Source organism: Myotis nattereri (assembly GCF_964212035.1).
Source record: "Myotis nattereri genome assembly, chromosome: 18".
Lineage (NCBI taxonomy): Eukaryota > Metazoa > Chordata > Mammalia > Chiroptera > Vespertilionidae > Myotis > Myotis nattereri.
In genome coordinates, this window is record NC_138093.1 from 5,073,569 (window position 1) to 5,181,243 (window position 107,675).

The 107,675-nt window shown below is 43.7% G+C and overlaps 4 protein-coding genes across 15 annotated transcripts; 3 read left to right on the plus strand and 1 right to left on the minus strand.

Annotated features, from left to right (window-relative positions):
• The first annotated feature begins 2,861 nt into the window (after positions 1-2,861).
• PRPF38B (pre-mRNA processing factor 38B) lies at positions 2,862-11,541 on the plus strand. Of its 12 annotated transcripts, none has more exons than XM_081112018.1 (7): positions 2,864-3,421; positions 4,121-4,173; positions 6,151-6,229; positions 6,524-6,675; positions 6,755-6,815; positions 9,573-9,796; positions 10,334-11,541. In XM_081112018.1, exons 4-7 carry the CDS (start codon positions 6,614-6,616, stop codon positions 11,187-11,189), a joined length of 1,203 nt encoding a protein of 400 aa, XP_080968144.1. In that variant the 5' UTR covers positions 2,864-3,421; positions 4,121-4,173; positions 6,151-6,229; positions 6,524-6,613; the 3' UTR covers positions 11,190-11,541. The 12 variants fall into 12 exon arrangements, with proteins under 12 accessions (XP_080968143.1, XP_080968144.1, XP_080968139.1 ...); XM_081112013.1 differs by having other exon boundaries at positions 6,151-6,219; XM_081112010.1 differs by having other exon boundaries at positions 2,871-3,421; positions 6,151-6,219; positions 6,755-6,829.
• A 7,087-nt stretch (positions 11,542-18,628) lies between these two features.
• On the plus strand, positions 18,629-42,136 carry FNDC7 (fibronectin type III domain containing 7; the record flags this gene model as incomplete). Its single annotated transcript, XM_081112022.1, has 13 exons — positions 18,629-18,691; positions 19,198-19,216; positions 24,638-24,892; positions 25,693-25,953; positions 26,916-27,173; positions 30,207-30,461; positions 31,916-32,173; positions 32,945-33,199; positions 34,574-34,828; positions 36,274-36,534; positions 38,666-38,695; positions 41,007-41,074; positions 41,162-42,136. 12 exons carry the CDS (start codon positions 18,629-18,631, stop codon positions 41,036-41,038), a joined length of 2,202 nt encoding a protein of 733 aa, XP_080968148.1. The 3' UTR covers positions 41,039-41,074; positions 41,162-42,136.
• Positions 42,137-43,772: 1,636 nt separating this feature from the next.
• On the plus strand, positions 43,773-72,516 carry STXBP3 (syntaxin binding protein 3). Its single transcript, XM_081113065.1, has 19 exons — positions 43,773-43,917; positions 47,593-47,642; positions 48,469-48,550; positions 50,550-50,626; positions 52,259-52,337; positions 53,822-53,922; positions 55,291-55,445; positions 56,840-56,930; positions 59,677-59,801; positions 62,759-62,854; positions 62,987-63,044; positions 63,142-63,207; positions 64,394-64,474; positions 65,335-65,473; positions 65,735-65,841; positions 66,390-66,482; positions 68,109-68,194; positions 70,198-70,346; positions 71,139-72,516. The coding sequence occupies exons 1-19, from the start codon at positions 43,869-43,871 to the stop codon at positions 71,231-71,233; spliced, it is 1,779 nt and encodes a 592-aa protein (XP_080969191.1). The 5' UTR covers positions 43,773-43,868; the 3' UTR covers positions 71,234-72,516.
• A 4,817-nt stretch (positions 72,517-77,333) lies between these two features.
• On the minus strand, positions 77,334-99,773 carry AKNAD1 (AKNA domain containing 1; the record flags this gene model as incomplete). The annotated part of the gene is made up of 9 exons (XM_081113249.1): positions 77,334-77,480; positions 78,211-78,340; positions 79,157-79,238; positions 79,859-79,966; positions 89,621-89,739; positions 92,373-92,500; positions 97,162-97,224; positions 97,319-97,464; positions 99,263-99,773. The coding sequence occupies 9 exons, from the start codon at positions 99,771-99,773 to the stop codon at positions 77,334-77,336; spliced, it is 1,434 nt and encodes a 477-aa protein (XP_080969375.1).
• Positions 99,774-107,675: the final 7,902 nt, after the last annotated feature.

Here is a 107,675-nt window from a genome sequence, read left to right on the forward strand (position 1 = left end):
CCTAAGACCATCAGAAAACACATATATAATTACATATTGTTTTTGTGATTAATCACTATGCTTTAATTATGTTCAATTTGTAACAAGGAAATTGGGGGTCACCACAACATGAACTGTATTAAAGGGTCGCGGCATTAGGAAGGTTGAGAACCTAGAGCCTCCCTGTGGTGGCCCCAGATGTCAAATAAGCAGACAACTACAGTATATGCAAGCTAGTATGCAAATTGTATGGCTTATTGGTTTTCCCTAGCATCCTTGAAACAAATTTAAGTACTGTAGTAGTAACGGTTACCCAAACACATTACCTGTTCTTTCATGCCTCAGAGCCTTTGCCCAAGCTACCTCTAACTAGACCAGTGGTTCTCAACCTTCTGGCCCTTTAAATACAGTTCCTCATGTTGTGAGTCAACCATAAAATTATTTTTATTGCTACTTCATAACTGTAATGTTGCTACTATTATGAATCGTACTGTAAATATCTGATATGCAGGATGGTCTTAGGCAACCCCTGTGAAAGGGTCGTTCGACTACCAAAGGGGTCGCGACCCACTGGTTGAGAACTGCTGAACTAGACTATCCTTTCCTCTTTGCCTAGTAACTCCAAATAATTCTTAAATTTCAACTCATACCTTTGCAATCATAACCAAGGAAGCAGGAGTAGCTTTATCCAATACCCTTGAATATTCTGAACAACCTTACCAATCGGGTCGGATTTTTAGTACTTGGTACTTTATACAATGGCTTCTTAAGTTACTCTAGATTCATGGTGGTTTTGAACAATAAAATGTTAAGAACACTAGAACATTTAATGTGTTATTTTAGTGACACATGGCAATTATTTTAATTATTTACTCACTTATTCAATCATGAACACCGACTACATGACTGTTGGCTAGGCTTTTGTTTTTAAGAAAATTGATGGAAAATCAAAGCAATTTAAAAAAATACTTTATTGACTTTAAAGAGAGGGGAAGGGACAGGGGGAAAGAGAGAAACATCAATGTGAGAGCCCGAAACCGCAAACCAGCAACCTTTTGGTGCCGGGGGCAATGCCCAACCAACTGAGTCACACTGGCCAGGGCTCAAAGCAATTTTTTTTTTTTTGAACTTTGTTTTGTTTTTTAATTAAATCTTTATTGTTCAGGTTATTACATTTGTTCCTCTTTTTCCCCCCCATAACTCCCCTCCTCCCAGTTCCCGCCCCACCATCCGCCCTCACTCCCCACCCACTGTCCTCATCCATAGGTGCACGATTTTTGTCCAGTGCTCAAAGCAATTTTTAAGAGAAACAATGAAGTTGGAAGATATAACGTACCTAATTTCAAACCTTGTTATAATGCTACAATCCAGATAGTTTGATATTGGTGAAAAGATAAATATAAAGATCAATGGGACAAAATGGAGTCCAGAAATAAACCCATACATTGGTGGGTCAAGTGATTTAAAAAACTTTTTTTAAAATATTGATTTTAGAGAAAGGGAGAAACATTTGTCCCACTTATTTATGCATTCATTGCTCGATTCTTGTATGTGCCCTGACCGGGGATGGAACCCACAATCTCGGGGTATCTGGACAAAGTTCTAACTAACTGAGCTAAACGGCCAGGGCCTAAGTCTAGGTATTTAGCCAAGAGAAACAAAAACATGTCGGAATAAAGACTAATACACAAATGTTCATAGCAGCTATCACTTGTAATAGCCCAAAATTAGAAACGAAAATGACCATCAATACATGATTGGATACACAACTTGTGGTAAAACCATACAATGTAATACTGCTCTGTAATACAAATACCACATAACCAACTTATACAATCAATAAGAATGAATTTCAACATTATGCTGAGTCAAAGCAGCCAGGCAAGAGAACACAGTGTATGATTTCATTTAAAACGCCAGGCTGAAGCTTCAGTGCCCCGATTCCTATCCAGCCACGACTCCCCTCTAAGCACGTTTCCTGGCTCTTGCCAACTGGGATGTGGACTCTCATACAAGCCTTCATCTATCCAACTTGTTTCCATGTTCAGCCTCTTCTCTGCCTATCAGACTGCCCAGTCCATTGCCACCTGTAGAAACTCGTGCTTTTTGTAGCCTTCACTCCCAAACACATGCGCCTTCTCTAGGTTGACAGTAGCTTTTGATAGAAGACGGATTCTGACTCATTTTCACACTTTCCCCCACCTCCTCCCGCCCTCTCTGGCCCCATTTCGGTGCCTCGCCCAACGTTTACCACTCGTTCTGCCTCCAAAGAACGTTAAGAACTCGGGGAGAAAGGACCGAAAACGCACCTAACAGAATGCCTGGCGCATCTACTGGGCCCTCCAAGTGTGGTAGCTCCTTCCATGCTTAGCCCGGCCAGATGTTATCTCGATCTTACAGTTTCATAAATTTAGGCGCAAGCAAGACCTCTGCTAGGACGGTACCGCCCGAGGGAGGACAAAAAGGCCTTGCATCGTAATGGCATGGAGGCGTGATGGCCACCATCCCTTCCAGGGGATCTTAAAACTGTGACCTCGGGAGGCTCCACATACTCCGCAGGATTTAGGGGCGACTTTGCAAGCACAGAGTCATGCGAGCTCTCTCGGTGCCGGTTCCGAGAGCGGAGGCCGGGACCCCCCGTCCCAACACTACAACATCCGAACCGGACCCGCAACGCCGCCCCCGGGCTGGCTCCCCAATTCCCAGAGGAAACGTGAGACTCGGGAACAGGAGGCGCCCGCAGCGACTGGAGCGCGCAGCAAACGCGCGGCGGAAGCCGGAAGAGGCCTGACCCGCCCACCCCCACCCGGACGCCTCTGATTGGCTGCCGGCGAAGCTTGGAACTCTGGGGCCTGTGGCGTCACATCCGCCGATCCGCCATCTTGTTCCCAGGGGCAGTTGGCGGAAGAGATCGTGCTCCCCGGCCGCCGGCTCGTCTTCCGCCGGGAGTTCTCGCGGCCCGCGTCTCGGCGTCTGCTCTCGACGACCCGGAGCCCATTTGTCGGTGTCCTCGTCGCCCTCCCGTCACCCGGCCGGGGCACAGCGAGGCAGCCCCCTCTCCCGACGGCGTTCCATGGAGTAGGGTCCCGGACCGTTGTCCCGAAGAGCGAGCGAGCTTGTCCCCCTCCCCCCCCCCTTGTCCCTCCCTCCTTCCTTCCGCCGCAACATGGCTAACAACAGCCCCGCGCTGACGGGCAACTCGCAGCCGCAGCACCAGGCGGCCGCGGCCGCGGCCCAGCAGCAGCCGCCGTGCGGCGGCGGCGGGGCCACCAAGCCGGCGGTGTCGGGCAAGCAGGGCAACGTGCTGCCGCTGTGGGGCAACGAGAAGACGATGAACCTCAACCCCATGATCTTGACCAACATCCTGTCGTCGCCTTACTTCAAAGTGCAGCTCTACGAGCTCAAGACCTACCACGAGGTGGTGGACGAGATCTACTTCAAGGTACGCAGCGTCTAGGCCCGGGCCGGGGCTGAGTTCGGAGAAGGGCGGACGGACGGACGGACGGACGGACGGAGGAAACGGGCGGAGGCGGCCCCCGAGGTCTGAAGATGTGGGGGTCGGAGGAGGGCATGGAGGCGGGGGGAACCGGTGGCTAGGAGTCGGCCAGGGAGGGGTCAGACGGGGGCCGCCCTCATTTCCTTTTCGGATGTTTCGGGCCGGGAGAGGCCGCCGCTGTTGACCTCGCGCCCCCCTCCACTCCCCGCGCCTCCTGCCCACCCCTGGCGGGAGCTGGACGAGACGGGTGGCGGGGAGAGAGCAGGAAACAGCAACGGACGCCTCTCCGGTTCGCAGCTTTAAAACTATTCCTTTTGATGGTGGATCTGCTCGGCGCCAACTTGTTGGTGCTGCTCCCGCTCACCCCGAGCCAAGGGCGGGTATTGACTTCAGTGTTGGCCTCGTGTTGTTGGTATTGACTGTCCGGACAGGGAAATGGCCGGGGCGGGGGGAGGACGGAAGGCCTGGAAGTGTTGCCAGCAGGAAGGCAGGCGGGACTGGTCCCGGCTCCCAGTGCGTTGGGCTCGTTAGCGGTCTCCGGGCCCTGGGCTTCTGCGGCAGGGGCGGTGCTGGCTCGGCGGTGCTGGGGAGCTCGCCTGGCGCCGCCTCACTGCGCTCTTGTCTCAGTTCTTGTTTCGTTAGCAGGATTGACTCAGTCTTGCAGCGAGGCTCGGAGCAGCCCAGGGTCGCAGGTAGAGGTATGCACTATTAATCATGCTCAATCGCCATTAATGCATTTCCCTGGGTTAAGTGGACGGCTCATTAGATTATTTTGGCCATTGGTTTTGGTCTTTTCTTTACCAGCTTAGATAGGCTTTCTCCACGTACCTGCAAATGATGTAGCTTAAAAATAAAAAAAAAAAATCTTCCGGGCCTCCTAAGGTTTTATTTTAAAGAGTATTTGTAATAGCCTTGACAATCTTTCAGTATTTTCGCTAGAGCATCTAATATAATGCAGTCTGTTTTGTCTGTTTTGACTCTTAAAACATTTGACAAACCACAGGAAGTATTTTCTGTGAGCTGAACGTATCTGTAGAGGTGTTAATAAAAGTTTAAATTTGAATTCGCTGTTCTGTCCACCTTTTTGCCATTTAAGTGATTAGGTTATTGAAAGCTGCTTTTTAATCATTTGCTTTCGATAGAAAAATCATCTTGAGAATACAGTTCAACTGTGGGTATAAAAAGTGCCCTGGAATTTTGATATCCTTTTGCAAGAGTATTGTAATACTATCAACTAGTTTTTTTTTTTAAAGGTAAGGTCTTTTTCAGCATGGATACAGTGTGGTGAATATTCAACCTTAGCTTTATTTACTAGTAAACTTCAAACTGTTGAAAATTGGGTTCCTGCTCTTCTTGTGGCAAGTTCTGTTTAATGTCAGACAAGTGTAATGTGATAGAAAAAGAGCTTGTTTTCAAATACTGTGTTTTGAAACACGTCAAGATTCTACTAGTAGTTATTTAAATTCAGTTATAAAACTAAAGCCCCACACTTTCTTATCAAGACCTTAGATCAAATGATCATGGAAATGTGTAGGCTTACAATTTTGTAAGTCTGTTTTGTATTGCCTCCACGCTTTGGCTAGCCTTTAAGGAATTGAAGCATCTTTTATGCCACAAGCTGGGGGAAGGAAATGAAACAGTAAAGGGCGGGAGCCAGCCGAGCAAAGTAGTGTAATCCTTCACATTTACATGCCTGCTCTTCTGTCAGAAGCCACTGAGAGGCTAAAATGTAATTAACGTTGGTGGAAATAGTTTTAGAAATACATTGTGAAAGAACAGGGTTTTCTTTTGCCTTTAAGAAACAGTAGGTCTTACCTTCCTAAAGGGCCTTCTTGAGTTCTATCTTTTGTAGAGCTACTAATCTTTCTTTGCTATCTTTTAGGTAAAATATGTGGTTTTTATAGGGTGCCCACCTTAGCAAAGATGATACTGAATCTTTGGGTGTAGTGTAATGACTAATCACATTTATTCAATGGAATTGGTTCACATAATTAGGTTGAAAATAAATTATACACTGACCAGCAAGAATGTTCTCTGTAGGTGTGGATGTAATTTTATCTTTAATTAGGAATGAATGTAATGTCTGATCATGTTTTAAAAACAAATAAAATTCCAAAATTTTGCATCAGAAATAATTTCTGTTACTGTTCTAGCATGCTTTCTTCAAGTCATTTTTCTTTATTTTAATATCACCATAAAGTTGAACTATTAAGGGTATTTTAAAGATTTTTTGAAACAAATACTTAATCATTAATACTTTTTGCTTTAAGTAGGTATTTACATCCATTTTACAATGAGAATTTTCATTTTTTTAAGCAATTCATAAGAAAGCTATAAAGTTGGTGTGTCAAATATCTTCTACAAATATATGAGACTGGAAATGTTTGGCTCCACATGCACCAGCTCTCTACAGAGCTAATGGGATTTCTACTCTGTAAAGCTGTGGTTTTGTTAAACCCTGGTAGCTTATTGATGCTCTCTGTTATTATCAAAGCAGTTTTTTAAAGTTGGTTTATGTGCTTAACATGTGTAAACAAAATAGGTACATCATGTCAAAATACCCAATTCCAGACTTTTGGAAGAGCTGCTCTCTTATCGAATTGGGTTTATTTTAATCATACATGTAAAAAATTTGAAGTGTGAATGTTTGTTGTGTTCCTCTTTTCTATTTTCAGGTCACACATGTTGAACCATGGGAGAAAGGAAGCAGGAAGACAGCGGGCCAAACAGGGATGTGCGGAGGGGTAAGTAGAAGTACGTGCATTTTTCAGTTTTTCTGTGCCTTAGAACTAGGTTTATACTTATGTCAGTTACACGCTCAAATGATAATTAGCAAATCTTAGAAGTTTGGGTTTTTTGTTTTGTTTATTTTTTTAATCTAAATTCAAGTGTCCTATGAATGGAATTAGAAGTTATTTTTTTAATCCTCCATTCTTAGTTCTGGATTATATCTTGTTAATAATACCTATCAGGATTAATCAATTGGTGTTATGTAACTCCATTAATTATTTTACTCCTTTTTTTTTTTTTTAACTCTTTCCCTAAAAGGTTCGAGGTGTTGGAACAGGAGGAATTGTTTCTACAGCTTTTTGCCTGTTATACAAATTATTTACTCTGAAGTTAACTCGCAAGCAAGTGATGGGTCTCATAACCCACACAGACTCTCCGTATATTAGAGCCCTCGGATTTATGTACATAAGGTAATTATGTATTTATCTACATTTTTGTAAGTATCTCATTTTAATTCACATGAGCCTAATCTATCTTTTGTAATTCTAGGTACACACAGCCCCCTACAGATCTATGGGATTGGTTTGAGTCCTTCCTTGATGACGAAGAGGTATGTCAACAAGGGTAATAATTAGTTTCTTTTTCTGATTATACTCTCATGTTTTTAATCTTTTATTTATTGGAGGTTTAATGCCTTCCGAAATTTTCTGTGGTTAAATTTATCTCACTCAAATACTTTAGGAATTAATGTCCTTTTACTAAGACTTGGCTTTTTATATATATTAGGTTAATTTTTCTTAACTTTTATTCATTTTTAAGTTTAAATGTTCTTTGATAATTATTAAGACTTTTCTCATTCTAATTATGTTTCTGGTATTGATCTTGACTTGTATAGTTGATAGTGATTTTTTAAGGTGGACCATGCTCAAGATTAAAGTGATAAGACATGCTTGTAGAATACTAATCATAGCTTTTCTCCCCTGAAACTTTTTAGTTCTTACCTTCTAACTTCCAAATATTAATGTTCCCGCTTGCATAGAAGCACAGAAGTGAAAAGCTGGGTGAAACTTACGTAGGCCAAGAGTTAAGATTTAAGATGACTTGTTCAAGGTGACCAAAATATTTCAGTTCTAGCTTTCTCTCTCCTGTTATATATACTATACACACTTACAAAGCTAGTAACCTTTTTTTAAAATTATTTCAGGTTTTGTTTTCATTATAAATCTAGTTTACCATTCAAGCTTAACAAGACTGAGCTTCTTAAATATGAAAAGAGTTACTTTGGGAAACTTTGTCAGATTTAAATCATAAATGTTTTTTTTGTTTTTTGTTTTTTTTAAAATATATTTTATTGATTTTTTACAGAGAGGAAGGGAGAGGGATAGAGAGTTAGAAACATCGTTGAGAGAGAAACATCGACCAGCTGCCTCCTGCACACCTCCTACTGGGGATGTGCCCGCAACCAAGGTACATGCCCTTGACTGGAATCGAACCTGGGACCTTTCAGTCCGCAGGCCGACGCTCTATCCACTGAGCCAAACCGGTTTGGCATAAATGTTTTATTAATAGGCTTACATAGTGAAGCCTAAGAGCTCAAAGCAGACTTAACAGAGCTTTATTGTCCACATATCTACCCTTACCGCTGCTTTATGTTTTAGTAGTCCTTTTTATTTGATTTGATTATTAGTGTATATATATATTTTTTTAGATTATTTTTTTTATTGTTTTATTGCTTAAAGTATTACAAAGAGTATTACATATGTCTCCTTTTTCCCCCCCGCCCTTGACAATCCCCTGGCCTCCCCTACCCCCCAGTGTCTTATGTCCATTGGTTATGCTTATATGCATGCATACAAGTCCTTCGGTTGATCTCTTACCCCCCTACCTCCTGCCCCCCAACCCTCCCCAGCCTTCCCGCTGCAGTTTGACAATCTGTTTGAGGCAGCTCTGCCTCTGTATCTATTTTTGTTCATAAGTTTATAATGGTCTTTATTATCCATGAATGAGTGAAATTATGTGGTATTTTTCCTTCAAGTATATATTTTTTTAATTGTCCTCGTGCCTTTAAGATCCAGCCTATACTCAGGAAAGCCCTCCTAAACTGAGAGGGAGGTTGCTGTGTCCTGCCAGACTTCCTGTTACAGCTGAGCAGAGCCAGGACAAGTCAGTGGTCCTGTTATTACGGGTTAGCTAAAGAATTTGTTGAATTAAAGGATAGGTGTAATAGAAATCTTTCTAGTGTTGTTATACACACCTAAAAAATTCTCTCATATAAACATGGCAAAATTTTGTCTGCATTTTTTTGGGGCCTTGTTTACGGGGTGGTTCAGTATCTCAGAAGAAGCAAAAGGTGTGTGTTAGGTGATAAACTACAATCTTTAAACTATTTTTCTTTTTAGATGAGATTTTTTTTAGGCTGAAACACTTTATATTTTAAAAGCATGTGTCTTTTAATAATTGGTATTATATTAGATATGTTTCTGAATTCTTCTTTGTAATCTGTTTTTTTATTATGTTTACAAATCTGAGGATCTCTATTTAAGCTAACTTATTGTTTTCTTCCTTAGATATCTGCAGCGATTATATTTGGAAATACTGTATATCTGAACACTTAAATGTGTGTGAGTGCAAGCAGTTTTACCTGTAGCTCTTGTTTTCCTGTTTAGATAACAAATCTCACTTTCCTTGTGTGCTTGCACTATAGGTTTGGGACTGACAATAGCTGACTAACATGTCCTGAGCTGTGAGAGGGCATAGCAAGAAGGCCTTCATGCGGTAATGACCCTTTTCAGAGACAATGGTCATCATGGATTATGCGTTTCCAATTATTTGTTCATTTATTTATTTTCTACATGACTAAATTAGAAACCTCACTGCTTCATGGCAGTTGGTTTGCTATTGCTTCCAGTTTTACTAGGGCTTCATTTTATATTAGGGCTGTCGAAAGACAGTCTTTAGACAGGAGCTGTCTGAATAGTTCATATGTAGCTAGGTCACAGCACTAGGAATGATGTGTGCAAACATTTCCACAGAAGCAATGTGTACTTAGAAGGTATGTGGAATGCAAATTTAAGTTGATTGTTCCACATAGCTAAGTAATGTAAGGGACTGTTTCATGTTCTTACTGAGCTCCGTTCTCTCTATGCCCAGGAGGCTGCAGGTTTTGTTCGTACCTGCATGCACACACTAATAAGCCCGAGTATTTCTCTATCATTCATTACCAGAATAGAAGGGTACACATTGAAATTGTCCTGTTAGAATTTTTTTTTGTATTTGAGATTCCAAAGATGGTAATTTTTTAATAGTATTTATGAACATGTTGAAATAATTTTTTTTGACGGCTAGGGTATCTTTTGTGTTTCTGTAGGACCTAGATGTGAAGGCTGGCGGAGGCTGTGTAATGACCATTGGAGAAATGCTGCGGTCTTTTCTCACAAAACTGGAGTGGTTTTCTACCTTGTTTCCAAGAATTCCAGTTCCAGTTCAGAAGAATATCGATCAACAGATTAAAACCCGGCCGAGGAAAATCAAGAAAGATGGGAAGGAGGGTGCTGAGGAAATAGACAGACATGTTGAACGAAGGCGTTCAAGGTAATTAAGTCTTGAATTAAGCTTATTTTAAAAACATGGTTTATACAAGGTCCTTGAAACCAGTGGCAAGTTTTGTTTATAGTGTTCATTTTATGAGTTTGTCACTTTTCCTCCCGAAAGGTCATTTTCTGCCTTTAATGCCATCTGCAGCAAAATCATGTATCTGTAAATGTGAACAAGCAAGTTTTTTGTTTTAATCATTCTTTTAAAAAAAAAAAATACTGATTTTTTACAGAGAGGAAGGGAGAAGGATAGAGAGAAACATCGATGAGAGAGAAACATCTGTCAGCTGCCTCCTGCACACCCCCTACTGGGGATGTGCCGGCAACCAAGGTACATGCTCTTGACCGGAATCGAACCTGGGACCCTTGAGTCCGCAGCTGACGCTCTATCCACTGAGCCAAACTGGTTAGGACTAATCATTCTTGATATGTTCATGTAAGCTAGGGATTTAAATTAATAACACTGGTGTAAATTAAATTTTTTATAATGTTTAATTCAGATTTTTTTCTCTCCTCCCTCTTTCTTAAATATTAGGTCTCCAAGGAGATCACTAAGCCCACGGAGGTCCCCAAGAAGATCAAGAAGTCGAAGCCATCATCGGGAGGGCCATGGGTGTTCTAGTTTTGATCGAGAATTAGAAAGAGAGAAAGAACGCCAGCGTCTAGAGCGTGAAGCCAAAGAAAGAGAGAAAGAAAGGCGAAGATCCCGGAGTATTGATCGGGGCTTAGATCGCAGGCATAGCAGGAGTAGGGAAAGACATAGAAGTCGCAGTCGGAGTCGTGATAGGAAAGGAGACAGAAGGGACAGGGATCGGGAAAGAGAAAAAGAAAATGAGAGGGGTAGAAGGCGTGATCGTGACTATGACAGGGAAAGGGGTAATGACCGAGAAAAGGAGCGAGAGAGATCAAGAGAACGGTCCAAGGAGCGGAGAAGTAGGGGCGAGGTGGAAGAAAAAAAACATAAAGAAGACAAAGATGATAGGCGGCACAGGGATGACAAAAAAGATTCCAAAAAAGAGAAAAAACACAGTAGAAGCAGAAGCAGAGAAAGGAAGCATAGAAGTAGGAGTAGAAGTAGGAATGCAGGGAAACGGAGTAGAAGCAGGAGCAAGGAGAAATCCAGTAAGCACAAGAGCGAAAGCAAGGAGAAGTCAAATAAACGAAGTCGGAGTGGCAGTCAAGGAAGAACTGACAGTGCTGAAAAAAGAAAACGAGAGCGGAGCCCCAGCAAAGATAAATCTAGAAAGCGTAGCGGCAGCAAAGAACGTGCCCACAAACGGGATCACAGTGATAGCAAGGACCAGTCTGACCAACACGATCAGCGAAGGAGCCAAAGCGCAGAACCAGAGAGCCAAGAAAAACCACAAAAAAACAAAGACGAGACTGTGTGAACATGCTTTGTGAAAGTGGATCACATTGAATCCTATAAATCTTTGATTAAATCTGCTTTTTCCCCTCCCGAGTTGAGATTGTTGCGGTAGTGCGTACTCTTCAAGCTCCCGTAGGCTGCATTTTCATTTCCTCTTTTGTGTAGGGAAGTGCCTTTGTAATCCCATTTATTGCATTGATGTTTTCACCCAATTGTTGAGTTTGGTACATGATGCACAGATTGTTCTTGCATTTTTACTGTTTAGTTTTTGAAATGTACAGTCTGTACATATGTCCTGAAAATGTTTTACTTTCTTTGGCATGGTTGCCATGTTGGTTAAATTTGTATAAGGCAATAAACTGCCACTAATTCTATTTTTGTTTGTAGGTGTGGGATTATGGTTTGTGTACTGAAGTTTAGCATGGCTGTGCTTTTCGTAATAGAATGCTAAAGACTTTGACAATGGATCTTGGATGTTTGTTATAGGAAAATGCTTTCGATGTACATGAAGGCAGCAGTTGTAGGATTAACATTCTTGTCCACTGTATATTACCTTGGAAGACTCTTGTTAATATGTTATACTTAATATTCTCCACAGTAACTTTAGAGAGAATTTATGAGTAGTTTCTGATACAGAGGTTTAAATTAGGCTGTGATGTGATCAAAAGTCCTTTTAGCATTCTACCTCAAAGGGACACTGTTAGTATGCCTAAAATTTATTCACGTAGTTTTTTTAATTGAAAAAATACATGACATGTATCTTTTTTTAATTTCTCAGATTTTAAAGTACTATATTAAAGGGAAAAAAATGTCTAAAGCCCAGCATTCTTGCAGCAACCCTATACTAACATGAAATTGGGAGAGGGTGGGGCAGATGAGTAGAGAACTAGATTCAAGCCTCAAGCTTCCAAAGCATTTTTATAAATGGAAAATACTTAAATTATAAAACAGCTTGATATAGTGTCCTTTTTTTAAAATTCAAAACTTTTTTATTGATAATGAAGATTGCTGTTTGAGTTTTTAAACTTAATGTAGAGCAGAGAAGTATTAAAAGTAATGCTATGCTGCATTATTTAAGATTATTGGCAAATTATTTGATAGATTGTTCTTATGACTTGTATTCTGATTACAGAGAAGGATCATGAGTGTGGAATAAATACTGGATTAAATCCTTTTTCCTGGGTGTTGACTTTTCCCCTATGTGTTGATATCTTTTAAAAAGTATTTTTGTGGAAATGGGTGAAATGTTGGTAGAGTCACACTGTGGAGAGGTATATTTCAGTGAATTTGAAGCGTGTAGACTAGAATTGGACATAGGTCAGTACTCTGTAATCCTTACTAGAGTTCTTAATGGCAGTTCCCTTTGTTCAAGGGTGTTGTATTACTGGATTGTTCTTTGGATTGGGTGATTACTCAGTTTCATATCAAAGGTGCTTATCGAGGTACTTTGTACTTGGATTACATAATTGGACTTAAAAGAATTTTTATAAGTTGACTCATTTAAATTTTTTTTAGAGCAGAGAAACAAGCTCAAAGTGATTTGTTCAGTCAGTGCCAGGACTAACATGAGTGTTCCTGAAATCATATATTAACATTTATTTGATCTCACCTTTTATTGGCCAACTGATGGGCACTCAGAAGTCACCTGGCAAAATTGTTAAGTGGAGCAAACAAGTATATTTGAAGAGCCAGCCCTTTATATGTGGGCTTAACATTTGTACCTACCTAACTCCAGAAAAATCTCATTAAATGAAGAAATTTCTCTATGAAAATGCTATGCCTTTTTTTTTTTTTTTTTTTTTTGAAGAGAAGATTGTCATCTTAAATTGAGGTCGAGTTGACACGACACAGAAATTAGAAGACTACTCTTGAGTAATGAAAAGCAGTAGATAAATCACATGGAAAATATTTTGGGTGTACCCAAATTAAAGGTGCTACTCCTTGGAATATAGTTCTACCTGAAATGTTAATTCAGTGGTGTATTTTAAGTAATATGTGAAAAGGATTTTCTTCAAATGGAGGTGAAAATTTCTATCAAGCTGCATTTGATTTCCTGTGACATTTAAAGTTAAGTTTGCTTTTGAGGAACATTTTGATAGAACATGCCATAATACTAGTTAATGTTGAATATATTCAGGATTAATTCTTCCGACACAAGAAAACTTGGAAAGTTTTTGATAGAGTTTAATATAACTAGCAGCCTCCATCCAGTTTTCTCAACTTACTGAAATGGTTTCATACTTATATTTATCATACTTTTCATCTGTTTTCTAATGTTCAGTTTATAATTAAATAATATGCATGGGCTAGTTGAGTATCAATCTTGAGATTTTAATAGAAAATGTCCATATAAATGCTCAACTAATCTTAGTTAAATTTAGTTACTTAATTCTTAACCTTTGAGTTATGGGTCCCTTTTTAGGAATCTAATGAAAGCTACAGATCATGTCTAGAAAAATAAAAGGGCTCGCCCTGGCTGGATAGCTCAGTTGGTTAGGGTGTTGTCCTGATAGGCCACAGTTGGGGTTTGATCCCTGGTCAGGGACATACAAGCAGCAACCAATGAATGTATGAGATGAAGCAGCAAATCAAAACTATGTAAAATAAAAGGGCTCAAATTTGCACAGAATTTCAGAAGGACTAAACTTGGGCTTTTATGCTATTTTTACCAACCTGTAATTAGGTGTCCATTAGTTAGGAATGAATAGCAAGTTACTGGGAGAACTGCAAGACAACAAAAGTTTGGGTGGGGGGGGGGGGGGTGAGAGGAGTTAAAAAATGAAATTAGAACAAAAAGGTAATAGTATTCACTTATTTCCCTTCTGCAAAAGAGTTTCCTTGGTGAATATAAGTAGTTTATTTGAACATTGAGATGAGGCCCAGTTTGTAAGTTTTGTTTAACTGATTCCAATGTGTGATCTTGATTATACTCTGACCAGTTCCCTGGTTACATTGGCCAATTGATGAGCTTAAGCTTGGTTTAGGTCCTAATCTGATTCGGTCGTAACTTCTGAATTCTCCTTGAATGACTGACCCAATTACAGGACTTCTTCAGTGGAGCTGATTTTATGGGGAAGGAAACATTTCTCCCCGGCAGTTTTGGCCTCTGAAATCCCTCCATTCCATTCTAAGGGCCACCAGCTCTTTGACTTCTGAAGAGGTGTTTTTCATTTTAGGATCACTGGCTGTCAACATTTGTTACTGTGGGAACATGACAGCATGAATACAATCAACTGAAAAAAATACCAGCATCATAGCCGACTTCAAACCCATTGTTCTGTTCCTCAACTTTGATAGTCGAGATTACATATCTGTGACATAATCATGATCCGTAATGTAATGCAGCGGCGAAGTGCTCAGGTTGGTGGGGGTGTGGGGCCCGGTGTCTTAGCCTATTGCGAACATGAGTTCTACCTGTTCAAGGTAAACCGCTGGCCTCAGCTCCCAAGCCCACCTTCATTACTCTACATTGTGCTGCTGGAGCCAAGCCCTTACTATTTCTCTTGCCTGCTGGCACAGTACCACACTGGTCAGTAGAGGATGCAGAAGCAAACCGCTGCCCGGTTCTGGTGAGGCGTTCTAATTCTGAAGTGCATAGGACCTTGTCCTGTCCAGTGCTGCCTCACGGGAGGCTGTTTCCCAGCAAGTTTCTGGTGCTTCCTAGTAAGTTCAATGGCACCCCTGTGGGTGGCCTCCTAAGTTTTGTTGACACCCCTTCCTCTCTAGCCCCACACTTCAGCACCTCAGTAAAGAGTGGGTCACCGCCACGCCCTCTCCAACAAAGTCTGCATGGGAGTCTCACAAGGGAATCTCTTCCAAAGTTGTTCCTCGTTGGGTCCTCAGCCTAGAGGTGGTGGCTGCTCCTGTAGCCACTATTCCTGTATTCTAAGGTGCCGGAGGCCGGTCCATCCTTGTTGCTTGACACAGTCGCTGCAGGGAAGAAACATCTGCACAGCATATGTTTCAAGGGACCTGGCATATACAGCATACTGTTCTTAATATGTTTGCTCCCCCTTTTTTAACGCTATGTGCTATAACCAGAACCACCTCCCTTAGAAAGGTTGTTTCCCCAGGTGGAGATTTTTCCCTGGAATTAGGGATTAACAGGACTAAGGAAGAGAATAAATCAGTAAACCCCCCTAGTGTTACAGAAATACCATGTCCTACTTATGAAGAACTTGGACTAAAACTGTTGGCAATAAATTTGGGATTTGTTGGGCCCGCATCCCCAGGGGTCTGCCCACCAGGGAAAGCACCAAAGCCTATACCCCTGGAGACCCACCAACACAGGGCAGTCCCAGGGAAGGCAAGCAGGGGGCTGGGAGAACATGACCTTTACTGGGTAGGATAATCTCCTTCAGTCACTTCCTTGTAGCTTATCAGTAGAGCAGTGACCTTGGAATAGCCCTTATAATGGAACACAGAGATTAACCTAGACAAGATTAAAATCAACAGAACTAGATAGAGACAGGATTTTTGGCAAAGGTCAGATAAGAAACTATGGAAATGAAACAATGAACTGTAGAAGGTTACCCAAAGCATACCACGATGTAATTATAGAGGCATGCTTATAGGATCAAATAGTATAAATACAGATGTAACAGGACAATAAAAAGAGAACCTGGCTATGCTGATCAACTGAATGCTGTCTCCATGTCATTCCTTCTTCATGCTGTCTCCGTCCACACCTTTGGGAACCCCTGGACCTGCTGGGGCAGGACCCCAACACTTAGGCATTCTCTTTACCCTTAGTAATTAATCCCCTGTTACTGATTAGTAATTCTTTACATCAAAGTTTCCCTGTTCCAATTACTGTTTTCTGTCTCCTGACTGGCCTCTGGCTGTTACAGTGGATTAAGATACCAGTCACAAGGGTGCCCCTCCATAGGCTGGTTGATAACCCCTTCTGTAGTTTAGTATATAAAGGGCTCAACCAGACAGGTTGAGAATGATATAAGCGAATCAGACTGGCTCCTAGAATTTTGCCTGACAACTAAGTACAAATTGTCCAATCCTCAAAAGAATGGGCAAGACTTGGATAGTTGACATTTGAGGATGCCCATTCTCTCTTCATTTTGTTTTTTCTTTTTATGATGGTCTGTGTTTCTCTTTGGAATCCACAAGTCTAACTGGATTCTTTTACTGTAGTCTTCAGGGATTCCTGATCAGGGAAGGTCTTCCTGACATTTTCTTGACAATTCACTCTTATCTATCTGTGCTCAGCACCGGTAAGGAAATGTCATCTACTTGGCTGGACTTGGAAAAGAAGTGGAAAAACACATTTTAGATACAATTGCTTTTCCTTGCTGGGATGGTCTGTCCAAGGGCAGAGGTCCCGTCTGGGTGTGGTGGGAGAACGGAGTGTGAATTAGGGCCACCATCTGTCTCCTAGTGTCCAGTCTTCCTGTACAGTCAGCCTTACCCCGTGTTCCTTCTACATCGCTAAACAACTCTATTCCCCCTACTTTAAATCTTTGCTAGTTTCTTAGCTCATTCTCACTTCACATACTGAGACTATCAGGGAAAAAGTCCCTCAACTTGCTGCCTTCTCTCTGCTATGATAGCTGGAGCTTTATCTTGGAAAAATAAGAAAGGGCAGATGCCTGGCCATTGTGGCTCAGTGGTTTAGCACTGACCTATGACCTGGGGGTCATGGTTCAATTCCCAGTCAAGCGCACATGCCTTGTTGCAGGCTTGATCCCTAGTAAGGGGTATGCAGGAGGCAGCCAGCAGATCAATGATTCTCTCATCTTTAATGTTTTATCTCTCCCTCTTCCTTCCTCTCTGAAATAAAACAATAATGTTTTTTAAAAAAAGGCAGACTAGAAAATTGGAAAGGAGCCTGGGTCTTTGAGGACTCCTTGGAAAAGAGTGGCCTCCACTATTTTATATCAGAAAGAAACTATCCTTTATCCACGGATTATCTTTGCACCTTTGCTGAAAATCAATTGTCCTTCTATGCGTGGGTCTATTTTTGGACTTTACTCTGCTCCATTGATTTATTTATCTTATCTTGATGCCAATTCTTGTCTTTAATCTTGCCTTAATTACTGTAGCTTTAGAAGTCTTCACGCCTGGGAAGGTCAGTCCAGCCCTCTTTACCCCATCTTGGTTGGAAGCAGAGATCAGACTGATGCGCTTAATCCCAGCTCCACCATTTAGTACTTACGTGATTTCATATAAGTCAGTTAATAATGCTTATTAGTCATGCATGTACTTGTCTATTGTTAGAATTAAATATTATAGTGCTTGGATTAAACGTTAATTATTATTAAGACCTAACTAGGGCCCTATTATGGTGTGGTTCAGTGGGTTGGGTGTCGTCCTGTTCACTGAAAGGTTAGCAGTTTGGTTCAGTCGTACAAGCCCAGGTTACGGACTCAATCCCCTGTAGGGGACACGCAGGAGGCAGTCCATCAATGTTCCGTTCTCACATCGATGTTCCTCTTTCCCCTTCTCTCTTCCTCTCTCTTTCAAAACAAAAATCAATAAAAATATATATTTTTAAAAAGAGCCTGAACTACGTACGGAAGATGGCTCTGGGAATAAACGGTATTGGAACTGCGGGGTGGAACTGGGGATGGATAAACTTGCTCTGCTCATTAAGGACCTCCCGCCGTCTTTCCCAGCTCAGAGACATGCTCCCGCCTTTTCATCTTTATTTATTTTTTGAGATATAAGTGACATGCAACACGGCGTAAGTCTGAGGTGCACACCGTGTTGGTTTGACACATTTACATATTACAATGTGATGACTACAGTAGCATTAGCTAAACACCTCCACATCACGCATTTCCATTTCTGTGTGGAGACTGGTTAAGATCTGGCCTCTTCCCTTTGAGGTGTGTAAAGCAGTATCATGGATGAACTCACTGCGTTGGGTCTCAGGACTTAGTCATCTGCCCCTTGTAAGTTCGTACCCCTCAGCAATACCTCCCTGTGCCCCGGCCCAGCCCCCTGCCCTGTCGGCTTCCATAGTGAAGTTTGGCAGCAAATTGCCCTGGACAGCAGGCTGATCACTTCCTACAGGGACAAGAACAATAACCCAGGTGAAAAGGGATAAATAAAACCAGCCAGGAGCCCCACATTGAAAAGGATCATCCCGCTATCTCAACAATTTTCTGCGCAGCTTTGTAACATTTTTATGTAGAAACAAATGTTTTTTAAAAAAGAAAAAGAGAGCATTCTCCGTGTTCCCTTCAAACCCAGGTCACAGCAGCTTTTCGGCTGGCTTGGCCTGGCTTTCTTCAACTCTCTCTTTTCAGGCTTTGCAGTACCTGTCCCTGCCAGTCTCCAGGCCCCCAGTTACAGGTCAGCTCCACGCCCGAAGGGGAGGAGCTACTGGCCAGGTTCTGTTCCCAGCATCAGGGCCCCACATCCCAGGGACCTACAGTGCCTCCTGGGGACCAAAGAGGACCCCATCGCTCCGTCGTGTGCCCTGTGAGTGCCGTGTCCAACACCATGGATGGCGGGCCCAAGAAAGGTTTGGCTTTGATTGGATTCAGTCTTCTCTGCCTTAAAATGGTGAGTTGATCATTCTGACCTTCTTGCAACTATTTTGGGGGAGGCGGGGGGAAGACATTCATTACCTGTCTCTTTTAGGGCCCAGGGGGTGAGGAGGAAGAAATCGAAATACCCTTGAACCATACTAAGATTGTGTATGTTTGTGTATTTGAAATGTGATGCCATTTACTAGGGAAAGAAAACAAAATTATCATTGTATTTTAAGAACAAAGATTTCTGAAAAATCTGTCAGTAGCGACTGACTTAGTTCAATAGGCAGATTCAGGGAGAAAAATGAAATAGTAATGTGACCCATCTCCAGCCTCTAAGCGCTATTTAGGATTGCTTTGTGGTGGATTTGAGTGTGCGGAAATGACTTGTGCAAATGAACACTCCGTCTGGAGCGAAAGATTGCTCACGTCATGTGTAAAATGTGATGAATTTATTACCCCTTTGATTGATGTTTTTACATTTCCCCAAATGGCGTTTTTCTTTATGGTTCTAATTTTCCAAACTTTCCTTTTCAGGTTGCTTCAGCAAAAACAGGTACAGTTTTCTAAAATACAAGCTCCCCCTTCCCATGTTTGATTTGAATTTTCATTGTGCATTCTTGGCTACCCTGAACTGTAAAGGCTCTCCCAGAAAAAAGTATTCAACGTTTTCTGAACATTCACACTGTGAGCGGAGTTGGTAAGACAAATATACGGATCAAACTTAAAAAGTAAGTCCTCCCCCTAGCTAGTTTGGCTCAGTGGATGGAGCATTGGCCTTCAGACTGAAGGGTCCTGGGTTCGATTCCTGTCAAGGGCACATGCCCAGGTTGTGGGCTCAATCCCCAGTAGGGGGTGTGCAGGAAGCAGCTGATCAATGATTATCTCTCATCAATGATGTTTCTATCTCTCTCTCCCTCTCCTTTCCTCTCTGAAATCAATAAAAATATATTTTTAAAAAAGATAAGTCCTCAAAAAAAAAAATACAAAAGAACAAAGATAAGTCCTCTTAAGATGTTCTTATTGAGTACTAAGTGTTATAGAGCAGTGGTTCTCAACCTTCCTAATGCCGCGGCCCTTTAATACAGTTCCTCATGTTGTGGTGACCCCCAATTTCATTGTTACAAATTGAACATAATTAAAGCATAGTGATTAATCACAAAAACAATATGTAATTATATATGTTTTCCGATGGTCTTAGGCGACCCCTGTGAAAGGGTCGTTCGACCCCTAAAGGGGTCTTGACCCACAGGTTGGCGACCCACAGGTTGAGAACCGCTGTTATAGAGTCATGTAGTTATGGGTTTTATCAAACAGAGGTAGCCATCAGTAAAATATTACAAAACCATCATTTCAGTCCAAGAAACAAAATTTCAGTCATAGTGAGGAGTCTAATTTATCTAACTTCTTATTTGTCTTCTGAGGAATTAGAGCAGAAAACTAGAAATGTTTTTTAATTAAAATCTTAAGATTCTCCACTTTTTTCCCCCCACTGTAATAAAAAATATTTTACACTTCTAATATTGCATCCTTAAAATATAGACAATGGTACCTTGGAGCTGGAAAAAGGCTTTTAAAGAGAACCCCACTATTTTATTACTTTTTAGAAAAAAAATAAATGACTGAAGGCACGGATAATTTCCCTAAGGCCTCTCCTAGCTCATACATTCTAGAAACCTAAGTCCCCAGAATGGAAATGTATATTCAGTGGGATTTAGATGATCGGGAGGGATCTTATAACATCGATTATATCACCAGTAAATTCTCACACCAATTCAACATAAGAATAATTTTATCTTATTATTTTAAAAAAATACGTTTTTATTGATTTTTAGAGAACAAGGAAAGGAGAGAGATAGAAAGATAGAAACATAGATGAAAGAGAACCATCGATCAGCCGCCAGACTACAACCCAGGCATATGCCATGATCAGGAATTGATTCGGTGACCCCCCTGGTTTGTGGGTCAACACTCAACCACTGAGCCACACCATCTGGGCAAGAACAATTTTATTATTTTATCTACACCCCAGTAAAGGAAGTATAAATAAGGCAGTTTCAAATTTGATATTAGACATATGGCTGAGCCATAAAATGCATGCATCTACCATAGGTTTTTAAAAATCATTTTATGCTTGATTCTTATTCACTCATTCTTGAATCGATCAGAAAGTTATGAGAAGGACTGAGTAGCCACATACAGAGGGATTGTGTTATAATTGCTTTGAGTGGACAAAATGTAGCGCTGCTATCTCTTGGAGGCCCCAGGACACACTCACGGAGCCCCGGAAGGAGGCACTTTTTAGAGTCCCTCACTATTAGGGGGCCGGCTGAGATCCGATGGTGGCTGGCATCCATTGACTCGCCCTGGCTGTTTCACAGATGGGCGTGTGTTCGGGATTGTGCAGGAGGTTTCCATTCGGATGTGCGTCTTTGGATGCTCCCCGGGCTCTGGTGGCAGCTGTTTGTGATCTGTGTCTGGGCGCCGGGGCCATGCGGGCTCATGTAGACCCTGAGCTGGGAGAATGCAGATGCTGTGCATCCGGGGTCTCGCTTCTGACTCATGGGAATGGCTGACAAACGCTTTCTCTCCCATCAACGTGCCAGTGGGCCAAGCACAGAACCGAGACAGAGGAAAGGGCTGCTGATGTGTGGAACCTGCCCCCCACGCAGGCTGCTCTTCTCCTTAGGGGACAGGACAGAGGTGTTGATCTTTTATTGCTGTGCCTGTTCTGATCCTGCCCTACCACCAAGTGGAAAATGGGCACAACAGGCAACCTGTCTCTCCAAGAGCCTGTGTCGGCCCCAGACTCCCCAGAATCTCGCTTTCCCTGACACCCCTCCCCGGCACTGCCATGCTGACTGGCTTTTCCAAACCAGAACTCACTCACCCTGTTACACACACACACACACGCACACACATGCACACACACGCACACACATGCACACACATGCACACACACAAGCCCTTCCTACCTTGCAAAGTCCCCTTACATACACCCTTTCCCTTCATCTTTATAGCAGTCATGAGATGTGGGTATTTAAATATGTAGGTATTATTAACATTCCACATTCTCCAGAGAGAATACGGAGACTAGAAGAGGTGAAATAACTTGTACATGTTCACAAGCGAAAGTAAATGGCTCAGCCCTGGACGGCGTTCCGAGTGGTTAGAGCGTCGGCCCGAGCACCGAAGGGTCTCACATTCGAGTCCCTGTCAAGGGCATGGACCTGGGCTGTGGTTCACTCCCCATCCCTGATCAGGATGCGTGCAGGAGGCAAGCAGTCAATGTGTCTTTCTCACATCAACGTTTCTCTCTCCCACCCCCTCCCCTTCCTCCCTTCCACTCTCTCTCTCTGAAAACCAATGGAGGAAATATCCTCACGTGCGGATTTAAAGAAAAAGAAAGTAAAAAGCTCCAGCCCAGAGTTCCCAAATCCAAACCTCTGCTGTTCCCACCACCCGGCCCTGAGCTCCGCGGCTGAAACCCGCTTCCTGTAGGACTTCTGGGCAGTTCGCGCCCCCAGCTCAGTTCAGCAAGTTGTGTGGAGGCTTCAGGCCCCTTGACAGGCTAGTTGTTTATATTCCTCTCCACCCTCTCCCCATGACTCTCGGGCCTCCTGTGTCTGAGTGGCTAACTTGGTTGCCATTTTCCCAGGAAGTTATTCCATCCCAGTGAGCAAGACGGGCTGACGTAGAAGATAAACTATGGGGACGAAGGAAACAGAAGGAGCTGAGAGACACCACAAATGCAGAGGAAAGATAGCAGATAACACAGGACCAATAGCTCGGGGAGCAGGAAAGGGATGCGGGTGCGGGAGGGATGAAAGGGTGAGACCCTCTTCGAAATCTCAGAGCTTAGGTGGGGGAGGGGGAGCGGGTGGGAAGAGATCAACCAAAGACCTTGTATGCATATATGCATAACCCATGGGCACAGACTCTAGGATGGTGAGGGCCTGGGCAGGGGGTGGAGGTGGGCTAGAAGAGGTCAATGGGGAAAAAAGGGGGCATATGTAATACTTTCAACAATAAAGATTTAAAAACCCCTGGCTGGTTTGGCTTGGTGGATAGAGCATCAGCTGGTGGACTGAAGGGTCCCAGGTTTGATTCCAGCCAAGGGCACATGCCTGGGTTGTGCACTTGATCCCCAGTAGACAACGTGCAGGAGGCAGCCAATCCATGGTTCTCTCTCATCATTGATGTTTCTATCTCTATCTCCCTTTCCCTTCCTCTCTGAAGTCAATAAAAATATATTTAAAAAAAAGAAAGAAAGAAAGAAAGAAAGAAAGAAAGAAAGAAAGAAAGAAAGAAAGAAAGAGGAAGTCCCTGCTGGGACTTTCTATGCTGCAGGCGAGGCAGGGGTGGGGTGGGGGTAGGGAGTGGGGGGTGGGGGGAAGGAACAGGGACATGGCGCTTCCTGCAGAGGCAGCTTCTGCTGGCAAATGGCTGGGATGGGCAGGCAACTCCCCCTCCCCCCGACCCCTGGGCATAAAGAGCCATCATCATTTTCTACCGATGGCAGAGGGGACAGTCCTGGGTGACGTTCAAGGAATGCCTGGCCCGCGCACAGTGCGGACTTTGTTCATCCTTGCAGCATGGCTGTTTCTGAGACGCTGCCAAGGCCAGCTCTCTGGGCTATTGGTGCAGAAAGAGAGGGTGTCTGTGCCATGCACACGGGGGCTTGGCAGGTGGGGGCTGCCGGGGGAGGGGGTGACACTGGCAAGTCACCCATTGGGTCTGTGTCTACTCTTCCTCCTCTTTGCCCTATAGTTTCGTTCTACCTTTTCATTTGGAGTTTGGCATGTTGTGATTTTACCCAGCAAATATTTGCTCCACGTTACACGGAAAAGGCCAGGTGCCTGTTTCAAACCAGCTATTTTTATTTGACCTTTCCTTCCACTTGGATCAACATCCGGGGCATTTTTGTGCCTGTGGGATTTTTGCAAAAGTAGCAAATCTGATGACCATGCTGTGCCTCCCACCCCGTGTTGAAAGTCTAGGAACGCCTTGTATGAGCTTGTGGCATGAACAGTCATAGCTCCCTGGCAACCCATGGCCAGGCCTAGGGGAGGAGAGACCAGAGCAGCCTGAGGCAGATATTTTAATAGAGAAAGGGTGAACAAAGTTGATTTTTATTTTATATAAAACAATCTGAAAATGGTCCCATTCTAATAATATGAAAGAAATATGATGGCGTGGTTTTACAACAAAACTCAATTCTCCCTGCTTCCTCTATTAGATTACATGCATGAATGGAGACTCAGCCACGGCAAGGTGGAGAGGGAGGTGGACTCTCGCTGCCCTCAGTGGAGAGTAGTCATGGGGCTGGGGGTGGAGATAGTGGCAAAGCAGGCTGGGAAATTACCAGGATGCCAAACTAGAGTAGAATCTTTTGGAATAAAGCCCCTCAAAGACCCTCTCCCTCCTCTCAAGATCTTTCATCATTCCCTACTCTTATTTCACTCTTAAAAATACAGAAGGTGCAAATTATCCCAGAGGCAAGTGGGGGAAAACCTCTTTGAAATCTCATTCCTGAATGGAAGGTTTGAGCTTTCTGGCTCTCTTTTGGAAAGTAGATTTCCCTTTCTTTTTCTCTGTTTCTTCTTTTTTAAAAAAATATTTTTATTGCTTTCAGAGAGGCAGGGAGAGGAAGAGAGAGAGAGAGATAGAAATATTAATGATGAGAGATAATCATTGATCCGTTGCCTCTTGCATGCCTCACACTGAGGATCGAGCCCGAAACCAGGACATGTGCCCTGACCAGGAATTGAACCGTGACCTCCTGGTTCGTAGGTTGACGCTCAACCACTGAGCCACGCGGGCCCGACTGTTTCTTCTTCTTTTTAATCTGGAAAGTCAGGGCCGAGTCTGTGTCTGAAGAATGATGCAAAAATGGTGTAGTTTGCCAAGTAAAATGATGAAGGAAGTCGTTCTTATAGGTGTCCTAGCTAATGGTCAACTTCAAAATCTCTTTCAGCTCCCGAAATACCCACTATTGACCAGGCATACTCAAAAATCAGCAACAGTATCACCGTGGAATGGGCTACCGTGCCAGGCGCCACCAGTTACCTCCTCACGGCCAAAGACGGGGACACCGTCATTGAAACCACGGTGGCCAATTCCCCGGGCACTGTGTCGGGCCTGAAGGCTGCCACCTTGTACCAAATCACCGTCAGCTCCATCAGTGCCGCTGGGAGGAGCCAGGCGTCCCCTCCCACGCAGGCAAAGACAGGTAGCTGGACGCCCAGCCTCCTCCGAGCCACCGCTGGTGACCCGGACCCGTTACACTGACGCTGCAATGGCGCCATGCGGTTCTGTGTTGCGTGAGTGCCTATGATTCAGGGCCCAGAAGTCAAAGCCACCAATGACGTCCTTTGGAAATGTGGTTATCTGTGGAGAAGGTGGCATTTAAACTCCAGATGCTTTGGGAAATAAGCATTCCTGGGCATCTTGAAAAGCATCCCTGCTTGTAAATCTCTGAAAAGGGGATTTCTATTTTTAACCCGCTATCCATCAAGACCGGGCAGAACAAAGGGCCCAGAAGGGCGGCTGCTGCACTTTGCCTTACTCAGAATAAAAGCCTCTGTGGAGTTTGTCATCAGCATAACTTAAATAGATTTGATAAATTTGTGCCCAGGCGTATTTCTGACAGGTTGTCGGGGTAGTAAAATGGAATGAACCACTATTTACCCCACGGACTTATGTGATGATTACAGGGATGTCTTATTTAATTTCTCACCATCCTCCAGCTTAAAGTAATGCCTAATAGTAGAATTTCTCTGTTCCCCATTCCTGGGATGAACTATTTGTAATGAACACACATTTAAATAGCAATTCTTGTGTTTTTATTTAAATGGCAATTCTTTTTTTTTAATAGCAATTCTTCATGAAACTCTGCCTTGAATCTTTTTTTGCAAAGCAAGTCATTATTTCCTAACATGGCTAACCCACCTCAGACTACTTCCTCCTAAATCAGAATTATTCCTCCACCGAACCTCTGTAATGCAAACACACGCGTTTTTGCCTTTGCAGTGCTGGCCGCACCGGTTCTAGAAGTGAGCTCTCCAAGTTCAGACTCTATCCTCGTGCAGTGGGAAGCCGTATATATGGCCACCGGGTTCTCTGTGTCCATCATGCGAGCCAATGGTTTGGGTAGAATATGGAAGGAGAATACCACAAACACCACCTTGACATTCACCAGTTTAGACGCCGGGACGCTGTACACCATCAAGGCCTATGCGTGGAATGCCAATGGGACCCCGGGGGATGACTCCACCTGCAACCAGAGAACAAGTAAGACTTCCCCGCTCACTCGCCTCAAGCTCCTTTGTGGCTAAGGAGAGGGGCTGTGCCTGTGTTGAGTGATGAGCACAGAGCAGCTGGCAGCAGCTATTCGAACGTATGATGTTTATTTATAGTTTCCTGCCTGTCCCCCTGGGCATTTTAAATGCTTACTGCATGAACGAAGAAATGCTCATTTCAGAGCAGATGTAACTAGTTAAGATGACGTCATGGGGTAGGCCCTAATCCAGTATGACTCATGTCCTTATAAAAAGAGGGAAATTTGGACCCAGACATACACATGCAGGGAGAATGCCATATGAACCCCACAGCCACTGTCTACAAGCCAAGGAGAAAGGCCTGGAAGGCAGTCTTATTCTCAGCCCCTGCCAACACCTTCATTTCAGACTTCTAGTGGCCAGGACTGGGAGACAATACATCTCTATTGTTTAAGCCACTTTTTAAAATATATATATATATATATATATATATATATATATATTTATTTTTTATTGATTTCTGAGAGGAAGGAGGGGGAGAGAGATAGAAATATCAATGATGAGAAAGAATCATTGATCGGCTGCCTCCTGCAGGCCCCACACTGGAGATCGAGCCTGAAACCTGGGCATGTGCCCTGACTGGGAATCGAACTGGGACCTCCTGGTTCATAGATCGATGCTCAACCACTGAGCCACGCCGGCTGGCTGTTCAAGCCACTTTGTTACAACAGCCCCAGCAAAGTCAGGCTAAATCTAAAGTCTCTAAAACTTAAAGCACGGGGACATGAACAAAGAGAAAGGCTTTGGGAAACCAGTCCCCCCTAGCACATGGCTCTCCCTGCTCCCCAGCCTGGGGTAGACGCCCCTCCTGCCACTCTCTGGCCCCCCGCCCTCCTATCTGAGACTTGTTAGGCCAAACCTTACTCAGGTTCTTGCGGCTACTGCCGAAATCTGAACTGTTTCTCCAAAATGCAGGTCCCCGGGCTCCCGCCGACATTCAAGTCTCTTTTGACAGCGGGGCTCTGGCCGCGTCGGTTTCCTGGGCCCCCACGGAAGGAGCCTCCAACTACACGGCGCTGGCTCGGAGCGACTCCTCCCAGCTGAGCTGCAGCACGGCCTCCAGCGGCTGCACCATCTCCTCCCTCCGCTGCGGGACCGAGTACCTGATCTCCGTGTCGGCCAGCAACGATGCCGGGTCCAGCAGGTCGGCTTCGGCGGGGACCCTGAAAACCAGTATGTAACCGCCCTGGCCGGTTTGGCTCAGTAGTTAGAGTGTCAGCCCACAGACCAAAGGGTCTCGGTTCAATTCCGGTCAAGGGCATGTACCTGGGTTGCAGGCCCCATCCCGGTCCAGGTTGGGGCATGTGCAGGAGGCAACCAATCAATGTGTCTTTTTCACATCAATGTTTCTCTCTCTTTTCTCTCTCTCTCTTTTTCTCTCTCTCTCTCCCTCTCCTCCCTCCCTGTCTTCCACTCTCTCTAAAAATCAATGGAAAAATATCCTTGGGTGAGGATTAACCAAAAAAACCCCCAAAAAACCGATAGGTAACCAAGAGCGAGGTCACAGTGGGGCTGGCGAGCTAACGTGACGGCCATGCCGACACAGGTGAGTGAACAGGCGAGCCTGGTCCAAAGGAAAGCCTTGAGTTGGACGTGCCGATGCGGTTGAGTAACGTGGACAGCGAAACCAGACACTGGGCATCAGGAGAAGCGCGTCTTTGAAAAGCGGAGGCCGGGCTCCGAGCCCAGATCTTCCCTTGCTTGGTTCCTCTCCCACCTGTCAGGCCGCACGGTTCCTAAGACCCAGGGTGAGTCGAGCTCAGTTCGGACCGTGCAGCACAGATGGTGGCCTCTTCCTGGCATCGCCTTTCACAGACCCAGGCCTGGGGGGTGCTCGTTTTTAAGATAAAGAAGGGCTGTCCGTCGTTCTGGATAGGTGTCTAGCTATCTTCCCATTTCCATTCTTATCCAAGGCGTCAGGCATGCAGATGCAGAGGGTTGCTCCGCTTTGAGAAATGCTACGTGTCTGGTGAGGACCTACAATGTCCCAGGCATTCTAAGTACATCGTTTTATTTAATTCTCAACGAGGCAGGTTCTGTTATCTCCTTTTTAGATAAGAAAATGGAAGCTCGGAGACGTTAAATAATTTTTCCAAGGGCTCAGTGATGGAACATCAGTTTGCCTGATTTGACTTCTCTAAGCCAAAGGAAATGTACTAACTCCAAGAAAGTCCACTTTACCCCAAATTCAGAATTATGTCATTCTAAATGTAAAAGGGTTTTTTTGGAGGGGGGAGAGGGTAAGAGATCAACCAAAGGACTTGTATGCATGCATATAAGCATAACCAATGGATACAGACATGGGGGGGCGGGGTATGGGCATGTGCTGGGGGTGAGAGTGGCCAGGGAGAGGTCAATAGGGGAAAAAGAGACATATGTACTACTATATGTAATACTTTAAACAATAAAATAATTAAAATAAAAAAAGGTTTTTGAGCAGGGAGGAAAAGAGCCGCCACAGAGCCGGCACACCCTTCAGATCATAAATAAAATAATAATTAAATTATGTTAAATGAAATCATAACTATGTTAAAGTCGCTGATCTTAAGTTGGTGACTTGGCTTCTCTTTGAACAACTCCAATTCAATGTGGATGGCACATTGGAAATGATTAGCAGACGCTGGGAGAGGGAGAGACCGGAAATACACTTTCACTTTCTTTTGCCCAAAATGACTAAGGCCAAGGGAAAGGGAGAGGCCCCAGCTGTATGTCCTCTAGGCCTTGGAGAAAACACAGAGTTGTTCCTTTGGCCACATACATGCGAATCTACAGGAAAGGTGATCTGGCAGACGTATCAAGGGGATGGGCACTGTTCAGAAAGGAACGCCCACAAATGCCACCAGGAACCACTGGCTGAGTCTACAGTATCAGCCGGCACGCAGGGGGCATTGTTGTAAACAAACAAGTTAAGGGCAAGATTCTCGCCAAGAGAATAAAGGTATGTATTGAGCATATTAAACACGCGAAGAGCCGAGATAGCTTCCTGAAAGGTGTACAGGAAAATGATCAGAAAAAGAAGGAAGCCAAAGGGAAAGGCTCCTCCTGCCAGAGAAACTCTATGGGAACCAATGGAAAGGGGCCTGAGCTGCTGGAACCCCTCCCTGTGAATTCATGGCATGATGAGTGGAAAATAATCATCATCATAAGAGACCTCTGTCCTGATAAAAATGTTTCTCTTAATTAAGTAGAAGTGTGGTGTCCCCTCCCCCCAAAATATTTAAATAAAATTTTGTGTCCTAAAAAAGAAAAAAGAAAGAAATACACTTTACAAAGCCCTGCAGTTCTGAGTTAGTCATTTAATGCCCGTGAGAACCAGCCAGTGTTTTCCATCCTGGCTGCACGGTAACAGCATCCGGAGAGCTTTTATAAAGTCCAGAACCCAGGCTCCACTGAAGACCAGTGAAGTGGAGTTGCTGGGAATGGAGACTGGATCTGAGTAGTTTGTAAAAGCTCCCCAGTCAGTTCTAACATGCTCCAGGGTAAAGTGCCATTGACACAGCCCCCCACACTCATCAGTCCAGGAGGCACTACTGTAGTTTGTATGCAACACTACATGATCATGGAACAGCCTTGACTTACTAATAAGAGAACTATATTTAGAAAGTTCCACGTGTTTCCTGAGGCTGAGAATTGTGTAGTATATTTTGGGAAGATTTCTATTAGAGATGACTAAAGTTTTAAAAGCTTAGCCCAGCCAGCCAATGCCGCTCAGTGGTTGAGCATCGACCCATAAACCAAGAAGTCACGGTTTGATTCCTGGTCAGGGCACATGCCCAGGGTTTCGGGCTCAATCCCCGGTAGAGGGCATGCAGCAGGCAGCTGATCAATGATTCTCTCTCATCATTGATGTTTCTCTCTCTCTCTCCCTCTCTCATCCTCTCTCTGAAATCAATTAAAAGTATTTTTAAAAAACAAAATTTTGAAAGCTTAGAGCTTGAAAGAATGAACTTCAGTTGAATTCATTCCTTCAGAGGACTTCATTCTGTGCTGATCCTGGCATTGCCTTAACGCAGAAACAACATTGAACAATCCGTGACTGTTTCCAACACAGTACGGGGCGAGATAAATTTCAGGGCATGTGAGAATGTCTGGTTGGCTTGCACATGCTGTTTGATGTATTCCTTGTTCACAGCATCTGGTATCTGGGACAATTGCAAAGACACAAAGTAAACCTCTCCCAACTGTTTATTGTTCATCATTTCCTAGTTGCTTGTGCACCTGGAAGAGTGACGATCCAAGAAGACCCCCCTGGCCACCTGTCTGTGTCTTGGTCCAACGTGGACCTGGGTGATTACTACGTGGCCTTTGTGAAGAGTGATGACGGCTTGGAAGTTCACTGCAACACATCCCTCCCCCGGTGCGACTTCCCATCTGAATGTGGCTTCACTTACTTCATCAGCGTCTTTGCCTATAACAAGGCGGGGCAGAGCCCTTTGGGCGATGTGTTCAATTACACCACAGGTAAGTCGCACCTGAGGCTGGTAAAGGGGGATCCGAGTCCAGTACACGGGGTAGTAAAATGGATCACCGGTTACATAGCCCCCCTGGGGGCTACTCTAGGGCCAAGAAGGCAAAGTGGATCTCTCCTTTCACATTCTTTCCAGGCTAGGAAGTTTTGGCTCCCTGGACCAAAGCTTAACCAGAATGCAAGGGTTTGGAGTGAAAAGAGGGGAAAGAATATAGTTGTCCAACCCTGCTCTGAAAAATGGACCCCTCCGCCCAGGTGTTCAGCTCTTGTGCTAGGTGTCCAAGGGGATGCAACCCTAATGTCTCAGGAATTCCTTCCTTCCCCCGAAACCAGGAAGCAGATGCAAAGATGGTGTGGAGGGCTTTGCAGAGGGACGCCTGGGTTCAGGCCCTAAGTTGAGCACCAACTTATTTGTAAACTGGGGACAATGATGTCTACCTTGCTGGTTCCTCTGTATCCCCCACTTCCAAATGGGAAGATGAATATGAAAAGGTCTTTGCATGTGACAAGGCACAATGCAAGCATTTTTATTAGCATCGTTATTACTGTCGCTAATTAACCTCCTCCACTAGGCTTGGGTCTCCTATGGAACAGGGATGATGTTCTATTTATCTCTTCATCCTCAATGCTTGTCATAGTGTGATTGGCTCGATATGGGAGATGCTCAATTTTTGAAGGATGAATGGAGTGAGTGACTTAAAACCAGTCAACTATATTTGCAGATAAGAATACTACAATATCATTATGTAGAAAGCAATGCTAGCTGGATTGTAGTACATGTTACCAGGGTGAGGGGATCAAGTCATCGCTGCCTTGGAATTTGGAGAAAGAGGCCTCCAGAGTGTGGGAGCGTCTTCCAGAGGGAGTGACCTTGAACTGGATCTTTAAGGACAGGTGGCAGGCGGGAGGGGCAAGAGCATTCCAGAGACACTCCAAGCTGAGTTAGACACGGGTCAGAATTTGTCCGTGAGTTAGTGTAGGGTCTCTTCTAAAACCTGCTCATCGGGTGCTGCCGCCTGCCCTCCTCCGCCCCCAGCTTTATCTGTTTCAGAGCCTGGAGAGGCCTATAGGATGGAGCAGCTGGACAGAGACTGGCTTGTCAGACAGAAGAGGGGAATGGCATTCCAGCAGAGGGTCGGCGGTCTTGGAGGCACAGGGAAATGAGAGCCCGTGTGTGGTGGGGCATCAAGGAGCCTGGGAGGCAGGGGGCCCAGGGAGGTGCAGCTGAACAGCAGACTGGGTACAGCTCCTAATGAACTTGAATGTCAGGCTTAGAGGGTTCATCCTCCATGTAGCAGGTCTTAGGCCCCATTCGGAGCTGGAAGGTCTAGGAGGGTCTTGCAATAATTGAGGGCAGTGACAGGGTCCTGCACGGGGAGGTCAGGGTCCTGCACGGGGAGGTCTGCGCCTGTGCTGACCTCCACCCCCTCTCCGTGTCTGCTCCCAGCTCCCTGTTGTCCTAGCGACATTAACCCCGTGTTGGTGTCCAGCGACCGAGTGGAGATGGTCTGGTCGCCCGTCCGGGGTGCCGAACTTTATGAAACCAGGGCTGCTGATGGGTTCAACGTGGTGGAGTGCAACGACACAGCCCCCGCGTGTACCCTCTCTGCCCTGGAGTGCGACACCAAGTACAACATCACAGTGTATTCCTTCAGCGAAGCCCGGGGCAGCAATACCTCCTGTACTTCCCGATTCATCACCACGGGTAAGATCCGCTAAGCTTCCACTCCCTGACCCCACCCGCCCCAGCTGTGTGCCCCAGGGTGGGCCTGCAGCAAGAACCACAGGCATGCAAACTCCCACTCCCGCCCCCGCTCCTGTGGGACCATTGGGGCTCGTCTTACTCAGGGGAGGCTGAGAGAGGGTGGAAGAGGGGAATTGGGGGGAAAGAAAACGAAAGAGGAGACCCTGGGGATGGTGGAAGGTTTTGCCTGTCAGCCATTCACTTCCCCTACCTTTGGGGGTCCTGCCTGTATTCCCACCATGAAGGTTCAGACCACACATTTTTGTCTCAATTACTTTTTTTAAACTAGGCTTTTATCGATTACAGAGAGGAAGTGAGAGGGAGAGAGAGATAGAAACATCACCGATCAGCTGCCTCCTGCACGCCCTCTGCTGGGGATCAAGCCCACAACCTGAGCATGACTGGGAATCGAACCCTGACCTCCTGGCTCATGTGTCAACGCTCAACCACTGAGCCACACCAGCCAAGCTCAATTACTTTTGCTTTTGGAGTCCAAAATGTAGCATTTCCCAGTTAGTCGGATGCTCTAGGAACCCCAAACCATCTGTCCATGGCGCCAGGGTTTCCACACAAAGAATATGAATGTGGCCTGCACGAGGGGGGGGGCGGGGAGGGGGGCTGGAAGGGACACTGATCTCACTGTGGGGAGAAAGTCAGTTTTAGAGCAAATGGCACAGGGGAGGGGAAGTTTTTGACTCTCACTGTTTCAGTGAATAACCTGAACCGTCTCAGCTCCTTGCAGTCCCGAAATACAAAGCATTTCGAAGGACACCTTCTCCGCGATCCACGTGCACTGGAGATCCCGGAACCAGGGCGCCACCTACACCGTGACGGCGCGGGGAGAGGAGGCGCTGTATCGGTGCAGCAGCTCGGGCCAGGCCTGTGCCCTGGGCGGCCTGCCCTGCGGCTCCCTGTTCTCCGTCACCGCGGTGGCCGAGACGCAGGCGGGACGGAGCCTGCCCAGCTACAGTGTCCCCCTGGAGACAGGTACGTGGCCACCACCAGCCTGCACCCGGCATCCGGTGGGGTCCTGAGGAACTGTTTGAAGACAGGAACTATTTCACTTGATCTACCCAACTTGGGATAGAGACACATGAAACTCAGAGGCCTTTCCAAGAGCCCCAGTCTTGCCCTGGCTGGGTAGCTCAGTTGGTTGGAGCGTCATCCCAATATGCCAAGGTTGTGGGTTCAATCCCCCGTCAGGGCCCAGACAGGAATCAATCAGTGAATGCATAGATAAGTGGGTTAACAAGCTCATGTCTCTCTCTCTCTCTCTCTCTCTCTCTCTCTCTCTCTCTCTTTCTAATTAATTAAAAAAGCCCCAATCTTATAAAGCTTTCACCATTTGAACACAGGCTCTATAAAAGCACCAGAGACTCTAATACACTCCTGCATTGACATCAAAGGGGGATACGTTGACTACAAGAACATTTATTTGAAGTCCTATTCCCCCGTGACACAATCTACCAAAACAACTAACACGTGACCAAGTGAGCTGGGTTATTTACCTCTTTGGCTCAGCCCTTTTGAGTCTTTGTCTAAAGAATGCTTTCTGAGATTGTGTTTCCTAACATGGTAAAGGTGGGGAATGGCTTCCTTGAGTGGTTGTGAATATTAATTAATTCTGCAAAGCTCTCCGCATGGTACCTGCTGCACAGTACTAGTAAGAGCTGGATGAGAGGAAGCTGTTATTGCTTGTTGGTGTTGTGTGTGAGCAAAATTTAGCAAGTTACTTAAAGCCTTGGACATTATTTTCTCTTATATACAACGACCGATGGCACTTTGGATTATAAAAAGTTGAAACGTAAAAAGCTGTGGAATAGAGACATTGCCAAGTACACAGGGACGATTCCAGACATTTCTATATTCTATATAATGGGTCCCTAAAAAATTGAGGCTTGGCTGTGGTATTCTTAGGTTGTTAGGAATATTTCAAGCTTTTATATCCGTTATAGCCTATGAAATGCATGATAAATGAAAAATACATTTAATTACAAATGCTCTGAAATGTTATATTGGGAGGAGGGGTGTAGGCAGCTGCTGCTGTGAAATTTGCAACTGGAATTGTTAAAGCTGGGAGACAACGAAGCGTTTTCTTATTCTGAAAAAAAAAATGGGGGGCACCTCGTCTTACCCACAGCCAGTGAATGCATCGTGTTCTTGGGGAAAGCACCCACTATATATATTGGGTTGATGTTAAATGATGCGTCAGAGGACATGAGATTTTGCTTGACAAAAGGAAATCTTCATGACATTGAAGGTTTGAGGAATGTCGGCTATTGAACAAAACACAGGCCGAACACCATTCTTGGTCATTTTTCACAAATAATGACCGTTCTATTCTCTTTTTCCTCATGTAAGTGCCCTGCTGTCCAGCCGGCCTGACGGTGACTCAGGTCACCCAATCAGTGGTCAACGTGAGCTGGACCGTTGGGACCGGGGCCCTCACCTACGTGACCGTCCTGGCGTCCCACACTGGGCAGTCTCAGTGTCGCACCCATCAAAACCACTGCCTCCTGGGATGCGTCACATGTGGCGTCAATTACACGGTGGCCTTAAAAGCAATCAGCGCCACCGGGCTGACTGCAGACTGCGCCTACCCACGCTACGCGTCTAGTAAGTGGATCCTCAACCCAGCTCTACTGCACCCATAAGGGCCTTGGCTGTCCATCTTAAGTCCAGGCGTAAGGCCTTCCTTCTCACATAGAAAGATGCCGTTTCTCCTGGGAAAGAGCTCCATGACCAGCTAATGGTATCTGCCGCAGGGCCTGGGACAGGAGAGTTGAAATACAATTTTGCCAGCCCAGGGGTTGGAGAACAAGTCTGCAGCCAGGAGTCTAATGACATGGCTTCGTATAAGCTGTGCTGCCTTATCTTCCCTGGTTCTGTTTCCGCATTGGGAAGAGGAATGGGAATAATCAGAACAAGAAAGCATATGTAACGGGCTACAAATACGTCAGGTGGTTTATACCGTCTTCTGGCCCGTTACTTTTCCTTAGATTTGCTGCCTAAGTTCTCACCCTGATATCTACTTCTGGGAATATGGCCCTTTGCTTAGCGTCACACTCCTACCCCCAAAAACATTTTTTAAAGAATAAATCCAGCCCAGCCAGTGTGGCTCAGTGGTTAAGCATCAGCCTATGAACCAAGAAGTCACCGTTTGATTCCCCGTCAGGGCATATGCCTGGGTTGCAGACTTGATCCCCAGTGGGGGGGCGTGCAGGAGGCAGCTGATCAATGATTCTCTCACATCATTGATGTTTCTATCTCTCTCTCCCTCTCCCATCCTCTGAAATCAATAAAAATATTTTTTTTTAAAAGAAGAAGAAATCCAACGAGCCTGATTATCTATAACTGAATTTTTCTTATTATTATACAACAACATCTTTATTTCAGTTACCGAGGAATCCACCCTTTGGTGCCCTGCTTGACACCCGATGTGTGATCCACTCAAGGCATTTGGAAAAGAGAAAAAAAAGTGCCTCGTTGGCTAGCCCGGGTGAAGCGTGACCCGCAGAGCTGGTCGCAGAGCTGGTGGCCTGCCTGTGGTGTGAGCGGCTGCTCCCCTGGCATCGCTGCGTTCAGCACAATAGGTCTTTTCAGTGAGAGCGGACGGCAGCCAATGATATTGAAATCCAACCCCACGAAAAGCATCTGAAACTGGGGCAGGAGGAAGGCTCTTGACGAGGAGTCTGTGCCTTTGCCTCATAACTTTTGACTCATCTACACCACGTATTGGCCAGCGGTGACTTTTGGACTCACCATCGCTCCCTCTTAAAAATCCACGCCCCTGGTGATGGAAAAAAGAAAAGAAAAAAAACACACACACACATGGATTTCTCCCCTTTTCTTTTTTACCGTTTAGTGCATTTACTTAACGTGTTTTTACACATAGATTTCTAACCACGTGGCCCACCGTGGGAAGAACTGAACACCACTTCAAACCTCGCTCTCAGCCATACCCCTTAGCACAAGTTACTGGTGTTTCCCCAGAGCAGTGACGGCCATGTCTGTGCGGCGGGGGAATAAGCGATCTGTGTGTGTTCTTTGTTGTCCTTCAGGTGCCTGCTGCCCGCTGGGCGTGAAGCTGTACAGGCTGGGCCCTCACGGCATCCGGGTGGACTGGCGAGCCGCCAGGGGCTCCGCCACCTACAGCGCCGACCTCTACGGCTCCAAAGGCATTTTCACCTGCTCCCCAAGCTCCGGCCTCAGTTTCTGTGACGTCACGGAGATACCCTGCGGGGACGTGTACACCGTGATGGTCTCACCGGTGGCTGAGACAGGACTGAAGCTCACCTTCTGTCCAAAAAAAATATACTCAGGTAGAGCAAGTGATGAGTCTACTTAAAACGAACCCGCCACACAATCTGTGAATGAAGACTCAGGGCCACTCACTCTTACCTGTGGGAAAGAAGGTCAAAGAGGGGACGATGCCCTGGACGGTGTGGCTCAGTTGGTTGAGCATCGACCCATGAACCAGGAGGTCACGGTTCGATTCCCTGGGTCAGGAGGCCTACCCGGGTTGCGGGCTCGATTCCCAGTGTGGGGCATGCAGGAGGCAGCTGATTGATGTTTCTGTCTCTCTCTCTCTCTCTCTCTTCCTTCCTCTCTCTGTAAAATACATTTAAAAACATAATTAAAAAGAGGGTGTGACATTTCCACGTCCTGCAGGCAGATTCTGGCACCTGGGGACCCCCAGCTTCTTGGGAATTGTGATGTCTCATTATTATTTGATCTGGAGACAATCCATCTCCCCTCCTCCTCTCTCCTTCAGGAAAAGGACCGGATGTTCGCTGCTTAAATAGTAGAGGCGATTTTTAAATGAGTTTCTGCTTTCAGATTTTTAACACAGTCTTAAGAGGGCACAATAGACACCCTGGAACATTGGACATGAAGACACTTTAACTTTTACTTGTACAGATTCAGTCTGGTGACTGAGGAAGAGTTGGGGGATCCGGAAAAGAAAAACAAAACGAATTCATAAATCCTAAGCTGGGCTTGGCAGGATGTGATCACAATCAGAACAGTCAGCAAGTGCCATCTCACAGTTCCCTGCCCTGTGTTCCAGCCCCTCCCTCCCGCTACTGTGCCCAGGCGCACTCATATATCTTTCATAAACTTCTAAATAAAAGAAAAGAGATGAGGCAGCCTTCGAACACAGGAAGAGGAGTCAATATTGGCTCAGAGATCTTCGCTGAGAAGCGGAATCTGAAAGGTCCAATTCCGTGGAGGTGACAAGAAGGTTCAGGAGGGCTCCCGGGATGGAGCCCGGCCAGCCCCTCTGCGGGGGTGTCCCCCTGTCCTTGGCTGTCATGCTCCGATTCCCCATTTTTTCATTATCTTGTCCACAGGACGTGCTGGCCCAAAGCACGTCCCTCCGGGAAGTGACAGGATTAGTTTGCTGGGGTGGGGATGCGCTCTGAGGAAACAGAGCTTCCAGCTCATAACAGGATTTCATGATCTCTGCATAGTGTTTTACAGTCTGTCAAGCGTTTTATTTTTTTGTTAATCCTCACCGGAGGATATTTTTCCATTAATTTTTGGGAGCGTGGAAGGGTAAGGGAGAGACAGAGAGAACCAGGGATGTGAGAAGACACATCGATGGCTGCCTCCTAGACATGCCCCGACCGGCAACTGAGGTACGTGCCCTTGACCAGAACTGAAACCGGGACCTTCAGTCCTCTGGCTGACGCTCTCTCCACTGAACCCAACTGGCTAGGGCTCTACCACGTGTTTTAAAATGTATCGAGTGTTTTCACATTCAATATCTCACTGAATGCTCTTTCCCTGGTAAAAACCATGCCTGGGGGACATTTCTTGGTGGTGTTTTTAGAGATTTTTGTGTTGTTTTTTTTCCTTCTTCAGTGAGGATGATGCGTTACTCTGATAATTAGGACCATATTATACATGATAATAATGACTAATAGTTATTGACTATGTGTTGCAACTACTACAAGGGATTAGATGTATTAATTGATTTTTATAATAACCCTATGAAGTTGGCATTCTTCTTACCCCTTATAGGTAAACTGAGGCACAGAGTAGTGAAGTGACTTGCCCGAGGTCAGATTGCTAGTAGTTATCTCCTTCTCCCGTCACCCAAATTGGTTCTCATTTGTTCTTTTTAAAAAATATATATTTTTATTGATTTCAGAGAGGAAGGGAGAGGGAGAGAGAGATAGAAACATCAATGATAAGAATCATTGATCAGCTGCCTCCTATACGCCCCCCTCCCCCGCCCCACTGGGGATCTAGCCCACAACCCAGGCATGTGCCTAGACTGGGAATTGAACTGTGACCTCCTGGTTCACAGGTTGATGTTCAACCACTGAGCCACGCCCACTGGGCTCTCATTCATTCTTTGGTTTACTTTCCCTTTATTCTTTCTTAAGTTGTATCACCTTAAACATATCAAAAAGTATATTTGAAATGCCGTGTTTTTATTTATTGCAGTCACCTGCTCTGGAAGTACACTTGGAATGGGTAAGTCATTTTTCTCGTGGATGAAATGGAAGGGGACTTTCTTGTTGCATTTTAGGGCGACAATGAAGTCAGGATCAAAGCTGACTCTTCAATTAATCAGGGAGACAAATGCTAGGGTGCCTGCTTCCGGTTTGCGTGATGGATATGCCCGGGGAGGGAAAGGGGTGCTGAGAGGGAGACTGGGGTAAGATAACGCTCACTGCCTCCTTGGATGTGCTCTGGGCTGACCCCGTCGAGGCTATTCTGGGCGCCCCATGGAGGCCACCATTGGGCCAAGCCACGGAGATGACCACACCGACCATGTGTGCCAACCCAGTCAGGGGCATGTGCTGCTTCAGGAGAAATGCTTGCCATGCTCTTTTAGGGGCGGCTTGGTTTGGGGCCTTGGGACCCCTGTCCCCAAGGAGTAATATAAACCCAGACCGCAGACAGGACTTGCGTGCATGTACACACATGCCTAGTTGGTCATGGCTGACTTCAAAGCATGTGAGTGGCAATGAGGCCTTCCCACCAGCAAGCCCCACCTGCCTGCCCCTGGTCTGGGCCAGCTTCCCATCCAACACTTGTCCACGGGCAGGGATCAGGGCTGAGTCTCTCCCCATCACCTGTTCTCTTCTTCTGCTCCCAGCCCAGTGCTCCTCTGAGCTCAGCAGGACACCCGTGGGTCTGAAACAAGCCCAATCCCGATGAATGTTTAAAGGGTTTCTGTTTCCAGTGGCTGCAAGGAAACAGGCCTAACTTATTAAAAACCAACTGTGAAAAACTTCTGAATTATTAAAAAACGACTTTTAAAGAACTCCCATGGTACGAATGACCTAGTCTTCAGGGAAATGTATAGGGGCCTAGGTCTGCATTCTTGGAAACTATTTCCATTATTACACTTTGTTTTGTTGTTGTTGTTGTTGTTAATCCTCACTTGAGGATTTTTCCATTGTTTTTTTAAAGAAAGTGGGAGGGAGGGAAGCGGGGAGAGAGAGACAGAGAGAAAGCGAGAGACAGACACACACACACACACACATCAATGTGAGAGAGAAACATCGATCGGTTGCCTCCCATACATGCCCCTGACCGGTAATGGAACTCCCAAACTAGGTCTGTGTCCTGACCTGGAATCGAAACTGCAGCCTTTTGGTGTATGGGATGATGCTCCAATCAACTGAGCCACCAGGCCAGGGCTCAACAGCATAAATATATCTTTTTAAAAAGACAGAGCTGGGTTCAAATCCTGCCCCTATCACTTGCCCTTAGGCAAGTTGCTTCAGTGCTATCTCAGCCTAGGTTTCCTCATCTGAAAACTAGAATAAATCATCACCGTATAAGATATTGTGAGGATGAAATGAGATTGTAAATAGTTGGACCTAAGACCCATAGCAAGTACTGAATAAATGGTAGTTACGATTAACTCAGGGTCAGCTTAAGCTCCTGTCACACTCTGTTATGTGTCATTTAACGTGCGACTTCTAAGGTATTTGCATTTTAACTGTGGTCCGCATGATACTTTTGTCGGTTCTCCAACCGTGGTCCCAGGGCCAACAGCATGAGCAGCATCTGGGACCTTCTTAGAGGTGCGGTTTCCAGGTTCCACCACAGACCTACTGAACCGGAATTTCTGAGAGTGGGGCCCAGCAAGCTCTGTGTTAAGGAGCCTGCCGAGTGACTCTAAGGCGCGCTCAGGTTTGAGAACCAAGGTCTAATTCAAGGAGGCTGCTCTGATGCTGGAAATGTGATGCGGGTTGGAGGGAGAGGCAGACCATCCATCGAGGAGACAGGCTTTAACCCGAGGCAGACTGCGGCGCCGTGCCTGCCATCACTGTGTGCCTCTGTCGTCTTCAGCGCCCTGCTGTTTCAGTGTGTCCTACACATTCCAGGGAACTCGGGGGGGGGGGGGGGGGGGCTTTCCTCTTCACAATTCCCTGGGCAACTGGTTTACGTGTTCTCTACACAATGTTCTCCCTGAGCCATTGAAACTGTGGAGCTCCCTGAGCACAGAGCAGGTGGCCTGGAGTGGAGAGGAAGGTCCTTCCCTCTGGGTTTGCAGTCTGAGCTCAGAGACGCTCTTCTCTGGGAGCGTGCATTTCAGGAAGCAGGACCCAGACCCCCTGTTAGTTACACTCTGCTAGCCTCTGGTCGGTTTCTTCTTTTCCCTTTGAACAGTTCAGACTCTTAATTGCCGGTTCCTCCTCCCTGTGAAATAGCATTTCAGATCAAAACACTAATCTAACTCTCAGAGACGTCTGAGGGCTTTTTAATGTAAGCAGATGTCTGCCTGTGTCATGCACCGTGTGGCTTCTCCCCTCCCTGTCGCTCTCAGTGATTTACAGAGGGAAGAGAAATGCGGAGTGACCCAGCGAGGCGCAATGACAGCGGAGCCTTGACCTAGTGAGTAATTGGAATCGACACGGTGTGATTCAAAGGCAAAGTGTTTTGTCTTTGTCTTTCAAAGTTCTCCCCTCTTCTGTTTTGCAGGGTTGTCTCAAACGTTAGTGTGACTAGAGATGGACAAGCTCCATTAGCCTACACAATGCATCTAGCACAGGACTAGCTCTTTAGAAGAACAACTCTGACTCCGGAAGGCGAGGTCAGGATCCCGGCCGGTGTGGCTCAGTGGTTGAGCGTCAACCTACGAACCAGGAGGCCACGGTTCCATTCCCTGTCAGGGCACATGCCCGGCTGCAGGCTCGATCCCCAGTAGCGGGCGTACAGAGGTGGCTGATCAATGATTCTCATCATTGATGTTTCTCTCTCTCTCTCCCTTCCTCTTTGAAATCAATATATTAAAAAAAGAAAAGAAAAGAAAAGATGTGCTGCGGAGAGGACCAGGGAGAGATATAGACCCAGCAAGTCCTCCGGAAGGCTGCCAGCGTGAGCCGTGCCCTGGGCAAGCCCTGGACACATGAAAGGTCGGCTTAGGAGATTCTTTCTGAGATTTCACATCAGACACGCCACAGCCGCAGCCTATCTGTTCCATCGACACCAGCCCTGGCCACGTAGCCCTTTAACCATTCAAGGGCTGGAAAGGTTCACTCCCAGAGAAGGCGACATCAGGCCACATACAGAGACTCCGCTCATCCCTAAGCAAACCACCCGGACTTCGGGACTTCGGGCGGCAGCACTGCCAGGCCCACCTGTCCTGCGAGCGGCTTGCAGGGCGGGCCAAGCCACAGCGTCGGGCCGTGGGACCTCTGCTGGAGCGCCTGGGAGAGCGGAGTTGTTGGCCAGTTGCTGGAAGGATCGCAGCCATGCGTGTGAGTGTGCAAACACTTCGGATGGAGAGACAGCTGGGGCAGGGCCTCAAACTGTGGCAGACTGACATATGTGTACCTTTTGGGGGAAGGACCATCAATCTTGTTGGCTGTATCCCCCTCTCACACTGTAACCGTTTTTTCCATCTCTGGAGAGGAAAGGCAATGATTATATGTAATATAAAGCTGTTGTACCTGGAATAATGTGTGTTCTTTGAATGCTAGTAGCTGTCATATAAAATAGTACTATAGTAACACACACACAACTAAAGTGGCCACACAGAGAAAGAGGGCTGGGCTTAGTTCACGTCTGTTCCAGTGACTGAACGGGACTGGGACAGGTGCGTCCACATCACTTGGGGAACTCATTAGTTAACACACATTCCCGGGTGCCACCCCTGGTGCCTCTAACTCAGTAGATCTGGGACTAGGCCTGAGAATCTGTATTCGTGACAAACTCACCAAGTGATTCTGACATGTGGCCAGGTTTGGGGATCTTAAAAGGCTTGCCTTCGCCAGCACTTCCTTGAAGCAAATTTCAGTGGTGGGAGACTGAGAAGTGTTCAAAAATAACTGATGCTTAGCATAAAGTGACTCCACTTTGGGCGGTTTGTGTTGTTTTTAACAATGCCATATGCTGGGCTTGAATCCGTATTATGGCTGATTCTATATTTCATTTCCCTTTTCTCTCCTCAAGAGCAAAAACTGCAGGTTATCTGACAGACTGCTCTATTTGTAACTTTCTGTTTAACTGGAGCCTGGTGTTTTTCCCACTCCACCACTGGCTGTGCATCCCCACTAAGTGACTTAACTTCAGTAAGCCTCAGTTTCCTTGGTAAGGGATGCTTTGAAGGTCAATGAGCTAATCTACTTACCACGGGTGCCTGGCATATAGTAAGCCCTCAGTAAACATTAACTATCCTTATTAGCAGTAGTAACAATTTCCACTTCCCTGTGTGACCAACCTGAATGAAGGCAACTGGTTCTTTGCAAATCTCTGTAGGGAAGCCTACTTTCTGCCAGTGTGTGCGATGGTGAGTTGGGCCGCTCAGCAAGCAAACTGATCTAATTCATGATCGATTGCTTTGAATTTCAAGTCTCAAAAGAACCCTCTCAGGAAACAGACCTCTGCTTAAACAGACCTAGGCCCTAAACTTTCTAAGTCTGAGCTCAGATGATCTCCTCCGGGAATCAGCTTTCAACAGTAATTCCTTTCTTTGGGATCCTAAAGCATTGATAGCCTCTCCCATACAATTTGGCACATGAATTTATGTTTAGCAAATAATCATTGCTTTATTGGTTCATTTATGTATAGCATCATCATTAAAGCATTTGCTTTTGAAACCAACTTTTGACTACTTTCAGCATTCAAGGAATTGAGCTCTGTAATTTGACTGTAAGTTCTTCAGGAGTGGGTTTAGTTCCGGGCGCACTGGAGGTTCACCTCATAGTTCTACACCATTATTCTGTCCTTGAAAATGGCATAAAATCAACTTTTGGAGGTGGGTACATTTTCCGTTCGGTTGTTGAAGTGGCTACTGAGTGAAGTCTATTACGAGTCGTTTCGCGAAGGGAAGAATTCTTTTGGAAAGCGAAGAATCCCCCCTTCTACTTGTCTAGCACCCACGAATTCGAAAATCTCTTAGGTGCCGTCAGCTGACAATCTGTCGGCACGTTTTGTTTTGCTTCTGACGTCACGCGAGGTTGATGTGACCCCGCCTCCCGCTAGGGGGCGCGCGACTGCCCGCGGAGCTTCCACCCGCACTGCGCAGCCTCCGTCCAGGGGTGGGCGGGGCTTCCGTGCGGACGACGTGACGTCACCGGCGGGCGCGGCCGGCGGGGGGCGTGGCCACCGGAGCGCCCCAAATCCCCGCTGAAGTAGGTGGCGAGCCAGCGGGAGGCGGCGGCCGCTCCTCCGCAGCGACGGGAAGATGGCGCCGCCGGAGACGGAACGGGGGCTGAAGAGCGTCGTGTGGCAGAGTGAGTGCGCAGGGGCCGGGGCCGAGAGAGGCGGCCTGGCCTCCCGCCCCGGACCGGCTTCCTCTGGGGGAGCGGCCGCGGGCACTTGTTGCTTCGAAACGCCCGTCCCTGTCAGGACCTCTTCCTCCTTCCCTGCCCGGCTCTGCTGCTTGGCAGCGCCGGGAGGGCGGGAGCGGGAGGCGGCCTTCCTGCTCGCGCCGGGCGCCGCCCGCAGCCCCGCGCGGGGGGAGCGCCCCGGCCCGGCGTGTCCTCCCCGCGCGCCCCCACCTCCCGGCGGCCGCTCCAGGCGGTGCTGTCCCCGCCGAGACAGTCCGAGCCCCGTCTCCCGCCCCGCCCTCGCCTGCGTCACGGTGTCCCTACGGGGAGGGGTTCGCCGCCGTAGTTTTCAGGGTCCTTTAGACACAAACACACGCACCGCCCAAGCACAGCCCGTCCCTCGGCCCTGGAGGCGCCCACTCGGTCCGCAGTGGCGGGGCCGCGGGGAGGACGGGCTCCCCGGCTCCGGGACTGGACCACTCCCCGGCCCCGGAAGGTGCCATCCCGAGGACTGTCACCGCAGCCTCCCCACTGGGCTGGGGGCGGGGCGGGGGGGACCGCAGGCGGGAAGACCCCCGTGCTCGGCGTGGCCGGGTGCAGAGCCGGGGCCCGCCTGGGAAGGAGGAGCACGGAGCTCGGAGGACTGGGTTCTAGTCCTGGGCCTCCGCGAGCTCCCCGTGTGCCACGGCAGCTCCACACCAGTGCCCGGCCTTGTGCTTCACATCCCAGGTAGTAAAAACAAGCGTATAACGCGAAAGGAGAAGAAAAAAAAGTTACCGAAACATCTTTTGAGAAATTGGATCATTGTCAGGTTGCATTTTGTTGTTTTTTTTTTCAAGATGTACGAGGCTGGCCTTGAAGATGTGGCAATGTCTTAAGATTGCAAGGGCAGTTAAATATATTTATATGACACAGGGTGATGAGTTGTGTTGCATAAGTAACTTCCAAGCTATAGAATGGCCCTTAGCATCAGCATTTTTTAAAAAGGAAAAAAAAAAAAGGTTAATGATAGTCATTTCAGCCTTGATAGCGTGGAAAGGGGGCAAGAGAGGGAGTGTGTAGAGGTAACAGGTCCCATCTAGTGCTGTTAGCATGAGGTGGCCCCGGGGTGTCCGATGGAGTGTAAGATAAAGAAGACAGGAGACTGATGGGAGGAAAGAGGGATAATAGTTTAAAAATCCCTTGGGATTTTTAAAATAAATATTTTTATTGATTTCAGAAAGGAAGGGAGAGGCAGAGAGAGATAGAAACATCAGTGATGAGAGACAACATCAATGATGAGAGACAATCATTGATCGCTGCCTCCTGCACGCCCCCACCACTGGGGACCGAGTCTGCAACCCAGGCATGTGCCCTGACCGGAAATTGAACCCGGGAGCCTTCAGTCCAAAGGCTGATGTTCTATCCACTGAGCCAAACTGGGTAGGGCCCTTAGGATCTTTTTTAAAAAATGTGTTTTTATTGATTTTAGATAGAGAAACATTGATGTGAGAGAGAAACATCCACCTGTTGCTTCCTGTACCCGACCCAGGATTGAACTTGCAACCTGGGCATGTGCCCTCACCTGACGTTTGAACCGGCGACCTTTCAGTGCACGGGAGGACACTCAACCAAGTGATCCAGACTGGCCAGGGCAGTTCTTAGAGTCTTGGTGTAAATAGAAACATAACCGGAAATTCAAGATGATGTTCTTTCAACATTTAGGGAGGGGAGGGGAGGGGGGGGAAGAGAGAGAGAGAGAGAGAGAGAGAGAGAGAGAGAGAGAGAGAGAGAGAAGGATGCCTGTGAGGTTTCTTAGTAACAGGTGACAGGATCTGAAGAAATGATGAAAGAATCTCCTTAGAGGTAGGAGATTCATGCATTTGACGGGGAAAAGGTTTTGCTAGTTTGAAGATAGTACAGTTAGGTATAGAAAGCTAAATAGCCTTTAGTTTACCCACAAACTGGGAGAAGGGAACAAGGTTTTGAACAATTACTCTGTTCCAGGCACTCTTATATTAAAACTTAATAAATTTTAATCTCTGATTCACAGCTGTTATCATAGCTGCACTATACAAAATAGTCAAAAGTCAAAACAACCCAAACGTCCATAGAAAAATAACATGTGATATGTTCACACAATGGAATATCATTAGGTAATAAAAAGGGCGGGGTGGGGGGGAAAGAGAGAGAGAAACATCAGTGTGAAAGAGAAACATCAATCAGTTATTTCCATAGTCGCCCCAACTGGGATTGAACCTGATTTCGGGGTCCTCTGGCTCTCAGACGGCCAGAGGACCCCATACGCAGAAACTGTTCTCAGCAGGGGTGGGTGTTCCAACCCACTGAACAACACCAGCCAGGGCTATACAGGGATTTTTAAAAAATATATTTTATTGATTTTTTACAGAGAGGAAGGGAGAGGGATAGAGTTAGAAACATCGATGAGGGAGAAACATCAATCAGCTGCCTCCTGCACGCTTCCCACTGGGGATGTGCCTGCAACCAAGGTACATGCCCTTGACCGGAATTGAACCTGGGACCTTTCAGTCTGCAGGCAGATCCTCTATCCACTGAGCCAAACCGGTCAGGGCTATACAGAGATTTTTGACTCCATGAGGGTGGTGCCCCTAACTCCCTGAGTTGTTCAAAAGTCAACTGTATATGGTATGCAAATTATGTCAATAAAGCTACTTAAAAAACAAACCTGATACAGCTATTATAGAAGTAGTTTTCACATCCTGTATTAGTTTTGAAAACCATTGCAAGGAACATATTAATAACTAGAGGCCCGATGCTTGAAATTGGTGTAAGAGTAGGTCTTCGCAGCCGTGGCTGCGTGGATCCCTCCCTTGCAGCCTCGATCCTGCGCCTGCAGCCCTGGCTTTGTCTGGTCTAATTAGCATATTATGATTTTATTATTATAGAGTGTTATAAATCAAGACTGAATATTTGTATCATAATGTGATACAAGTTCTTGAAAATTGTAATCAATAGTAAATAGGAAGAAAAAACTTAGCCAGTTTTTTTTAAAATTCTCCTTTTTTTAATTTATTAATTTTTTTGTTAATCCTGACCTGAGAAGATTTTTCCATTTGATTTTTAGAGGGAGTAGAAGGGAGGGGGAGAGACAAAGAGAGAAACATCAATGTGAGAGAGACATGTAGATTGGTTGCCTCCTGCATGTGCCCTGACCTGCAACCAGGTATGTGCCCTTGGACTGGAATGGAACTGGCTAGGGCCACCGGCCCAGTTTTGATTGTCAGATGTAATGTAGCAATGGGCTAGTTAGGGATTTTCCTATGGGCTTTTTTTTTGTTTTCATTTTGTTTGGGATTTAAGTAAATAGGGAAAAACAAATTAGATAACACTTTCAGAAATATTTTCCAGATGTTTATGTACTTAAATGTATTAGCCTTTTTTATTATTCTCTTATTCTCAAAAGTTTAAAAATGTAGTTTCAATGTTACCATATAGGTTAGGTGTTAAAGATAACTGCATTTTTACATAGAGTTTAACAAGTGTATATGCTTTCTATGTAGCTTAGCAGAATTTCATACTGGATATTTTCCCAGCCATCTTTAACTTTTTGAATAGTTATCCTATTATTATATTTCTAACTGTTGGTTAAGATTCCTACTTTTTTTTTTTTTTTTCCAGAAATAAAAGCAACAGTGTTTGATGACTGCAAGAAAGAAGATGAATGGAAGGTAGAATTTGCATATTTTATTGCCCTTATATCGACCTTCAATATATTGTCCTTACTAAACTTCCATCAGCTATAGAGTCTGGAACCACTTGGTTCAAATCTTAGTTTCACCTAATAGCTGTGGCTTCTTGGACAAATTACTTGATCTCTCCATGCCCCTGTTTCCTTGTCTATAAAATGGGGATGGTAGTACCTCATAGAGTAGTTGTTAATATTAAAATGAATTAATTCATGTGAAATGCTTAGAACAGTGCCTGGAACAATTATTCTTCAAGTGGCATTTTATAATTTTAGGAAAACTTGTTAAACACAACATACATTTAAATTGAACGTTCTCTGCTTCAGAGTGGAAAATTTCCATTTGCTCACTCGTATATAATACTACATCTACATATAAAGAAACAGTCTCTAGGGCAGTGATGGCGAACCTTTTGAGCTCGGCGTGTCAGCATTTTGAAAAACCCTAACTTAACTCTGGTGCCTTGTCACATATAGAAATTTTTTGTTACTATTTGCAACCGTAGTAAAGCAAAGACTTATATTTTTGATATTTATTTTATATATTTAAGTGCAATTTAACAAAGAAAAATCAACCAAAAAAATGAGTTCACGTGTCACCTCTGACACATGTGTCATAGGTTCGCCATCACTGCTCTAGGTCATGCTTGCTGAAAGATGAGTTGAGATCATTTTGCCTACTGTCCTCATTTTAATTTTATGTTGTAAAAGGATTATAAGTTTGAATATGTTTAATGGATTAAATTATTTTGTGTGAATTTTTAGCAATCAAATACTTATACTATTTTTTCATTTATATTCAATTTAAGATAATGCTTTTAGATGAATTTACCACTAAGCTTTTGGCATCGTGTTGCAAAATGACAGATCTTCTAGCAGAGGGTATAACTGGTAAGTGTTACCAATACTCATCATGAAAACATTTTTACTGTGATTGGGAAAGTTTGAAGTATTGATAAATTTTAGTTAGTAATTGTGTTTCTAAGGGGGTTATGGTTTTGTTTTTAATAACTGTAGCCTTAATAATTACACTGGACATTCTTTTCTCTGTGAGTCTTTAGAATAACCTCTGTAAGCCAGGTCTTTTTTTTCCTCTCAGCTGAGACATATATTTAAGTGCTTCTAGCCAAGACAAAGTCAGTTGCCCTGTTGAGTGAGTTCTCAAAATTTTCTTTTAAATCCTCATCCCAGGATATATTTATTGATTTTAGAGAGAGGAACGGAGAGAGAGAGAGAGAAAACGGGAAACAAACAAGCAATCATCAGTGTGGGAGAGAAACATTGATCGGTTGCATCCCGCAGGTGTTCCAACTTGGGATGGAACCGGTCACCTTTTGGTGTATGAAGCAACGATCCAACCAACTGAGCCACACTGGCCAGGGCAATAATATTTACTTTTTGATATTTATATATAAAATAATCTTTTATTGTTGGTTACATATTCAGTTTGCAACCTTTACTACCTTCAGTGGGAAAAGCTCTAAACTAGAAATCAGAAGATGAAAGCCTTGATTTCTCTATTGTTGGATAAGTATAATATGGATAAGCCACTTAAGTTTTTTAAGTTCCCAGAGGATATTCTGATGTGCAACTAGAGTGAGAACCATTTGGTAATAAGTGTGAAAATACTATGAAACTACAGAACCATTTTGCACTGTAAGGAGGTTTTACTGAATTTTTGTAGATTATTACTGTTTCTTACTATTTGTTCAGCATCGATAGCAGAGGCCTGATGCACAAAATTTATGCAAGGGTAGGCCTTCCTTCCCCTGGCTGCTTGCACTGGCTTCCCTCCGGCTACTGGCTGGCACCCCGGCTTCCCCCTCGATTGATCACCCCGCAGGCCAGTGGCCTGGGCCTCCCTCTGTGGGGCGATCGTGGGGCGATGGCGGCCCCTGCTTCCCCCACCAATGGCATCGCACCAGCCTTGGCTGGCCTGGCAGCAGTGCGTGTCATAGCGTGGTCGTCTGGGTGGTCATTCCGCTGTTTGGTTGATTTGCATATTAGCTTTTATTATTATAGATATTTTTCAATGAAAGGATTCTGTGGCCAAGTAAGTTTGGGAAACAGCATTAAACAAAGCTAAACAAGTTTCTTTAGGACTTTGGAGTTTTTTATATGCCGCCGGGTACAGGTACAGTATTCAGTTTTCTAAACTTATTTGGCCACAGAAAGCTTTTGTTGAAGAGCATTTTGTAGGACTGTATACCATGGAGCACATTCCTCTGGACTGTCCTCCAGAGTTCCCTAGGTTTACTGTGTTTTTTTGTTTTTGTTTTTATACTTTATAATACTAATGTATGGTTTTAAAAGAATAAGAGTTAATTTGGGAATTATTTAAAGGATATATAGAACTATAGTTAAAAACTGGGGCTCTGGAGTTGGACAGGTCTGCGTGGGAATTCTGTCTGTTCACCTTTTTGTCTGTGTCACTTGGACAAGTTACCTCAGTTTCTTCATTTGTAAAATACTTATACGGTTGTTGTGACGTTATCAGATAGTTCATGTAAAGTGCTTAGCCTGGTATCGGTATCATACTCGCTATTATTATTGTAGAGTATTTTAAAAAATAAACACACATTTTAATTTTTAATGCATTTTCTTGGTTTCTTCATGGCCTGTTGATTGCTTATGCTGGTAGACCTAACTATGAAATAGCTGCTTTATCTTTTTATTCTCATGATGAGCACTTAGCCCAGAGTTTAATTTTAGGGAAAACACATTTTAAGACTTCTATACTTTATCAAATGAAGACAAATAAAAAGTTAAACCGAAGATATGTAAATCTGTTTCTCTATTATTATACGTAAGAAGTACAATAAAGTTTATTTTTAAAATGTTTTGAATGTATAAATATTTGGTTATAAAAAATGACTTTCTTTTTTGTTAGTTGTGGAGAATATTTATAAGATTCGGGAGCCTGTCAGACAGATGAAAGCTCTTTATTTTATCTCTCCAACATCAAAGGTGAGTATTTTGAATCTTTAAAAAGTATGTTCTTTAATATTTTCACTGTTGACATGATTTTCTCATAGAAAAATCAAGGTAATAAAATACCCTTTATTAGAAAAATAGTGACACAAACTGGTTTGCTTAGGGGAAAGTATTTGTTAGAAGATTGTTTTATTTGCACTCTTCTCACTAAGAATATGTAAGTGAAAAAATTCCTATCTCCCCCATGAAATATGAAAGCAGAATTTAATTGTATAAATTATTAGAGTTTCTTTGAATTACTTGTTACTTTTACAGTTCCTATTTAGCCATAATTGTTAAGAGGATGGAAATGTACTTAAAAGAAATAGTCTTGGATTAATCAATTTATCTTAGTAGCTTCTCTACAGACATGATGTATGTATGTGTGTGTGTGTGTGTGTAATTTTTTTTTATGTTAAAGGAATTTCTTTGGTTTGTAATTCAGCAACCACCCATTTAAGTGGGTGAAGCTGCTAGGGAGAGGAAGTTCAATAAGAATAAAGAAAATGTGCATCTAGCAAAATGTAGCTGCTTGGAGAGAAGGCTGACAATTTGAACAGAGAAGTAGTATACAGAATGAGATTCTAGTTAGCACATAAAAAGCTTTCTGAAGCTCAAGAATATAGGATTTTTCAAATAGTTAATTGAAGAAGAGGATAATTACTATTGAAATTTGAATAATAGCCTAGAACAGTGGTCGGCAAACTGCGGTTCGAGAGCCACATGCTGCTCTTTGGCTCCTTGAGTGTGGCTCTTCCACAAAATACCACGTGCGGGCATGCACGTACAGTGCGATTGAAACTTCGTGGCCCATGCGCAGAAGTCGGTATTTTGTGGAAGAGCCACACTCAAGGGGCCAAAGAGCCGCATGTGGCTCGCGAGCCACAGTTTGCCGACCACTGGCCTAGAAGATCAGAATGGACTATTTCAAAGCAAAAATCAAACAAAGTCCTGGAAATAATGGGGGAAAGCGACTTGAAGGATAGATCCATGAGATCTATCAGAAATATGGATCTAGGAGTTCCGGAAGGAGAAAAAGGGGTAGAGGAAGGAGAGAATATTAAATCTCTGTTATTTTTTACTTTCAGACCACTGTATCTTTAAAGCTAGCAGTGTTAAGTCAGATTCCACCACACCGTATTACTTCCTATTCCTCCTTCTTGCAGTCATCTACCCCCTTCTGGGTTTTCATTCTAGTCTCTTGACAGTTTCAGCTCCTAGCTCACTGTCCTCTCTTCAACACTTCTCCAGTGGTGGTCTCAGAGGTTTCAGTATCTGTGTGGCTAATACTTCGAGTACGTTCGCTGACTTTCAGTTCCTTCATCTATTGTTTTCAGTGGTCTTGTCTTCTGTGTTGCTGTAGCTTCCCAGCCACGTGATCAATCATTCCTAGATCTCCTCGCCAAATAGCCTCTGTTCCTACATATCACCTTGATCTTAGTAGGTTTCTAGCTGCCACTGGTTAAACAACATAGCATCTTACAAAATAAGCTTATAAATTAAACTTCTACACAGTTAAGGTTTTATTTTATCATCGAAATAAAATAATCGCAGTTATCTCAAAAGCTAGTATACTTAAATTAGTATTTAATAAAATACATATTGACATCTAACTTTTTCTTTAAGTCTGTAGACTGTTTTTTACGTGACTTTCCAAGTAAGTCGGAGAGTAAATATAAAGCGGCATACATATACTTCACTGACTGTAAGTAGCTTTGTAAAAGTCATTGCTTCATTATTTAAAATCCTTATACATGCCAATGCTAGTGACTTTCTACTTATTCTAATTAGGTTGCAAAAAATAAAAAGCATATGATCATATATATATCCTAATTCATGATAAAGCGATAGAAAATTAAAAGAAATCATCCCAAACTAGTTTCAAAAGAATCATTTTTGCTGGTGTACAGAGGTGGAGGGCTGGTGGAGAGGCCATCCCGCAAATTACGTGCTGACCACAAGAAGAACTCTTTTTTAAACTGAAGTTTCAATTGGGGATTTGATTATATAATAAGAAATAAGACCCTTTGGGAGGGCACTAGAGAAATTGCCCCTGTTTGGCAAGTAGTAAGGGAGAAAATCAATCACATTTCTCTTACTATGTCATATGTTCAGATAGAAAGCCCCTAAACGAAAGAATACAGAGAAGTCCAGAGACACATCTTATTCTGCTTTATGTTATTACATAATTACATTGCAAAATAAAAATGTCATTGATCTAAGTTAGGTCTTGGTCTCTGCTATTATTTTAAGTAGTATATTATTATTCCTGTTAATTATTATTTATGTCATGCCTACTAGTAGTTTGCATTTTTTTTAAAAATATATTTTATTGATTTTTTACAGAGAGGAAGGGAGAGAGATAGTTAGAAACATCGATGAGAGAGAAACATCGATCAGCTGCCTCCTGCACATCTCCCACTGAAGATGTGCCCGCAACCCAGGTACATGCCCCTGACCGGAATCGAACCCGGGACCCTTTAGTCCGCAGGCAACGCTCTGTCCACTGAGCCAAACCGGTTCAGCGAAATTTGATAAATTTTAATGAATGTGAAGCCTCTTTTAACTTAAGGAATCTTGAGGCTAAACAACTCCGTTTAAAAGCCACTCCATGTTAGTAGCCAATGGCTGATATTCTAACCTAGATTTACTGGAACTGTAAACAGGTAGGTTAAAAAGGGGAAGAAAAAAAATGGGCTCTAAGGTCCAGAGCTTACTAGTTTAGAATTTCCTGACATCAGAGAAGTTCTTTTAATTAAAGAAGAATTAACAGTTTGTGTGGTATGGTTACACCTAGTGGCCAACTTAGAAAAGTAGTGCAAACTCTTAAGAAGTTCTGAAAATCCTAGAAAATTTTGTTAAGTCATGAGTTAAGATTTTATTTTCCTTCCTGGCAGTTTTAGTTTGCTGTGTTAGCAGCTATCTAAGGAAATATGTTTTAGGTTATGGTGGATATGAATGGTGAAAACAGAATTTCTGGAAAGTCCCTCTTGACTAGAGTACATCTGCTCTGTAAAGTGAAGAACAATATTTATGTATTATTTCTGTTCTCATGATAAATTACATTATAAAAGTCAGTAATTTATATGTAAAATAAATGTTCCTAGGTGTTAGAATGATTTATCCAAAAGAGAAAAAATTTAGATGGAGTTATATGCTTTGATTTTTTTTTTCTTTTTTTCCTCTCAGTTTGCCCTGATAGTCTCTTTAACAAAATTAAGTCTTCTTGTTCCAAGTCAATAAGAAGATGTAAAGAAATAAACATTTCCTTCATTCCACTTGAATCTCAGGTACTTTCTGTTTTTTTTAAATTTTAGTTCATAATAGATTTTAAAATTTTGTTTTATGAGCTTATTTGTTAATAAGGTATATTTTACTTATATACCTTATATATTTGTAATGTTTTACTTATTAGGTATTTGCTGAATTTTGAATAGTCCACAAATAAACATTTCCCATGATGAAGGGAAGAATATGAGTGCTTTATTAGAATATAACATTAATAATGAAAGTGGAGCTTAAATTTCACATCTGCCACTAGGTCCTGTGTATGTCAAGTTTTATAGCACGGATTATGGGATCAAATGATTTTGAGTACAACCTTTATTAGATGGCTGAGCAGCACAGACACAAAGTTCAGCTACAGCTGAATCTCAGTCCATGTTCAGGCAGCTGCTGGTTGTGATGGCTTAGGTGCGGAGGAATGAATGACTGTGTATGAAAGGAAATGCATCAGTTAACCTACAGTGGTTTTACATACCTACTTTTACACTCAATTCATTATCTTAGGCCAGGAGGGATCACAGTTGTTTTTAAAAAAATAAAAATTAGTTTAGTGAGGAACTCTCAACCGTAGTTAGAGAGCTTCTTTCATATTCTTCAAATAACACAATAATAGTAAATCTCTAATCCTATTCTTTGCACATAAGTAAATGCTTTTGTTAGTTGAATAAATATGTCTCTAAGGTCAGAGTATATATGATAAGACCAATGGCACATTGTTGTGTCTTATTAGGAAGTATATCTCTATTTTAAGGACATGAAGAATATAAACTAAAGATATATATCAACTTGGAAAATTTCTAGGTTATTCTCTAGAAGATTTTTAGTGTATGCAAATTTATAGACCAATTTTGGCTTTGTTGTATTTCTTTCTGCTAGGTATTAGATCTTTTTCAAAATTAACTTTAGAGAGAGAAGAGGGGAGAGAGAGATAAAAAACATCATTGATAGGCCGCCTCCTATGCGCCCCTTACCGGGAATCGAACTCAGTGACCTCTTTCTGCATGGGTTGACACTAAACCACTGAGCCACATCAGCTGGCCCAGTTATTAGATTTTTATTTTAGTTTGACTACCTCAGATTCCTTCAGCTGTTGCACAGGTAATGAAAAGCAAACAGTGCTATCTGTTTATGAAACAAGAACTGAAGGAAAGAGGTAGACTAAGCAGGAAAGGAGAGTGAGAAAGGAAAGGGTGAAATCCAAATGACAGAGAAAATGAGATTTGATTAAGGTAAAGACACAGTTGTTTCAGAAAACAGCATGGTTAGTGCAAGTATTTTTTTTAATGGCCCAAATAATAGCTGCATATTTCTTGGTATATTTTTATAAATCAAGTCTCCACATTGACAGTGTAACTTTTTTTGGCCTCACTTAGGTATACACTCTTGATGTACCAGATGCATTCTATTACTGTTACAGTCCAGATCCCAGTAATGCAAATGGAAAAGATGCTGTAATGGAAGCTATGGCTGAGCAGATAGTTACTGTGTGTGCTAGCCTTGATGAAAATCCCGGAGTAAGGTATAAAAGGTAAGGCGCTTAATAGTGTCTGTTCATGTTATGTTTTCTATTTGCTCTCTGGTATAGAGGTAAGTAATGTCTGTGCAGGTGGATTAGCAGAATTTTCCTTGTAAGATTGTGTTGTAATTACAGATTTAAAGTGTGAGGTTTAAATTTCAGAGTAACTAATAGCCTCTGTTACCGAATTTCAGTGCTTAAATTTGGTTTGATTTACAAGCATTTTTTTTCATGAGTTTAAGGAATGCTTAGAGGAAATGTCTTTGTTGTCATATAGGAGCTACAGTCTGACATTTATTATTTTATATATTATTTATTATTATTATTATTATTTTTTATTCTCACCCAAGGATATGTTTTTCATTGATTCAGAGGAAGGGAGGGAGAAGGAGAGAGAAACATTGATGTGAGAGAGAAACATCTGTCACTTTCCTCCCATATGTGCCCTGACTGGGAATCGAATCTGTGACCCTTTGGTGCATGGGACAACATTCTAACCAACTGAGCCACACCAGCTAGGGCCCAGCAGTTATACTTTTAGATGTAATGTATCTCGAGAAACATGTTCATGGTGATATATGTACAAAGATGTTTATTTCAGTGTTGTTTGCAATAGGATAGGATAGAATTGAGAATGATTTAAAGATCCATCTTTAGAGGAATGGGAATGAATATATAGCATCCAGTGTAATTATTTGATAGACATATATAGAGAACTAAAATGAATAAATTTGATGTATGTGCCAACGTAAATAGGTCTCATATATATAACAGTAAAAACATACCCTGATAAAACATATATAGTCCAGCCGGTGTGGCTCAATGGATTGAGCCTCGTCCCATGCTCCAAAAGGTTATCAGTTCGATTCCCAGTCAGGGCATATGCCCGAGTTGCAGGCTTGATCCCCAGTGGGTGGTGTGCAGGGGGCAGCTGATCAATGTTTCTTTCCCTCTCCCTTCTTGTCTCTCAAAAAATCAATAAAAACAGGTCTGCTCCTCCCTGTATTGCAAAAATCCAAAATAAAACACACACGCATATATATAAATAAATAACAGTATTGGCAGGAAGAATACACATCGAATTTATAACAGTGGTTTCCTTGGGAGTGAGGAGATGGGAGGTAAAGGTAGGGGAGAAGACCAGGAATTGGAAGGGAAATAAAGGGAACTGTAATTTTATTTATAATATTTCCTTTATATTAAAAAATCTATACACATACAATAAGGTTTACATTTATAAAATCCAGACAAAATTAGTATAACATATTTGATATATTATCTGAAGTTTTCCATTTTATAAAATTTATTAAATTAATAAATTGCATGGTTTAATTTTAAAATTCAACTTTATGATATTGTAAAGTGTCTTGAAAGAAAGATAAGTGAACATTTTTTTCCATTTCTAGTAAACCTCTAAATAATGCCAGTAAACTTGCCCAACTTGTTGAAAAAAAACTTGAAAACTACTACAAGACTGACGAAAAGAGCCTAATAAAGGTAATGTATATAAGGCAGGTAGTGATTATGCGTAAAGTCTGACTTATTTCTTTATAAACCAATGAAGCTATTGTTTATTTTTCATTATTGATTTGGGAATCATTTATATAGATGGTAGTAGAAACTGTAATACACAGTGGGGTTTAGTGGGGAAGATAGGGGTTTTGCAGTTACTGTGTCCAAATCCTGGTCTGCCATTTAATTAACACATTGTTTGTGGGTAGTTTTTATCGCGCGCTAACAGGTGGCGCGGGCCATTTTTGCTAATTTTTTGCGCAAATGGCAACGTTCAGTAAAATTACGATAACTTTAGTTTACGTATTTATACGTTACCCGCATTCTACCGCTAATCTGTAAAAAACGTATTACTACATGTCCCGCGCTCTACTACCAGTCAAATTAAAACGTATAAGTAAAATGTATAAATACGTTTCCCGCATACAATGTGTTAATAGATATGTCAATTTGGGAAAATTATGTAACTTTTCTATGCCTAAGTTTTCTTATCTACAAATTGGGAATGATGAGATAATACCTATTTTATAAAGGAGTAAGAGGGTTAAATGAGTTAATATATATAAATTTCTTAGAATAAATAGTCAATAAGTACAGTTACTCCTGTTATTACTAGCTCTGTGATCCTGGACAAGATTATTTATTCTGAGTTGTATTTTTATCTGTGAAATGGATAATATAACATATGCCTTGCTTGGTTGGTATGAAGATTAGGTGAGTTAACATGTGTTTGGCACATATGGTAGTTTAATGATTGTCAACTGTTACTATCTTAAGAAGATAGTATAAAGTAATCAAAGAGTAAGGTCCAAACCCAGGGAATACCAGCATTTAGGCGTGGTTGGAAAATGAAGATCCTGACAGAGGTGGTGCCAGAGGGCAGGGAAGCCATATTACAGTACCTAAGGAAGAAACTAGATTGTTGAGAAGAGGAGATGGTTAAGGAAACCATCAATTACAATGCTGTGTGATCAGTGGAATGAGAAGGATACAGAGAATGTAATGGGAACATAGGCTGGGGCTCACTCTGATTCTGCTGGAGTTCTGGAAGGCATCCTGGAGGAAGAGGCCCTTGCGCTTCAAGAATGAGTGTAAGTGATAGAAGAGGGATTGTATTGCTTGGATAACAGGCTATTTTGGGCAGAGGTCTAGAGAAAAAGGCAAAATTCACAATCTAACACCTTGGCTAGAATGGAGGGTTTATAGCTTAGACATATTGTTAGTTTAGAAATTTAAAAGTTACTAGTTTTTGCTTTGGAGGTTTAGCGAAAGCTGTTGCTGGTTGTAGTTATGAAGACAATGGCTCAGTACACATAGCATAGTAAGTAGTCAGTAAATGTTTATTGAATGAGGGAAGAGATATACAATCAATATATTAGTAAATATCCTTTGTTCCTTCATGATTTCAGTGAAAAAAGGCAAAATCCACAAAAATACATAAATAAACTCATCTTTTCTATTCTTCCTTCCTGAAAACTATACTTTCTTTCCAATGCTTGATACCTTTCTTTCCTTATTCAAGGTCATGGTAAAGTGTCACCTCCTTTTTGAAGCCTTTCCTGACTCTTCAGGTCAAGTGAGGCTTCTTCCCACATCCTGCCATAACCCTGAGCCCTGATATAGCAGTCGTTTTTCCTGTTCATGTTTCTGAAGACTCTGAATGTACATGTATTGAGGGCTCATGCAGTGCCAGGGTGTTCTGAGTGTTTCATGGTATAATTACATTTAATCTTTATAATGATCTTATAAGCAAGGTTCTTACTATATTTTACAGTGAGAATACTGAGATGTTATTAACAAGTTAAGCAGTTTACCCAAAGTCATACAGCAAGAAAGTGGTCAAGGCTGGACTCAAACCCAGATCTATCTGATTCCCAGAGGATGTGCTCTTAACCAGTAGACAATAAGGTTTATTTAAATGAGTGAATAGTTAAACACTTTTCAAAGATCTAGCCTATGTAATTTACCTCTGCTGTATGTAAATAAATAGGAAATGTTTGTCTAATGAGTTGTAGGTATCTTACTGCTTTGAATAATCCAAATAATTTATAACTTCTTAAAATAACGTATGAAAGATATTGGTATTAATTATTTTTTCCCAGCACTATTCACTGTTTAATGATTAATGCTGCTTGTGAATGAATGAAAATAAGGCTTTCATTAAGATTTAGCATCTTAGCTGGTATCAGTATTATCTTTTTAAATAGCATGATGGTTAAGAGCACAGGCTGTGGAGTGAATCTGACCTGGGTTTGAATCTCCCTTCTGCCACTTACTAGCTATGTGATTTGGGCAAGTTATTTAAGCCTTTCTGCCCTCATTATCAAGTGGAGATGAGAATGCTTGTCCTTTAGGGTTGCTATATAAGAATTAACTAATATATGTACTTCCTACTTAGCAAAGAGCTCAAGTAATGGCTACTTTTCATAATTTGTTAGTTTTAGTGCTTACGGAGCTGAACTCCTAAGAAAATAGACTTAATGCAAGCCAAATGTTATTTTTTAAAAGGAATGTTCACAATATTGAGCATATCCTCAATCTAATTGTGAAAACTTTTGGTTTTGTATTTTGGTTCCTCCCCTACCCCCTACTGTGCCACTCAGCTTTTTCCTTTTTAATATATAATGACAGAACTTAGGAAAAGTCTGCCTTTGTTTTCTAAGATAGTATAAAAATGTGTTCACACAAAGAAATGGAAGTTTCTTAAGATAATTTTATCTTGTTATTTCAGGGTAAAACTCATTCCCAGCTCATAATAATTGACCGTGGCTTTGATCCTGTGTCCACTGTCCTGCATGAACTGACGTTTCAGGCAATGGCATATGATCTACTGCCAATTGAGAATGATACATACAAGCAAGTATAACTCCAAGGGCATCTATAGGGCATAAACAAACAGGATAAGATATGAGCAATTAATGGTTCTTGTATGCACTAGAAATCTAAAGTCTCTGTAACCTTTTTTATTCAGGGCCTTTATCCTTCTCTTCTCCTATAATCAGAATATATTTAAAATGTCTTAACCTTGTAAGTTAATGGGTAATTTGATGACTTTGAAGCTTTTTTGATGTATTTGCTTGAGTATAGTAGAAAAAAGTGAAAATTAGTTTTCTGAAATTTTAGGTTTAATTTAGTAATTTTAATAGATTAAAAATATCCAAACACTTATGATAATTATACTTAGTATTTTTTCTTAAATCAAATATTATTAAATTAATTTTGTATTTTTCTTTCTTATATATTTTTTCTTTTTTTTCCCTCTTATACTTTTATTTGCATATTGGTCAAACTCAGGCTTTGTTTTATTAGATGACATACAGAAATCAAAATAGCTATTTTTTCTAATTTAAAAGTAGCTTCAAGCAGTTTATTCAGAATTTTCAAAAGAGATTATTATTACCTCTCATCCTTTAGGTCTCTAACCCTGCATTGCTTAAGAAATTTACAAAAGAATTAAACTGATGAACACTAAAGAATTTTGTTTCAGAATTTAGACATACACTTCAGACATTATGCAGTGTGTAGCACAAAGAGCTCAAGTAATGGGTACTTTTCATAAATTATATTAGCTTTAACCAAGTATTTAAAATACTTATCTTCCTAGGTTTACTAGCAAGCAAAGCAAGGTTTAATTTTTTTAAGAGTAAGAGAGAGATTTATTTTTTAAAAAATCAATACTTTTTTATGAATGAAAGAAGTCCAAGAGCCCTAAGCGGTTTGGCTCAGTGGACAGAGCGTCGGCCTGCGGACTGAAAGGTCCCAGGTTTGATTCCGGTCAAGGGCATGTACCTTGGTTGCGGGCATATCCCCAGTGGGGATTGTGCAGGAGGCAGCTTATTGATGTTTCTCTCTCATCGATGTTTTTAACTCTCTATCCCTCTCCCTTCCTCTCTGTAAAAAATCAATAAAATATATTAAAAAAAAAAAGTCCAAGAGGAAGACTAGATGGAGGCATGAATTCCCTGTGGTTTGTGCTGTGTCAGAATTTTTAATGGAAATAGAATACAAAGCAGGAAATGCTAAGTACCTTAATTTTTGTTGATAAATCAAAGGTTAAAGATATTCAGTAACTACAAGTGGCATTTTGATGACAAAAGGGCTGTTATCCTTAGGTGCAGCCTTATAATTAAGCACACTCACTCTGTGGGCATCTGTAATTAAGATCACATAGTTAGATGGCTTTATAGGCGGGACCTGTAATATTTTGGGGCTATGGAAATAATTGTATTCATACAGTAGAGGTCAACATACAGCTCTGTCCACAGTTCAGGGCTGGGAGAGCTCAGAGCTGTTCTTTCTAATCTTGGCTCAGGATAATCCCAGTCCCCAGGATGATTGACTCTCCTCAGCTCCCCATATGGAAGGAGGCTATCAGTATCAAAAGAAGGGAGAAAGTTTGGGGAAGCAGTCAGGAAGCCTATTTTAAGTAATTTCATGAACCCCTTGACTTGCTGCTCACTTTAGTAGAACTCATTAAAGCTATCACAATTTTTTATGACTACATTTGTTTTTCTCTCATTTCCTTACCCATTCTTTTTTTTAAGTTGAATTTATTGTAGTGACATGGTTAATAAAATTATATAGGTTTCAGGTCCTTTCCCCTTCTTAAAAGGAGATGATTTTATAGGGTTAGGGAAGAAGAATATACAAACAAATGATATATGTTTGTGAATTTTGTACCAGCTCTGAAACAACTTCAGACATTTCTGTTCTTCACTTAGTGGATGGTTGATAGTTGTGCTAATGGTTATCAGGACATCAAAATTGTGTTTAAGCAATTAGAATAAAAATTATTAGTATACTCAGTCTTGTTCTTTTTTTTAAGTATTTTTATTGATTTTGAGAGAGAGGAATGGAGAGAGAGAGAGAAATATTGATGAGAAAGGGAAATAACAATGGGCTGCCTCCCACACACACCCTACCAGGAATTCGAGTCCACAACCTGGGCATGTGCCCTGACCAGAGAATCAAACTGGCATGGGATGATGCCCAACCAACTGAGCCACACTGAGCCCACCAAGGCACACAGTCGTCTCCTCCTCCTCCTCCTCCTTTTTTTAAATGTATATTTACTGATTTCAGAGAGAAAAGGAGAGGGAGGGAGAGAAACATCAATGATGAGAGAGAATCATTGATTGGCTGCTTCCTGCACACCCCCAACTGGGGATTGAGCGTACAATCTGGGCATGTGCCCTTGACCAGAATTGAACCCAGGATCCTTCAGTCTGCAGGCCAGCGCTCTAGCCACTGAGTCAAACCAGCAAGGGCCACAGTCTTGTTCTTAAAGTTGATTGTAGAACGTTGAATTTTTGTTTTATAGAATACTATTTTGCTAACCTAAAACTCTATAATGACGGCTAACTCTAACATTTGACAGTAAAAATGTCTTAGTAGGATTAACTTCTTGGCTTTTTAAAAATGTGTTTTCATTGATTTCAGAGAGAGGAGAGGAGAGGGAGAGAGAGAGATAAACATCAATGATGAGAGAGAATCATTGATCGGCTGCCTTCTGTATGCCCCTACTGGGGATTGAGCCCACAACCCAGGCATGTGCCCTGACTGGGAATCCAATCCTGATCTCCTGGTTCATAGGTTGATTCACAACCACCGGCTTAGTAGCACTTTGATTTTTAATGTAAGGGTTGCAATAAGCCTTAGTTTTGAGTAGGTATTTATTCATTTTCCACCAAAAATAGTGGATATGTACTCTTCAGTTCTTGAACTGTGTCTTAAAATTATTGTGTGCAAAAGATGTTTCTTCAACTTTTCTGGGGGGAAAATAATTAAAAGTTTTTACTTGTGTCTACTTGTAGATATAAAACTGACGGGAAAGAAAAGGAGGCGATCCTTGAAGAAGATGATGACCTCTGGGTCAGAATTCGACACCGGCATATTGCAGTTGTATTAGAGTATGTGAATCTGTTTTAATTTTTATTTCATGTTTTTTGAAGATTAAATACATGAAAGTACAGTTTGTAATCTTAAATGTCTCTGTAAAGAATTACACCTTAGAAATTTAAAGAATTCTCTCAACTTTACAGGGAAATTCCCAAGCTTATGAAGGAAATTTCATCAACAAAAAAAGCAACAGAAGGAAAGGTAAGAATGAGTCTTATTTAACTTTCAAAATGATGAAGTTGTTTTATAGAATAACTGAATCATAAGTTTAATTTTAAAATGTTTGATTTTTTCCTAGACATCACTTAGTGCTCTTGCCCAACTAATGAAAAAGATGCCGCATTTCCGAAAACAGATTACTAAGGTGAGAGTACTGTATGTGAGACCTTATTTATTAATCCACCTAGTTCTCTAGTCAGGGGTAGCAGTGGGTGTCATGGAATACTTGGTGTTAGTTTCCCTGTAAAACCTTATTCTAGTTCTGAGAAATACCCCAAGTAACTAAGGTTTCCAATAGGATTCCCTCTGTATATAATCTAGATTCATCCATATCCAGCTTAAACTTCTTTATATCTTTGTCTTGGATAGCCATATAGAGAATGTTTAGCATTTATCAACTTAATAAGAAAATTCAACATTGGTTCAACCGTGATTGTTATTCTACTTGGTTCTTTAAATTAATAGATTTAAGAGTAGTTAAACTATGTGGGCAGATAAACTGCTGTCCCCGTTATTCTTACGAGTTATTATTGGAATAATTTTTACCAATTTTTTATCGTATTGCACCCTAATTAAGAACTAGTAATGTAAATTCAGACTTTTTCTGCTGGACTTTAAGGAGTGGACTTTTTTCCCCCCACCTTATTTTTTGTTACTCAGAAACCCAACACAAATTCAATCCTTTTCATTTTATTTAATTTTTTTCAAATATGTTTTCATTGATTTCAAAAAGGAAGGAAGAGGGAGAGAGTGATAGAAACATCAATGATGATAATCATCCATAGCTTCCTCCTGCACACCCCCTACTGGGTTTCAAGCCCACAACCCTGGCATGTGCCCTGACCAGGAATTGAACTGTGACCTCCTGGTTCATGAGTCGATGCTCAACCACTGAGCCACACCGGCCAGGCCTTTCATTTTATTTCTTGCTGTCCATTGATTGTCCCCTGTAGATCATGTTAATTCTCACTTTCCCCCCCTTTTTTTGAGTTGTTTCCCTTTGGTGTACATGGTACTTCCTTTCCATCCAAACCCATACTTCCCTTCAGGCCAATCTCAAAGTTTAACATTACATGCCAAAAAAAAGTGAAATGCTTTGAATCAGTGATTTTCAACCTTTTTCATCTGGAAAAAAAAAGGTGTAATTTTGATTCATTCACACCAGACGGCTGTTGTTGTGTAGGCTGTTGTCACTTTTTTATTTGACAATCTAAGGGAAAAGAGGTCAGTGCTCCTGATTAAATAATCAGGTATTGCATGTTTGAAACATGCTGTGGCACACCAGTTGAAAATCACTGCTTTAAATTATTGATTTTTTTGTTGTTTTTCAGCAAGTTGTTCATCTTAACATAGCAGAAGATTGCATGAATAAATTCAAGTCTAATATAGAAAAGCTCTGCAAAACTGAACAGGTATGTACAGTCAGAAATACCTATGTTTGTAATAGATTTCCTGAGTGATCTTTCTAAGATAAAACCTAACTTTGCTCAATACAGTGTGTCCAGAATCACAGAATCTCTCTTAGAAGGGGACTCACCTAGGTCATATTGAATACGTCATGCCCCACCAATTAACAAGTAGCTATATATGGTATCAGTAGTAAGCAAGTCCCTCCTACTCTGTGATGATGCATTTTTGATTGAATGGGATGATTTGAGTGTTTGGAGCATTGTTCCAGGTAGCATTGTTGGCAGGCCTGTCTCAGGGTGCAGCACTGAACGTAGCACCCTGCAGAGCACTGCACAGGCACATTGAATCTGTTAAGGAGGCTCCTCTGCAGTGCACATCTTAATTGCCACGAGGCACACTTCACGTGCACAGGAGCCGCATGTGGTCATGGCCACCCTGGTCATCGCACAGGTTTATGGTGATGGTTTTCTTTTTCTCTGAATTATTTTTTGACTTTTTGCACTTCCTGCAATCAGACGTTTGCAAGTGATGCCCACATTTTCCTGTGAAATGTCATCAGTATACCATTACAATTTAGCAAGATTTTGCCCAGCTGGTGTGCTCAGTGGTGAAGCAGCAACCCATGCACCAAGAGGAGCTGGTTCGATTGCTGGTCAGGGCACACGCCGGGGTTGCGGGCCCAGTCCCCAGTGGGAGTCCTGCAGGAGGCAGCCGATGGATGGTTTTTCTTATCAATATTTCTGTTCCTCCCTCTTTCTTCTCTCCCTGAAATTAATAAAAACATCTTTTTAAAAAATTTAGCAACATTTTTAACTGAAATGAACTTGGGTTATGGACCACTGACTGTGTCATTTTCAATAAGGACCTGGCGCTGGGAACTGATGCAGAAGGACAGAAGGTGAAGGATTCCATGCGAGTGCTCTTGCCAGTTCTGCTCAGCCAAAACCACGACAATTATGATAAAATACGAGCAATCCTGCTCTATATCTTCAGTAATAATGGTAATGGAGACTTTGTTCATTTTCATAAATAGAGTATCCAGCTCTGAAATCACATTATAATAAGTGGTTTACTGAGAAAATTAAAGGTGGTAGCTGAAGTTGGTTAAGATAAGGAAAGGGAAAAATATGAAATTGGGAGAAGACTGAAGGATATATAATTTAAATGTTTGCTTTTTATTTAAACATTATTATTAGATACCACCTAAAACCTAGAAATGATTGTGGTAGCAATTATATGACTCATATCTTTACTTATCTAAGGAACAACGGAAGAAAATCTGGATAGGCTGATCCAGAATGTAAAGATAGAAAATGAGAGTGATATGATTCGTAACTGGAGTTACCTTGGTGTCCCCATTGTCCCCCCGGTAAGAAATCTTAAATTCTATATGTACTTACGTGTATGCATGTGCAGTTGATTGCATCAAATGTTTTCTTATATGGGTATCCATGTAGATAGTTTTCTAAATTTTACTCCAAAGATTTGGTAAGTAAAACATTAACATTTTGTTTTCCATATATGAGCAATTTAGACAATTGCACCTTCCTGGTGAATTTATATCTTAGGGTTTCTCTTGTAATTTGCTATTTATGTTTTTCTCTTTATAATTAATTTAAAACAAATTTTGAAAGAACTCTATTTGGAATCTCATTCTTTTCCCATTAAATTCTATAGCCCTTTTGAATAAACGTATTTTCTGGTCCTATTATAAATTTTATCCTTAAAGCAAAAAGTACTGTTAAGTTATATGTCCACAACTATTCAGATTATTTGAACAGGCATTTCCAATCTTACTTTTAAGTAGTACAACATAGTATTTGCTGTAAATTAAGTGTCTGTGTTAGAAAACTTAATAAAAGAATACACTAAATAAATTGTTGATTTTTAATCCCCCCCCCCATCTAATTATATTAGTCTCCACAAGGCAAACCATCAAGAAAGGATCGGTCTGCAGAAGAAACTTTCCAACTCTCTCGATGGACACCTTATATCAAAGATATTTTGGAGGTAAAATTCACTAAATTTTACTTATACCTTGAATGGCCTCCTGTAGAGCATTCTTAACCGTCTGTAGTTTATAGGCTGGAATTGTCTTCAGTACTGGGAGGTTCACTGAAGAAGCCTGTATCTGGGGTCAAGGCGGGAGAGGAAACTCTTAAAGAGTCTTTCCTTGAAGACCTCAAACAAACACCACTGGTTGCCTCCAAATAAATAAATAAAATCAGCACACACATGCTTTATGGGAAAAACTGCTGTTGTTTTAAATAACTATATGTAGCAGATATACAAATAATTTCTTTGAACGAAAGTCCAAACAAAATAACACTTGTATATAACCACTGCTATAAAGTGTTAGACTCCAATATTCTTGGAAATGTATTTGTGATTAAATGTAAACCTCACTATGGTTTGCTGTTATATTCAACAGATGGTTTGTGCCTTTTAGTATTGTTCACTTAGAAGATATTCAATTATAGGAAATCAGAAAATAAACTAATAAAAATTGTTTTATGAACTCAGTCAAATCATGGCATTGATTCTTCAGTCAAAATTGCTAGTACATAGTTCATTTATTTCAATTTTTCTTTGACTTAAACTGAAATTTCTACTTTCCTGTAGTATCTAATTGGATACAATTTATTACTATGATTTTTCTGTTTTCTTTGATTAGTTTTATGCCACTCACACATGCTTAATCATAATTGAAAAGTTTTAAAAATTTAGACTATTTTCTGAAGCATAAGATTTTTCCCCCTTATAACAGGGATATAGAACTAACTAGTTTTTCTTGGCTTGTATTTTCAAAGTAAGAATTGACTTTCTCAAACCCTTTAACAAAGATTTGCATGTTAAACTTAGAAAATCCACTTTTGGCTAAGTGGCAGTGTAAGACCTTCAGGATTTTCCTGAAACTTGGTTTCTTCGCTTCCTGCAGTCTTTTTGAGATATTCTTCGACTACTGATTGTGTCTACTCATTAATACCACATGCGGTAAAGCAGTGGCCCCCAACTTTTTTTGATCATGCACACTTAACCATAAAAAATGTGAACATAAGCTTATAGCATGACTGTTCATTTATAAACTACGTATTACTGTACAAATAAACTATATATACAGTATATCCATATACATAAGTTTATCATAAAATATAACCCTTAAAAAAAAGGAAAAATGTGTAAATGAAAATTTCCCTCCTCCCTTTGGGTTGTGTTGTGTAGCCTGGGCTGGGGGTGCACATCCTGCGGTAGAGCCACTGCTGCGGGGGCAAGGCCTGCACTCCCTGGTAGCTTACGAGGTGTCCGGACTAGGATAATATTAGAAACCCTAGCACTCCAGACAGAATGGTCCTGAGAGATGCCTGGAATTCTCACCCCAATGTGGGGCCCTCCCAGTGAAGAAATGTAGGCATGCAGTAATTACTGGTTTAGTAAGTAAGTAAATGATTGCGTTAATTTTTGAAGCAAGTAGGGTTTGCGAGGTCCAAAGAAAGGGCTAACCTTATTATTAAATATCTATATAACCTTATCCTTAATTATAAGTACAAATTTTGAGTTTTATGCAAAACAGACAAGTAAATAAAAATACCTTGGAATTTACATTTTCTTGATGGTATTAATTCTTTTCTTCCCTAGGATGCCATTGATAATAGATTAGATTCAAAGGAATGGCCATATTGTTCCCAGTGCCCAGCAGTGTGGAATGGTTCAGGAGCTGTAAGGTAAAACCTATAAATATTTTGTGTGGGAACCAATAGTATATCTTGTTTCTGTTCCATCTTTCAAAACTAGCCACGAATTCTTTCCCTTTTCCTGTCACTACCTCGTTGTTCCTTAAGGTGGCAGATGGGAACCATCATCCCAAGGCTGGACAGACTGAGAACATTTTAAAAAGTGTGCTGTGGGCTCCGACATTGCAGGGTCTTAGAGGTCAACTAGAGCATGGATTCCAGAGTGGTAACAAGATGATTGTTGGGTACTTACCTATACCTTAAAAAGGGAGAAATTAAGTTTTATTAATGTACACTAGCACACATATAATTTATAAACTAATATAGTATATTTTTAATAGATGCATAAAATATTTATTTTGATATATTTATTTACCTTTCAAATACAAGCTCAAAATTTTTACCAGTGGGGTACAAAAACAGAAACAGGTGATCCCCATGGTCTAGAGTAGACAGTGCTCTCTAGTGGCACCTTCTGCCGAGAGGGAAATGTCCTGTAGCCACACTGTCCAGCTTGACAGCCACTAGCCACTGGAGCTGCTGAGCATTGTATGTGACCAGTGTGACCGAGGAACTGAAATTTCTATTTTATTTAGTTTTAATAAATTTAAGTAGCTTCATGTGACAAAGTGGCTACTGTATTGGACAGTGCATATCTAAAGCAATCTGGGGGAGAAAATGGTAGATATAATGGCTACTATTTATTGAGTGTTTTTGTGGTACCAAATTCCATACTTTGTGTGTTCTGTACGTTACTTCATTTAATCTGAAAACAACCCTTACAGTTTAGAGAGCAGTTAAGTAACTTGCTGAAAGTCATAACTGAATTAGAAAGAAGCAGAATCAGAGTTGAAACTCAGGTCTAATTCTTTTTTAAACAGCTTTATTGAAGATATATTATTGACATAATAACTTTGTATATGCTTTTATACATATAAAAACAACTTGATGTTTTGATATGTATACACTGTAAAAAGATCACTACAGATGTACCCATCACTTTACATAACTACTGTTTCTTCTTTTATGTATTTTTTTTGTGTGTGGTAAGAGGATTTAACTTAAGATCTACCCTCTTAGCGAATTTCAAGTATACAATGCAGCTTTGTTTATTCTGGTTACGCTGCTGTACGTTGGATCTCTAAAACATAGTCATTTTGTACAACTGAAACTTTGTGCCCTTTGACCAACATTGCCTCATTTCCCCCTCCCCTCAGCCCCTGGCAACTAACGTTTTGTTCTCTGCATGTGTAAGTTTGACTGTTTTAGATTCCACATATAAGTGAGATTATATAGTATTTGTCTTTCTGAGTCCGGCTTATTTCACTTAACCTAATGTCCTCTAGGTCCATTTATATAGTTGCAAATGGCAGAATTCATTTTTTAAGGCTGAGTAATATCCCATTGTATACATACACACCACATTGTTTTTACCCACTTGCTCGTCGACATTTAGGTTGTTTCTAGGTTGTTTCGTATCTTGGCTGTTGTGAATAATGCTGCTGTGAACATGGGAGTGAAGATGTCTTCAGTACCTCCCACCATCATACTCTACTGACTTTCAGCAAGGGGTGTCCCAATACCACATCAGCTCCTGCGAACCCCCCCACCCCACCGTATCTTTAAATGCCTATTGTTTCACCGCTACTTCCCTATTTCTTTAACTTCAAGAAGCCAGAGACTTCAGGTATATTACTTCTTCAAGTGAAATAAATAAGAGAGGGAGTTAGCTCTACTTTATAGGTAAACATGCTGAGCTAGATTATGAGTGATTTATTCAAACTATCAGATCAAAATTAAACTTGAAGTGGGACTTGTCCTGCCTAATTCTTGGTGCCAAGTTCTTTCATACATAGTTACCTGGTAAGTCATTTCCTTAAAATTATGTCACCGGTGCCAAGTCTGAATTTGCTTGAATGAGGCTTTTTGAAAAGTTTATAAGCAGGAAGGCTTTGGGAGTATTTGTAACACGTTAGTGTTTTTTTATTTTTTAGTGCTCGCCAGAAACCCAGAGGCAATTATTTGGAAGACCGAAAAAACGGGTCCACGCTGATTGTTTTTGTTATCGGTGGGATTACATACTCTGAAATGCGTTGTGCTTACGAAGTTTCTCAGGCACACAAATCCTGTGGAGTTATTATTGGTAAGACTTGTTTGCCTCTTTTCTATTTCTCTAAACAAACTCTAAATGCAAAAATATATATGTAAAACTTTATCTTGTACTTTACATTTAGAACTAAATTGTTGAAAGCTGGACAACTTGTTTTAATCATAGTGTGTTTCATCTGATGTACTAGAGTTTTTTCCTGGTTGTCCTTTGGATAATTTTATTTTTAAATATCCTGTTTTTGAAAGAATGAGCTTCAAAATACTACATTCTTTAAATATTATTACATATATCCTTTAAAATGTTATATTCTATATTTTTCTTGTTCTCATCATTAAATAATTTTTGAGACACTTCTACAGAAATATTTTGAATTATTTTGTGAATGTGGATATGACATTGTTAAAGCCTGTATATGGAATTTAGTTTTAAGAATTTCAGTCAAAGCCACTGATATACAAACTCTGCTGACCCTGGCCTCAGTCCCCAGCACTGCTTAATGGTTCTCTGTGATTGAACAGTGACCGTTCTTGTCACGAAGGTAGAGTAACCTCCAGTTTTGCTCCCCAGTATATCAATATATAGGACAAGGTAGACAAAGTACCAGGAGGGGGCAGTATTTCTGAAGGTTTACTGAGCATGTTCAATGAGGAAGGATTGAAATACTGTGGTATAAGCAGATTTCAGGAAGGTGTCCTATAGGACTTCTGTTAAAATGCTCCAAGTTGTACTAACTTTGCATATTTGAAGGACAGGACAATATGGTTAGTCAAGGAAAATGGATTTAACTGCTGGCCTCTGAAAAAAATTTATCTTTTTTCCTACCAGGTTCTACCCATATTTTAACACCCAAAAAGCTGTTGGATGACATAAAGATGCTGAATAAATCCAAGGATAAAGTCTCCATTATGAAGGATGAATAGTATTTGGGGGTGGGATGGTTCTTACTCATTCTTTCAACTAAACTAGAGCAAGACAGTGTTGCTTTTATGCAGTTTCAACAATGTAAATATTTTATGGAATAATGGTTTTTCAAATATATTTCTTAAAGGACTGCTTATGGTTACATATAATTGGATTTGACATTTTTAATTTAAACGTTGATATTTTGTTGATGATGAGAAGAAATATTAAAATGCTTTTAAAAGGAAATCTTTTCACCTTTGGAATAGAATATGAGTTGTGGGTAATTTTTTACAGCCACCTGTGTACATACTAATGACTTCTTAAATACTTATCTGTTTTATACTAAAGTATAGTTTTTGGGAAAAGAATGATTTTAAATGAAAAGGTTATAAAATTAAAAATTGTAAATGTGTATATATGATAAAGGATTTTTCTGTACATGAGATTTTTCTTTCAACTAAAATTTATAATTTCCTTTATGTGTAAAATAATTCAGTTGTAAAATTAGAAAGATTTCACAGTATGTACTGTCTTTCTAGATACTTCTAAAGAACACAGTTTTATATCACTTTGAAATCATGTATGTTTAAATTGAAAAACTAAAAGTACTCATGAATATTCTAAGAAAAAATAAATATGTAGTTACAAAATTATCTTTGTTTTGGGTGGGGAGAGGTAGAGGAAGTTAGGAAGTTTAAAAGTTCTAAGCCAAGGAGTTGGAAAGGGAATGCACGTTAATCTTCCTACCAAGGTAACCCATTGACTTTTTAAAAAGTCATGTAATATATGTATAAGGTTGGGTAATACTGTTTCCATGCACTGCTTGACAGCAGGGATATGTTCGGAGAAATGTGGCATTAGGCAATTTTGTCCTTGCGTGGATATCATCCAGTATCTGCTGCACACCTGACTTGTATGGTGTAGCCTATCGTTCCCAGGCTACAAGCCTGTACAACATGAGATTAAATCAAGCAGAAGAGAAAATGATGCAATCGAGAGACAACGCTAAACACAAGATGTACGAGGCTGCTGCTGGCATAACACAACATACTGCTTTACAGCAAACTTTTTAAAAAATGTTTTCATTGGTTTTAGAAAGAGAGGAAAGGAGAGAAAGAGAAACATTGATGCGAGAGAGAAACATCAATCAGTTGCCTCCTGTACCCACCCCAACTGGGGATCAAACCCAAAACCCTGGGTATATGCCCTGACTGGGAATGGAACCAGTGACCTTTCAGTGCATGGGATGACTCTCAACCAACTGAGCCACACCAGCCAGGGTAAAATTTTTTATGAATAGAAAAGAAAAAATATACTCTAAAATGACAATAAAAAGTATAAATGCAGCCCAGCCGGTGTGGCTTAGTGGTTGAGCATCAGCCTATGAACCAGGAGGTCATGGTTCAATTCCCAATCAAGGGCACATGCCTGGGTTACGGGCTTGACCCCCAGTAGGGGGTGGCAAGAGGCAGCCAATCAATGATTCTCTCTCATCTTTGATGCTTCTATCTCTCCTCCCTTCCTCTTTGAAATCAATAAAAAATATACTTTTTAAAAAGTATAAATACATAAACCAACAACAGTTGCTTATTATTATCAAGTATTATATATTATATATAATTACATGTGCTATACTTTTATACAAGTGGCAGTGCAGCAGGTTTGTTTACACCAGTATTACCACAAACATGAGTCATGAATTGTGCTGTGATGTCCTAGGTCCATGGTCAGCAAACCGCGGCTCGCGAGCCACATGCGGCTCTTTGGCCCCTTCAGTGTGGCTCTTCCACAAAATACCACATAGGGGCGCGCACGTACAGTGCGATTGAAACTTCGTGGCCCATGCGCAGAAGTCGGTATTTTGTGGAAGAGCCACACTCAAGGGCCAAAGAGCTGCGTGTGGCTCACGAGCCACAGTTTGCTGAGCCGTGGTTTGCCGACCACTGTCCTAGGTGATGGTAATTTTTCAGCTCCAGTGTAATCTCATGGGAGCACTGTTGTATATGTGCTTCGTTGTTGACTACAACATCATTATGTGGCCCATCACCATATAAGGATATGTCTGCACAAACGGAACATGTGTTAACATATATGAAGTACTGGTGGGGCTGAGCAGCAGACCTGAGTGACGGATGAACCGATTGCTCTGACACGTTTCTGTGAAAGAAAGGCTAAGGGACTGTTTTACTTTAGAAGTAAAAAACAGTCCTCTTCACCTGTCCTGTTAGGCTTTTATTATCACAACAGCTTGAACTAAAATTAACCTCTAGATACAATCAGCAGGGTAAGTACCCTTGAGAAAGTATATGCTCCTACAAGGTCGGGTCTTTAAAGACTAACATAGAAATTCTAGCAAAATACCCCTGGGGATCGGGCTCCTCTGGAAAAGTCAAGGTAGGGGCTGCCGCCTTTGGCAAGGTTCCCTCAGAGGCCCCCGACCTTTCAGAGAATCCTCCTTACAGACATTCCAACCAAGTCCCGTGCTTCCCCACAAAGTACGCGTTACACAAAGGGAACGTCTTTATTTTAAACCTGTCCTTTTACCTGGCCTCGTGGTTCTGTCATGTGACGGGCCATAATTTCATATATCACTCGTCTTCAGAGTTTTGCTCTTACAAATAATGCTTCATTGCAGACTTCCACAATATTTCTATAACGTAAATTTTTAGCAATGACATAACTGCTCAAAGTATTTAAAATATGATAGGTGCACCATTTTTAATTTCTATGTAGATAAATCTATCACTTTTCCTTATTGGTGTCTGAATTTTACCTTGTACATAGAAATACCCTTTGCACCCAAGATTACGTCTCCCATTGTTTCTTCTAGGACATTTTGATGTACTCATTTTATTTTTTGCAGGTAATCCATCCATCTGGAATTGATCTTAGTGTGAGAATGTATGCTAGATACTATCTCTCAGCTCTTGCCTTTAGATCCCATGCCTCTCCATCCCTTCCCACAGGGCATGAAAGGCTGAAAGTGAAGTTTTGCAGACTCAACAGTAAGTGGCACAGAGATTGAGACTAAGGCATTGCCCTGGGACAAACGGAACTCCGATGTGATGGCAGCAGACACTGCCCGTTGAGCCGGCCCCTCAGCCCCTCAGTGACCACTTTGCCCTTTTGTGCTGATGGGAGACCCTGTGAGGCCCGCACTGCAGGTATATTTTAGGCTTAGCGTTGAAGAGGCGCTTTGTTTTCTAAGCCTCTCACTGAACTTGAAGACATAAGAGGTCATCTCACCTGAATTCCTTAGACTTAGCATGTACAGATTCTGATTTCAAGACCCTGAAAAAAACCTTTTTTGTTCTTGCAGCTAACACATTTATTCACTATCTCTGGAGCATGGTTTTTGCTTCCTGTTGAAGTGTGCTTGGTCTGCGAAGTATAGTGGATTCACATTGCTCAGCCATATTCACAAGAACAAAGAAAATATCAGTAGTTCATGACACAAAATTTTTTGGATTCAAGCCCAAAGGCCAAGATCCTGGCAGTTTATGTTGTTAGATGTGATGCCTCTCTAACTCAGCTGTGGTGTGGGTGTCTGTTACCCCTCATGACTCCCATCAGGATGCAGGCCGATTTATTTTTTATTTTTTTAATATATTTTTATTGATTTCAGGGAGGGAGAGAGAGAAAAACATTAATGATGAGAAAGAATCATCGATTGGCTGCCTCCCGCACACCCCCACTGGGGACCGAGCCCGCAACCTGGGCATGTACCCTTGATCGGAATCAAACCCAGGACCCTTCAGTCTGCAGGCCGATGCGCTGAGGCAAACCAGCTAGGGCCAGGCCAATTTCTTTTAAAATCAAAGGAGCAAGAAATACCTTCTATAGCGAAGCTTTACTACCAAACACTTGGGTATTAAATATAGATACATATATATTCATATTTAGTATGTATTAGGTATATTTTAAGTAATTATTAACAAGATTGAATAGGAATGAATAGTAAAGGATGCATTTTCATATATGTCCTCTGTAGTTAAAGTGGATGGCTAGAACTTCTAAAGAGGTGATAGCATTCCACAAGCTGTCCCCTCACCCAGCTGTCTTGGTCCTGGTGCCTCAAGCAGGAAGCAAGCACAGAGGCCTCTCTGCTGTGGAGGGTGCCAGTGTCTTTACAACACCCCTGCCCCCCGCAGTCCTGAGCCTGTGACTCAGCATTTGGAGATGCAATCACTGTCGCTTAACAAGCTTGTTTTTCTGGTTTATTCCTGCAGCAGGATTGGAAGAGAGGTCTATCAGCATTGGCACAAAGAAGTTGCGTGAGGGAGGCCCCAGCCAAAGCTACAGCATCAGTAAATCTCACATTATCTTTGTAAATCGGAGCCTGTAGCACTTCCGCAGGAGCCTGAAGGCGGTTGCCCTACTTCTGTGCCTCGGATGAGTCATGGTGCAGTGACTGTTGCTAATGCCCTCAGTCATCAAGGAGATGAGAAATTACATCTAGAATACAGCTACGTACAGCAGAGGTGGGTTATGTTTTTAAATAAAAATGATTTCAGCAGTGAGCTCCTCTAAAGGGTAGTGCAAGGGGTCAGGAAGGTCATTGATGGTGCCCGGAGTTCCATGGGCTTGTTCAGTGCCCGTGGACTTGTGAAAACTGGGTGCCAAGTTGTTCCTGTTTACATGTCGCTTTTCCGTGGGAGAGTGACGCATAGGGAGGGAGACTCCACAGGTTTCATCAGATCTCAGAGAGGTTTGAACCCCAGAAAGGTCAAGAAACAATGCGTCGCTTAAGAACACCTTAAGCCAGAGAGTTGTGTGATTTTAAACTTGGGGATGGGGTGGCGATGCTTGGTGCACAAACAGGTTCTCAAGCTGTGATGAGTTTAGGTCTGTGATGAAGCTAGAAGCCCCTGAGTACGTATACAGTTTAAGCCCCATTTTTTTCCTCTTAAAATTCGACCAACAGTCTTGACTCTTCCTCACAGTGCCGCAGCCAAACGTGAACTTGGCCACAAAGTCAGAGGAGTCTTGAGTCTGGCCTCTGCTCTCTCTCTCTCCCCCAAGGCACCAAAACTCATTTCCAAGCCCCAGAGTTAAAAATAACCCCTTCTCCAGCTGGACCAACAGCAACTGCTGGTCAGCTCAGAACCCTCTGTGGGAATGGTCCCGCTCTTCCCGAGCACAGCCCGGGAGCGGGAAGCCATTTCTTGACTTTGGGGTGAATGGAGGCCTCAGGAAAGAGGGGAAGAACCACTGAGCACACCGTTATAATGAAGGGTCTTCACTTTTGTCCCAAATTTCATGACCCTAGAGCTAGGACTGTCATTTTTGTGTATTTCTGGCTTTAAGAGAACTTCACCCAAATGATTTATGAGAATTTTGTCAGAACTACAGAAAGTCAATGTAAAGTCCCTCCACTTCCCCGCAGAACTCCCGGTTCCTCTTCCGAGAGGCCCACTCGGTGTTTCTGTGTGCTTTCCAGCGGTGTGTGTGCCCTTTGAAGACCATACACAAAAGATCACCCCTGTGCATCATCAGGCATCGTGCTCCCCCCTCACACTATCTTGAAGATTAACCCACCTCATTCTTTTCACTGGCTGCAGAGTCTTAATTGTATGACTGACATCTGTGTTTATGAATGGCCACATTGGGTGTTTAGTTCCAGTTGGGTCTGTTCCCATTTGTGCCGCTTGGCCATCCTCCCTCCCATACCATGGCCTGTTGGCTGAGTCACCTGTGAAGTAAACAGCTAGTGGTGGAATTCCTGCTCGAGGTCAAGTGCGTGTCAAATTTGATAGAATTTGCACCAATTTGTACTTCCAGCATCAGTGCCTGAGAGTACCTGTCTCCCCCAGCCTCTGATACTGGGTTTTCCAACTTTTTTTTTTTTTTTTTGCCATACTAATAACTAAAAGTATGTTTTAATTTCTCTTCTCTTATTATGTGTTAGGAATAACAGATTTATTTTAAAATAAATACTTGTTGATTAGAGTATAAGAATCAGAGGTCCGTTTTTTCTCATTTAAGTACCGTTGTGTTCCCCATTTCTTATGGTTTTGGCATTTTCTCTAGAAATTTATCCTAAATTGTGTAATAAGTAAAATAATTTGAGGGGAAGATTAAGTTTTCTTTGCCTTTCTTTTTTTCTCAAATCCCCAGTCACCTTGCATCAAACCAGTATTTCAATCGATTCCTCCATCTCTGTAGTTTGGCGAGATCTTCTGCAATAGTTCTGATCATTTGATCAGTTGTTTCTTTCAAAATGTTTGCTGTCCTCAGGGCATGGTCCAAAGACACGGCTAAACCCTGCGGAGGACAAGTGCGCATATTTTAGTCACACACGTTTGCCACTGTTCCTGTTAACTGAGTTCTGTCATCACACACTGCCAGGTGGAATTGGGAGTGCTCTTTTTTCCACCCGGTCTGTTTCTGTTTTTTCCACCAGGTCTGTTTCTGTTTTTGAGAGTTGGTTTCCTAGGAAACCAGTCGGAGATGGAAGGTATTTTTTAGGGCAAGGGACAGAAAAAGGACTGACACGTGACTGATGAGCATGAATCAGAGGGTGAGGTCAGAAACCTGCTGGGCCCATTCCCTGCTGTCGAGAAAGAGATCTGAGAAAAGGAAAGTTCTTGGGGCCACTGAAGGGGACTGGGGGCCATGACCACTGAGAGGGCAGGGATACCACACATGCGTGCACAAGCCTTGGGAAGTGGCCTGGGATTCGAGTTTCTGATTGGAAAAAATACGTGGCTAGCAGCTCTAAGCCCATTGTCAGTGGAACAGTCCTGAGAGCGGCCAGGGGATCCTGTAGCTGAGGCCCTGCCCACAAAGTTCCCCTGGGAACCAGTTTAGAAGTAGCACACACCACGTGGCTGCTCAGGCCCTCTGTCTTTAGGTTAGTGCTGAGCACACACTGTTGTTAGCAGAGCATTTTGGGTGCTCCGTGCTGTAATAATTTAGAAGCCATCCATTTTGTGGTCAGCAAGACCAAACTTACAAGCTGCAAGGATTCTAGAATGTTTTTCTGAGTCCTCACCTCAGATTTCGTTTCTTCGTCACTGCTAACGTTGCTTAAGGATTGGCTTCCAGAAACCCTGCCAGAGCGGAAATGGGGGGAGGATGTAGCCAGGTCTGAAGCGGAGGTCATGGGAGCCTTAAGGTTTTTTCTGGAAGGCAAAAGCACAGGGATACTCATGGGAAGCGCCACCCTCAGCTCTGGGGTGCAGGGTGCCTGTGTGCTGGTGTGGAGGCCGGCACCCTCTGTGTTGCCGCTGTCACAGTGCCTTGGTGGATGACCGCAGCTGAGCTTCCCACATCAGGGCCTTCCCACATCGGAAGCTCACGTAGACTGGAAGGGTCTCTCTTCCCCCTGTCTCCCTTGCTAGCTCATTCATTTAATCTTTGGAGTTGAGCTTCCCTGAACCCCCGTATTAGATAATAGCACTTGGAGTGACCTCTTCTTGGCACTCACACACAACCTCCTCTTCCCAAAAAGTGAGCTCCCTGAGGGCAGGGACAGGGTCCGCTCTGTCACTGTGCTCAGCAGCTAGCACAGTGCCTGCTGTGGACACGCGGATAACGTGGTGAGTGAACACATGGAAGACTGACGTCCTAGCCAGACTTGCGTTTGAATCCGGCTCTCCTACTTAGGATCTAGAACAGCCGTGGGCAAACTACGGCCCGCGGGCCGGATCCAGCCCGTTTGAAATGAATAAAACTAAAAAAAAAAAAAAAAAGACCGTACCCTTTTATGTAATGATGTTTACTTTGAATTTATATTAGTTCACACAAACACTCCATCCATGCTTTTGTTCCGGCCCTCCGGTCCAGTTTAAGAACCCATTGTGGCCCTCGAGTCAAAAAGTTTGCCCACCCCTGCTCTAGATGATCTTGGGAGGTAAGTTAATGCATTAAGCACATAGTATGCACCCAGCCAGTGGGTGGCTGTTCTTGTCGTCATTACTAATGAGAGTGATACTTACTTTCCTGGTTTGGGCTCTCGCTCATCTTGAGAGGACTTTGAATTTGCTCTCTGGGAACAGATCCAGTTTGGTTTGGAATAAGCTGGAAAATGTTGGTTCTGATTAAATTCAGAGCATCAGAAACGATCCCCAAATCGTGGATATGTGGGTATCATTTCCTGAACTTCTCTATGTGAGTGAAACATTTGATAAAAATTTAATAAGAAAATTGGGGAACATGGGAAAGAAAGAACTTTGTATCAAGTATTCTGAAGTCAGAGAATTCAGGAAAGAAATTCCATTTTTAAAAGGAATTATTAGCAGACAAGAGACCAGGAGTCTAGGTTCCCTGGGCACTAGCCGTGCAACCTGGGCATATGGTCTAACTTTTCTGGGCTCAACAACTTCATCTGAAGGTGGAGGGGTAATATCTCCCAAGAGGTTGACCCACTTGGACTCTTGAAGTCCCCTCCGACTTAGGGTCCTAAGAGTCAGAAATTAAGTCAGTAGGACAATTCTAGAAATTAGTCATCCCTCCTCCGTCCTCTACCTTTCCCTCTTTTTCCTTCCAGGCCTCCTGTCTTACCCTCTGGTCTCTAGGAGCGAGGCTTCACTCCCCTCAGGAGTAGCAGACAGGAGAGGAAGGAGCAGTGTGGGTCTCCCAGGCCTGGCAGGGAGACTGGGTTGTTCACAAAGATGGGATCATGGAGGAGGTGTACTTACAAGGTGGAGAATTCTTATTTCCATTTAAAAAGCAGCACTGGACAAAGGCTCTTCCTTCGCTATGATTTAAGTAATTCTGTCCCGGGGTGTCGTATCTGTAATGAAATTCTAAAAAGGAAAGATTAAAAATAAGACTCATGGCCTGGGAACCACAGCCGTCCCCACTTCTGACCTCTTTGGCGGCTCCCTGGTCGCCCTGACCTTTAAGTGGTTCTTTCCGGCCGCCTCTGGGGCAGGTGGGAGTCCTCGTGCCACAGCTCTCGCAGGTGCTCTGCAGCCCAGCGCCGGCAGCAGAAGAGCCGCTGAGTCCTGTATGGGCACCTGAGGAAACCCGTTACACCAAGGAAGTGTGAGACTCGGTCATAGTCATACAATGTGGTGTGGCGAGCAGAGCTCTAACCAGGCCAGGTCTGCGCTAGACACCACAGCACTTAACTTCCCCGCGGTTACCAAGGGGAGTTGCCAGCCCAGGAGTAACATTCGGGGTCCCTTCCTGACAGCGGGGAGGTGTTCTGATAAGAGAGCCTCCATTTGCCTAGCACTCGTGGGTGCTTGGTAAAGGCCTGCGGAACAGTGGGCCTGTGAGAATTTGGCCCTCTGAGTTATCAGATGATCTTGCATTTAGTCATTTTTCCAGATTTGCCCCAGTAGATCCACATTCTCTTCTCATCCCCTGCTGTGGGCCAGGAGCTCGTGTTTTGTCACCCAGGCGGTTGGAAAGATGGTTTTCCCCAAGGAAGTTAATAAGCCCAGGTAGGAACTTGAATCAGCTGTGCCCTCGCCAGTGCCACCCGAGGCCAGTGGTGGAGAGCGTGTGTCTGGTGCAGGTCTAGAACCTGCTCGGCAGTGGGATGCTCCAGGGGATGCCACGGGGTGGGAGCCTGGGCCAGGCAGGTGAGCACGGCAGGCTCGGGTGTCCAAGCCGCATCTCAGCTCCAGGAGAGAAGAGGCCAGGACACAGCCTCTGCCACTGCTAGCAGCCACTGCATCCATGAGTTCACTTGTCGGGGACTTGGTCTTTCAAAGCGTAAGTCACAAATGGGAGGAGCTCTAGAAAGGACTCTTTTCTTCCCTGAACCTCACTCAGTGCATAGTTATTGCGTGCCTTCTTGATCCTGAACCCAAGGAAATTACAAACAGAGGACAGGGACTTAACCCTGGGAAGGCTGTGTTGCACAGTGAGAGAGCGAGAGATTCAGACAGGCCTGAAGTTGAGGCCTGCCTCTGCCCCTTCGCTGGATGGGCTGACATATGTCCACATATTCTTCGTGTGTGTGTGTGTGTGTGTGTGTGTGTGTGTGTGTGCGCGCGCGCGCGCGCGCACAACGTTTTATGATAAAGAGTAACGGTTGGGTTACTTTGAAGAACATAGGAAGAAAAGTTACTGAGTCTTTTTTTAAAATATATTTTTATTTCAGAGAGAAAGGGAGAGGTAGAGATAGAAACATCAATGATGAGAGAGAATCATTGATTGGCCGCCTCCTGCACCCCGCCCCCCCCCCCCCCACACTGGGGATTAAGCCAGGAACCCAGACATGTGGTCTTGACCAGAATGGAACCTGGGACCCCCCTAGTCCGCAGGCCGATGCTCTATCCACTGAGCCAAACCAGCTAGGGGTCCACATATTCTATTGTTTTGTTTTCCATATATTCTTTGACATGTTATTCAAGAGGTGGGCTGGATTAGTGACTCGCTTCTAACAGAGAATAAAGCAGTAGTGATGGTGAATAACTTCCAAAATCAGGTCATAAAGGATATTGACATTTCCAGTCTTGTTCTTTCTCGTGGATCCCTTGCTCTGGGGGAGCTGGCTACCATGTCTTAAGTGACACTTTAGCAACCAATGGCCCTATGAGTGACCATCTTGGCAGCAGATTCTCAGCCCCGGTCAAGCCTTCAGATGACATCAGTGCTGGCCAGCACCTTAACTGCAGCCTGGTGAGAGACGCTGAGCCCGAACTACCCAGGAAAGCTGCTCCCAAATCCCTGACCCACAGAAAGGCGCTAGTAAGTGTTGGCTGTTCTGAGTCATTATGTTTTGGGGTCCCCTGTTACCCAGCAGTAGGTAACGACACACCACCTCTTTGACCTGGCAAGTCTCTCAATTTTTCTGAGCCACCATTTCCTTATCTCTAAAGATAATTCCTACCTTACATAGGTGTTGTACAGTTAAATTATATATACTACGTCAACAGTTCTCAAACTTTTGATTTTATAATCCTTCTACACACATAAAATTGAGGGCCCTAGAGAACTTCTGCTGAGGTGGTTTGTCCTGCCGTCCACCATGATACACACCATTTTCTGTACCTGTGGAGGAATGTCCCCCTGCACTGGAGAAGAGCTGTCCTCAACAGTCAGTCAGCTTAAGATGGGTGGGTAGAGAAATATCTATAGATAAACTTAAAATCATTTTTGCTTCAATCACTCAGATCTTTCCAAGACTGAATGGGTAGTCCGAGGCTTAAAAAAGTTGTTTTTAACTGAAGTATCTAAAAAAATATTTTACTTATGGTATCATTTAAAATGACAATAATACATTTCATATTAACAGAACATCTTTTTAACAAAAGCTAACGTTTTGAAATTAGAAGAGTGGCATGCTTTATGTCTTGGCAAGTATTTTGAATATCTGGGTTAATAGAAGACAGCAGGGTTCCATAGCTGCATCTCCATTCAGTCTGTTGCAATATTGGTCTTGCAGCAATATACAGTATAGTTAGAAAGGAGAGGACCTCATGGTCCCGGCAAGGGTCTCAGGGACTCCCAGAGGCCTTCGACCACTTTGAAAAGCTCTACTCTGTTACAGCATCTGGTATATAAGTGTTCAATGAAACCTATATTTATTATCACAAAATATATCATCTACAGAGAACAAATAGAACTAAATGTGACAGAACAGTGAGTTGGGAAACGGCTCTTGGCTAACAGGCTGTATGAAGGTAAGCTCTCTGAGCATAATCCTTGTTCGCTCTCTGGCTCCGGTTCGTCATGTGTAAATGGGGTAGATGAGGCTTGGGGGTGATTGTCACACTCAGGAGCTGCCTGAGCAAGCAGGCCCGGCCCCGCCTCTTCCCCACCCAGGGCAAAGCTGCCAGAGGATGTTCTGCTTCCATTCGCATTGAAGAAGGCTCCTAGGACTAAAAACCATTGAATTCCATGCCCTGTGCTTTCTGGGTCTCCTCCCAGCTCTGACTGTCTGTGCTTCTCTGACGTGCACATGGACAAGTGGGCAGCAGATCTCACGCGGCGGGAAACTTATAGGTGTACACATGGGTCATGCTGGATGGGGTGACACACCCTTGAGGCCACCCAGGGACCTAGTCTATGCAGTCCTGAGGTGTTGGCCAGAAATAGGTGTGGGCACATTCACCTACCTGACTACATCTTTTAAATCATTTATTTTTAATTCTTTACATTAAAAAAAAAACATGCAACACCACAGCCTAGGCCAGGGGTGGGCAAACTTTTTGACTCGAGGGCCACAATGGGTTCTTAAACTGGACCGGAGGGCCGGAACAAAAGCATGGATGGAGTGTTTGTGTGAACTAATATACATTCAAAGTAAACATCATTACATAAAAGGGTACGGTCTTTTTTTTTTTTAGTTTTATTCATTTCAAACGGGCCGGATCCGGCCCGTGGGCCGTAGTTTGCCCACGGCTGGCCTAGGCAGTGCTATTTGGAGTGGCCACTGGCAAGCTGGCGCCCACCATGAGCAGATCCCACAGGGAAGGAGCTTGAAGACTGAGTACCCACAGCCCCAGCCCCCTCAACTTACTGAGAAGTGAGTCTGGCTGAGGTGCCTTTTCCTGAAGGGCAATGGGAAGCCCTCCACAGCTGGTCCTTCTGTGGCCTTTCTCCAGGGTTTGCTTCCTAAAAAGGTGCATAGACCCCATGAATCGTCAGTAGACTTTGAATAGAGATAGTAAGCGTATTGGTAAAGGGGACATGTCGCGTTTCTTATGTCAGCCTGGATGGTACAGCAGGGGCATGTCGTCCTCCCAGGGGTCTCCTCTGCCTGTCTGTGAGCTTCCCCCTGAGAAGTGGTACCCAGTGCAGTTTAGCCTGATAAGGACATAGTTTCCAAACATTAAAAGTGAATCTGTTTGGCCTTAGCTGGTTTGGCTCAGTGGATAGAGCATCAACCAGGACTGAAGGGTCTGGGTTCAATTCCGGTCAAGGGCACATGCCTGGGTTGCAGGCTCAATCCCCAGTAGGGGATGTGCAAGAGGCAGCTGATCAATGATTCTCTCTCATCATTGATGTTTGTCTCTCTCCTTTTCCCTTCCTCTCTGAAATCAATAACTATATTTTTTTAAAAAGAGGAAATATTGTATTTTTTTAAAAAGTGAATCTGTTTGTTCCACAGAGGATACTATCTTATCATCATACATACACAGTATAGAAATTTAAAGTTTGGAATTATAAAATTTGGAGCTTTTTTCATATTCATGTTTCACAATCAGTTCTTATCGGGGAAAAAAGCTGTGCTGTATGCCACTATGGGTCACATGGCTTCGACTTTAAAAGTGCAAACAGACTATATCCCAAGAGTCCGTAAAGCGGATTTTGTCCCAGGTTTATGGGTCTAGAGCAGTGGTTCTCAACCTTCCTAATGCCGCGACCCTTTAATACAGTTCCTCATGTTGTGGTGACCCCCAATTTCATTGTTACAAATGGAACATAATTAAAGCATAGTGATTAATCACAAAAACAATATGTAATTATATATGTGTTTTCCGATGGTCTTAGGCGACCCCTGTGAAAGGGTCGTTCGACCCCCAAAGGGATCACGACCCACAGGTTGAGAACCATTGGTCTAGAGGCTGGGGGACATCTGAGCTTAATTTTATCAGTACAGGCCACCAGGGGGCATCAGAAAGATGCCCTACAATTGTCATTTACCAGCTGCTTCCTCCAACCTGTTGCTTCAGTCTCCCTCCTCAGAAATCCTAACTCCTCCAAAGGAATCCCACTAACATTCTTAAAGCTCTCGCTCAGCCCCTGGGTACAGTAATAGCCCCCGGGGGAAGGTGCTCATTCCTCGTGTGGAGGCACCGTGCCCAAGGGATCCTGGCCCGAGCGGGTGAGACAGGACTGAGACCGATTCCCAGGGAAGGTATGAGGTGCTGCTTGGCACGCGTGCAGGTCTTGCTGTGCCTGTGGGGTTGGAGCTGGGAAGCCAAGCCTTTCCCCTCCTCTTGGAAAAACACTCTGTCCTCCTGAGTCACACTTCCTCACACCCCATTTTCTCTCTCCACCCCCTCCGCTGGGGCCTCTGAACATCTGCTCTCCAAAGTGGGAAACTTGGATCTCACTCAAGTGAGTTCAGTCCAACACGGCTTTCTTTTTCTGCCTCTTAGCGTCTCTGTGCACTGAAATCTTCCTGCCAAATGTAACAGCTCAGGGCAACTCTACTTGAGACGACAGTCTTAGTGGGTTAAATCCAGTCCTGGCTCAGAAACAACACAAAGAGATAAGCATTTGCATGCAGCATCTATGCCATTTACCTGCATGCAAACACACCACCCTGCAAATGCCCTGCAGCATCCTGCCCATCAGCAAGCTTTACAAGGAACACACCCCACCTGAGAGAGCTCCCCATCAGCAAGCTTTACAAGGAACACACCCCACCTGAGAGAGCGCTGTCTGCTGAAAGAGCAAAGAGGAGCCCTCTGCTCATTCATTCCTCCGGGACTATTGAGGCACTGACCGGGATTGCAGTTTGTAACTCATGTCTGCCTCCTCCCTCCCCAGCAGTAGCCTCACTGTTAGGTCTGATTTTATACTTGGTTGTGCTTTTCTCTCCATCTTGTCCATCAGAGAGAAGTATATTTAGTCTAGAACACTGGTCCCTCTAGGTCTATGCTAGGAATTTGGAAGAGAAACATTTAGTACCTTATGAATGCTTGATGAAAATGTTCTTTAAGCATAAAAAATTTTTATACTTAATAAAACCTAAAAAAACGTTCAGAATCTAGGTTTAATTCTAGAAATACAAACAGTGGGCAGGGATGACTGGGGAGTAAGCACATCAGTGCCCCTTGTGTTTAGAGTCAGAGCTGATGACAGACATGGTGGTTTAAAGTCCTGAGCCTCACCAGGTGACACCAGTAGATGTTAGCACACACACCCTGCTGTGTCTCTTCGCGGGAAGGGGAGGCAGAAACTCAATGGAACACTCATGACGAGTGCGGTTCCCGTGGGGAATGCTTTCTTTCAGGAAACCCCAGTCTGTCAGCCTCCTCATCTGCTTCTATTAGTCCATTACGTGCATGTAACAGCAGCTGCCAAACAGCTCTGCCCTCCTTGCTGCTGACCTTCCCAAGGTAATTAGCCAGGCTTTGGCCCCAGTCCATGGAAGCTTCAAACAAATGATGCTGAATTCACATGGGCCAGCAGCTGCTCCAATGAGCATTTCCAAAGCATTACGGGTGTCTACGTAGGGTTTTATATCTGTGTGCACGATTTATAACTTGGATGATTTCATGCCGAGTGATAGGAGAAGTAAGCCCTGAGGTGTGGGATAAGGTTTATTTCTGGTGGGACCCGGGAGCAGAGGGGGAACCCAACAGGGAATTTCCCTCATCCCAGGGGGGTGGTGGTGGGGAGCCGGTGGACAGGGGTGTGTGACACCATCCCACCTGGCAGTGTTCACAGGAGCCCTCAGGACAGACCCCCCTCCCTGTGCTGTAGCCGAGATTCTCCCCCAGGGGCTCATCAGGATCACCCGGGAGATGTAAACAAGAATTCCTCCCAGGCTCCACCCTGGCAAGGATGTCACAGTAGGTGGGGCTGAGGCGTGTGCATGATTTAAACATCTGCCCGGTGACTTTGATGCTGTCCCCAGTGGAGAACCACAGCCACAGGGACTTGTAAATGGGAGGGAGGCTGGGCTGTGTGCCCAGCCCTGAGGTCTGCGGTTCTGTAACTGGGCCAGTGGCTCTGGCAGCTGGTCAGCAAGTTGACGCCCACTCTCACTGGAGGCATTATCCAGGCCCGGCTTCCACCCCCCCCCACCCCCCCACCCTCCCACCCCCCGCAGCTTAGCAGTCAGAAGCCCTCACCATTCGAGGACCCAGTGGCAGAAGGCACAGCTCCGGCCGGTTATCTCTGCACATTGCTGCCTTCCGGAGGCGGAGGTGTGGCGGGGGTCCTGCACCACAAAGCACACAGATGCAGCTGTGACCCAGGAAGTGACTCACCCCCTGGCTGCTCACATTCATGCACAGCTCTGCCCAGCAAGCAGCCCAGGCTCACTGCTCACCACCTCAGGCGGCTCAGTTCTCACTCCTCCCTCGGTGGGTCTGTGCTGTAGGCCAGGACTTAGAGAAAGAACCTTCAACACAACACACTGTCTTCTTCCCTTCCCCAAGCAGATTTTAAATCTCGTGTACAGACGAGAGGATATTCTTCCCTTTTTCTTACCCTTTGGTTTCACCAGAGGACGAACAGATGTTAGAAGCTAATTTTAAATCGATCAATCCGACCATCAGTTAGTAGAGCTCTGAAAGCTTTTCCAAAGAAATACAATCCACTAAGAATTATAACAAAGTTTAGGGAATTAACACACTGCCCCCCCCCCCCCCCGCCAAAAAAAATGGCATTACTGGCCTGAAAGGGCTGACACCACCTAGCCTGTATTTCTTACGGTGGTTTTACCCTTTTCAGGGGTGGGGAACCTTTTTTCTGGATATTTATAACATCATTTGAGGGCCATACAAAATTATCAACTTAAAAATTAGCCTGCTACACTTGGTCAAACATTTAATTAGCTCACCCTAATGCCTTGGCAGGGCCAGACCAAATGATTTCCTGAGCCTTATACAGCCCACGGGCTGGACCTTCCCCACCGTGCTCTAGGGGAACAGAAGAGAAACGCACCTTTCTCACCATGATAAACAGTGCCGGCACAAGCAGCATCGTGCAGATCGCTTTTTCCGTGTTTGAATGACTTCCTTAGGAAGTGTCTGGGTCAAAGGGTACGAACATGTTTGTGTGATGACAGGAACTGGCAAATTGCTTTCCACAACAGTGGGAATTACACAGCCACCAACAATGTGGGCCACTCCGTGGCCACACCTTCCACTGCATCAGGAATGATCAGTTGAAAATGTTTTCGTTAATTTAATAAGGGGTGGCACCCTGCGTTCATGAGCGTTTCCTCTGCTATTAAAGGAGATAAGCGTTTCCCAGCTGCTTGCTTATTAGTTGTATTTCCTACTTGCGACTTTTTAGTTCACATCTTTTGCCCATTCGTTTTGGGGAAGGTTTCAGTGTTTCCTCATGACGAAAACAAACATTTGTTGACTGCTCCTGTGCCGGGTGCTTCTCGGGTGGCCTCCTATTCCTTCCCACCACCCTGGGCCATTGTTCCCATTTTAATGATGAGTAACCTGAGGCTCAGAGAATTTAAGCAACCCGACAGGTCACCCAGAGTAGCAAGTAACACACAGAGCTGGGATTCGCCCCTTTCCCCGTATGCTGTGTTCTTAAGCACAGTCCTGCTCCTTAGAGCACTTTGTGTACTAAAAATCTCAACACTGAACTTGATTTGCACTTAATATTTTCTCAGTTGTCTGGTCTAACTCTGCAGCTGGGCCTTAAAATGAATGAGATTTTGCCAGGAAGCTAGGTGTTTTGAGGATGTGAACATGCTTCTTTGGAAAGGCTAACATTTATACAGGGTGGGGCAAAAGGTTTACAACGTTCCTTTGGAAATTAAAACAATCATTGATAAAAAATCAATACATAGCCCTAACTGGTTTGGCTCAGTGGATAGAGAGTTGGCCTGCGGACTGAAGGGTCCCAGGTTCGATTCCAGTCAAGGACATGTACCTTGGTTGTGGGCACATCCCCCGTAGGGGGTGTGCTGGAGGCAGCTGATAGATGTTTCTCTCTCATCTATGTTTCTAACTCTCTATCCCTCTCCTTTCCTCTCTGTAAAAATCAATAAAATATATATTTTTTTAAAATTAATACATAAAAATACAAGAATAAGCACCGTTTTTCACATACAACTGTAAACCTACTTTTGCCCCACCACTGTGTATAATGCTCAACATGTTGTCCTTGACTCTGACAAAAACCTATTCAACTTTTGAATGCCAGCCACAGGCTGTGTGTCTTCACATACCGACTGAAACCAAAGAATCAAGTTAAGGCAATTACAATTCAGTTTCTCAGAATTTAGTCTGAAATGTTCCAAAAGTTGAGGCTACAAAAAATAAAAAGTGTAGAAAGACAGTGGTGATGGATTGGAATTCCTAATATTGCATCTTTAGACAATCCAAAAGAATTTAGCTTTCGAGAAAGGAAATGCAGATGTGGACTCATGGAAATGGTTCTTGCACTGGGAGTGTCATTCTCATTTGGAAGAGCGAGTACAAAACCATTAAAAAGAAAAATTATTTCTTCCAGGCACGATCCGCAGGAATATTACTATCCGTCCTGAAGAAATAGCTCTTCAGCAGTTCATCAGTTTAAACTACATTGTTGCAGCCTAAACTAATAAGAGGTTTTAAAAACCAAAACTTGAAATAGCTTCTAATTTTTACAAGCTGGTTCCATTGAAAATAATATGATTCATGGGACTTTGGGAAGTTAAATTTTATGAAATATTAAAGTAGAATTTTGTAATTCCATGAATGCGTATTCTATAAATGCACAGGAACCAACCGTGTTTCCTGGCATGGAATTGGGCTGTAGGTTATGCATTACCTCATCTGAGGGTGGAGAGGATGCAGATAGCAGGCCACCTGGGAGGGTTGGAGAACTCTCGGGAAGAGAGCCAGCTGAAGTGTGTTTGCCTTCATCACCCTTCCCTTCAACATCTTCAAGTAGCATCTCCATCCTGAAGACTTCACCTTCCGCTTTCCTAAATAAACAGAAGGCATCATGTGGGGCATGCAGTCAACATTCTAACCAGTAACAGCAGGTCTTGACCGTGGCGTTGATCTATGTTATTAAATGGCCGGTCCTCAGAAAGGACCCATAATGGACACCTGCCCTGATGGGCATCCTGTTTTAGTGTCACTTGAAAGGCCTGGGCTCTGATCCCTATTTTGCTATCCATTGGCTGTGCATCCTCGGGCAAATCACTTAATCTTCCTGTGCTTCCAATGTCTCAAGTTTAACAAAAAAAAAGTGTCAAATCTACATGAAGAAAACAAGCTCCTGGACCCAAATACTCACTGCAAAGGTTTTAACTCCTCCCAAACTAATCTGTAAATTCAACACGATCCTGAACAAAATTCTAATGGAATTTTATTAAGGACGTCTGGTGAGCTGATGATAAAGTTTTAATAAGAGAGTGCAAGAATAGCTAAAGAAAGTTTAAACAGGAGGAAACATTTCAGAATATATACTAAACTCCAGTAATTTAAACTGTGTGGTTGACGTAGGAGTAGATACCTAGGTCAGTGGAATGGAACAGACCCGTCCCGTTACCCATGGAGATTTCGTATATGATAACATGGCTTTTTCCACCATGGGAAGGGCTGGCCTGTTCAGTAAGTGGTGGGACTAAGATCTCAGCATGAAAAACCATATTGATAATCAAATAAGATATGGGGAAATGTGTTCTGCCCTGGCAGGCAGAAGAGAATGAAGAGCGGACAAGGAGAGACTGAACCTGTGAAGGAAGAGAAACGCTGAAGCAGGCCGCAGGTCGTGGGAAGAGATGGGGCTGGAGAGGCCGCAAAGTGAGTGAAGGAAGAAAGGGTGTGTGTGTGTGTGTGTGTGTGTGTGTGTGTGTGTGTGAAAACATGCAGATTCGGAGGCGGAGAAAAGATATTTTTGAGGGAATTTATCTTTTCTGTAAAACCAAAGACGATAATACCAGGGCTTGATGGAGGTAGAATCCCATTTCTTGGCCCCTTGGTTTCGGGTGTTGGTGTGTGTGAAAGATTCAAACAACTTCCAGACAACATTCTAACAAACAAGATGCATTAAATCCAAACAGTTATTTTTGCATCTTACCTTTGAAAGGCAATAATATTAAGGTTTTCATAAGAGTGCAACAGTTGACTTCAACAAGTGATTAGCTGATGAATCTGCAGAATTCTTTCCCTACAGAAAAAGCTATCTGCAATGGCCTTTGGTCTCAGGGCTTAGAAGCTTCTCGACATACCAGCCCCTCCAGGCCATGGGGTTCTGCTCATGGACAGGTGACGCCCATGTGAGAGCAGGAGGACCAGCCTGGGACTGAGTAGCGTCGCTTGCCCGAGGTGGTGTCGCTGAGTTTACTGAGCTTGCCCGTGTGGAAGCTTCTCCTGTGTATGGGATATAATTGCAGTCGGGACTCTGTTGGTTTATGCTGGGGCCAGGCAGTGTGGGTGTAACTGGGATATAAATAAGGCCTGGATTGCATAACTTTGGTCTTCATGTGCACAGAGGCCTGTCTTTAAAACCCCTGCCAACAGTGGGATTCCTTGGAAAATAAATATCCTTACTCTTTTCGTTCTTAAACAAATAGAAAAGCATATGGAGATCTTTTTTAAAAAAGGCTTTGGAGAGAAAACCAATATTAAAACCCCAACCTTGCTGTCTAATTAGTTGGTATTGAAATAACAGTAGACAGAGGTTTCATTCATTTTTTTTGAAAAAGTAAAATTGTACTTTGGGGAAAAAAGCCTCAGGATGCAAGTGCTAAAAAATAAACCATTAAACTATTTTGGCATCAAGAATGATTTGTGTTAAAATGCTAGGAATAGAAAGAGCTGACCTTACGAATATTAAGCCCACTGAATGGATTCTTTTAATTCATAGCAGGAAATTATATGGAAACAATCCCAGCCTTGATTCCTGGAATACATCTTAAAGCTATTTGGTTTGGAAAGAGGATTGTGGTGCCATAAAAATGGCCAGTTGGAAACTTCAGTATAAGTATGCATCCAAGATTCTAATGTGGATTTGCTCAGGAATCACTTAAGTTTTAACATTTTCCCTTTATCAGGATTTGTGGGTCCCTCACCCCAACATTAACCAACCTGACAACAATCCTCTCCAGCCCACTGCCCCTTTGAAATGGTCTGTGGATGAGAAAGAAAGGGGGGGATGGGGGGGAAGTGGGACAGGAGAGAAGAACCAGGCAGGAGAAATAAGGGCAAGATGGGGGTGAGGAAGGACAGAGGAGCGTGGAGAGGGAAGGGCCTCTGGGTTAGACTGTGAGCCCTTCCACGGTGTTCTTGTGCTCTTCTGCGTCTCAGAACCAACTCTAATGACATCCACGAAATGCAAGATGGCGGCACATGGTCTCCGCCAGGACACAGCTGTTCACTCTGGACACGCCATCTGGTCATCACCCAGCACAGGACCTTCCACGTAGCAGGAATTCCTCACTGCCTTTCGCATGCGGTGACACCTACTCATTGGTGGCAGGGGTTTTACTGACCCTAGACCTGTCTGGGCCTTTCGTGGCTCTCAGGCACGAAACCAGCAGCCACATCCGAGTCCCACCTGAAGAGATCTCTTCTCCAACCCTTCCACCTCTCACAGTTTAAACCTGACCTTTTGGGGTCATAGTCACTGACAGCTGGGGATTTAGGCTTGTGGACTTGCTGTTCCAAAGTCAGCTGCTCCTCAGCCACAAACTCCTGCTTCAGCAGTTCCAGATGTGCCTGCAGTTTCTGCAGCTCCTGTGGCAGAGAAGGCACTGGCATCATTCACATGTAACCCTGCGCATGGAGTTGTTTCCCCCAAGCCCATGAGGGTGTACCCTACAGTAGTACAAAACAGAGCCGTCATCCTTCCCCTGGCCAGTGTTTTGTTTTGGAGTCTGACATGTAAAATTCAGACAGGGGCCTTCTCCACATACCACCCTCCCTCGTAGCACAACGCTGAGAAGTTCGGTGGTTCTGATTTCTCTCCCAGAACCCACTCGGAGCCTCTTGACGGGACGTTAATAACCCTGTATATTTGCAGAATGATTTTTAGCTTCTAGAATACATTCTGTTCCTTTTCTTACTTAACTTACTCATCAGTGTTGTAGATGTTGCAAAGTGGATTTATTACCCCGGTTTTATAGAGGAGGAAAGCGGAGCGCTAAGGAGCAAGTCTGATGCCACATAGATCTTACAAGGGAACTGAGCTTAGAGGACCTGGCTTTGAGTCTCTGGCATTTAGAGGGTGAGATGAGGAAGGAACAGCTGGGAGTTTAGCCCCAAGCTGGAATGGGTCTTCCAGATGTCACCGCGTCACCACATGCAGCCTCACACAGGTGCCTGTGTAAACCGTGCAGGTCAGGGTCTTGTCTGGAAGTGTAGAGACTTTAGCCCTACAGTCCCAGCCGCTAAACATTCCCTGGTCAATGTCTACATCTGGCCCTGGGCTGCATCGGAGTACTTTGCCATGGCTCAGTGGAAGAGGTGAGACTGAAGTCAGGCTTGAAGGGTACTCAGGAGGGCCTGGACCAGGCAGCACTCATGAAAATGGAGAGGAGAGGATGAATCAGTGAGAGATTCCCCAGGGCAAGAAAAGGATCAGGAGTTAAAGGATCAGACCACCAGGGTTCAAGTTCAGACTCTGTCCCCTACTAATTGTATGATTTTAGTGAACTTGAACTCTAAACTTCAATTTTTTCATATTGTGAAAATTAAATGAGCTGATGCTTAGTGTCAGGTGCATAGTACATACTCAATAGTGGGTAGCTATCATTATTATTATTAACAATGGATAAAGAAGTTTGGAAACATTGGCTATTGGGTATAAAAAAAGGCAAGTGTGGTAAATATTTTCCATTTCTCCCCCCAGATCCATCCTCCATCCTTCTCCGTGCCCCACCCAGGAGGCTGACCTTCCATAGACATCAACAGGAGGGAAGAACTGAAGAAGGATGAGGTAGGGGTCTTTGTTTCCCTGATTTCCTCCTGCAGGTATCATCATGCACCAACTGTGTCTCTACCAAAAGCCACAGAGCTTGTCAGCTACTCCTATAGCTACAGCTACTCTCCTTGGGCTGGAGTATCTGTTCTTCCTCTGTCCCTAACTGTTGTTAAATGATGGCTTATTAAACTCTTCTAGATTATTCCATTGGAGCAGGCCACCTAGTTCCTACTAGGCCGCTGATTCTATAAACCTCACAGTCAATGATCAGGGGCCTAGCTTGGGAGATGGACAGAGTGTGAGAGCCCTGACTAAAATGAGGAATTTGGAAAGGCTAACAACTTTGAATGAAGATGTCAATATCAACAAGTTCTACAGTGCTGGATAAGAGAATTTTCAGTATAGTGAGCCATCCAAGTGAGGATGCAAACATTTGGAGATATGGATGGGAAGTTAGGACTAGTTAATGAGGAATTGGTAGCACAAACATGACATTAAAGTCATGAGAAAGAATTTAAAGAAAGGAGAAAAGAGAAGAAAGCACATTATAAATTATAATTTAGGGTCTTGGATTTTGAATCATGTTATAGCTCAGAAGAAGATAGGGCATAGTTTTTTAGCCATAAATTTTCCTCATTTAATTCTCATAACAACTCTGAGATGGAAGACATGCTACATGTCTAAGATCATACAACCAATGTGTAGATGGCTGCTCCATTATTGAAATGCTTTCTATATTGTGCTGCTTGTGTTGAGAAGGTTCACTGTAGCCCTGTCTGACCACCTCCTGACACCGAACCAAAGGGGCCTGGACCAAGGCTGACACTGTCAGAAGTCACATCTCCTCTCTCCTCTCCCCTCCCCTCCCCTCCCCTCCCCTCCCCTCCCCTCCCCTCCCCTCCCTTCCCCTCCCCTCCCCTATCCTCCTTTCCCCTCCCCTTCCCTCCCCTCTCATGTCCCAACACAAATCCCCACATGCCCTTGAACATCAGGAAGAAACGTCCTGGGTTGAGGCCTCAGAAGGCCAGTGTCTTGAACCAGTTCCCCCTCCTTTGCTCGGCCCCTTAAAATTCTGTGTTCTCCCAGTTCCTAAAAGCCTGGGTTTTTGGAGTTTGCCTTTGTCATTCACTCCTTAATTCCCCCAATCTGACTTCCATAGACCCACCACTTTATTGAAACCAAGCTGGCCAAGGTCCCTCATGACCTCTGGGTTGCCAAACCCAAGGCACATCATGCATTCCTTCCTTCCTTCCTTGAACATTTGAGGGTGTGGCTCACTCCCTACATCTTAACACTGTCTTTTCTCTTGGCCTCTGCAACTCTGCCCCTTCCAGGTCTGCCTTGACCTTTAGAGTCACTCCTCACAGGTCTCCTTGGGGGACCTTGCTTCTTTCACCTGCCCTGGATTGCTGTTTCCCATGATTCTAACCTCGGACTTCACTGCTTACGCTGTGTCTTTGCCTAGGTAACCTCATACACCCCATAGCTTCAACCCACAATATACTCAAGTTTACATTTCTGGCCCAAACAAGTCCTCATTTAGTCCAGATCCATCGTTCTAATTGCCTCCTGGACCTCTCCAACTGGAAATCCTACAGGGAGCTCACAATGTCACAGACGGAACTGACCTTCTGCCTGCCTCCCACACCCATTCTGAACTGGACCCTTCACTTTTGTTCCTGACCTCAATTGTCCAAGCTACCAATCTGAAATTCATCCAAGCCTCCTCCCTCCCTTTACTCACTCCTTTCAATCTGCCCCCGCTTCCTTACCCCTTAGATTTGTCCCTTCTCATCCTTATTGTCAGCCTTGGTTCAGGTCCTCATAATGTGTTCCTTGGATATGGCTTCCTAGCCAGTCTCCGTCCTACAGTCTTGCCCCATTGGTGTTTGCTTTTACTTAATTTTAAGTACCCCAGGCTGCCCATCATTCAACCTCAGGATGAAATCCAAGCTCCCAGGTGTGGTTTAAAGGGCTTTAATGATGTAGCTGTTGTCTACCTTTCTAGTCTTGTCCATTCCTCCCTTCACCACATGTACCCTGGGCTCCATCTGGTCAATTGTCGCACCATGCGGTTCCTCACACGCTCAGCACTTTCCTTCCTGGGCCATGGCACCTGCTGGTTCCTTTTCCTGGACCACCCCTTGCTCCCTACTCTGCCAAGCTTACCTAGATTCCTCCTACAATACCCAGCTCAGAGTCACTCCTAGGAAGCCCTCTAAAGTGCCTTGCTCTGACTAACAAGGGTGAGCCTCTTCCCTGCCGCCCTTAGCATCACCTGTAACCTTTCTCAAGCTGTGTGTCACTTGTCTATTTACCCACCTGTTCCTAGGAGACTATCCGCCGCTAGAAAAAGAAATAGTTTCATCATCTCCAAATGCCTGGTAGAGAGTCTGGGACATGGGAAGCACCCAATAAGTGTTTGTTGAATGAATGAATGAGTTATTTAATTAGTGTGATGAATGAATGAGTAAGGAACGTCTCTTAAGGTTCGGATCCTCCCAGTTTTTGTGCCGTCTGGGCTCTGAAGCACAGCCTGCCTGAGCTTTGCTGGTGCTCTTTACATCAGGACTTGTGACCATGTCTTGCGGTTGACCCAGTGGCCTAGACTACATCTCCCACTTTGCACATTTCTGGCTCTCACAGTCTCAGCAGCGTATTGTCCCATTGCCAGGCTCCACCCCCACTTCCCGTGACCCGGGCACTGATGAACAAGGCTGTGGTGGTTACAACATAAATGAGTGACTTGATTAAATACAACAAGCAAGGATGTGGAACCCAAAGATTTTGATCTGAAAGCACAGCTTCAGGATCAATTTTAAGTTTTTGAAGTGTTATTATATATTGAGTTGCCAGATCCTGGTAATTCTTATAACCTACACCCCCTGGGACCCATCGACTCTGGATGGGCTTTGTGATCCTTTATAACAGCTGGTGTGCTAGTCTCTTGGACCTGCCCTGGTCTCAGATTTATTATGGGGCAACCGGTGAAGAAAAACAGCGAACAGCCATAAGTAATAGATCCCCTGAGAAAGAGAGAGGGCTGAGCACATAGAGGAATGCTAAGCTCTTTTCGCTCCTGTAACACGAAGCCCCAGTCCTCAAATAATCAGTGAGACCTGAGCCTCAGCACTTTGGGAAGGAGAGTGGGGGATGGGAAGATGGGTGAAGGGAAAGAGGAAATCTCATAAACATTAGCACAATTCTGTACTAGTTTCCATATAACCAGCTTGAAATATGTTATTAAGGACATATTTAATGCTTAATTCAATTTGATTTAGCATTCTAGGGGGTTATGTATGTATGACCAATGCCAGGCCTCTGGGGGCTGTTCAGCCATGGACACAGGTTACTGCCCTTAACCCCTGGCAGAACGTTTCCACCCGAGCACCTCCTCTGCCCCCTGCAGAGAAGGCCCGGTGCTGGGCAGCCCTTGTACTTTCCCGCGTCAGATTCCCCAGGAAAGACTTATTACCAGCCTCTCGTCTTGCTCGTAGCTGGGGGAGTCCTGTGCTAGGCTTCTGGAAAATTCTTGCACCTGCAGTGAAAAAAATGCAATATTTCATGAGTGGCATGGTATCTTATATTTGAATTTGCTCACTTCTACTGTTCATAATCTTTAAAGGTATTACTTTAGTCTTCAGCTGATCAGTCTGTTCTTTTAGCTTCTGGCACATCTCTCTCCCTTGGGATATCTTCTGGAATATGGAAGAACTCAAGGAAGGGTCTTTCTGAGAGGTTGATGACAGCTTCCAGGGGCGTGTCTCGGATCCTGTTCCTATAGAAGAGAGAATAAGTTGGGCTACCGTTCATCTCAAGTTCACTGCAGATTTATTAAGTCCTGAATATGGAAGTCGGTGGCAATCACCACCATTTGCTATTTAAAAATTTTTTCTAAACGTGTATCTAAATGAAAGAGGTTGAAAAACGCTAGTACCTGTGAGATGTTCTTGGTGGCTGTGTGTTGCAGGCTTCATCTGCATAATTAAAGGATAAGAAAGTGTAACTGTTGATAGTGATCAAGGACGCCATTATTCAGAATGGCTGATGGTTCTGGTCCTCCAGGCAGCCCGTGTTGCATCAAGGCTGAATCACCTCCCACACTGATCTGTGGGTGGCCCAGAGCAGGAAAGTGGGGACAGTAACAGAACCTATTCCTGGGGTCCTTATGAGGAGTAAGTGCTAAGTGCTTAGACTCAGGCATGTGGTAAGCACTGAATACACATTAGCTGTTAATACTATCGTGTCTGATGCTATTACATGGAACACGCAAACATTTCTCCTAAAACCAGCCCACAAGTCCCACGAGGCCTTCTCACCAGGTCTGTTGCTCTCACCAACACCAAACTCATGGTAGCCACACCCTAGAGAAGAACATAAAATAGTATGCATTACGTTCCATAACGGGTGTCAAGACAGCGATTTTTACCAGGACACGCCCCTTTCTGCTCACACAGGTGGGACAGGAGTTTACATTCCAGAGTGATTCGCCTTGAGGGGCTGCCCATCACTCACAGCACACAGAGCTCAGAAACAGGCCAGTGCCAGCAGCTAAACCAGTGGTTCTCAACCTTCTGGCCCTTTAAATACAGTTCCTCATGTTGTGACCCAACCATAAAATGATTTTTGTTGCTACTTCGTAACTGTAATGTTGCTAGTGTTATGAATCATAATGTAAATATCTGATATGCAGGATGGTCTTAGGCGACCCCTGTGAAAGGGTCGTTCGGCCGCCAAAGGGGTCGCGACCCACAGGTTGAGAACCGCTGAAAACGGTTGTGGTCTCACCAGACTGACGATTATGAATGTCTCAGTGACATGATGGGTATGGAACCTATAGAGTCCAGTTCTCCAACCTGAAAGGACTAGAGAAGCCAAGCTAGTGTGGCTCAGTGGTTGAGCAACTACCTATGAACCAGGAGGTCACGGTTCAATTCCAGGTCAGGACACATGCCCGGGTTGCAGGCTCAATCCCCAGACAGGGGCGTGCAGGAGGCAGCCGATCAAAGATTCTCTCTCATCATTGATGTTTCTCTCTCCCCCTCTCCCTTCCTCTTTGAAATCAATGAAAACATATTTTTTTAAAAAGATGGGGAAACTCAAATTCCAGGTGGGAGAATTTGGATTTAATTCTATGATGTGTTATTGTTATCCCAGCCCCTGCTTCTTCTCCTGAGGCACCCAGTGGTCTTCTGAGAGGTCCCAGAACTCGCTCAGAACTGGAACAAGAACCTCAGACCTGGAGCAGGTGTCAGTCACCTTCCAGAGACCGGCTGTGGCACAGAGGAGCGGCCCGGGCCTGTTTCCGGAGGCGACTTCTCTTACCTCTGTCTGCTGGGAGGGCTCCCCAGTCTTCCTTTCCTGCTCTTCCTTCTCAGCACGGTCTGGCCTAGCCGTGCCTCCTGGAATTTCTTGCCCAAGAGCTAACCCAGCTCTCAGTTCAGGAGAAAAGCTGGCTTGTTTATCTGTTGAAAGCGGTTTATCAATCGTATTATTTTTAGGGATTTTCACTTGGGGAGCAACACTAGAGCGATCAGAGTACCGGTAACAGACTTGGCCATATTTGAACCCAGGGCCTGATCTTGTGTTTTCCGTCTGCAGTTTCTGCCCTTGGCAGCCTTTTTGTTTATTGCTTGGACTCTTGGATTTAGTTAGAAAAGTGGAACTTTGTGGAAGGCTGCCGTCGCCCGCAGCCACTGGCTCTTCTGTCTCAGAGGTGTTTTCTGCTGTCATGGTGGGGCAACAGCGGGGCTCACTGCCCACGTCATCCTCCCTCAGGGGGTTGAGCTGGTCAGCGAGTTCTGGGGTTGGTTCTTTTGGCCAAAAACTCTTAACATAATGCAAAATAAAACTTTTAACAATGGCTTCATCAAGACTGTCCGCACTGGAGACCTCTGGGAGAGTTTCACAATGACTGCCTTGGCCTTTTGAAAGCTCCTCTTTGGAAAGACGATGCTGTAAAACATCAGAAAGGTCTGACTTTGAACGGTCGCCTTTCTTAGCTGGGATGTGAAGAGTTGGGGGGCAGCGTTGCTCTTCATCAGATTTTTTCTTGGCAGCGTGTTCAGTCATTTTACCCAGAGTCATAACCGCGCCTGCATTTCTGCACGTCCCTTCATGGGCAGCCCTCTCTTGAGGGTCCTCTGCTGTTGGAATCACTCGATCTGAGACACCCAGGATGTTGTTTTCCCAGGAAAAATTGTGATCAGCGTGTAGCTTAGTTTGGGAGAAACCCCCATCGTCAGGGAAGCCCTCCCGCTGCTTGGGAGCCTTACGCTCTGAGAAATCAGCCTTGTCCATGGGCAGCCGGTCTTTGTCCTTGTGCTCGTCCTTGATGTTCTCAGTTGTGCCAACAGAGCGCCTGGTTCTCAGTGACTGTCTTCACTGTCTGCCCTGTTCTGTGCGAAAGGAGAGGAGCCTGGTGTTAAATATGTTAGGATAATGTGTGGAAGGGGGCTGTCCCCGTGTCCGAGCCAGAACAGAGTGGATGCTTCTCCCTTAGAACAACTCTGATCATCGTGAAGGCAGAAAGCTCAGCCGGCGCTAAGCCATCCTAAATGCTACATTAACACAATCAGTGGTCATACACAGGAGAGAAAGGGGAGTGGGAAAAATTGTATTCATTAATCTGGTTAATGACCACATATTTATCCCTCTGTCTTAGTCCACACATCACTGACGGGCCTCTCAGTTGTACAACATTAAACGTTGTTTGCTCGGCTAACATACGACCTCCCACCTTCTCTGTCCTGGTTTTGAAAGGATGCCCAGGGCAGAAGGCAGGTACTCTTCACCCATGGGAATAGTTAAAGGACAAAGGAAGAAGTGGCATGCAGGAGACATGGTCTCGGTAAGAGCCTTGGAACTATTTTTAAAATCTACTTGTAAATGAATATATTGTTTGACGGTGAAAACTATCACAAACTAATGTGAATTCATTGTCTAAGACATCCAAATGGCCAACAGGTGCATAAAAAGATGCTGAACATCACTAATCACCAGGGAATTGCAAATCAAAACCACGTTGAGATATGGCCTCACACCTGTGGGATGGATGTCATGGAGAAGAGATAGCAAGCGCTGGCGAATGTGGAGAAAAGGGACCTTTGTGCACGGTTGGTGGGAATGCAAATTGGTTCAGCCACTATGGGAAACAGTAAGGAGGTTCCTCAAAACATTAAAAATGTGTCTACCATATAATCCAGGAATGCCTCTTCTGGGTATATACCCAAAGGAAATGAATCAGGATCTCACAGAGATACCTGCACCCCCATGTTTATTCACATTATTCACAATAACCTAAGTGCCCAAAAATGGATGAATGGATTAAAAAGATGGAACATATTACAATGAAGTATTATTAAGACATGAGAAAGGAGGACATCTTGCATTTGCGACTACATGGCTAGACCTTGAACACATCATGCTAAGTGAAATAAGTCAGAGAAAGACAAAGGCTGTCTGATGTCACTTTTGTGTGGAATCTAAAAAAGCCAAACTCGTAAAAACAGAGTAAAATGGTGGGTACCAGGGGCTGGGGGCAGGGGGCGAAGGAGGGATAGAGTAGATGAGATTTAAGGGCACAAACTTATAACAAGTAGTTACCAGTTTAACAACATAAGCCCTAGAGATCTAATGCACAGTGTAGTGAATATCGACAGCAATTATGTATTCAAGCTTTGTAAGAGACTAGAACTTAATTATTCCACTCACCAAAAAGAATAATTATGTAACTTGATAGAAGTGCTAATTATGACTAGGGTGGCAATCATATCGCAATATATGAATGTATTAACTTTAAAATTATACAATGTTATATGTCAAATATATTTCAGTTTTTAAAAATTGTCTGTTTTGAGGGGGAAAAGAGTATTTTAAATGCCTACAGAGAAGAGTGAAAGACGAATTCTAGTTTTTCAGGACTTTTAATGACACAGGCAAGCTACAGCCCCAAGCGCATCCTCATGCGTCTTTGTATCTTGAGGTGCTAATGGCAGAGCTCCAAGCCCTTCTAAGCAGATCCTAGTTCCTAAAATATTATTCCTTTGAAACTGATAGCATTTCACTTTTGTTAGAATTCTTAAGAAAAAGAGACCATGAAGGTGCTCTCCCATTGCGTACAGGAAAAAGCTTGTTGTTATTGTTATTTTCTTTGTGTTTGCATGCAAAATATCAAAAGTTTTTTCCTGGTAAAGGACAGTCTACATTCTTAGCCTTGTAATGGCCCCTTACAGGTAGCTGGAAAGAACTGGAACATCTTCCCACGAAGCTACCAGGCTCTGTCTTGGACTCCCAACGTTCATTCAAAGAGGTTCCGGTCAGAATCCAATTTACTTTCTGAGTTCAGGTGGACACATCTGGGGCCGTGACTGCTTATGCAGCTAGACGGACCATTATGTGCTCAGCAGTAGCTCACAGACGCCCCTGAGCGTGACCACTGAGCACACAGGCCGGCTCGCCCAGTGGCCCAGCCCTGGGAGATGCTGCAGCTGGGCCCGGCCAGGAATGAACGCAGGTGCTCACCACGCTGACCACTGTGCCCTGCGTGGTTCGCTTGATTGTGAGTCTGAATTTGGTGCCCAAGTGCTGACTCATCTGCCAGTTTAAGAGAAGATAACCGTGGCTGCGATGACGGGGAATCTGATGGAATCGATTGAGAATGTCTATAGACGGAAATCCCCCAAATCCTTGGTGCTTAGAGGCCAAAGATGGTCAGTGAATCGTTGTCTCTGGCTGGTAGGTGATGTCTGTTCTGGTCACTAAGCCCAATACAAATGTTCTATATTGGAACCTGTTTCCATCTTCAAAGGAAAACCTGGGGGCCGGGGGCCAGTGACGGTCTCTTCCTCTCATCCCCAGGACCCTCTGCTCTGTGCTGCCAGCCTCCAGACAGGCTGTCCATGGCCCAAAGCAGAAAGCAGGCATTGTACCCTCCCGCCCTTCCCTGCCTCCCCGCATCCAAGTACCAGCCCCCTAACACTCTTAGTCCTGCTCCCCCTCTTCTAACGCCAACCCGCTGACTACAATGAAAGCTGGAGCTGACTGGAGGCACTGCACCAACAATCCAAAGTCTTCTTCCTCCTGTGTGCGTGGGCCACGAAGGGCGTGAACAGACGACAGCCAGGAGCTTTAAGTGTGTGACCCAGGACGCTTGTCCTGCATACAGCAACCTGCTCCCAACCTGACATCCGGCACCCCCCCTCAGTCAACACAGATGGCAGGCCAATGGCAGCAGCCACAGAACTCACCTCCCAGGGGCTCGGGTCGCCCAGAGGGAACCGGTCGCAAGGCCTTGCAACGCAGAGGAGCAGTCCTTCAACTCAAAACCATCTTCCTTCTTTTCAGTAGCGGGAGGTGGTCGGCAGTGGAGCAAGAGCACAAAAACTAAGCTGCAGAGTCCGGTGCGTCTGCTGCTCCTGCCTTCCTTCAACTGTGAGAAATGGGCTGTGGAGATACTTAGGGGACTGCTGATGGGATCTGCATGTCATTTATCTTTTAAGAGCATCAAAAACACTTAGTTGGACTGTTTTCATTTTCAGATCCTCCCCCTCTATTCCTAGCTCAAGATTTCTGTTTACCCATGAAAGCAAACAGGAGACGTCTCCGGATCGTGTGCGCGAGGCCACACCCGGAGGCCAGGTGTGGGAGGGTTTTGTGTCCAGTGGATGGTGTTTCTAGATGAACATATTTTCAAAAGTAACGTGACACGGGCTGCCTGCGCAGTGACTGCATTTGGTGACACACCCGTAATCCTATCAGCGAACTCTATCTCAGAAATACGGGGCGCCCACCCCGGCAGGGCTGTGACCGGAACCACATGCCAGTCAGGGTGGCGTCAGCCTGTGACTGTTGAGCGGCAGAAGGGAGACACCGTGATGGGCAGCACATGGGGCCTGTGCTCCCCCGAGAGCCGAGGGCCGAGGATCTATTATTTATCGTCTGTCTCACCGAGGTGGGCCTTCTGGGAGTGTGTGTGAGTTGGTGACCAGCTGTTACAAATTGTTTATCCCCAAACCATTTTACAAGTCAGAACAGAAGAATCTTTGAAACTGTGAGCAAACCAGTATTTGGAGAAGCTTCTTGTGGTGTGTGACCAGCAGCCTTCGCTTGTTTTTCTTGCCCTTTGGGGGTCAGCGCTGTCTTTTTGGCCAATTTTCCCACTGACTTAACCACATAGTCATCATAAATCTAAGGGATTGTCTCATTTGTATGGAAGCCATGGGCTCTTACTGTGCTTTGGGAACATTTAGAAAACTCTTGCCAATTGATTTTCTTTTCTTTCTTTCATTTTTAATGTAAACACTTTTTACATATCTTTCAAATAAAAATCAACGTTATAAAAATTGCCCATTGATTTTCTAAGAATAATTCTAATGACACATTTTAAAACACTGCTTAAAAGAAATATATTTTTTTTCTTTTTTTTTTCCCCGCCCCCTCCCGTCCTCCAGAAGTATAATTTTTAAAAGGACTTTGTCCCTTCCCTAACTTTCTAGTTTAAGTTTGGCAACCGCTGCCTAGAGCGAGGAGGAGCAGAATATTTTAGGAACGTTCTTTCTCCTTTACCTAAAGACTTACCCTTCTCTCCCCTGCCTTTCACCCCCAGACGAAAGGAAGAGCACTGACTTAAAATTATAAAATAAGAAAAATATAAGGAATAAAACGTCAAACATATTATACATCGATGCCTGATCTATGCTCCTCAAGATGATTTTGAAAAAAGTCTATCCTTGCATTAGGAAAAAACAATCTAGGGGATGCCTTAAGGAGCGCCTGTGGTCAGGGGGTGGCCAGTTGGAAAGGGTGGTGAGTAGAAGCAATGAAGTGAATTTATGGACCCTGACGTGGTCACGTGACTCAGCATTCCTAAAAGCTCCACTGTTCTCTGCAGCTCCCCCTCACCCCACCCCGGGCGTGCGAGCAAGTGCCTGGGGGAGGGCTGCCCAGGCTTCTTGGAAGGAACCTGAGCTACCCCCTGAGCTAACCGGGAGGTGAGGCGCCTCTAAAGCACGTGCTTTGTTCTTTATGCCTCTGAGGTTGGGGTCCTACCCAAGTCCTGCTGATGAAAGAAAAATAGTTTGGGAAGGGTCAGTGACATCCATCTGAGGTGGAGCCTGCCACTAAGGCAGAAAGAATTCTAGATGATACAGTTTTGATGTGTGTGATCTGCCTGTCAAAAGGTGCCTCTGGGCACATTTGCAATCCCATAATTAAGACTGACAACAGCATCATAAAGCAGTGGGTATTTATTATCTTCAGAGGAGGACATCCCGGACGCATCCTGTCCTAAAGGCAGGCAGACTCTTAGAAGTGAGACACGTGGGGGAGTCATGAGCGCCTCACTTCCTTCCCAAGCAACCCGCCCTACTAAGTGATGTTTGGAATGACGGGGTAGGAACGGGTCTCGTTGTGCAACTTCTTTCCCACGTGACCCCACGTGAGCGGGAAGCCCTTGACTGCTGGTACCAGGCAGCCCCCAGACCTGCTGACAGCAGTGACAGTGTCCGCCTGCAGGAGAACCCGGGCCGTTTCCCGGCCCAAGCCCTGAACCACTTGCTTCTCTTTCTCATCAGCTTCTTAAACCTCCTTCTTTGTTCCACAGGCCCTAAAGGGTTGCCATGCTCGCCTGCCTTTACCAACTCCTGTCCCGGATTGAAGGTGGGGCGTCCGCATCCTGGAACCCTCTCAGTCGGGGATGTTAGTCACCCAGCGTAGGACAGGGTCCCTCACCCGCCAGGCCCCTACCCTCTGTTATCCCCTCACCCCAGGCACTTAGTCCTGTTTCCTAGCTAAGTCGTTTGTCTAGACAGCCACCACCAGGAAGTGACAGAGGCACACTTATGGGGAATATACAAACCCACCGTCATTTTTTTCTTAGTTTTTAAACTGCTTTATGTTTTTCTGCTTATTGTAGAAGATGTGAAAAGTAGAGAAAAGTGTAGCGTCAGAATGCTTCAGTAGAATTCTTTCTAGTGTTTATTAAACGTTTTGCATAGCTGGGCTTGTAACATATAGTTTTGCAACATGCTTTCAAAAAATGTAATATCAAGAGCATTTCCCATGTTATTAATAACTTTGAAATAAGTACATGTTTTCATAGTTATATCCACTGCATAGCTGTACTGTAATTAATCATTTCCCTAAGACAGTTTTTGTTGACCTGAAAATGCTTTTCTTTCACTCTTTTTTTTTATATTGTTTTATTGCTTAAAGTATTACAAAGAATATTACATATGTCTCCTTTTTTCCCTGCCCTTGACAATCCCCTGGCCTCCCCTACCCCCCAGTGTCTTATGTCCATTGGTTATGCTTACATGTCACTCTTTTTTTAAAAAAATATATTTTATTGATTTTTTACAGAGAAGAAGGGAGAGGGATAGAGAGTTAGAAACATCAATGAGAGAAATCGATCAGCTGCCTCCTGCACGCCCCCCTACGAGGGATGTGCCCGCAACCAAGGTACATGCCCTTGACCGGAATCAAACCTGGGACCCTTCAGTCCGTAGGCTGACGCTCTATCCATTGAGACAAACCGGTTCGGCTATATGTCACTCTTGTTTTTGAAATATATTTCCACTGGTTAAATAATCCAATGCTGACAGTCATTTTCTATGATATATCAAAGATATTCTCGCCCTAGCTGGTTTGGTTCGGAGGATAGAGTGTCGGCCTGTGGACTCAAGGGTCCCAGGTTCAATTCCAGTCAGGGGCATGTACCTTGGTTGTGGGCACATCCCCAGTAGGGAGTGTGCAGGAGGCAGCTGATCGATGTTTCTCTCTCATCGATGTTTCTAACTCTCTATCCCTCTCCTTTCCTCTCTGTAAAAATTTAATAAAATACATATTTTTTTTAAAAAGATATTCTCCTCTGGTTTACATTTTGCAGTTGCAAAGTCACCTGTCAGCCTGACTGTTGTTCCACCAGGCAGTATATACTTTCTATATTCACATACATCATCAGCTAGACTCAATTATTAAGTATTTCTCTCTCTCTTGCTGAACCGTTTGAATGTAAGTTGCAGAATTCATGGTGCTTTCTGAAATATTTAAACATTTTTATATGTTCAGCTTGCCTTTCCTAAAAATAAAGACATTCTCCCATCAAAACATAATTCCGTGTTAGTAAAAAAACTAACAGTGATTTCATAATCTCATCTAATATACAGTCTATATTTAAACTTCCCCAAGTGTTTCTTAAAATGACTTTTATGGTTCCCCTCCTCTCTCTCTCCCTCTCTCTCTCTGACTCAGGACCCCATCAAGATTCATCTTTTTTGGTTTGTTTCTTTTCATGACAATAATGTTTATGAAGAGTGAGTCTGGGCTAGTTGTCACGTAGACTGTCTCAAATTCTGGATTTGTTTCAGAGTGTGCTTTTAAAAATATATACAAATGAAGATATTCCCACGCTTAAAATCTTCCATTGGCAACTAGAACATTTAGAAAGAAAGCCCAAACTCATAACCCTGGCTTGCGAAGGCCTGGGGATTTGGGGTGACCTTACCGCGAACGCTCTCCTCTCCCTCACTTCACTTAAGGCCAGGTTCTCAGCCCCACTGAGCGTGTCCTCACAGGACTTTGCATGAGCCATGCCCTTTGCCTAATGTGCTCTCCCCTGAGCTTTGCTTGGAAGTTGGCTCCTTCTCATACTTCAAATCTCAGTGTGAACCCTATCCTCTCAGAGTGGTCTCTCCTACCTTGACCCTCAGTCACCCACCTTCACATCACCCTACTTTCACTTCTCCTCGTGATACCTCTCACAACCAGATATCTTTCTTGTTATTTTTTTCTTGAACTCCAGAAGAGCAGGGGCTGGGCTCTGTCTGGCTCATTGCTATGTTCCCAGCACCCAGAACAGTTCCTGACACGCAGCAGACTCTAAATACTTGCGGGATATTGTAATGAATAAGCTGAAAGTTGAGGGCTGAAAAGAAGCCAGCCATTGAGAGAGGCCAGGGGAAAATATCTAGGCAGAGGGAGCTGCCAGGG

What these genes read in the sequence shown, in the direction of transcription:
- PRPF38B (XM_081112009.1), top strand. Translation starts at nt 3,146, where the DNA reads ATGGCTAACAACAGCCCCGCGCTGACGGGCAACTCGCAGCCGCAGCAC. An exon ending in TGGACGAGATCTACTTCAAG is followed by an intron (nt 3,422 to 6,150) that starts GTACGCAGCGTC and finishes TTCTATTTTCAG; the next exon opens with GTCACACATGTTGAACCATG. An exon ending in CTCGGATTTATGTACATAAG is followed by an intron (nt 6,676 to 6,754) that starts GTAATTATGTAT and finishes TTGTAATTCTAG; the next exon opens with GTACACACAGCCCCCTACAG.
- STXBP3 (XM_081113065.1), top strand. Translation starts at nt 43,869, where the DNA reads ATGGCGCCGCCGGAGACGGAACGGGGGCTGAAGAGCGTCGTGTGGCAG. An exon ending in ACGAAAAGAGCCTAATAAAG is followed by an intron (nt 56,931 to 59,676) that starts GTAATGTATATA and finishes TTGTTATTTCAG; the next exon opens with GGTAAAACTCATTCCCAGCT. An exon ending in AAAAAGCAACAGAAGGAAAG is followed by an intron (nt 63,045 to 63,141) that starts GTAAGAATGAGT and finishes ATTTTTTCCTAG; the next exon opens with ACATCACTTAGTGCTCTTGC.